Below are 144,179 nucleotides of genomic sequence, written 5' to 3'. Positions count from 1 at the left end.
GAGTCTATTTCTGTTTTGTAAATAAGTTCATTTGTGTCATATTTTAGATGCCACATATAAGTGATATCATATAGTACTTGTCTTTCTCTTTGTGACTTACTTCACCTAGTATGATAATCTCTAGGTCCGTCCATGTTGCTGCAAATGGCATTATTTCCTTCTTTTTTATGGCTGAGTAGTGTTCCATTGTATGTATATATACCACATCTTCTTTATCCATTCATTTGTTGATAGACATTTAGGTTGCGTCTGTGTCTTGGCTATTATAAATAGTGCTGCTGGGGACTTCCCTGGTGGTGCAGTGGTTAAGAATCTGCCTGCCCATGCAGGGGACATGGGTTCGAGCCCTGGTCCAGGAAGGTCCCACATGACGCGGAGCAAGTAAGCCTGTGTTCCACAACTACTGAGCCTGTGCTCTAGAGCCTGTGAGCCACAACTACTGAAGCCTGTGTGCCTAGAGCCTGTGCTCTGCAACAAGAGAAGTCACCGCAGTGAGAAGCACGTGTACTGCAAGGAAGAGTAGCCCCTGCTCTCTGCAACTAGAGAAAGCCCGCACGCAGCAACGAAGACCCAGTGCAGCCAAAAATAAACAAAATTTTAAAATAAATAAATAAATAAATCAGTAGTGCTGCTATGAACGTTGGGGTGCATGTATCTTTTCAGATTACAGTTTTCTCTTTTCCGGATATATGCCCAGGAGTGGGATTGCTGTATCATATGGCAACTCTGTTTTTAGTATTTGAGGAACCTCCATACTGTTTTCCATAGTGGCTGCAATGGTAATATATTTTTAATTTCAAATTCCATGTCTTCATTGTTGATATAGAGGAAAGGGAATGATTTTTACATATTAACCTTATATCCTACAACTTTGCTATGATTGTTTATTAGTTCCAAGAGTTTTTTTGTTGATTCTTTCAGATTTTCTGCATAGACAGTCATGTCATCTGCTAACAGATATGGTTTTATTTCTTCCTTCCCAATTTACTTACCTTTTCTTTTTTTTTTTTTTTTTTTTGATCTTATTGCATTAATTAGGACTTCCAGTACAATTTGAAAAGGAGTGGTGAGACGAGACATCCTTGCTTTTTTGCTGATCTTAGTGGGAAAGCTTCTAGTTTCTCACCATTGAAATATGATGTTTCCTGTAGGTTTTTGTAGATGTTCTTTATCAGGTTGAGGAAGTTCCCCTCTATTTCTAGTTTGCTGAGCGTTTTTATTATGAATGGATGTTGGATTTTGTAAAATACTTTTCCTGTATCTATTGGTATGATCATGTGATTTTTCTTCCTCAGTCTGTTGATGTGATGCCATTAATTAATTTTCAGATGTTGAGCCAGCCTTGCATACCTGGGATAAATCCCACTTGGTCATGGTGTATAATTCTTTACATATTGTTGGATTCTATTTGCTAATATTTTGTTGAGGACTTTTGCATCTGTGTTCATGAGTGATATTGGTCTGCAGTTTCCCTGTATACCTTTGTCTGGTTTTGGTATTATGGTAATGCTGGCCTCATGGAATGAGGAAGTATTTCCTCTGCTTCTATATCTTCAGGAAAAGATTTTAGCAAATTGGTATATTTTCTTCCCTAAATGTTTGGCAGACTACCAGTGAATCCATTTGGGCCAGCCTTGAATTTTTATTTATTTATTTTAAAATTTATTTATTTATTTAAATCAATTTTTATTGGTGTATAGTTGCTTTACAATGTTGTTAATTTCTACTTGAATTTTTTAAATGTTTATTGTTTTAATTAAATTTCGTTTTCTAAACAGGTAACATGGTTTAGAAATCAAAATGATAAAAATGTTTTTACTGAAAAACTTGGTCCTGCCTCTGTCCTCATCTACCCTGTTTCCCCCTCTGCCCTAATGTATAATAGCCTTCTAGGTTTCCTACATATCTTTCTATCTCTCTTTATACAAATATAAGCAAATACGTACTTTTTTTGGCTGCGTTGGGTCTTTGTTGCTGCGCATGGGCTTTCTCTAGTTGCGGCAAGCAGGGGCTACTCTTCTCTGCAGTGCGCGGGCTTCTCATTGCGGTGGCTTTTCTTGTTGCGGAGCATGGGCTCTAGGTGCGTGGGCTTCAGTAGTTGTGGCACATGGCTCTCAGTAGTTACAGCGCACGGGCTTAGTTGCTCCATGGCATGTGTGATCTTCCCAGATGAGGGCGCAAACGCGTGTCCCCTGCATTGGCAGGCGGATTCTTAACCACTGTGCCACCAGGGAAGTCCCGTACGTGTATTTTTATTCTACTTCCTGCTTGCACGGTTTTCTTACACAATAGATTGCCTACTATATATAGGATTCTGCACTTGTTTGTTTCATTTAACAATGTACCTTGGAGATCTTTTTATAGCAGTACATAGTATTATTATTCTTTCTTTATTCTTATCCATTGTGTGGATATATTGTAGTTCATTTAGCAAACTAAAAATTACTGTGAAACAGTTCACATTAAAAAAGTGCTTAGAATTATAAAATGAGCATCTAAGTGTTAATCATTCAACTTTTTAAAAATAAATATATTTATTTATTTTTGGCTGCATTGGGTCTTCGTTGCTGCACGCAGGTTTTCTCTACTTGCGGCTAGCGGGGGCTACTCTTCGTTGCGGTGTGCAGGCTTCTCATTGTGGTGGCTTCTCTTGTTGCGGAGCAGGGCTCTAGGCGTGCAGGCTTCAGTAGTTGTGGCGTGCAGGCTCAGTAGTTGTGGCTGGCGGGCTTTAGAACGCAGGCTCAGTGGTTGTGGCACATGGGCTTAGTTGCTCTGTGGCATGTGGGATCTTCCCAGACCAGGGCTGGAACCCGCGTCCCCTGCATTGGCAGACGGATTCTTTTTTTTGTTTTTATAAATTTATTTTGTTTCTTTATTTTTGGCTGTGTTGGGTCTTTGTTGCTGTGTGTGGGCTTTCTCTAGTTGTGGTGAGTGGGGGCTACTCTTCCTTGCATTGCGCAGGCTTCTCATTGAGGTGGCTTCTCTTGCTGCGGAGCATAGGCTCTAGACATGCGGGCTTCAGTAGTTGTGGCACGCGGGCTTCAGTAGTAGTGGCTCGCAGGCTGTAGAGCGCAGGCTCACGGGCTTAGTTGCTCCGCAGCATGTGGGATCTTCCCGGACCAGGGCTCGAACCCATGTCCCTGCATTGGCAGGCGGATTCTTAACCACTGCGCCACCAGGGAAGTCTAACTCATTAATCTGTGCTTTTATTTTCATTAAGTCCTTCCTTCTGCTTTTATTTGGTTTATCTATAACTCTTTAAGGGTGCTTATTAATTCTTCTATTTTCAGTCTTTTTTACAAAATTGGTATTAGCGGACTTCTCCTGGCAGTCCAGTGATTAAGATTCAGCACTTCCACTGCAGGGGGTGCAGGTTCGATCCATGGTGGGGGAACTAGGATCCCACATGCTGTGCAGAGTGGCCAAAAGAAAAGAAAAATTGGTATTAGTGTTTAAGTTATGAATTTTCCTCTGACTGCTGCTTTAGCTGTATCCTACAGGGGTTCTGACATTTAGTATTTTCACTGTTGATATTTTCTAGAAAATCTACTTTCTTTTTTTTTTTTTCGGTATGTGGGCCTCTCACTGTTGTGGCCTCTCCTGTTGTGGAGCACAGGCTCCGGACGTGCAGACTCAGCAGCCATGGCTCACGGGCCCAGCTGCTCTGTGGCATGTGGGATCTTCCCGGACTGGGGCACGAACCCGTGTCCCCTGCATTGGCAGGCGGACTCTCCACCACTGTGCCATCAGGGAAGCCCCATTTTTTTTTTTTTTCCTCTCTGATTCCCTATTTTTGTACAATTTCCTAAGAACAATATTCCTGAGTTCTTATATGTTAAAAAACATTTTTTTTGGAGCCTTTATACTTGCTCTTTTTGCCTGGGTGCCCCAAAGATTCTTTGTTTTCTAGTAATATTACTAGACTATATATTTTAGTATATTGTTTTTTTCAAATGTATATTGAAATCCTTTTTTATTTTAGAAACATTTTCCTGAATTCTATTTTTAAATAGCTATTGTATTTCATTGTTTTTGTTCCTTTCAGGTATGCCAGTTATGCACTACTTGGCTCTCCTTTGCCTGTCATCCATAGCTTTCTTTTTTCCCCCATAATCCCCTGAACATGGCAGATCCCAGGAAGCAGGAAAAGAAAAAGCATGCCCTGAAGATGAATCTTGTATTTCAGTGAGGTAGGAACTGCATCACAATGGCACCCCTGGACTCAGTTTAGCTTAACATAGGAGAGAGCCTGCAGGCTATGAAGTTCATGAGGTTCACCCATGTGATTCAGATCTCTGCCTTCTGGGTGGTTTGAGGTCTTCCACCCCTGTGGAGCTGGCCCATCCTTCAGTATTCCAATACCAGTTGCTTGAGTCCTCATCCTGCCTGAAGTGGGATACTCAGTACTGCCCCAGCACATCATATGTCTCCTGGCCATCACTTGTTCTCATCTTCTGATTTTGCGGCATTGTCCTTCTCACTTGGGTCTCAGTGCACGTGGCTCCTCCCTTCTCTCTGCCCTGATGTGTCTGCTAAGAATACATGCTCTTTTATATTGTGTCTCTTGTTTTCTACATTATACTTAACACTTGGCACATAGCAGGCCCCCAAAGAATCAGGTATCTGGGTATAGCAGACTTTTACTAAAGTTTAGGGGGATAGAGGAGAGTTACAGAATCACAGAGCAAAAAACTTAAGATTGATTGTTAGACACTTGTGTTCCCTCAGTCTCTTGACCATTCCCCCCAAGGGGGTCTTCTCACTCCTAGTTCCCCCTGGTCCTTGGCTTCCCATCAACTTCCAGGTTGCTCCCTTCTGCTTTATTATTATTATTTCTTTTTTACTAAAAACTGTTTTTCCTTCTTCTTCTTTTTTTTTTTTTTTTTTTTTGCAGTACGCGGACCTCTCACTGCTGTGGCCTCTCCCGTTGCGGAGCACAGGCTCCGGACATGCAGGCTCAGTAGTCATGGCTCACGGGCCCAGCCGCTCCACAGCATGCGGGATCTTCCCGGACCAGGGCATGAACCCGCGTCCCCTGCATCAGCAGGCGGACCCTCAACCACTGCGCCACCAGGGAAGCCCTCCTTCTTCTTTTTATTGTGAAATATACATAACATAAAATTGACCATTGTAACCATTTTTAAATGTATAATTTAGTGGCATTAAGTACACTTTTACATTATTGTATCTTTTTTTTTTTTTTTTTTTTTGACTGCACTGCGTGCCATGCAGGATCTTAGTTCCTTGACCAGGAACTGAACCTGCACCCCCTGCAGTGGAAGCGCGGGGTCTTAACGACTGGACTGTCAGGGAAGATCCTGTACTAATTTTTAATAGCTTTCTTCACCCCACCCCCATTATATGTGTTTATTTGTGTGTTTTATAGTTTAATGTTTCTTTTTCCCATCAGATTATAATCTCCAAGAGGGTTTATATTGTCTCTTGTTTTCTACATTATACTTAACACCTTGGCACATAGCAGGCCAGGTGAATGAATGAATTCATATTGAATGAATGAATGCATGAATGAATAGGTGGTTTATAGAAGCCCCTTGGGGCCAAGGATTCTGCAACATCACCAAGTAACAACTTTTTCTTTCTCCTGGGAAGCAGATAGAAGCAATAGACTGTGTTATCTCTCAAGGTAGGTACTGCCCAGGATCACAAGTCCCTTTCCCAGGTGATAAGCTGCTTGTTGCAGCAAAGGAAACATCATGTAGCATCTGCAAGTTTCCTGCTGCAAGGCCCTCTGTGTTCAGAAGTTATGAGTTACACTGGCTTGCTTTCACATTTCTATTAATGAATAAGAATGATCTTTCCCCTCAGTGTTCTGAAAGAGGTTAGAGTTATGATTGGCTGTTACTACAGGCCTATGATTTCTGCCCCTAGGAAATGTGAGTAAAAAAGTGGTCAGAACTCCTGCTCTTTCTGAAAGTCACCTGGAGACGGCTTTATCCATCCTAGTTATACAAGCCACACAAGCTTGAGGGCCCAGAAGTCTTGGGACCAGCAGAGATTCCACCTTCAGCTAGAGCTGGGAGCAGAGCATTTACTATCTGGGCATTGTTTGTAATTGATACTTAATCAGAAGCAAAAGGACATTAAAACCCTTTGATAGGTCTCTGGCTCATGTGGCCCTGTAATATTCATGAGATAAAAACAAAGTAAGGGGCTTCCCTGGTGGCACAGTTAAGAATCTGCCTGCCAGTGCAGGGGACATATGTTCAAGCCCTAGTCCGGGAAGATCCCACATACCTCAGAGCAACTAAGCCCATGTGCCACAACTATGGAGCCTGCGCTCTAGAGCCCACGAGCCACAGCTCCTGAAGCCTGCGCGTCTAGAGCCCACGTTCCGTAACAAGAGAAGCCACTGCAATGAGAAGCCCGTGCAGCACAACGAAGAGTAGCCCCCACTCGCCACAACTAGAGAAAGCCCGCGCTCAGCAACGAAGACCCAACGCAGCCAAAAATAAATGATAATTAAAAAAAAAAATCTTAAAAAACAAAAAACAGGGCTTCCCTGATGGCGCAGTGGTTGAGAGTCCGCCTGCTGATGCACGGGACACAGGTTCATGCCCCGGTCCGGGAAGATCCCACATGCCACGGAGCGGCTGGACCCGTGAACCATGGCCGCTGAGCCTGCGCGTCCAGAGCCTGTGAGAGGCCCGCGTACCGCAAAAAACAAAAAAACAAAAAGTAAGTCCTGGGCAAGAGGAGCCTTCTCTGATCCGGAGAGGTCCTAAGGTAGGTGGTCGATAACAAAATGATCAGTAAAAATAACTTTCCTATGTCCATGAATAATGAGTTAGTACATATAATGAAAGACAAGATCTCATTCAGGATAAAGACAAAAATACAAAATACCTAGGATCCGACATAATTAGAAATACATTGTGTCTATACAAAGAAGATCTATGAAATCTACTGAGATGCTAAAACCAGTCAGTGAAAGATTGATGAGGAACAGGACTTTTATGTAGCCTTTCAGTGAATTAGTTATTAGTTACAAATGAGGAAATAGTAAATCTATCGTGGAGAAACTGGAGGGCACCCAGTTTATCAAGTGATCGAAGTGAACATCCCCAGTAATGGGACAAATGGACATCCTGTGCCTCCTGATGTGCAGGAAGGACACAGTGAGAGGCCTGCGTACCGCTAAAAAAAAAGTTTAACTTGAATCTGATCAGGAGGATGAAACCAAACAAACCCAAATAGAGGAAAATTCTGACCTGCAGTCTTTAAAAATACCAAGGCAGTGAAAGGCCGAGGAACTGCTTCAGATTAAAGGAGATCAAAAAACATGACAACTCAAAGCAATGGGTGATCAAAGTTGGATACTGAATCAGGAAAAAATTGTTATTGTCTGGGCATTATTGGGACAATGATGGGACTTGGAAGCCACAGACTTTCAAGGGATTCGTGGATAGAATTCATGGGATTCTGCAATTCAGATGGGGAAAAAAATGCATCTTTTTCACTAATTACTATCTGAAATTAAGTTTTAATTGTTCTTTGTTCTACTTTATTATATAAAATGTATGAAATGCTGCTGAGACTTTGTAGTGTATTGTGAAGTACCTGCATGGTTTAAACTGATTGCATTTTCAATAATAGTGTTTTCTCTCCCCTCTGTGTTGGTGCATAAAGGTCTTTCTGTTGGTAGGATTCCGTATTTACCCAACATTACACATATTTAAAGTGTACAATTTGATGAGATTTGACGTATGTATATACTCATGAAACAGTCACCACAATCAAGATAATCAACACATCTATCACCTCTCCCCTAAAGTGTGCCTTTTGTAATTTCCTCCCTTTTAAAATGTTGGCTACAAGTGACAATGCTATTAGCAGGATCTGATACTTGGTCACCAAAAGAAATTTTGGGTGTTTTAGTATCATTATAGAATTGATGCAGATACCTCAGATTATCATCTTTGCATGACACTATTTACATATTTATTTACTGAAACATTTGTTTAATACTTTAATGTATTCCAGTATTGGGTTTTGTTTTGTTTTGTTTCTTTGTAACCCTATGTATCTTTAAATGCCTTTAAAAACATTGTTCTGGCCTACGGACTTTACCAGACAGCCCAAGGAGTCACTGGCCCAAACCAAGTTAAGTGCTCATGTTCGAAAGAAACAGAACAGCCCCATGTGTGAGACCCTCATGTTCTGGCCTGTAGAGCTCTTCCACAGGCCAGTCCCCATATGGCCCTTTCAGAAACAAGCCAACCAGTGGATGTGTGCAGAACTTCCTTCATGCTTTTTATTGCCTCACTCTTAATGTGAACAAAGTTCACCAGACATTTGGGGAAAGCCTACAACATAAAAGAGAAACTAAATAAACAGCAAGAAATGGTTTCAGAGGAAAACCATGCAGGGAACATAAAAGATTTTTTTTTTTTTAAGAAGGCTTTCTAATTGCTCTCTTTAGTAATTAGCTTCAGAAAGATATCACATCCATAAAGCAAAACCAGGAAGAACAGATAACAAGAATGAGTTCTCAATGTTATTCCTTACATTAAAAATTAATTAGAAGATTTAGAAAATAAAGTTAAGGAACCTAAGAAACAGGATAAAATAAAGGGACAGAAAAGGGAAGGTACAGGGAATCTTGTTGCTTTGCCCAAAAAAAGGATCCGAGTACTTGGGATTTGCTAGCTAGTTCCAGAAGTGGGAGGCATGGTGGGGGCTGTGGACTAGTGTGGTAGATTACCCTGACTTTTCAACCCACCGTTTAATCACACCCTTGCAGTGTGAATTTACCTCACCTTCTGGATGAGGTGGAGTCTATTTCCACTCCCCTTGAATCTGGACTAGCCTTGTGACTTGCTTTGGTCAATAGAATGTGGCAGAAATGATGTACCATTTGGAGCCTAGGCCTAAAGAGCATTTTGCTCTCTCATGGAAACCTGCCCAGCCATCATGAAAACAAGCCTAGGCTGGCCTGCTGGCGGATGAGAGACCACATGGGCAGAGATGATCCATCTCAGCTGAGCCCATCCTAGGCCAGTCAGTTCCCAACAGAATTGGCAACTGACTTCAAAGTCATGAGTGAGCTCAGATAAGATGAGAACTACCTAGCTAAGCCCAGCCCCAAATCACCAACCCACAGAATTGTGAGCTAAATAAGTGGTTGCTATTTTAGTCTGTTACATGTTGGGGTAGCTTTTTTTTTTTTTTAATTTATTTTAGGCTGTGTTGGGTCTTCATTGCTGCGCACAGGCTTTCTCTAGTTGTGGCTCACGGGCTGTAGAGCGCAGGCTCAGCAGTCGTGGCATACGGGCCCAGCTGCTCCGCGGCATGTGGGATCTTCCTGGACCAGGGCTTGAACCCGTGTCCCCTGCATTGGCAGGCGAATTCTTAACCACTGTGCCACCACGGAAGTCCCTGGGGTAGCTTTTTTACTCAGCAAAAGCCAACTGATGCAACTGGCTCCCTCTGCCTCCTTCTGGAGTGTTTTCCTATGTTGGACAGAGGCTAGAAAGTAAAAAACTGCATTTCCCAGATTTTTTTTTTTCGGCCACGCTGTGCAGCATGTGGGATCTTAGTTCCCCGACCAGGGATCGAACTCGTGCCCCCTGCATTGGGAGTGTGGAGTCTTAACCACTGAATCGCCAGGGAAGTCCCTCCTGGATTCTTTTGCAGCTAGAGTTATGAGTATTAAGGTCTGACAATTAGATGCCCCACCAGAGATTGGGGGTGGGGGGCAGAGGCCATCTTCCTGCTGTCACTTATGCTGACAGCAAGGACACAGAGATGCAAGGTCTAGAGCCAGTCTCAGCCGGACTTAGCATATTCCTGCATCAACCAGATGTTGAGACAGAGCCATGTGGAGCTGAGGGTGGCAGCAGTGGCCTCCTCAGTTCTGACCACGGTTATGGTAATGTGCTGTTGAACTCAGTTACTCCAGTGGCAGCCTTCTGACTCCTGCTTCTCCATTCCCCCTCACCATTTTGCACCAACTAATTCCCTGTATGAAATTCCTTCCTGTGAAAAAACTGACTCTGTCAAGTGTTGGTGAAGAAGAGGACTGTGCTGGAGAACCTGGATCCATCGATATACTTGCTGGTGGTAGTATAAAGTGGTGCAACCACTTTGGAGAATTGGTTGGAAGCTTCTAATAAAGCTAAACATACCCTACCCTCTTGTTCACCAATTTTTAAATGCGTGCATAACTCCACAAAAAGACTTATATGTGAATGTTCATAGCCGCTTTATTCCTAATAGCCTAAACCCCGAAAAGGCTGAATATTCCACTAAAAGTAGAATAAATAAACAAATTGTGATATATTCATATAATGGGATACTGCTCAGCAATGAAAGAGAAATTCCTGACACACGGAACAACATAGATGGATGTCAACAATGTTGTGTAAAAGATGCCAGAGACAAAACAGTATGTATTATATGATTCCATTTATATTAAATTCAAGATCAGGCAAAACTAAACAATGATGATGGAATCAGAATAGTGAGTGAGGATGGAGACTGAAAAAGGAGTACAAGGGAACTTTCTGGGGAGATGGAAATATCCTAGATCTTGATCTAGGAGCTGGTTACACAGGTATTTACTTGGATAAAAAGTAATCAATTTTCACAGTTAAAATGGATGTATTTCACGAAATGTAAATCATGCTTCAAGAAACAAAAACGTTTTGTGCACATAATACCTACAGTGATTTCTGTTTTCTGCACTGAGCTCCAGATCCTGGGGGAGGGGCCCTAGGAAAAGAGACAGCAAGAGGGCCTGAAAGCAAGTCAGGCACCAATAAGTGTGGCAGGAAGCTGGGGTCTTGGAGGGATGTGGCCAGGGAATGGCCTTCTGCGTTGGGGGAGGTGTGTGAATTTTAGGAACTCCAATATCTAACTTTGAAGGCATGTCCTACCCATGCACTCATTTCCCTGTTTTTCCCCAAACTGCAAGTAAATGTCTGTTGCCAAGCAACTTATGTCAGTAGTTCTCAGAAAGGAAGGGCAGGATGGCAGCCCCTGAGTGGCAGGTGTTGAGTAACACAATGTCCTGAGGTTGGTGAGGCCACACTGACCATAGGGGGCTGGATAGCCCCAGAGGCGCTGGCTGCAGCAGGGATCGGACCCATGAGCTGATACAGACCAAGTCCCTTCCTCCTCCTGAGACCCCTGAAAGGTAAGGTGGACTCATACCAGACCAGACCCTTTTATGTCCTTCCCATGTGGCTGGGCGAGGCAAGGGTGATTCCAGGAAGCCAGAGGACTCAGAGATCCGGCACTGTAGAAGAGAAAATACTAGAAGAAAAGACACCAAAGTGTTACCAGTAGTTTTTTCTGGGTGGTGGATTATAAGTATGAATTTTGGTTTTCTTTCTCAAACATTTCTGTTTTTCCCCATACTAACTTTATAAGCATGTATTAACTTTTCATAATAAAGTTGACAGTGTGAAAAAATAAAATAGTTTAAAGAATAACAATTTAAAAACTTATTACTTGAAATGAGGTTGTAAAGGCAGGGATTATATTTTGTTTTTCAGTTTGGAGAGTCCCCTGAAGGAACTTAGACATTTGAACATGTACATTTTTGGGGCCCTCTGGCACTATCTTTGGGCCTGACTTTGGTCTCTGGGGGGAAACATGAGCTGGTGGTTGCTGAGTCATAGCATGTGAGCCACAGCCTTCCTTGGAGCACTGGTCTGGAGACATGGGCCACCTGCCTGGGGATGAACTTTACTGGTGAGGGGGCCTCCTAGGACCTCAATGGAGCGGGGGGCGACCTGTGGTATAGATCACTCTCTGGACTTGCCTTCCCCCTAATAAATGCACAATGATCAATAAATTTTATTCATGAAATAGGGTGGGATGCAGTCAACAGTGAAAGATAATATAAATAGCTGGATAGAGTCAAAAGATGATTTTTAAATTTCACTTAAAAATTTTCATTTTCAAATAATTTCAGACTTACGAAACAGTTGCAAAAATAATACAAATGTTTACATCTTACGTAACCACAGTACAATGACCAAAACCAGAAAATTAACCGTAATAGAATATTAACTAATCCAAAGGCCTTAGTAAGAGTTCATCATTTGTCCCACTGATGTCCTTTTTCAGTTTCAGGATCCAACCCAGAATCCCACATTGCTTTTAGTTGTTATGTTTCTTTATTCTCCTTTAATCTGGAGCAGTTCCTCAGTCTTTCCTTGTCTTTCATGTCCTTCACATTTTTGGAGAGTTATTCTATAGATCAGTGCTGTCCAATACAACTTTAAAAAAACTGGCCAATAGAACTTTCTGTGATGATAGAAATACTCTATATCTATGCTGTCCAATATGATAGTCATTAGCCACATGAAAATAGCATTTGAAATGTGGCTAGTGGGGATGAGGAACTGAATTTTACTTTTTTTTTTTTTTACATCTTTATTGGAGTATAATTGCTTTATAATGGTGTGTTAGTTTCTGCTTTATAACAAATGAATTTTACATTTTATTTAATTTTAATTAAAATAACTATATGTGGCAAGTGGCTACGGTATTGTGTAGGACAGCTGTTGAATGTTCCTTATTTTGGGTTTCCTCAGATTATGAGTTTTAGCAAGAATACCATAGATGTGATGTTGTGCCCTCCTTTGGTTCCCTGAAAAAGGTGGCAGGAAACTACCTAGACCTGGATTTTTATTGTGGCAAAATATACATAATGTAAAATTTACCATTTCAACCAGTTTTAATTGTAAAGTTCTGTGGCATTAAGTACATTTACATTGTGCATTCATCACCATCATCCATTCCAGAACTTTTTCCTCTTCCCCAGCTGAAACTCTCTACCCATTAGACCCTAACTCTCCATTCTCCATTGCCTCAAGTCCCTGGCAATCACCATTCTACTTTCTACTCTGTGAGTTTGACTACTCTAGATCCCTTATGTAAGTGGAGTCATACAGTTGTCCTTTTGTGACTGGCTTATTTCACTTAGTATAATGCTGTCAAAGTTCATCCATGTTATAGCATATGTTAGAATTTTCATCCTTTTTAAGGCTAAATAATATTCCATTGTATGTATATACTATATTTTGTTCTATCCATTCATCCATCAATAGACATTTGGGTTGCTTCTCCCTTGTGGCTATTGTGAATAATGCTGCTATCCTGGGGGCCAGTAAGTGAAAGAGAGCTATGACTGCACCCTCAAACTTGGTACCTCTGCCAGTGTTAATGGTAGTAGGACTAACGGCCTTCCAGACAATGGTTTCACAGATGTTGGTGGCAATAAAGAGGGAAATCCGAGACCCCAAGCTGTAACCCTTCTGTAGCAGCTCATCTTACAGCAGCACAGTCAAACCAGCAACAAACAACTGAATGATGATAAGGAGACAGATTCCAGAACCCATGTCAGCGGAATCCCCGTACATGCCCGTCATGACATACACAATGGCTTGCCCAATGGTAATGATCATACCAAATAGTTTCTGGGCTCCATTGAATAGGGCTCTATCTTTGGGTGTATCTCCAACTCTGGGCTCTATCTTTGGGTGTATCTTCAACTTCAATGATTTTGGCTCCAGCTAACAACTGCATAATCAAACCAGATGTTACAACTGGGGAGATACCCAATTCCATTAACATTCCTCTGTGGGATGCAAGAATAACTCTCATCCAGTAGAAAGGATCTGCAGAATCTGATGACATGATTCCAAATAGTGGTATCTGACAACATACTAAGAAGATGAAGAGAGTTATAGCAGTCCGTAGTACCTTCTCTCCAAACTTGATTTTCCTTTCATGTTTCTGAATTTCTGGTAGAACTGCACAGAAAGGTTTGATAACTTCTAAAAATTTGATGCCCATGGTGGCGGCTAGGGCAGCCGGGCTGGGCCCTGATACCTCAGCGCGGCCTTTGCTCGGGTCCCGCGGCTCGGGCCTCGGGGCCCACTCCCAACACACTCCGGCCTGCCCCGCCTATTTTTACTTTTTTGAGGAACTGCCGTACTGTTTTGCATAGCAGCTGCACCATTTCACATTCCCACCCGAAATGTATAAAGGTTCCAATTTCTCCATATCCTTGCTGACACCTCATTTTGTTTGTTTCTTCTATAATAGCTGGTTGATATTTGCTGTAGACTGACTGTTTTTGTCTGCTCCACGCCCCCTTTCATATATTGAAAACTAATCCCCAATGTGACGGTATTTGGAGGTGGGGTCTTTGGAAGGTGATTAGATCATAAGGGTGAAGCCCTCATGAATAGAATTAGTGCTTTTTTTTTGTGGAATTTTATTTATTTTTTTATACAGCATGTTCTTATTAGTCATCCATTTTATACACATCAGTGTATAGATGTCAATCCCAATCTCCCAGTTCATCACACCACCCCTTCCCCACCCCCACACTGCTTTCCCCCCATGGTGTCCATACGTTTGTTCTCTACATCTGTGTCTCAATTTCTGCCCTGCAAACCAGTTCACCTGTACCATTTTCTAGGTTCCACATATATGCATTAATATATGATATTTGTTTTTCTTTCTGACTTACTTCACTCTGTATGACAGTCTCTAGATCCATCCACGTCTCTACAAATGACCCAATTTCCTTCCTTTTTATGGCTGAGTAATATTCCACTGTGTGTATGTACCACATCTTCTTTATCCAGTCATCTGTCAATGGGCATTTAGGTTGCTTCCATGACATGGCTATTGTAAATAGTGCTGCAGTGAACATTGGGGTGCATGTGTCTTTTTGCATTATGGTTTTCTATGGGTATATGCCCAGTAGTGGGATTGCTGGGTCATATGGTAATTCTATTTTTAGTTTTTTAAGGAACCTCCATACTGTTCTCCATAGTGGCTGTATCAATTTACATTCCCACCAACAGTGCAAAAGGGTTCCCTTTTCTCCACACCCTCTCCAGCATTTGCTGTTTGTAGATTTTCGGATGATGCCCATTCTAACCGGTGTGAGGTGATACCTCACTGCAGTTTTAATTTGCATCTCTCTAATAATTAGTGAGGTTGATCAGCTTTTCATGTGCTTCTTGCCCATCTGTATGTCTTCTTTGGAGAAATGTCTATTTAGATCTTCTGCCCATTTTTGGATTGGGTTGTTTATTTTTAAAATATTGAGCTGCATGAGCTGTTTATATATTTTGGAGGTTAATCCTTTGTCTGTTGATTCGTTTGCAAATATTTTCTCGCATTCTGAGGGTTGTCTTTTCATCTTGTTTATGGTTTCCTTTGCTGTGCAAAAGCTTTTAAGTTTCATTAGGTCCCATTTGTTTATTTTTGTATTTCTTTCCATTACTCTAGGAGGTGGATCAAAAAAGATCTTGCTGTGATTTATGTCAAAGAGTGTTCTGCGTATGTTTTCCTCTAAGAGTTTTATAGTGTCTGGTCTTACATTTAGGTCTCTAATACATTTTGGTTTTATTTTTGTGTATAGTGTTTGGGAGTGTTCTAATTTCATTCTTTTACATGTAGCTGTCCAGTTTTCCCAGCACCACTTATTGAAGAGACTGTCTTTTCTCCATTGTATATCCTTGCCTCCTTTGTCATGGATTAGTTGACCATAGGTGTGTGGCTTTATCTCTGGGCTTTCTATCTTGTTCCATTGATCTATATTTCTGTTTTTGTGCCAGTACCATATTGTCTTGATTACTGTAGCTTTGTAGCGTAGTCTGAAGTCAGGGAGTCTGATTCCTCCAGCTCTGCTTTTTTCCCTCAAGGCTGCTTTGGCTATTCGGGGTCTTTCGTGTCTCCATACAAAGTTTAAGATTTTTTTGTTCTAGTTCTGTAAAAAATGCCATTGGTAATTTGATAGGGATTGCATTGAATCTTTAGATTGCTTTGGGTAATGTAGTCATTTTCACAATATTGATTCTTCCAATCCAGGAACATGGTATATCTCTCCATCTGTTGGTATCATCTTTAATTTCTTTCATCAGTGTCTTATAGTTTTCTGCATACAGGTCTTTTGTCTCCCTAGGTAGGTTTATTCTAGGTATTTTATTCTTTTTATTGCAATGGTAAATGGGAGTGTTTCCTTAATTTCTCTTTCAGAATTTTCATCATTAGTATATAGGAATGCAAGAGATTTCTGTGCATTAATTTTGTGTCCTGCAACTTTACCAAATTCATTGATTAGCTCTAGTAGTTTTCTGGTGGCATCTTTAGGATTCTCTATGTATAGTATCATGTCATCTGCAAACAGTGACAGTTTTACTTCTTCTTTTCCAATTTGTATTCCTTTTATTTCTTTTTCTTCTCTGATTGCCATGGCTAGGACTTCCAAAACTATGTTGAATAATAGTGGTGAGAGTGGACATCCTTGCCTTGTTCTTGATGTTAGAGGAAATGCTTACAGTTTTTCACCATTGAGAATGATGTTTGCTGTGGGTTTGTCATATACAGCCTTCATTATGTTGAGGTAGTTTCCCTCTATGCCCACTTTCTGGAGAGTTTTTATCATAAATGGGTGTTGAATTTTGTCAAAAGTTTTTTCTGCATCTATTGAGATGATCATATGGTTTTTCTCCTTATTTTTGACTGCACTGGGTCTTCATTGCTGTGCGTGGACATTCTCTAGTTGCGGCGAGTGGGGGCTACTTTTCCTTGCAGTGCGTGGGCTTCTCACTGTGGTGGCTTCTCTTGTTGCGGAGCACGGGCTCTAGGCGCGTGGGCTTCAGTTGTGGTGGCACGTGGGCTCAGTAGTTGTGGCTTGCAGGCTTAGTTCCTCCACGGCATGTAGGATCTTCCCAGACCAGGGCTCAAACCCATGTCCCCTGCATTGGCAGGTGGATTCTTTTTTTCTAAACATCTTTATTGGAGTGTAGTTGCTTTACAATGGTGTGTTAGTTTCTGCTGTATAACAAAGTGAGTCAGCTATACATATACATATATCCCCATATCTCCTCCCTCTTGCATCTCCCTCCCACCCTCTCTGTCCCACCCCTCTAGGTGGACACAGAGCACCGAGCTGATCTTCCTGTGCTATGCGGCTGCTTCCCACTAGCTATTTTACATTTAGTAGTGTATATATGTCCATGCCACTCTCTCACTTCGTCCCAGCTTACCCTTCCCCCTCCCTGTGTCCTTACTGCTCTCTGTATGACAGTTTCTAGGTCCATCCACCTCACTATAAATAACTCAATTTCGTTTCTTTTTATGGCTGAGTAATATTCCATTGTATATATGTGCCACATCTTCTTTATCCATTCATCTGTTGATGGACACTTAGGTTGCTTCCATGTCCAGGCGATTGTAAATAGAGCTGCAATGATCATTGTGGTACATGACTCTTTTTGAATTATGGTTTTCTCAGGGTATATGCCCAGTACTGGGATTGTTGGGTTGTATGGTAGTTCTATTTTTAGTTTTTTGAGGAACCTCTATACTGTTCTCCATAGTGGCTGTATCAATTTACATTCCCACCAACAGTGCAAGAGGGTTCCCTTTTCTCCACACCCTCTCCAGCATTTATTGTTTGTAGATTTTTTTTTTTTTTTTGCGGTACGCGGGCCTCTCACTGTTGTGGCCTCTCCCATTGCGGAGTACAGGTTCCGGATGCACAGGCTCAGCGGCCATGGTTCACGGGCCCAGCCGCTCCACGGCATGTGGGATCTTCCCGGACCGGGGCACAAACCTGTGTCCCCTGCATCAGCAGGCGGACTCTCAACCACTGCGCCACCAGTGAAGCCCTGTTTGTAGATTTTTTGATCATGGCCATTCTAATTGGTGTGAGGTGATACCTCATTGTAATTTTGATTTGCATTTCTCTAACGATTAGTGATGTTGAGCATCGTTTCATGTGTTTGTTGTCAATCTGTGTACCTTCTTTGGAGAAATGTCTATTTAGGTCTTCTGCCCATTTTTGCTTTGGGTTCTTTAAAAATTTATTTATTTATTTATTTATTGGCTGCGTTGGGTCTTCGTTTCTGTGCATGGGCTTTCTCTAGTTGCGGCGAGCGGGGGCTACTCTTCCTTGCAGTGCGTGGACTTCTGATTGTCGTGGCTTATCTTGTTGCGGAGCACGGGCTCTAGGCGCGCGGGCTTCAGTAGTTGTGGCACGCGGGCTCAGTCGTTGTGGCTCGCGGGCTCTAGAGCTCAGGCTCAGTAGTTGTGGTGCATGGGCTTAATCTGCGGCATGTGGGATCTTCCCGGGCCAGGACTCAAACCAGTGTCCCCTACATTGGCAGGCGGATTCTTAACCACTGCGCCACCAGGGAAGCCCTGTTTGTTTTTTTGATATTGAGCTGCATGAGCTGCTTGTATATTTTGGAGATTAATCCTTTGTCAGTTGCTTCGTTTGCAAATATTTTCTCCCATTCTGAGGGTTGTCTTTTCATCTTGTTTATGGTTTCCTTTGCTGTGCAAAAGCTTTTAAGTTTCATTAGGTCTCATTTATTTATTTTTGTTTTTATTTCCATTTTCTAGGAGGTGGGTCTAAAAGGATCTTTCTGTGATTTATGTCATGGAGTGTTCTGCCTATGTTTTCCTCTAAGAGTTTTATAGTGTCTGGCCTTACATTTAGGTCTTTAATCCATTTTGAGTTTATTTTTGTGTATGGTGTTAGGGAGTGTTCTAATTTCATTCTTTTATATGTAGCTGTCCAGTTTTCCCAGCACCACTTATTGAAGAGGCTGCCTTTTCTCCATTGTATATTCTTGCCTCCTTTATCAAAGATAAGGTGACCATATGTGCGTGGTTTTATCTCTGGCAGGCGGATTCTTAACGACTGCACCACCAGGGAAGTCTGTAGAATTAGTGCTTTTTTAAGAGAGCTCCCTTGCTCCTTCTGCCTTCTGGGGACACAGTGAGAAGACTGAGTCTGTGAACAAGGAAGACAGCCCTTACCAGACACCTAATCTGTTGGCACCTTGATCTTGGACTTCCCAGCCTCCAGAACCAAGAAATAAATGTTTGTTGTATAAGCCACCCAGCCTATGGTATTTTTGTTAGATCAGCCCAAATGCAGTAAGTCAGTATCTCATTGTGTTTTTCAGGAAGCTGTATTTTTTAAAGCCTTGCAAAGTCCAGCAAAGACAGAGGATGACAACTGCATTTGAAAGCCAGTCACCATACTCCCAACGGTCTTCCTGCAAGAATTAGATATGAGGTCACTGAATTTGGGGTGGGTAGCAAGCAGGAGTAAATTCTCAAACTAATCAACATTCACCCTGTCTTGGCTGAGCTGGCTTTATCACAGTTGAGTTCAGGTGTGATGTTAACAACATTTTGTAAATGCTGAATGTTGTGAAATATCCACAGGGTTACTACATAAAGTAATAAAATCTCATCTGAATGGTGTTCAGGCATCTTTCTACGATTCAGTTTGGTACCACTGATTTTGGAGACAGGTGTGTGCTCACGCATTTGCAAGTGATCTCAGCCAAACCTCTTAGCCCTCAGTTGTCTGTCTTTATTTTTTAAGTTAAAAAATGTTTTTTTATTATTTTGAAAAATTTTATTATTTATTTATTTATTTTTGGCTGTGTTGGGTCTTCGTTGCTGCGCACTGGCTTTCTCTAGTTACGGCGAGCGGGGACTACTCTTTGTTGAGGTGCCCAGGTTTCTCATTGCGGTGGCTTCTCTTGTTCCGGAGCATGGGATCTAGGTGTGTGGGCTTCAATAGTTGTGGTACAGGGGTTCAGTAGTTGTGGCTCGTGGGTTCTAGAATGCAGGCTCAGTAGTTGTGATACAGGGGCTTAGTTGCTCCGTGGCATGTGGGATCTTTCAGGACCAGGGCTCAAACCCATCCCCTGCATTGGCAGGTGGATTCTTAACCACTGCACCACCAGGGAAGCCCTGTCTTTCTTTTCAAAGTTGCAGTATAAAGTGTAACAACACTTTTTCTAAAAGAATTTTTTTTGATGTGACTTTTTTTTTAAGTCTTTATTGAACTTGTCACAACATTGCTTCTGTTCTATGTTTTGGCCTTTTTTTGGTCACGAGGCATGTGGGATCTTAGCTCCCCGACCAGGGATCGAACCTGCACCCCCTGCATTGGAAGGCAAAGTCTTCACCACTGGACCGCCAGGGAAGTCCTATAAAGTGTAACAATCTTAAGTGTACAGATGATGTATTTTTACATATGTGCAAGCCCAGGTACCCACCACTCACATCAAGATATTGAACATTTCCATCACTCCAGAAGGCTCTTTTGTACCCGCTCCTCAACATTCCCCAGAGGTAACCAGTGATATGATTTCTGTTTATGTAGACGAGTTTTGCCTGTTTTTGAACCTTATCGTACCTTGTGGCTGGGAACAGACAGCATGTACTTTTTGTGCTGGGCTTGTTTAGCCATGTTGCCCATTCATCCTGGTAAGATTCATGCATGTTGTATCGATAGTGTTTCGCCTTTGTTGTTTTTCACTTCTGTGTACACCACTGTTTGTCTCTCCATTCTATTGATGGACACTTGGGTTGTTTCCAGAGTTTGCCTATTGTCAATACAGCCACTATGAACATTATCTATTGTGCATGTTTCCAGGTGGACTCGTAGGTCAACCAGGAGTGATTGCTGGGTGATAGGGTTGGCATATGTTTAACTTAAGAACTGCCAAACGTTTTTCCAAATCTTTTTTTTCCCAAATCTTTTAATCTTTCTTTAAAATAGGAAAAAATAAACCTCTACCTGGTTATTTTGCGGATATTTAATGGGCCCTAAGGTATAAAACTTTGTCTATACCTGGAACACAGTGGGCACTCAATAATTGCTGGCCTCTGGCCCAGCAGAGGAAGGGCGAGCACTGCCGTGAGGTACCGCCCTAAATCATCGATCGGAGGAGGCCTTTCCCACGCAGCACTCAAGGCCCACACCCTGCGAGCCGGGCGAGCCAACCTTGGCGCCCCTGCCCTGCATAGAGCTACATGCCCCGATCCTGCCTCCTCAGGTCCAGAATGAGTGTCGCCTGGCTGGGCACTCATACCCTTGTGAACTCTGCGTGACACCGGACGTTTATTGAGCACTGACTGTGTGCTTAGGCCCTGGGCGTCCAGGAGCGAACTACATAAAGACCCTCACCCCTCAAATTACTCGGCGGAAGGAGGGGGTAGCTTCGCGTGGGAAGCGTCGGGATCGAGCCCACCACGGTTTCTACTTGGTTTCTAGTCAGACCCTGGGCTTCCCCTGGAAGTTGCTCGAGACGAAGACGGAAAGAAGATCATCTGCACTTTCGTGGACTTAGTAGGAACCCAGATCTGTCCCGAGCGCGCGTCCAGAGCCTCAAGGCCCCGCAAACCGAGGCCAAGTGCCCGCCCCCGCTGTCTGCCCAATGGCCGCGCGGCCCTACCCCCCGCCCTTCCCTCCCTGCAGGGGAGGATTCCCGGCTGTCCGCGACTGGAGGCAGGTCGCTGGGTCGTGGCTACCCAAGGTAAGATCGTCACCTTGGGAGCTCGGTCCTCTGGACTCAGGGCGCACAGATGCCTTTCGGGGAGGTGGTACGCGGCGCAGGAGCCGAGTGGGACTAGGAGTCCGCCGGGGTGCACGGGGCTTGGGGCGCGCGGGGAGCTGGGAAGAGCAGGTACTAACGCACAGGGTGTTCGGGGCAGCGAGAGCTCCGTGCACCGCATCCAGCACCGGGGGCTCGGGAGGTGGGTGGCGCGGGCGCCTGCTCGGGCTGGAGGGGAGGTTGGGCCGGAAGGAGAAGGGCGCTGGCTACTGAGCTCCTCCAGTTGCCCACAGGCTCAGGGTGACTCCCAGGCGAGGCCTAGCCCGGGTGCGCCAATCTCTGGCGGCCGCGCTTTTGGGGGTCGCGGACTGCCGCCCTCCCTTGGGTCTTGGCTGTTTTCGGTGGTTCAGAACAGCCTCCCGGTCCTCCGCGGACCTGGGTCTGGCCCGGGAATTCAGGAATAGGAGCCGAGACTGTGAGGCCTCGCCCCTTCCGGGAGGGCGGAGCGCTCTGAACTCAGCTTCTGGTGCAGTCGGGTCAGAACTCTCCTAGACGCGACGGTCAGGAACTATCCGCTCCACATCTTATCTGAGACCGGAAGGAGGTGCCTGGAAAACACTGGAAAAAACAAAACCGACATTCTTCGTTTGGAGGCTCAAAAACATCTGGAAGGACATCTGGAAGAACCTGAGAACCCGGCTGTTGTGGAGGGCAGGGTTAGAACGTCCTCAGACGTGTCCGAAAGATTTCCATACCTCGCAAGAGAAGGAACTAAATAGTGCATCTTCCCAGGCACACAGTCACTTAGCGACCCCCCTCACCCAGGCAGTGGCCTTGCCCCTTCCAGGGCTTGAAGGCAGGGGGCTGTGTGAGTCTCACTTGCCGCAGGGGTCTCTAAGCCCTGCAAGGTGTATGGTGTGCTGCAATGAGGCAGCAAGTCCTGGGTTCAAATCCTGTTAGGCCACTGGTCAGCTGTGCAACTTGGCATCGCTTGTCCTCTTGGGATTGTGGCAAGAATTAAATGAAAGAAACTTAGGATGTGCCTGCCTATAGTGGACCCTCAATAAATGTGAACAAATATGGGCTTCCTTTCTTTTTGGTTGGACCATTACATACACCCGTACTCCCCAAACTCTTTGCCTCAAAGGCTGAGGCTGGGATGCAGAAGAATGTATCACCTGACTCTCTCCTGGTACTTCTCTGGGTCCCATGGGAGGGAAGGAGGGATCTGTTCGCCACCACAGAGTTGTTCCCCCACCCCACCCTCTGATCCTCTTGATTTCTGTCACTGGTACTCGCCCCACCAGGAGTGTAGCACCTGGTGGTTGGCAAAGCAGGTCATGCAGCATGTGGCTATGAGGCTGGTGGGCTGCAGGTAGGCAGGACTACTGCTCCATTTCCCATGTGGCAGGGGACTGGTGGCCTCAGCAACTTCTGGGCACTCTCTACTCTGCAGCACTGTCTCTTAGAGGTCCCACCCAAGCTTGACATCCAAGTTTCTACTCCAGCCTGCCCCTCTCCTCTGCCCACTTGCCTCCCTGAAAACCCCTTTGGACATCCAATAGCATCTCAAGCTTCACTTGTTCAAAATGGAACTCTGGAGTCCTCTCTGCACCACTGCTTCTCCCCCAGACTCTCTGGCTTGCTAAGTGGCACCCTCCATCCACCTAGTGCCTTGATTCTTCTCTCTCCTTCACCTCCCATATCCACAAAATACCAGGAATCCAGCCATCTCTTGCCACCTTCATGGTTACTATCCTGGCCATACCCATCATGTATTCCCTGCTGTGGCCTCCTGACTTGTCTCCCTGCTTCCGTCCTGCCTCCTCCCCAGTCCAGGATCCTCACAACCACCACAGAGGTCTTTAACATAAATCAAATAAGTCAAATCAAATAAAATCCTCTCCCTTTCCTGCTCAGAGCCCTCCAATAGCTCCTTGTTTCACTCCAAATAAAACCCAAAGTCCCTTCCTATAATGCCCTACATTAGTGGCCCTTCCCAACCTCCTTGACTTGAACTCTGCCCCTCCCCCTAGCTTTCTAAACCTGGACAACTCCAATCTACTTTCTATTCTTCAAACATGCCAAGCTTGTTTCACCTTAGGACTTCTCACTTGCTGTGCCCTCTGCCCAAAACACTGATCTTCTTACATTCGAGTTCAGCTCAAATGTCAGTTCAGAAAAGCTTCCCTCCCCATCCCAGTTCAAGCAGCATGCCCTTCTTCAGGGGCTCTGTCTCACCATTTGCTTTATTTTCTCTGTAACCTTTATTACTGTCTGGAATTCTTATTTATGTATATGTTTTCTGATTTGTTATCTGTCTCATTCCAGTAGAATGTAAATTGGATGGTGGCAGAGATCTTGTCTGTCTTATTCCCTGCAGCTCTCTCCCATGAGAAAGGCAAATAAGAAACAAGCAAACAAACAGATCTATAATTGAAAATTGTGTTAAGTGCTACATAAGCAACCTGCGGCAATTGATTGTATTGGGGGTACTTTTAAATTTCAGGTTTATAAGGCTGAACTACTGTATTGTCAAAACAACCTCTCTGAGCCATTTTAGGGGTGAGGACAAGCCTGGAAAAGGCTGATAACTTGCCTGGGGTCACACCCAGAGGTGGAACTCAGCCTCCTACCGAAAAAATATGTATGTAGGGCTTCTCTGGTGGTGCAGTGGTTAAGAATCTGCCTGCTAATGTAGGGGACACAGGTTCGAGCCCTAGTCCGGAAAGATCCCACATGCTGCGCAGAAACTAAGCCCATGCGCCACAGCTACTGAGCCTGAGCTCTAGAGCCTGCGAGCCACAACTACTGAACCCGTGTGCTACAACTACTGAAGCCCGTGCGCCTAGAGCCCGTGCTCTGCAACAAGAGAAGCCACCAAAATGAGAAGCCTGTGCAGCTCAACGAAGAGTAGCCCCCGCTCGTTGCAACTAGAGAGAGCCCGTGTGCAGCAATGAAGACCGAACACAGCCAAAAATTAAAAAAAAAATTTTTTTTTTAATTTAAAAAATGTGTGTAGCAAGCTTTAGTGTAATGGTGGGCCTGCAGTCATGTTCTGGGAAGAACCTGATCCCAGATCCTGAAGACCTCAGTTCTTTGCTCTTCTACTCACTAGCAAGTCCCCTTAATTCCTTGGTACTTCATTTTCTTCAAGGTAAGAATAGGATAGATCCTATTATTATGTTGGGTGCCTTCTCCTCTTCCCCATCCTCTCCCTCCTACCCCTCCTCCTCCCTCTCCTCCCCTTCCCCCTCAGTATACTCCAAAGGAGCAGCACTTCTAGGTGGTGCCCTTTTGCTATCAGAAGCTAGGGGCACATTCAGACCTGGGGATAATGGGGCAGGAGCCAGAGCTCTCCCCAACAATGACCAACCTGCAGGGCAGAAATGGGCCCTTAGGTCTTCTAGATCTGATTTTTTTTTTTTTTCACCAATTTGTTTTTAGGCAAATTCATCGAGGGCCTCTGAGACTTAGGCAGTAAAATAGGATGATTAAAGAAAAGAGCAAAAAATTCCAAAGAGTTGAAAAAGAAAGAGAGAATTGCCTTTTGTCCAACTCCACTCCCAACTCTGTTGCCATGTGTAGTCTGTTTTCTTCCAGTCTTTTTTCCTCTCTCTCAGTCCATCCACCCTTCATGGGCCAGAGCCCTCTGCCACTTCAGAACCCAGACAGCGATGACGTTTGCTGAGGACAAGACTTACCAGTATATCCGCAACCATCATGGCAATTTTTGCAATATTCATGTTCTGGAGATTCTGCCTTACCTATCCTGCCTCACAATAAGTGACCAGGTGAGCCGGGGCGTGACAACCAGGCGTGGACTGGGGGCAGGGCTGTGGAATTCAGAGCTTCTCCCAAGCCAGGACCAACTCCTTCCTTCTCTGTTGTATCTTGCTTCCCATCCTTGACAGTTTTCTAACTTTCAGAATGAAGTGTGGCTCAGGGTGTCCTTTCCAACCTCACTGAGCTCCCTCTTGTGTCATTTTGGTATAGTGCTCCAAAATATGGCACTGAGATTTCTGGGCTTGGGACCACTCACCCACCTTCATCGGAACCTTCTTTTTCTTTATCTCTTTTGTCCTTGTTCCTGTTTAGTTTCAATTGCATTCTCCTAGTCATGGGACCCATCCTGGCAGGGAGCCTGGGGCTCAACTTTGAGAGTCTTTGGGAGCCAGACTGTGCTAGCTCCCTCAGCACTTGCTGTGGCCCCCTAGTGAAGTGAGCCTGGCCCCTCCCAGTTTTAGCTGTCCCCACATTGAACCCTGAGGCCTCCCTCTGCTTCCTCCATGCAGATACCGGTGGTATGTGAGTTTGTGGCTGGTAGGGTTTGGCTCCTCCCTCTTGTATTTTGGTGTTTGTGGGAATACCTTGCCATTTAGTTCTGCAGTAAATGTTTTCTGTGAGTTTTTTTTTTCCTGTGGGTTTTTGTTTCTGCTATCTGGTTGCTTGTTTGTATGTGCTAAGCCTCAGTTTCCTCATCAGTAGAGTAGGGGTAATAATAGCATTAAATAAGATAATTCATGCAAAGCCCTGAGCAGAGAGCCTGGGACACAGTAAGGCCTATTTCCTGGGCCTTTAAACTTGGGCTGAAACTCTGGCCTTGTCCTGGGCTCTGACTCAGTTTTAGATGGTTGCTTCCATCTTGTAGCTTTCTAGGCACCTCCATCTGCAGCTGTCCCCTCCAGAGTGGGGAGGGGGTTAGGGCTACCAGGCTTGAGCTTGGTGGCAGGGCTATGTCTTTCAGGACCGACTGCGGGCCTCCTATGAGCGCTGGGGGAACCAGGGCACTCTCTGGGACCTCTTCAACAGCCTTCGGCGGAGGAACGGCTGGGTGCCTTCCTTCATTGGGGCACTGAGGGCCTGTGAACTGTCCAGTCTCGCTGATGAAGTGGACCGAGTCTACCAGAGCAACCTGTTACGTGAGCCTCCCACCTTGGCCCTTCTTCTGGAACTCCTGTCTGATTCCCTGGCCTCCACTCTCCCTCTCCTCTCACCCCATACCTGCTGTCTTCATCTCTCACCCTCCCTCCCATCACTCCTGGGCAGTGGACAAACCTGAGTGTAGATCCATGCTTTGCCACTTATTAATCTTTATTAACCCTTTGGCCAAGCCCCTTTATTCCCTAAGTCTCAGTCTTCTTCTCTGTAAAATGGGGCTAATGGCAACATTTACCTTGTAGGGCTGCAGTGGATACCATGGGATGATGGCATGTTGAGTGCTTAGCTGGGGCTGGGTACCTTCCATGTGCTCAGCAAATGGAGCCTCCTCTAATTTTTGTGGCTGTGACGTTTGCCTCCCACGCTTTTCTCATTTCCTCCCGTCTACTCTCCCTCAGTTTGCCTTCCCTCTCTCTGCTCATCTCTTCTCTACCCCTCCCTTCACTGTCTCTTCTTTCTTCCTCATGGGCTCCTTACTTCCTTTCCCCTCATCTCTTCCCCTCCCACTGGTTTCCCCTAGAGCCTCCTTAGCTGCCTCCCACCCCCGCAGCTGCCCAGTTATCCCTCAAAGCCCTCTCAATGCTCCCTGCCAGGCCAAGTACTCAGAGGGGGTCTGCTGAGGCCAGGGTCTCAGGGGCTGAGGCAGGAAGAAAATTCACACCAGCCCTATATATATTTCAGACTAGAGACAATTCCTGAGACACTGCTCAGATTTACAGGCTTAAAATATCCCCATGTTTGCCTTTCTTTTTTTTCCTCCCCCTCCCTTCCTCCCTCCCCTCCTTCCTTTCTAACTCATCTCTTCATTTGTGGAGATTACCAGTGATTCCCCCAGATAAAAACAGCTGTGGTAGGGCCAGGCGTGGTGGGGGCAAAGGGGAGGGGCTGAGGAGGAAGCTTTAGGTCAGGGGTCAGTTAGTGGTGAAAGCTACCCACGAGGAGGAGAAGAAAGCCGCTGTGTCCCAGAATGCCTGGGGAAAGAGAAGTGGTGACTGCTGACACAGTCTGGGTGGTGAAAGGCCTGCGAGGTGCCCCCAACACTCTCACTTCCCCCACTACTCCTCCTACCTCTCCTTGTCCTCTCCACCTCCACTCCCTCCGATACCTGCCTCCTGCTTCGTGAAGCTGGTCTCCTCTGAGGAGTACTGCCCACGTCAGGATAGAGTTTGATGCTGTGGGGGACTGATAGCCATGGACCTGGAGTTCTAGGAGCACCCAGGCCTCTCTTGTCACTGAGAGCACCCCAATTCCTCCTTGGCATCACAATATCTTTGTCCTTCAGGGAATCCGAACAACACCCCATCCCCACTGGAGCGGCCATCAGTTCCTGCTGGGGTTCCAGGGCCATCCACACCTGCTGTGGCCCCCAGCATCCCCTGCAATGGCTACAGAGAGGACGAGCCAAGTTACCCTATGCCTGTCCAGGACACCCAGTCACCAGAGTCCCTGGGAGAGGTGTGTCCTCACGATCTACCTTGAACCTCCTGCTTTTGTGTTCCCGTCTGCCCACTTCTGCTCACCCAGCCTTCCGGAAGTCCCCCACAAATCATGCCTAATCTCTGCTCAGAACCCCAGGGCTCCCCCAATATGGATCTGCCCCAGCTCCCGGACTGCCAACCAGGTCTTCACTATGTGGCAGCCCCCACCCCTCTGTCATCAGCCAGCAGTGAGGTCACAATTCTGAGGTCTTTGCAGTGGTCCATGTGAGATGTTGAGCTGGGTCAAGGGATCAGGGGATGACCAGATGAGGGAGAGTGAGGGAGCAGGAGGTGATGGGGGAAGCGGGGGATGTTTGGAGCTGTAATCATTGCCAGTAAAGTTTGGGGGTTAAGATGACTGATTCTATTGGGATAGGATGAGTGGGCAGTGAGGTGTCCAGGAGACACCACTTGGACTTGAAGCATAAGAAAGGGGTTTGTGCAGTGGCCCCAAAGATGGGGACCTTTCTTTAGGGCCAGACAGATGAATAGGGGCCCCCCATAGGATGATTTTCTATGAGGTGGCTTCAAAGTCACCTGCAGATAGAAGTCCTGGCAATGACCAAAGCCGAGGCAAGGGCTTCCTTGGTCCTGTGCTTCATGGCATGGGCTGTGGCCTGTAGGAGCCGTCCCAAGCATAAGCTGCCCTTTGCCAGCTCCTGGGAGAAGCAACTGCCTTATTCGTATATTCCTTCGTGCAGAGTTCAAAGAAAGCCCCACAGCCACCCAGCTCTGGGGCTGTCCTCAAGAGGCTTGGTGGCCCCCTGCAGCCCTCATCTGACATGGTGGCCCTCAGCCCTCTGACCTGCAGTGGACATCAGGAGCAAGACACAGAACTGGGCACCACCCACACAGCAGGTATGCATGGACCCTGGAGTTATAGGGCCTTTCTGACCTCCCAGTGAGGGTAAGGGTTAGAGTTGCCCCTCTTGTTTTCTTGGACAGGAGGCAAAGGTGGTATTCCCCAGGGAAATGAGTTCACCCCAGGGAACAACCCAGTTCCTCAGAGGGCTTATTGGTTAGTATTTGCTTTGTAACATACAACCCCAAAATTTAGTAGCTTAAAATACGACTATTTACTTAGCTCATGATTGTGTGGGTCAGCAATTTGGGCTGCCTCAGATGGGCTGAATTCCCTCTTATATACGCATCAGGGTACATATAAGCTGTTTACGGCTGTTGGCTGGGACACCTCAGTTCTCTTCTATGAGTCTCTTACCTTCCAGCAGTCAAGCCCATTTCATATACCTGAGCAGAGTTCTGAGAGAGGGAGAGTGGGCTTCTGGGGCATAGACTCAAAACTGGCACAGTTTTCCTCCTGCCTCTTTCTGTGGGACAAAGCAAGTTACAAGGCCAGCGCAGCATCAAGGAGTAGAAAGATAGACTCCATCCCTACATGAGAGGACTGACAAGGTCACATTGCAGAGCGCGTGGATGCAGGTAGAAGTGAATTAGGGCCATGCCTGCACTATACCAAAGGGACTATGTAGGGATCCGCCAGGATCTGGAGGACAGTGCAAGAAGAGTACAGGGCTGGGCCAGCTGTTGTCAGGGAGCACTGCCCTACCCTAAAGGGGTCTCTAGCTCCCAGTGAATCACTAAAACTTTTCAGCCCCCAGGAGAAGTATGTTCTTCATCAGCCAAGGGTCTGGACCCTCATATCAGACATCTCAGGAATATAGTGCTATCTACTCTGATGTCTCAGGCTGGCATCTCTGCACCACTATTTCCCAAACTGTGTTCCACATGACAGTGATGCCCAGCCAGCCCACAGTGCCCCCGGAACAGCCACAAGACACAGGAGCTCAGAGAAGCCACCTTAGTGTCCCATGCTCCTGTCACACCAAACTCTAACCCAAGTATCCTTTTGCACTTTGCATTGTCAGCTTGCTGTGGAACATCTTTTCAAGAAATGCTGCTGTGGACCAGGGAGGCAGAGGGCACTTTGATTTCAGTATGAGTATGGACACAGGTCCCATGAGATTCTGTGGTGTTAGCTTTGAGATGGGGGGTGGTGGACATCAGAATCACTCCCGACCTTTGTCAGCTGTAGGGCCAGGCATGTGTGTTCTCAAGAGTTCCATGGTGAATCCTTATGTAGCTGTCTTTATGGACCATCACCACCTGCTCCCTCCTGATTCCCCCAGTTCAGACTCTCCTCCCAGGGGTGGCTTTGTCCCTGTACCCCCAAGCCCTTGGGCCTCCTAGAAGATTTGCACACACTGGGGGCTGACTGGGCCTCTGGTGCCACATGACTGGTGTGGGCTCTTCTAAGAAGAGCCATCCTGCTCCTCTTGCCCTGGCCTAGGATTGTTCCTGCTGAGAGGAAAGATGGCAGTGGGAGAAACATCCAGGATTCCACTTGTCTAAGGAGAGGATGGAAGAGGCAGACACAAGAGGAAAGGGGGGTGTCCTAGGCAGGAGAAGAAAAAGCAGAGAGGAAAATTAATAATGATTTTCAAGCTCCTAGACCCTGTTAAAGGGAGGGATCATTTTGCTCTTGTGAGAGAACACATCAAGGACTGAGGAGGGACAGGACCAAGAATTTATCTGCAACCATTGGGCCTTCAGCCCTGGGAACCAAAGAGACTGTGGAGAGTCCTCCATGGGTAGGAGGTTGGGAGGCTTGGATGCAATAGGGATGGTGTGAGCTGGGGCAGAGAGACCCTTTTCCAGCCCTCTGATCCCAAGGCCACTGTGATTTTAGGATAACACTCCTGTGGGTTTGTGTTTCTCATTTTGTTTTGCCACCTACAGGCGTGGTCTCCAGTTTCACATCATCCTATGGGCCTGTGTCTCCGACTGTCTCCTTCCAGCCCTTGGTCCGTTCTACCACCAGGGCAAGCCGCTTGCCTGGACCCCCAGTGTCAGCTCCATCTATTGGCACCTCCTCCTCCTCCACTGGCTTGGCCTCTGCAGGAGGTGCTGGTGACCAGGCTGAAGGTACCATCTGCTCCAGCGGGGCAGGGGTGCCCACCAGCTCAGCATTTGGCAGCACAGTGCCTTCCAAGTTGTCCACCAGCTTGAAGCCCCCTGGTGCAATGCCCACTAATGTGCTCACCAGTCTAGCACCATCCAAATTGCCCATCAACTCAGTGCATTCTGGTGTGGTGCCACCCGAAGTGCCTACTGGCTTGGTGCCTGGCCACAGGAAACATATGTGCACGGTGCCCAGAAAGCTGCCTGCCAACACAGGGCCCACCATCAGGAACAGCAACAGACTTGTGGAGGTGAGTCCTCGCCCCTCCTAGCAGTGATCCAGGCCTCTTCCTTGTACCCTTTCCAGTCTCCATTCTGTCTCCAGCCTAGGCTGGTCCAGGGCTTCTTCTGAAGGCATAGGGACAGCTGAGACCTAGCCTCATCCAGACCTAACACCATGTCCTTTAGAGTAATAATAATCATTAGAACTCTTAAGTGTGAATGCTTCAGGAGGGTCAGGCTTGCTGGGCCACCTCCACTGGTCACATGCATTAACCCATTTAGAGCTCACAGCTTCCTTTTAAGCTCATCAATACTATTTTGCAGGTGAGGAAACATTGAGGGGTAGAGCAGGGTAGCCTGTTTGCCTCGATGCCTTGCTCTTCACCACTGGGATATATGGCCTGCCCCACCATGACCAGGGTTTTACAAACTGCAGTCCCAGCCCATCCATCTCTGACCCTAGCAGCCTCCACAGTTGCCTGCTCGGAGCCTGCACGTCTAACCCTACTACTGCTGTCTGTCTGGAAGAACCAAGTCCATGGGGCCCCTTGGGTGCATGGCCCAGCCTATGACCCTGTGGCTGCTTCATGGCCATCAAGCCCAGGCATAATGTCAAAGTAGATGGGGCCACACATGACCAAGTGCTCCCTGGGGTGGGAGTGAGCTCACAGGCAGGCCAGTGAGTAGAGCTTTCAGCCCTGGAGGAGTTCACCACTGATGCTCCTGCAGGGCCTTAGTCCCCTCCTCCCCCACTGTCCTCCTGCACCATCAGTGGGTTGAGTCCCCAAGAGAGGGTTGCCTCACAGCACTATGGGCTGGGAACTGAGGGGTTGGCCTGTTTTGGGAATGGGGCCACCTAACCTGGCTTGCCCCCCACCGTCAGTCCCTCCAGTCCCTCCTTTCTTTCTCAGGAGACTCCAGCATCTCCAGCACCCACAGGTACTGCCACTGGAGGCACCTCGCCATGGCCAGATAGCAGCTCTGACTGCTGGGGCTCAGAGCTGGAGCTGAGCAAGCCTGGCAGGCTGGTGTCCAGAATGGACAGCCAACCGTTCTCGGGCTGCTCCGCAGACCTCGCCATCAGCCACAGTAACTCCCTGGGCGTGGGGCCTGACAACGCTCCGGAGGAAAATGAGTACGAGTCGGAGGACACCATTAGGATCCACGGGGGCCCCAGTACCCCCGTCCTGGGGGACAGCCCTGGGACACACACCGCCCCAGAATTCTGGGAGGAGGAAGAGTTGGAGGAGTTGCTGGTGGTCAGGAACTTGCCCTGGGCTCCGTGGCTTGGGGTGGCCGTGGCTGGGGTGCTCCTAGCTGCGCTCCTGGCCACACTGTACCGGCGGCGCCCACTACAGTGAAACTCCTGGGCCCTCCCTATCACGCATCTGCTCCCTTTCCCATGGTACATCTGCCTGAGCCACTGAGTTGAGCTGTCCCACCATCCTTGACGCTATCTCTGGGCTGGCAGAGGCTGGGTCAGAGGCGAGGCAGCATTTCCATCCCAGCTCCTGCCCTTGGCAGCTCCCCCACCATCCTTGGCTTTCTGGGCCCTGGGCTGCCCTGAGTGCTCCAGACCTCGCCCACCTGGCCATCTGGTTGTTGCCCTTATCCTCTGGAGGAGGTGCCCCCGTCTAGGCCTTATCCCTCTTTACCCAAGTGCAAGGATCAGGAGGTGCTACTGGAGACCGCAGGGGGTCGGAAACATCCCCCATCCTGCCCTGGTCCCTGGCAGCCAATGGGGGGGGTAGGAGACCCCACAGAACATCACTCCAGCCCCCAGTGGCCCAGCCTCAGGCTATTGCCCCAGGAGCAGCGGAGTGGCCCATCTTCAAGGACTTAGTCCCCTGCCTCTCTAGTTCCCCTCCCCTGCCACACAAGGTTGGGGAGGAGGTCTGGAGATTCCCATGGACCCCTGGGAAGCCTGATCAGGTGCTAGGCCTGAGGACCACCTAAGTGCCCCTCTCCAGCCTTCTCCTCCTTGTCTCTGTTCTCTTCAGCTCCATATGGGGGTTGGAGAGGGAGCACATGCAGGGCAGAGCTCAGGCCAAGGTTTGGATTTCAGCTCCACCTCTTCTTGGGCTGTGTGGCCTTGGCAAATAATCAGCCTTCTCTGGTCTTGCTTACTCATGTGGACCCTGAGGATCATGGCTCATCCTTCACTGGGTTCTCCTGAGACTGAAGCATACACGTCTTTGTCAAGTGCCTGGTCCAGAGCAGGTGGCCACTAAATGCTTTTCTCACCTCTCCCTGCCCAGCCTGGTAGAGATGAGGGCATGAGAGGCAGAGTGCCCAGTGGGTAAGCGTGCACTGCTGCAGTGTAGGATGGCTGAAGCCTGCATCCCATCTTACTAACTCTGCTCTTGGGCAAGCTGTTAACCTCTCTGTGCCTGTTTTCTCATCTATAAAATGGGGATGAATAGTAAAATTTTATGTATAGATATACATGTCCTAGTGTTGTGAGGATTAAATGAGTTTATCTATATAAATCTTAGAATGGTTCCTGACATTTCATTTACTAGGGGTGGATACATTATCTCTATTCAAATGTGGAGGGACTGGAGCACTTGGCCGTGCCTTTAGAAGCAGACCCAAACCCTACTGCCTATGCCCCTTTTATATTTGTCCCTTACTTTATTCCATGCACTGGGGAATTGTTGGGGAGTGAGGAGGGAGGCATGTCCACTGGGGCAACTGTGCAGGGTGGGGGCTAGGGTGCCGCCCAGCAGACAGACGGATTGAGGGATATCCTTGTGGGTTCTTTCCCAGCAGCCATTGCTGGACAAGGGCCAGGCACAGGAGCCTCGGGAGCTACCTTCATTTCTGAGCTCTGCAAGGGATAGGAACTAGAACCCTGTGGAGACATAAGGGGTAGGGCTCACTGTGGCCCACCCCCAAACTGTCAGTCTGCAGGGTACTGCACCCTGCTCTGGCTGCTACAGCCTTTCTTTACGCTGCCCTCAGGGACTTCAGCAACCTAATGACCTCTACTTCTACCTCTGAGCTTCTCTTCAACCCTCTCTCCAAATGCAACCACCTGTACCCTGAAGCCAGGAGTGGTCCCTACCCAAGCTGTCTGCAACCACGCCCCATCACTCTTGCTCTTAACCCTCTGCTGCTTCCTCCCTCCCAGGTACCCAGGTCAGTGAACAGTTCATGAATAGGTACTGGTTTTAATGTGTTACCCTCCCAAAGTAGCTTTGGAAAAAAGTATCTCAAGAAAGCAGCTTGTAGACCCAAAATATGCTACTTAAATGGTAGAATTTCAAGCACAGTGACCAGCCATGTGGGAGATACCTTTGGGTAAGGTGTGTAGGAAACATTTAGGGACCATCCTGGCACTTTTCAAATTATGCTGCTCAGAAGCCCTGACTTGGCCTGCATTGAACACATTCCTATTTTGGCTGTTGTCAATAAAATGTCAACTTCAAGGAGGATTGGGAATTGGCCTGTGGCCAGGAGAGGGCTTGGGGTAGTTGATAAGAGAGATGGGGAAGCACCCTTCACCTCGCTGTAAAGGCCGGGGTGGGGCCAGAGGGCCCAGTGCCATCCTAAGTGCTTAAGGGCAGACTCAGCAGTAGCCAAGGTACCTACATATAAATCCCTCTCCATCTTTTCTCTCTCTCCTGTTGAAACATTTCCTTCAAAGCCCAAGAGCTACCACTGCTTCTCTTTCCCTGGTAAACACCTGCCGATTCTGCCTGATGACCCACCGAAGCCAGACTAATACCACACTCTCTCCTTGTTTCCCTGGTTGGATGTGCTCAGATTTAATTGATTTGGGAGAATTTCTAGTCAAAGATCAGCCAGAGGGCTTCCCTGGTGGTGCAGTGGTTGGGAGTCCACCTGCCGATGCAGGGGACACGGGTTCGTGCCCCGAACCGGGAAGATCCCACATGCCGTGGAGCGGCTGGGCCCGTGAGCCATGGCCACTGGGCCTGCGCGTCTGGAGCCTGTGCTCCGCAACAGGAGAGGCCACAACAGTGAGAGGCCCGCGTACAGCAAAAAAAAAAAAAAGATCAGCAAGATGCCCTTTACTCTTTCAGGCCATGGATTATTCATAGCTTCTTTTTTATGGAAAGCTTTTAAGCACACACAGAAGTACAGAAACTAGAATAATTACCTCTCCCCTCCACGTGCCCATTACACACCTTCAATAATTATGGACTCATGGATAGTCTTGTTCATCCCTGCCTGATTCCCCCTTTTCTGTACAGGTTCTTTTTGTAAGTCAGAAAGTGAAGAGTTCAGAAAGTCAAGGGAAAGACTTGGGACAGGAGGATTCTGTGGCAAAGGACCTCTTTTTTCTTCCAAGGCATTCCCCTCTTGGTTTCTTGGCCTCAGTGGGTGACATCCCTCTTGAACCAGTTCAAAGCGTGAGTAGCACTGGTTCCCTGTCTTAGGAGGAGAGAACCAGAGGAGGTTCCTTCACTGACAAGCTCCTTGGAAGTATCTGGCTACTGCTTCTGTCCCAGAGAGGTGATGATTGACGGGTGTGTCCAGTGGCAGTTTGCCCCATTGCACGAGGGGTCTCCTTTAGGCTCTGACAAAGCCCTTCCAGCAGGCAGAAATTCCCATTCTTGGCCAGATTCAAACTTCACAGCATGTGTCCTGCTCTTATAGGAGTCTCCTAGAAATGGAGTCATTCAAGCCTTGAGGTCCCTTGCTTTCTACCAATGCACTATCATGAAGCTGATGGCCAAGGAACACCTCCACCCCCACCTTCAGGGAGAGTAGTGCTCAGGGTCCCTGGGCTAGTGTGTGCTGCAAGTGATAACTCTTTATGGATAAAAATCACATGTTCCCCTTTCTGCTCTTTTCCATGTAGCCCAGGGCCATGAAGTTCACACTTGGTGCAGGGCATGGTCACTCAGCACTCCTCATCCCTGCTGCTGCTGCTGTTAATAACAGCAATAATAAAAAGTGCTACCACTTACCCCATACCTTTTTTGCATACCAGGTGCTAGGCTAGGTGCCTTACATGTATTAACTTGTTTAATCCTCACAATGACCCTATGAAATGGATACAAGTATGACCCAATTTACAGCTGATCTGCAAGACTGGGAGGGACGAAGGACCAGAGGGGACAATGCAAGGGAAGACTCTGGCCTGTGGTCCCCAGAGTTGGATGTTCTCCATGCCCATGACCCACAGCTGATCAGGTGTCTGGAGCCTGGGACCCCATTTAAAGTGAGATTTCACACCATCACATCTCTGCCCGGTGTGCCAAGATCTGGCACCTGCTATAATAGTGTAATGATGTGCAATATATAATTAATATAGTCTCAGGGATGCTGTGACAATATGAATATAATCATCTTGTATGTGCCCAGGCTCAGTGGCCTGAGGCTGAATGAGGTGAGGCACCTGGAGGTCAGTTTGGTTTAGCAGATATTGTTTGTTAAAGGATTCCCCTGTGCCAGGTCTAAGGCCTAAAATGAGTAAGACACCTGCATACACTCCAGTGGTCGGGAATGACTCACAAAGTATGGTGGAGACATATAGGCTTTCATGTCATTTATTTCACGTATTTATACAACAGATATTTATTTTGCTCCTACTGAGTGCAGAGTATGGGGACAGGCCTTGGAGAGACACAATAATAATGCAAAAAGCCCACCTTAAGTGCCCCCTTCTATCACCCACTGTCTCAATATAATTGTGAGTGGTCTAAAGGAGTGTCTAAAAGCAAGGGCAGGGGTGGGGGGGAGGAGAGAAAAGTGTTGTTTTGATCAGTCATGTACTATTAACAATTATAACAATGAAATCCAGGAAAACAGTAAAACTGAGAACCTCTAGGGAACAAGAAAAATATTAAGTATAAATTTACAAAGACACCTATCAGAACGGCTAAAATGAAAGTGTCTGACAAGATTAAATGTTGATGGAAATATAGAGCAACTGAAACTCTCAAACTTTAGGGGTAATGTAAGTTAGTAAAACCCTGTTGGAAAATAGGCAGTATCTACTAAAGCTGAACACATGCATAACCTATGACCCAGCAATCCCACTCCTGGGAGCTCATGTCTACCAAGATATGTGCAAGAATATTTCTAACTGCACTGTTCAAAATAGCCCCAAACTGGAATCAGCCCAAAGATATATATATCTCCATTCTATCCACAGTAGAATGGAGATATATATATATATAAATATAAGTTGGGGTAAAGTCATACAATAGAATACTAGTGCACAACAATGAATACGAATGAAAATATTGCTACACTCAATGTGGATATATTGCACAGACATGATGTTGAGAAAAAGAAGTCAGTACAGGGCCTCACTGGTGGCGCAGTGGTTTAGAGTCCGCCTGCTGATGCAGAGGACATGGGTTCGTGCCCCGGTCCAGGAAGATCCCACATGCCGCAGAGCGGCTGGGCCCGTGAGCCATGGCCGCTGAGCCTGCACGTCCGGAGCCTGTGCTCCGCAACGGGAGAGGCCACAACAGTGAGAGGCCCGCGTACGGCAAAAAAAAAAAAAAAAAAAAAGTCAGTACATACACAAAAGTGTTGACTGGGTGATTCTATTCATACAAAAAGTACAGAAATAAGCAAAATTGATCTATGGCATTGAAAGTCGGCATGGTTACCTTTGATTTGGGTGTTGGTTTCATGAGTACATTCAGTTTGTGTATAGAATCGCTTTAGAGATATGGAGATAAACCAAGGTCACCCAAATGAGAACAAACATAGGCTGTTCATTCTGAGCTTGTAAGAGCAGCCACTGTCACTTGCATTTGGCCAGGAGGATATCAAAGGCAGGCAGGGACTGGGAAAACACTGTGGTGAATAAAAGAAAGGGAAGGCTTCACATGTGCTGTGATTGGAGGTTGTTTGCCTGGGACACTGGAGGCTGGCTAGCTAGAAGAGGGGCACCTTATGTGATTGGTTGGGGAACATATTTGACTTTCTCTGGTTGGTCCCGAGATGGAAGAGAGGGAAGAGGTGGTTGGGGATTGGGAAGAAGCTGGCACACATTAACCAAGACCTGATCATTCTGGATGACTGCTGCAGAGGCTGTGGTTTGGCTTTCCAGGCTGGTTACTGCAGAGAGTTCTATTGTCATATATGGTCTGGCCACTGTCCTTTTGTATATTCAGTCTCTCAGAGGGAAGGATATGGGCTCTGCGAGGGGTCTCCACTGCCGGAATGGGATGGGAGTGGGCACATACATGCTTCATCCAGCTCCCTATCCCTCCCTGGGGTCAGTGGTGCTGCCTGTAAGGATAAGGCCAACAGCTAGAGGGCTCTGCTGCAAGTCATGGCTTAGCTACTGCACCCACTAAAGTTTTTTTAAGGCCTGGCTTAAAGCCCAGCTCCTTTTGGAAGCTTTTTTGAATAGATCCCTCTCACTTATTAGCCTTCCTAAATTCTCATGGCTTACCTCAAATTCTTCAGAGTAAATTCTCACCTTCCTGCCTGCATTTAAAAAACTTACACTGGGGGCTTCCCTGGTGGCGCAGTGGTTAAGAATCCACCTGCCAATGCAGGGGACATGGGTTCGAGCCCTAGTCCGGGAAGATCCCACATGCTGGGGAGCAACTAAGCCCATGTGCCACAACTACTGAGCCTGCGCTCTAGAGCCCACAAGCCACAACTATAGAAGCCCACACGCCACAGCTACTGAAGCCCGTGCGCCGAGCCCGTGCTCCGCAATAAGAGAAGCCACTGCAATGAGAAGCCCACGCACTGCAACAAAGAGTAGTCCCCACTCGCCGCCAACTAGAGAAAGGCTGAGTGCAGCAATGAAGACTCAACACAGCCAAAAATAATTAAAAAAACCCCACACAAACAACTTACACTGAATATCTTCCTTCTACTTACTCAATGGTGTTTCTATAAAAACAGCAATAAAAGAAAAATACCCCCTCAACCCCACGCTTTTTATTGAAGTAAAATATACATGCTGAAAAGGGTACTTCAAAGACAGAAGGGACCTGGGGGGACGGGGTAGGCAGCAGCCAGAAAGGTGGAGGTGGGGATAAAAAATGGGAACGGTGAGAAAGATGAAGAAGGGAAGTAGCCCTGGGTTCTAGTCCTGGGTCCACAGCCAGCTCCTGGCGTCCCTTTCCTTCCTGGACCCATAAACCATGAGGCTGGACCAGGTGATGTCAAATCCTTCCTCCTCCAGAGCTCAGTCCCATCAGCCCTTGAGTGTTCTTGGCATGGACTGGCTGTACCAGCTTCCTCCCCTCCTCTGTCCTTCCCCATCCCCAAGTGCCACTGCCATACTGTCTGAATCGCTGATTTCCTAGCAGTCAGATGCTGTCTCCTATTTGATCAGTTTGCTTGTATTTAACATAAGAAGAAAGAAAAATCCTTTCATTATCACATGCAGTTGGAAATCAGCTTCTTGCAGGAGGTCTGTCCAAAGGAATTGGGAAAGAGAGAAACCGTGGTAACTGCTGAAAGAATTGCTTTTTTCACTACTTGCTATCAGGACGATGTCCTTAGAATTGTGAGCCCATGGACTCACGTTTCCAGTAATTCTGCTATTATTACTTCTAGAACTTAAGATCCTTTAACATTTCTTTTATTCAGCCCACAGTTCTGAGGATCTACCCTGGCCAGATATCTGCTTGAAGTGAGGCTCCTGCAGTGAATGTAAATAGAACTTTCATCCTGGGCAGCTAGTTCAGGACCCCTCCCCGCTTTTCCTCCCACCTTCACTTTCAGGAGTCTCTACTCAGAGACAAGCTCCTCAGTTCTCCACATGTGGCTGGCTGTCACCTTCTGGCCTGGCTCAGTGGACTCCTTCCTTCCAGGAGTCCCAGTCCAGGGGGTCAGTCTCCCTTCAGAATTTTCACCTTCCTTATAATCTAGTCTCTTTAAATCATCTTTTAATTACACAGGTAATACACGAATATCTGCTTGCTGTAAAAAGTTAAAATTCCACCAGGAGTTCCCTGGTGGTCAAGTGGTTAGGATCCCAGGCTTTCACTGCCACGGCCTGGATTCAGTCCCTGGTTAGGGAACTGAGATCCCAAAAGCTGCACAGCGAGGCCAAAAAAATAAATTTTAAAAAAGAATAAATAAAATACCACAACTAGAGATTATCATACTAAGTGAAGTAAATCAGGAGAAGAACAAATACCATATGATATCACTTATATGTTGAATCTAAAATAGGGCACAAATGAACCTATATATGAAACAGACTCAAGAGAATAGACTTGTCCTCCACGGGGGAGGGCAGGTGGCAGAGGGGTGGACTGCGAGTTTGGGGTTAGTAGATGCAAACTATTACATATAGAATGGATAAACAACAACGTCCTACTGTATAGCACAGGGAACTATATTCAATATCCTGGGATAAACCATAATGGAAAAGAATATAAAAAAGAATGTATGTATAACTGAGTCACTTTGCTGTACAGCAGAAATTAACACAACATTGTAAATCAAGTATATTTCAATAAAAAAGTGAAATTAAAAAAAAAATTTCAAACTATACAGAGTTATATAGTCCAGAGTGTCTCCAACTTCAGTAGAGATACAAATCCTCTTGGGGATCTTGTTAAAAGCAGGTGCTGACTCATTGAGTCACTGCATTAAAAATTTTTTTTTTTTGCGGTACGCGGGCCTCTCACTGTTGTGGCCTCTCCCGTTGAGGAGCACAGGCTCCCGACGCGCAGGCTCAGTGGCCATGGCTCACGGGCCTAGCCGCTCCGCAGCATGTGGGATCTTCCCGGACCAGGGCATGAACCCGTGTCCCCTGCATCGGCAGGCGGACTCTCAACCACTGCGCCACCAGGGAAGCCCTAGTCACTGCATTTTTAAGGAGACTTTTTTGACTAAAGAGAAAGAGCAACAATTGATAATGTCCTTTAATCCCTTGCAATCCTGTTTCCTTTTTAGGGGGGTTGATAGACATCATTCCTTGCCTCTATGTACTTTTGTGCCATTTGATAGCCCTGACTTAATCCCATCCTTGGCCTGGGGCTGGGGATGCTCTCTGAGGTCCATTTCATAGCAGTGGGGTGCAGGGCCTTCTCTACAGCCCCCTGTATTGCTCCACAAACTATTGTTGCCAAGCTTAATGGGTCTTTGTTGAATTGAATTTAGTTCATGCAACAATCCAAACAACTTGGTCATTGTTTCAGTTGGTTGAGGACCCTCTGGCTCTGGATTTTTCCCCAACATGTGCAGGATGAGCCACCCAATCACTAATGAAATGGAGAACAGGGCAAAGCCAGAGCCCCACACAATTCTACTCAAGACCATCGGTCAACTGATCTCATCAGTTGACCTCATCATTAACTGATTAATCAGCATTCTACTTTCCCTGCAGTCATCCAACAGTTAAGAGTATATATAACACAGCCCCTATGGAGGTGATCCATTAACTAATGCTGCATGAGAAATTATTCCAAAACTTAATAGCTTAAAACAACATATTTTGGGCTTCCCTGGTGGCGCAGTGGTTGAGAGTCCGCCTGTCGATGCAGGGGACGCAGGTTCGTGCCCCGGTCCGGGAAGATCCCACATGCCGCGGAGCGGCTAGGCCCGTGAGCCATGGCCGCTGAGCCTGCGCGTCCGGAGCCTGTGCTCCGCAAAGAGAGAGGCCACAACAATGAGAGGCCCGCGTACCGCAAAAAGAAAAAAAAAAACAAAACAACACATTTATTATCTCAGTTTCTGTGGGTTAAGATTTCAGGTGCAGGTTTGCTGCATCCTCTGGCTCAGGGTCTCTCACAAGGCTGCAATCAAGGTGTTGGCCAGGGCTGCAGTTTGGGGAGGATTCACTTCCAAGCTCACTCACATGGTTCTTGCAGGATTTAGTTCCTCACTTTTTTTTTTCTTTTAATTTATTTGGCTTTGCCAGTTCTTAGTTGCAGCACGTGGGATCTTCATTGCCGCCTGCGGGATCTTTAGTGCAGCATGCGGGCTCTTCGTTGTGGCATGTGGGATCTAGTTCCCTGACCAGGGATTGAGCCTGGGCCCCCTGCATTGGGAGTGCAGAGTCTTAACCACTGCACAACCAGGGAAGTCTCAGTTCCTCATTGAATTGTTGCTCTGCGGGCTGCACTTCCTTGTTGGCTGTTGGCCAGAGGCTGCCTTCAGTCCCTTGCCACATGGGTTGCTTCATAGGGCAGCACACAACATGGTAGCTTCTTTCATTAGAAAAAGCAAGAAAAAATTTAAATCTCTAAAAATTGAATCAAAATGGAAAAAAATGGACTCAATTCTCTATTGAGTTGTTGGCTGAACTACACAGAAAGAAATTATTTCAAATGACTTTAAAGCACAATTTGATTTTTCATCCCTAGTGCAATGTATCCTAAGGACAAAAAGAACCACAGAAAAATTTTAAAGTGTTTAATAATCACATCATTGGTAATACTGATATTTTTATTCTGAAACTATTATCTATATATTTAACGATAAAGCAAATAAGTAGTGAATGTTGTGAAGTCCTTAGATTTTCAGGTTAAGATAAAAGAAGCTAAGTAAAAACTCTGTAACCTTAAAAATGAATGGAAATTAGTGTAAATCCATGATACATTTTTCTCTTAAAAACTTTATTTTCTGGGCTTCCCTGGTGGTGCAATTGTTAAGAATCCACCTGCCAATGCAGGGGACACGGGTTCGAGCCCCGCTCTGGGAAGATCCCATATGCCGTGGAGCAACTAAGCCCGTGCGCCACAACTACTGAGCCTGCGCTCTAGAGCCCGCGAGCCACAACTCCTGAAGCCCGCGCACCTAGAGCCTGTGCTCTGCAACAAGAGAAGCCACCGCACTGAGAAGCCCGTGCACTGTGACGAAGAGTAGACCCCGCTTGCCACAACTAGAGAAAGCCTGCGTGCAGCAACGAAGACCCAACGGAGTCAAAAATAAATAAATAAATTTAAAAAAGATAAAAGACACTATACACAGTAAAGAAAGAAAAGGTACACACACTTCAAGTGTTTTGTTTTTTTTTTTGCGGTACGCGGGCCTCTCACTGTTGTGGCCTCTCCCGTTGTGGGGCACAGGCTCCGGACGCGCAGGCTCAGTGGCCATGGCTCACGGGCCTAGCCGCTCCGCGGCATGTGGGGTCTTCCCGGACCGGGGCACGAACCTGTATCCCCTGCATCAGGCAGGCAGACTCTCAACCACTGCGTCACCAGGGAAGCCCTCAAGTGTTGTCTTGATGTTGGGATCCGTCTTGGCAGTCTCAGGTGATGATGATTCTTGATTCTTCAGGATGATCTATTGCAGCTCACAGACCTGGATGGAAGTTTCCTCAGGTCAAGGAGAACCGTTTTTTTTTGTTGTTGTTGCTGGGGGAGGCAGAAACGTAGGCAATGCTGGGCACTGAGATTTAGAAGAGTAGCTATACGTTTTCTTGGTTTTTGTAGGATCCCTCTGGGGTGGCTTCCTGCAGGAGACGGAATTTCCAGAGTTAGGAAATAGGGTTTCCAGAGTTAATCCTACAGTTCCTGCGCACGGGCTTTCTCTAGTTGTGCTGAGAGGGGGCTACTCTTCGTTGCAGTGTGCAGGCTTCTCAGTGCGGTGGCTTCTCTTGTTGTGGAGCATGGGCTCTAGGTGTGTGGGCTTCACTAGTTGTGGCTCGCGGGCTCTAGAGCGCAGGCTCAGTAGTTGTGGCGCACAGGCTGAGTTGCTCCACGACATGTGGCATCTTCCTGGACCAGGCATCGAACCTGTGTGCCCTGCATTGGCAGGTGGATTCCTAACCACTGTGCCACCAGGGAAGTCCCAGGCAGCTAGTCTTGAGTGAGCATGGCAATTCTATTCAATAAGCAAGAGAGCAGCTTATATTTCTTGTTCAGCCTGCTACTAGCAGTCATTACAGGAAAGATGAAGAACATAAAGGGCATTACAGTCTCTCAGGGGAGGCACTTATGAAATAATTTGCTAGCAAGATAAACCCACAATCCCGTTCAACTTGATAGAATGAGAGAGTGCCTTGCGGGTACAGAGCCATGGGTCATTCCAGGCATGGGCAGCCTATGGGAGAAGAGACGCTTGGATGGACCTTTGGTCAGTATCTCAGGGCTGGAGGTGACCATGTTCTCACCCCCAAAAAGAAGGTGATAAAATGATTTAAAAAACAAAAAACCAATCAGATCAAATCCCCAACAACCCAGGCCCTGAGGCGGCCACCAAATCCTTCTATGTCCTCCACTGCACCACAAAGAAAGGGGATCCAGACTCTCCTTCCAAGAGCCAACCCTACTTCCTGGCTCCCACACCCCCCTCCTTCACTACAGGAGGGTGGCAAAGGATTTATAACCCACCTCTTTCTTCCAGTTGCCATGGAGACCAACCCCAGTCCTTTCATTAGTTCTCGTACTGGGAACATCTCTCTCTAACGCAGGAGGAATGAAGGGGGCTTAGCCTAAACACGCCAGCGGCAGTGCTGGGGAAGGGGGTGGCGGTCAAACAGAGCGCGGACTGGTGGCCTTGACGGCCTTAGTGGAATCAGGTCGAGGGACAAAGGCTAAATTCAGCCGCGGTTCAAGCCCTTCTGTTTGCCAACGACTGGCGACCAGACCCTGCGGCACACCGCTGGGCTGGAGAAGGGCGCAAGCCGGGAGATGACGAGACGCAGCAGCACGGCGGGGCTCGGGGGCGCGAGGCGGCTCCCGGGAGAGTTCTGGGGCCTGGAGCGCCTACCTGTGCACCCCGGTGGAAGGGGGCGCAGACCCCTCCACCAACGCGTCTATTGGGCGGCGCCGCCATCACTCTGTGCTCAGCAACACCGCCTTCTCCTTTGCCCAGCCCGGATCCCCTCCCTTGCCGTCCTCCGCCCCGTCCCGAGTCTTTCATTGGGCGGAGGCGCGGTCGATCCGCCTCGAATTAGGCAGCCGATTGGACAAGAGGCCTTCGGGCCGCCCCCAGCTTGTTTGGATTGGCTTGCTGCGTGTTGGCGCAACGGAAGAGGCGGCCTGCCGAGGGTGTTCTTCTGCTCTGGCTGGATTGCCGCGGAGGAGGCGACGAGGGCACTGGCGTTGGGGGCTGGCTCGGTGGGCAGCAGTTCCTCCTGCGGATGGGAGCGGGCCGGCTCGGCGCGCCCATGGAGCGCCACTGGGGGGTCGCCGCCACCTCCGCCTCGTCGGTCCGGGAGCCGGCGCCCGGCGGCCCCGATGGGCGGCGGCGGGAGCCACTGCGGCGCCGGGCGAACAGCGCGTCGGTTCCCGCCGTCGGGGCCTCGGCTTCGGCGGAGGGCGTAAGGCGGGACCGGCCCGGCTCTTACAGCGGCGCTACGTCGGCCTCCCGTCAGCGCGTCGAAAGCCTCAGGAAGAAGCGGCCGCGTAAGTGCCCGGCGGGGCGCCCTCGCGTTTCGCCCTGCCCCCTTCCGGCCCGGTCGCCGTTTTTCCCGCGCGGAGACAGTGCCCCCGCTCGGTGGTTCCAGGTTGCTGCTGGGCTGACATCTGGCTGGAGGCCTCGGGTCCCCCAACGCCGGAGGCTGCGTGTTCGGCCCCGTCCGGCCTCGCGCGTCTGCTTCTCGGTTGTCCGAGTGTAGCGTCCGTACCCAGGACCTTTTCTCCCTCCCGGTTCTTAGTTCCTTGTGCATTCTTCGGCCGAGAATCGCATTATTTTTTTCCTCGGGAAGACTTCTTTTGACCCATTTTCACCACCTCCCCTCCCCCCTCAAGTCGTTTGAATCCCCAGTGTCTGTCTTCCGTGGATTTCCAGAGAGCAAGACGTTGCATCCTTTTTACCTGGAGATTTTGGGCTCAAGGAAAATGGTTGAGTTGCTGCAAGCCTAAAACTGGATTCCGTGTTGTGTATACTAAGCTTTGTCTGCTTTTCTTCCCATGCGAATTGGGGTCTAGTCTCACCCAGATTATCACCTCTATTTTCTTTCCATCTCTTTACTGATACTCACGATTCAGTACTGTAGCACTCTGGGCATTAAGCCTTTCTCTTTTGAGGGAAAACGACTTCTCGCCTTGGCGGTTGCACATGCTCTTCCCAGAGAATCGGTTTTATTACCAGGTTTTATTTTCTGCATTGTGATCTAGTCCAGATATTTTCTTCTCTTTACAGGTCTTCAGTTTGGGTCCTCCTTCAAACAGCCATTGCAACTCTTGAAAGTATCCACTGTCTTGATACTCTAATATGAGTTTTACGATATAATAACATTTTACATGTGGCTATATATATTTTTTCTTGTCGTTGCCAGATTCCTATTTCAGGAAATCAGCTTGTTTTAAATGTAGATTATGAGAGTGAGAAAGTGGCAGGATGAGTGTGAGGTCGTTTTTTAAAAAATGATTATTTTTTACTTTATTTTTTTATACAGCAGGTCCTTATTGGTCATCAGTTTTATACACATCAGTGTATACATGTCAATCCCAATCGCCCAATTCATCACAACCCCCACCCCTACCCCCCCGGGTGTGAGGTCTTTATTGGATAGTCTACCTCAGCCCAACAACCCAGTTGCTTTACTTTTATATGATTTGGATGATTAAATACACCCCTATTTTGCTGTGAAAAGTTTGAGAGTTTTAATTCTTTTGTCTTTTCCTATGTTCTTGAAAGAGAATTGGAAAAAAGATGATCTGCTCTCAACCTATACCGTTTTTAGAGCCTGGTTCCTGTTTTGAGAAGCACCTGATTTTTAAGCAATGCAAAACATTAGTTCCTTCGTGGTTTTGTACTGCCTCATTAGAGATGGATGCAAATTCCAGAGATTCAGCAAAAAGAATCACAGCCATGTAGCCAGCTCTTTGTGACCACTGGCCATGAAGATTCTAAGTATTGTAATTTTGGTGTTTGCCACCAGTCAGGCACTCTTAAAAATTTTTTTTCATGTACTCTTCTAAGAGCTTTAATAAACTCATTAGTCCTTATAAAAGTCATGAAAAGCTATCTCTTAGATAATGAGAACTAGAGAAATAAATAAGGTATTGTTTTCTTTCCATTTGTTCTTTCTGTACTGTCCAGGGGTATACCTGTTGGAGAGGCAGTGTATTGATTGTGTATTGACCAAAGAATATACTTTGGTCTTAACTTTGAGGGAATTCAATAAAGATTTAATCTTTGTATTTTTTATTAGGAGAGTTGGGTTGGTGCCACCTTTCTTTTGTTAGAAAACCTCATTCTGATATTACACTACTTATCTTAAGGTAGGAGACTAGTTGTCATCGGAAACTAGAAGGAGCTGTTCAGTTTATCTTAGGAATTGTGGGCCCTGATAATAGTCATGTTCTGCCACACATGTTCCCTAGAGCAGTGTGATTCCCAAACCTGTCCCCACCTCAGACTTAACACATCATAGTCATTAGGGATGAGGCTAGGCATGTGTGTCTAAGAAGTTCTTCGAAAGTTTTAGATTAGCTGGAGTACGTCTCATAGGTCTGAGAGAAATACCAAATAAAGATTGGTTTAAAATGATGGTAACGATGATGCTTGCGTGTTCATGTTAGACACTGTGCCAAATACTTTATAAACATTTAAGTCTTGCAGTTATCCTCTGAGGTGGGTGTTTGTTATACCCAGCTTCCAGATTAGGCAACAGGCTTAGGGAAATATTCTCTTTCTCCAAGGGCATGTAGTGAGTTAGTAATGGAACTGTGTTTTGATTCTAGGTGTCTGACTTCAGACCCGGTGTTTCTTGACTTTCCACATCTTGGAAGGTACATGTGATGTAGTTCAGAGTAGTGGTTCTCACGTGGAATCACTCTTCTGAGTGATTAAAAAAAAAAAACCCTCAGATCTGCAGAGGGGTCTAAAAACGTGTTTTAATTTTTAAAATTTTATTGAGGCATTATTACATACAGTAAAATGTACAGTTTTTACAAACGTAACAAGAGAACATTACATGCATGTAACATGTAACAAGAGAACATACATTTTAATCTAGGGCCCCAGATGTACAGGAGGTGTGGGAACTCTGGGATCACAGTGCTTCATGGCAGTGCCAGGGGATGAGCTGGATCTTTGAAGGTGACTCCCAAGCATATTTTAGTGCTCCAGGGAAAGCTTGGGGACATGCTGATTTTGGACTCATGCCAATCATGGAATTTCCTTAACCTCCATTAGTCTAGAAAATAAAGCTTTTGTTTGTAGCTTGATAATACTAATCTAGAAAATAGTTAGCTTTTCCTTGGTATTTGGGGCAGCATCAGTGTTGCCAGAATGGAACTGGTGCTGGGAGGTTGCCTTTTATCAGGTGCAGTGTTTCATCTTCAGTTAGGGAATTAGGAAGGGCCGCCCACTGGGAGCTCAAGAAAAAAGTTAGATTTCTATTGCTTTGTAGCCCATTTTTGAGGGACAGAATAGGAGAGGGTGCTTTTAACCTATTGTTTTATCAACTTTAAACCTAAATGAAATAAAAGTAAACACTGCTCCTCTTCTTTGATGAATAATGAATATAAAGCATTAAGCATAACCTAAAAATAATATTATGCAGCTTGTAAAATTAAGTATGTTATTTTAGGGGCTCATGTATGAATTGTGCATTTAGATAGTATGACTGTTGAGTGTTGGCATCACTGCCTTCTGTATATCTGAGGAGACCATTAGCAAGGGGGATGTATGGTATTAAAAATATTTTGCTTAAACACATGTTAAAAAGAGAGATAAGGACCAAGATAATAGCCTGTAGGTTGTTTGAGAATACCTTATCAGGCAGTCATATAGCAGAATAGCTATTTTGTCTGGTTAATTAAAAGAGCAGTGAGGTTCCTTGGGCTTAAATTTATAACCTTGGGAGCGCTTTTCAGGTTCATAATTTGTGGTATCTTTATCTTCAGGCACTGTTCTTTCTCAGTTAATATTCTTTTTCAATTTTTGTCAGCAAGGTGGACTAGGATATGAAAACCCTTTATAATGGCTTAAAGTTTGCTTTCTGAAAGTGAAAGCTATCTTGCAGTTTTTAGTAGCATATTAAGTTTTGTATGTTTATATTTCTTTTCTTAAAAAATAAATTTTATTTATTTATTTATGGCTGTGTTTGGTCTTTGTTGCTGTGCGCGGGCTTTCTCTAGTTGCGGTGAGTGGGGGCTACTCTTTCATTGCGGTGCGTGGGATTCTCACTGTGGTGGCTTCTCTTGTTGCGGAACATGGGCATTAGGCGTGCAGGCTTCAGTAGTTGCAGCACGTGGGCTCAGTAGCTGTAGCACATGGGCTTAGTTGCTCCGCGGCATGTGGGATCTTCCAGGACCAGGGCTCACACCTGTGTCCCCTGCATTGACAGGCGAATCCTTAACCACTGCGCCACCAGGGAAGCCCTCTTTATATTTCTTGGATGTAAAATTTATTATTAAGTCTGCTGGTTTTATAGTAGGTAGTATTTTATAAGTATCTGGTCCCTGAGTTAAACTATTTTGGGAATATTTATTGAGGTCCGTCTTTTAAAAAGTATTTATTTATTTATTTGGCTGCACTGGGTCTTTCTTAGTTGCAGCACGCGGGATCTTTGGTGTCACGTGTGAGCAGGATCTTTTTAGTTGGGGCATGCGGACTTTTTAGTTGTGGCACATGGGTTCTAGTTCCCTGACCAGGGATTGAGCCCGGACCCTCTGCACTGGGAGCTCAGAGTCTTAACCACTGGACCACCAGGGAAGTCCCGAGGTCTGTCTTTTAATATGAGGCCAAAGATTGCTGCCTAGACCAGTCTAGGGATTTGAGTTTGCAGTATTTTAACCACATGTGGTCTGGTGTAAAGATATAATTCATAATGTTGGAAAATTGAGTACACTTTTATAAACCATATATTTCTCATTGGAAAGCATTTCAGTTGTTGAGACCTATTATGAGACAGTGTGCTATTGATGATTTTACATAAATCTGTGAGGGAAAGTTTAAATTCTTTCTAGAAATGTGTCCTAAGTCAAGTGTACATTGTCTAGGCGGAGTACCTTAGAGGAAATATATCAGGAAATATGCTGAAGGCTGAAAACAGACTAAAATATCTGTGAAAATTAATGGAAAGACTCACTAATCACAAGTGATAAAATAGGCCTTCTATTAGTGAGATAGGAATGTGAGGGCATAGCAAAAGTTCCTTGACTTTCCATGACTTTTCCTGCCAGAAACACATAGTGGTTTTTTTTTTTTTTTTTAAATTTATTTATTTTTGGCTGCATTGGGTCTTTGTTGCTGTGCGCAGGCTTTCTCTAGTTGCGGCAAGTGGGGGCTACTCTTCGTTGTGGTGCACGGGCTTCTCATTGGGTGGTTTCTTTTGTTGCTAAGCACAGGCTTCAGTAGTTGTGGCACGGGGGGTAAGAGCGCAGGCTCAGTAGTTTTGGTGCACAGGCTTAGTTGCTCCGCGGCATGTGGGATCTTCCCGGACCAGGGTTCGAACCTGTGTCCCCTCTATTGGCGGGCGGATTCTTAACACTGCGCCACCAGGGAAGTGCCACACATAGTATTTTGAATAAGAATTGGAAGGCTTATTCTAGTAGTCATCATGTCATAGTATACGGGGCAGTCTGTCAGTTATTGATAGGAATCTAAACCCCCTTTGATAGGCTGAATGTTTAGAAATAACAGAATTGTATGGCCTGAGATATTATCAGAGAGCATGCATCTAATGGACCGCCCATGTCTTTCATTGTCTCTCAGATCTTGGATATGTAAATGTTTGATTAACGAAAAGATCCAGAAGCTACTAAAGGATATAATAAGGCTTATTTACTCTTTCAGCCTTAGGCTCCTTATTTTTCCTTATATATTGTTGGTCCTCTTTATTTAAGGTTAAATTTTATTAAACTACTTTTACTTAAAAAAAATTTAACCCAAGAGTATGTGTTTTGTGCTGTTAAGTTTGTATAGATACTGGTTAAAAGATACTTTTATTTATTTTATTTTATTTTTTTTTGCGGTACGCGGGCCTCTCACTGTTGTGGCCTCTCCTGTTGCAGAGCACAGGCTCTGGACGCGCAGGCTCAGCAGCCATGGCTCACGGGCCCAGCCGCTCCACGGCATGTTGGATCTTCCTGGACCGGGGCACGAACCCGTGTCCCCTGCATCAGCAGGCGGACTCTCAACCACTGCGCCACCAGGGAAGCCCAGAAGATACTTTTAAAAGGACTTAGGAAATCTGAGTTTGAGTCCCACTTCTGCCTTTTCTTGACTGTGACCTTGGGCTCTTTTGCACTTGTTTCTTTTTCTTTAATTCTTTTTTTTTTTCTTTTTGCGGTATGCGGGCCTCTCACTGTTGTGGCCTCTCCCGTTGCGGAGCACAGGCTCCAGACGTGCAGGCTCAGCGGCCATGGCTCACGGGTCCAGCCGCTCCGCGGCATGTGGGATCTTCCCGGACCAGGGCATGAACCCGTGTCCCCTGCGTTGGCAGGCGGACTCTCAACCACTGCGCCACCAGGGAAGCCCTCTTTCATTCTTTTTTTTTAAAAAAATTTATTTTTTTATTTGGCTGTGCCAGGTCTTAGTTGCGGCATGAGGGATCTTTTTTTTTTTAGTTGTGGCTTGTGGGATCTTTAGTTGTGGCATGCAAACTCTTAGTTGCGGTATGTGGGATCTAATTCCCTGACCAGGGATCGAACCTGGGCCCCCCGGCATTGGGAATGCGGAGCCTTAGTCCCTGGACCACCAGGGAAGTCCCTGCACTTAAGTTTCTTAATCTGTAAAGTGGGGTGATTACCATGCATGGTTATTGTAAACATTAAATAAACTCATGCAGTAAAGTGCTTGGCTGTTAATAGATGCACATTTAAAACATAATAGCCATAAACTAATGTTTCAACTTTTTAATCTATGGAAAGGGGAGTAAGGCTTAATTTGTTTTAAGCATTACAGTCTTCCATTGGTCTTAGATATGTCCAAAACTTCAGATTCCAATCCTGTTGATTAGATATATTTGTTGGTAGAGTGCTATGTCTCTTCTTTGCTCTCCACAAGGTTGGCATCATCTTAAAGTTGATGGTTAAAAGAATGGCGCTGTTAGTAGGTAAATAGGAATTGAATCTCCTTACTTCAGTCATATCCAGCACTGTTGATTTCATTAGTGAAGAAACTTTTTATTCTTCCAGTCAGGGCCAGACTTCATGACTCACACCAGGTTGAGTTAGTCCCTCATCACTGGAAATGGAGTTTCTGTTGGTGTTTAAAAAAAAAAAAAAAAAAAAAATCAGGGCTCTCTTTCTGACTGAGGTGGAATAGCTGTTGGGGAGTCAGCCACAGTGTTCTTTTTAGAATTGCATTGACATTGTTAGTTAGATTAATTTGGGGGAGAATTGACACTTCAATAGTATTTAGTTTTCCTTGCTGGAACATGATATATCTTCCCACTATTATGTCTTTCAGTACACCACTTTAATAGCAATCATGGATATTTAGTATTAGATTTATTTATAAATATTTTACGGTTTTTGTTATGCATGACATTTTTTTCACGTCATTTTCTTGCTGGATTTTGCTTGTAACATAGGAAAAGCTATTGGTATTTGTATTCTTTTTTGGTGTGTCCAGTTATTAAAAATTTTTTTTTATTTTGTTGGCTTAATTCTCTTAATTTTTATTTTTTGGAGTGTATTGAGATAATCATGGTTTTTCTCCTTCAGTGAACTAATGTAAGCAAACCTCCTTAATTGGAGTTTTAATTGTGAAAACCATCCTTGCGTTCCAAAGAATCCCTGTTGGCCATGGTGTATTATTTTTCTTGCACAACTGGATTCTGTTGTTTAATAATTTAATATTTTTGCATTTGTTTTGTGAGACACTTCTTTTCTACTTTTGATATGAAGTTAGAATGACTTGGGAATCTTTCTAGATTTTTTTGTGCCCTAGAAGCTCTTAATGGTTTGCCTGGAAACCATTAGGGCCTGGTGCTTTTTTGTTGTTGTTTGGGTGGTAGGTCTTTGACCTCTTTTTAAAAATTTTCAGTGCTTTTGATTTGTGTTTTTTACCTCATTTTGAGCCACTTTTTTATTTTCTAGCTAATCCTCTGTTTAGTGTACATTTTAAATTCACTGTTACAAAGTTGTAAATTGGCTTATTTGTAGTTTCTGGTTGTGTACGTTCATCTTCTTTGATCTTTTTTTTTTTTGAGAAAAGTTACATCTTTCTTTTTCTTAGATACACTTACCAGAAATTTGTCTGTTTTAATGGCTTTTTCAAAGCTTGATTTTACTGATCAGCTTGTGGCTTTGTTCATGATGATGTTTTTCTAATTTCATTTACATCTTGCTTTCATCTTTAATAACTTCCTTCTGCTTATTTTGTGTCTGCTTTATTTTTCTAGCATTTCAGATTGTATGTGACATTCCCTTTTATTCAGGCTTCCTTCTCTTTGAATACATTTGATAAACATTGAAGGCTAGAAGTTTCCCTTTGAGTCCCACCTTGGATAGACATCCTATTCCTTTTGCTATATAGTGTTCTTATTGTCATTCATTAAAAAATAAATTGTTTTGATCTCATCTTCAGTTTCGGAGTTAATAGAAATGAGTTTGAAGATTTCCAGGTGGATAGACTTATTTCCTTGTGTCTGTTGGATTAATTTCTTATTTTGAGGTATTGTGGAAAGTGAATGTGGTTTGGTTTTGTTCTTTGGAATTTGAGGTTCTGCTGATTTGTAGATTTGTCCGTTTCTCCTTGTTTTTAATATTTTTTGAAGCATATGTCAGGATCATATCAATTATAGTTTTATATGCACATGACATAATTTCTTTTTGTCCTCTTATAATGCTTTTTGTTTGAATTCTTTTCAGTCTGCTAGTATTGTATTTGCTTTCTGTTAACATTTGCTTAATAAAGTGGAGTAACATTGTCCAGGCATTTGTTTTGCTTACCCAAATTCAACTATATAAATGTGGTAAAGCATGGTGACAGTGACTACTTACCGATTTAGTCAGTGAATATATATTGGGTTGGCCAAAAAGTTCGTTCGGGTTTTTGTAAGCTGTTACAGAAACCTGAACGAACTTTTTGGCCAACCCAGTAATTGTGAGCGAGCTTTGGGATGGTAGATCACTGTTTGGAGGGGCACCTCTTATAATGTGAGCCCTTGATAAATGCAGTATTGCTCTTGAAACATAAGGCTTGACTTTTACTATATCATGTTTCCTAAATGTAAGTCAACCGTTTTGTCAGTCTCCAGTGAGGTGCTTAAGATTTTGATTTATTCATTTTTGACTGAATGCTGTCTTCATCTTAAAGAATCCAACTCCTCTTTATAATGGGACTCTATTGTGGGTGTTTTACCGTTTATTTACCTTCAGTCTACTTGTATTATCTTGTTTTAGATGTATCTTTTTTTTTTTTTTTTTTTTTTTTTTTTGTGGTACGCCGGCCTCTCACTGTTGTGGCCTCTCCCGTTGCAGAGCACAGGATCTGGATGCGCAGGCTCAGTGGCCATGGCTCACTGGCCCAGCCGCTCCGCGGCATGTGGGATCTTCCCGGACCGGGGCACGAACCCGTGTCCCCTGCATCGGCAGGCGGACTCTCAACCACTGCGCCACCAGGGAAGCCCTCCTCTTTGTTTTTGAACTGATTTTTTCCCCCTAGTTGTTTGAAGGTCACATGTTCATTTTCTCTTTTTTTGGAGTTGCCTGTAAAATTTTTAAAAAATTTATTTATTTAAATTTATTTTTGGCTGTGCTGAGTCTTCGTAGCTGCACGGGCTTTCTCTAGTGGCAGCGAGCGGGGGCTACTCTTCATTGTGGTGTGCGGCCTTCTCATTGTGGTGACTTCTTTTGTTGCACAGCATGTGCTCTAGGCACGTGGGCTTCAGTAGTTGTGGCTCGCGGGCTCTAGACCACAGGCTCAGTAGTTGTGGCGCACGGGCTTAGTTGCTCCACAGCATGTGGGATCTTCCTGGACCAGGGCTCGAACCTGTGTCCCCTGCATTGGCAGGTGGATTCTTAACTACTGCGCCACCAGGGAACCCCAACCTGTAAATTTTTAACGCATTTAAACCATCACTTCTTTATTCTTGTTTAGAAATAATCAGAATCTTTATCTTCCGTTCCCCAACAAGACAGAGCTGCTGCTTGCTTTGACTTCCCTCTCCTTTCTCTTCCCTCTTCGACTTCCTATGTTGAAATCATGTAAGTATTTTAGTTGCAGATTGCTTATTTTCCTAAAAGTCAGCGTGTATTGCTTCCTGTGCTTATCATTGTTTATATAGCTCATATCTTCTTGGGTGCTTTAAAAAATTATATTGGAGTGCATCTACTAATTATTTCAGAGAAGGTCTTTGAATAGTAAATGTTGAGCTCTTTCATGTGTAGAAATGTCTTTCTCTTGCACTCCCATTTGAAAGCTGATTTGGCTGGATATGAGTTTCAAATTGTTTTCCTTATAACTTTGCCAGTGCGCTGTTGTCTTCTAGCATCTGTGTTACTGATGAAAAGTCTAATTTTACCTTTATGTGATTTATGTATCTTTGTAGGAATTCACTTTTTTCCTTTGGGAGTTTTTAGGGATTTCCTGAAATTTCAATAGGATGTGACTATACATCTCCCCTTTCTACACTTATTAATTTTATTTCAAGCCAATTATTCCTGTCTTCCCCTATCTCCCCCAGAAAATTTCTAGAACTCATATAACACAGATGTTGGACTTTCTGGTTCTGTGTTCTATATATCTACCTTTCTTTCATACTCAAGAGGCGTTTTGGGAGAGTTTCTTAGTTTTGTTTTCCATTTGTTTTTTCTGTGCCCATTTTGTTATTAAATGTATCTGTGGAGCTTTATTTTGGAAATAAATATTTCTCCTTTTTTTCTATTATAAAAGTGTCTTTATTGGATACAATTTACATACAATAAAATATATCCATTTAAAGTGTATAGTTCCATACATTTTGACAGATATATACACCCATGAAGCTCCCCTCTTGCCCCCAACAATTAAGATTTGGGTTATTACAGAAAGTTTTCTCCTGCCCCTGTATAGTCCTTCCCTCTCTCACTCCCCCAGCCAGTGATCTGCTATCAGATACAGAAATGATTAGCTTGCATTTTCTAGAGTTTCATACAATGGACTCATATAGTATGTAGCCTTTTGTGCCAAGCTTTTTTCACTCAGCCTGTTTTTGAGAGTCACCTATGTTAAGTATATTGGTGTCCCCCACCCTGCGCCCCACCCCCTGCCCCGCTCTTTTTGGTTTTGAAAGCTTGTCCCACAACCCCGAACTAGGAAATTAACATTGATACAGTTCACAGACCTTGTTTAGGTTTAACCAGTTTTATATAAACTCTTGTATGTGTGTATTTAGTTCTATATAATTTTGTCACATGTGTAGATTCTTAACAGCCACAACCATAGCTGGCAATCATTTCTTAATTTCTGATTTTTTTTATGGTACCTTATTCATTTTAAAATTAATTTTTTATTGAAGTATAGTTGATTTACAATAGCTTATTCATTTTACATGGATGAAATCTCATTTTACCTTGGAGGATATTTATGATTCTTTTAAAGCCTCCTCTTTGTTCCTGCAACTCTTTCTTTAGATGTTAACTTCTTGGTTTTGTGGTGTTGATTTTTCCCTTTTGGTGATTCTGGTTTATAAAGTGATCATCTCTGGTTTAAGGATTGCTATTCTCCTGTCAGTGGGTGCAGTGTCTGTTTACTAGTCTGTCAGGATGGATTGTAGGGGAGAGATGGGAAATACGGCCAGATGTGGGGGCTCCCCACTTCTTCTGGGTAACAGCAGCTACGTGGATGTGTACTGATGCTTGGGCTCAAGTGCCTGTGCCCAGTGAAGACTTTGCCTCTTTGGAGGAGGGAGAGGGGAGTGTCTGGCCTGTCCAGTTGTGCCAAGTATATTTCCCCACCATATCACTATGACTGCACCAGAGCCTGCTTCTGTTTCCCCATGGCAGCTACCCCATCGACAGCTTGGATGGAGCACCCATCTGCTCCCCGCACCTTCATAGCTGCTCCCAATTTTTATAGCATTTCTCTTTTCAGGGTTCTGGACAGTTATTGCCTCTATCAACCTCATTCTGCTGATGGTATCACTTCTTGTTTCTCAGAATTATTTTAGAAAATCAGTAAGTTTATATCTTTAGTCATTTCTAGGATTTAAGGTGGGAGGAGAAGGCATGTACAGCTAATGCAGTTTATCTTGATCCAGTCTCCTTAAGCTATTTTTTTGGATGGATTTTTTTTTTTTTTTTAGCTCCTCCGCATAGTATGCGGGATCCTAGTTCCCCTACCAGGGATCAAATCTGCATCCCCTGCATTGGAAGCGCAGGAGTCTTAACCACTGGACCGCCAGGGAAGTCCTGGGATGGATTTTTTGGGATGGATTTTTGGGGAACGGGTATTAACTTTGAAACACCTGTTCCACTGATGGCCATTGAAACCTGATGGATTGGTTGATATCAGGGTTTGAGAGAAATTGACCACTGGAGCTTATATGTTACATAGGGTTGGGAATTTCCTCTAGCCCTAGTTTGAGTACTAAACCAAAGCTCTGAAAAGTCTCAACATTTCTGTAAGGCAAGGGCAAGGATGAAGATTTTCATTCTCAATCTTTTTTTTCAGAGTTGAGGTTAATGGGTAGTCATTTTGCTGTTTTTAAATATTTCTCAGTGCAGTTTGGGCTTGTCTAAGAGGATTGTGTTGGCTTAACATTGTGATATTTTTCTTCTTGATCTTCGTAATTCTTTTTTTAAGATTTGTTTCCAGATTAGACAGAATCATATTTCTTCTCCCAAAACCCTTTTTGTGTATATAGTTCTTGGAAACCTCAAGGTATGAAATAAATTGTTAATCTAATAAGTGTAAATTTAGTTTTCAGAAAAAAAGCTGTTCTGACTTTTTTTTCCTTCCCCATTTAGTTTTTCCTTGGTTTGGCTTGGATATTGGTGGGACCCTGGTCAAGCTGGTTTATTTTGAACCCAAAGACATCACTGCTGAAGAAGAAGAGGAAGAAGTGGAAAGTCTTAAAAGCATTCGAAAGTACCTGACCTCCAATGTGGCTTATGGGTCCACGGGTATTCGGGACGTGCACCTGGAGCTGAAGGATCTGACTCTGTGTGGACGCAAAGGCAATCTGCACTTTATACGCTTTCCCACTCATGACATGCCTGCTTTTATTCAAATGGGCAGAGATAAAAACTTCTCAAGTCTCCACACTGTCTTTTGTGCCACTGGAGGTGGAGCGTACAAATTTGAGCAGGATTTTCTCACAGTATGCATTTTTTAGCTTATATACAATTTATGGTAATCTGATTGTTAAAAATAATACCAATAGCAAGTGGTGGAATCATTTCCATCTCTAATGGAACTTGAATTTTCTTGAGTCAAGTTAAGATTAAATATCAATTAGTGATAGGAGTTGCCATCTAGAGATTGTTGTATAGTTTACTTTTTGCCCAATTCAGATGAGTTGATGAGAATCAGAAGCACTAACAGCATAGCATTTTGTTGTTCTTTTAGTATGAAAAAATAGTAAAGCTGTAATAAGCACAGGAAGGAACTACCAGCGAGGAACAATATCATTGTCTTGAACAATGTGATTTAAAAATAATTAAAAAAATTAATGTCATTTCATGTTATAAAATTGTTTCCAACGTTATCTACCACATAATTTTTCTTATCCCCCTCATTTGTTTCTTGGCAATTTTACTATTTAGAAATATGAGGAACTCTGATCCAAAGCAGTGTTTTTCAGGCCTCAGGGTTAGTCAGAGATGGTTGACAGCAGAGTCTGCTCTCCCCAAATGCCTTCTGATGTGTCCTGAGCTGCACACTTGTTAACAGGAGTCTGGATAGTAGGCGGAGTGCCAGTGGGCCCTTGATTATGTTTTCATTCAGTGAACACTGTGTGTAAGGCCTTGAGGCTAGGTCATTTGAGGGTGGATGTGGGGGTAGATAGGAGAATTGATAGGCGAATTGGTCAAGGCTCTGACCTTCAGAGTGCAGTGTAGATTTAAAATATCTTCAGTGACCATGTTTTTAATGCCACCAATGAGAATGTTATTAGAGAGATTCTGCCTTTGCCTATGTTGTTTTTCATTTTCTCCCTGCCCCCAGCCTTGCGTGTCATTGTATGATTTGTGACTTTGTCTTTCTTTGTCCTCTATCTTCTTTCTCCCATAACTGACCATAACCATAATATAGAATTGACATGAATTTTAAAACTGGTTTTGCATTCTTTGCTTGAATTTTCCTTGGTTGTTGGTTTTGAGTGGTTTCTTTTCTACCTGTGAGTAAACGGGAAGGTAGGAGGAGAGGAGGTCCCCCTCCTTTGCGGTCACAGTGGACTCTGGATTATAACTGATAGGTAGAGGAGAAAACCTCTCGATTTCTGGGACCCTGTAGAGATGCCTTTGGAACATGTTTGAATACCATTTGGGCTGTTACCGGAGGTTGTGTGCTGTGTGCTAATCCAAGGAGAGGTGCAGAGTAGATTTTAGACTTTAGGGATTGGCTCTTAGGCTGTTGGGATTTCTCATCTGTATGCACCAGCGCTGTCCTTGAAAACTGTGGGAAAATGAAATGCCTAACAAATCCTGTTTGTGCATCTGGAGTAACTATTATCTAATAAACCACAGTGAAGTATTTTTAAAAATACGGAGTTTACCCTGTTTCTTTTTTAATGTGAATCAGATTTCCTCACATTGTATTGAGTTTGCTTGTGGGTGCAACACATACATTATGAGTAACTTGAGTTAGTGAAATAACTTACGTATTTGGTCATCTGACTGTCAATTAGGCTGGGATTCATTAGGATTAATAGCACAGCAGGGTACTTCAGGTAACATGAATTATGGGAAAGATAAAAGGAGGTATTGGTTTGACATACAATGGCAGAAGACTACTTTTGTTCCAGTAGGCTACCAGTGTAAAATGATTTTGCTTTGACATGAAGATGCTGGCACTTGAGATTCAAGTGTCAGGAAATCAGAATTGAATTCATTGTGGCAGGGAGGGCATGGGCAGATAAAATAAGGACAGTGATGAACGTTTTCAAGGGCTTGGGTTTCCTCAGAGGAGTAATTTAATATTCGTAATTAGGGATTACTTAAGGATTAAGATGAAGTTACCTATTAACTTCCATCTCCTTTGGATCAAAGTAAATTGAGTATAATGTAATCAAATGAGAGTTGAATTAAAGGGGGAGGACTTGCAGGGCTAAACTTGGTTTTAAACAGAAATAGGTGCTTTAGGGGGTTGAGGCATCTTTGTATTTGTCACATATATTGAGTAGGTAGATAATACTGGTAGCATTCAAATGGGTTAGAAGTTCATAGAGTAAAAAGTGAAAGTTGTTTTATATCATCTCTGCAAAGTTACCACAGTTAAAAGTTTATGTATCTTTTTAGTTTTTCTGTGCATGACTGTGTGTGACACATACACGTGCATATAAATACGGTTTTAAAATAAGGCAAATTGGATCATGTTGTATAAAATATTTCTCAGCTTGTTTTGTATTTTTTTTGACTAAAAACATGTCTTGGAGTTCTTCCCACTTCAATTCTTAATTGAATAAAGATCCTCTTCATTCTCGGGACTTCTCTGGCAGTCCAGTGGTGAAGACTGCACTTCCACTGTAGGGGGCACGGGTTCGATCCCTGGTCGGGGAAGTAACATCCTGCATGCTTTGCGGCGCAGCCAAAAAAAAAAAAAAAAAGTATATATATTGATATATATGTATGTTTGTATAAAGATCCTCTTCATTCTTAATTGCTATACAGTGTTCTATAATATGAATAATAATTTAATTATCCCTTTATTAATTATTTAAATGAAATTAAGTTGATAACAGTGTTTTAAATTTTGATTCTGCTAAACTCCCCCCATCCCTTGAGGCTGTAATCAGTTTAAATAGTGAAGTATTTTACTTTCTAATTGGATACTTTCAGTCCTTTGGCTGCAGATTATTAATAATAAAGTGTGGCCTACTTTGATACTGCTCTATAGCCTTGAAGATGGTCTTTGGAAGGTAGATGTTGGATTTCTTGTGGCTCCTGCCGTGTGTTTCCAGCTCCTTGCATCATTTAGACTTCTTAGAGTCTGCTTTCTGATGGGGCTGTGCCTTCAGCTGTGCTCCTGCCTCATGGTCCCCGTAAGCAGACATCTTGTTTTCTGCTTGGGTTTTGGCACATTTCTCCAGCTGCTGCGGTGGTTTGAATGTATTGGGTCTGTGGGAGCAGAAATCTGTCTTGTCAGTCCATCCCTGTATTTGTTGTCTCCAGATCTGTTTTGTAAAGCAAGCTCAAATAGTACACATCCATGAGCACTTTTATGGTTTGTCTTATGTAGAGGGGAATGCCTTATTAAACAGAGTTTTTATTTCTGCTTGGCTTGTTAAAAAAATCTGAATACATTTTTATTTCATTACAGATAGGTGATCTTCAGCTTTGCAAACTTGATGAACTAGATTGCTTAATAAAAGGAATTTTATACATTGACTCAGTTGGATTCAATGGACGGTCACAGTGCTATTACTTTGAAAACCCTGCTGATTCCGAAAAATGTCAGAAGTTACCATTTGATTTGAGAAATCCATACCCTCTGCTCCTGGTGAACATTGGCTCTGGGGTTAGCATCTTAGCAGTATATTCCAAAGATAATTATAAGCGGGTCACAGGTACCAGGTATGTATTTTATATAAAGGTCATTGTTTATTCTTGATATCATAATGGGTTAAAACTGAGTTTTCAGGTACTGCATGTAAGAACATCTTCAAGAACCTGTTAAAATTATGTGAAAGGTATGTTTCTCTGGGATTGTGCAAGCAAATATTGTTTCTCTTTGGAAATTCTGATTTCATGATCTACTTTTCTTTAATCTCTATTGCTGAAGATTTCACTACCATAGTTTCATAAAACATCTCATCAGTAGACTCATTGAGCCCAAGGTCCCTGCCCTCAGATAGTGTTATGATGTGCATATACCATAAAGTAACCAAAGCTACTAGGTAGCATTTATAAGGAGAAGGCAAGGCAAGATCCCAGCTTTGAACTAGTTTAGATTTTACATGTATCCACACATACACATGGCCAGGGGATGTTGTGAGATCTATAAGTTGAGGTACTGAGCAGTAGAAAAATGTTTGGGGGAGGGTAGTCTGAAAAGGGAGGATTAGGTGGCAGATGAGAATGAATACCTTTTGGTTTAGGGATCAGCGATCACTTGAGGAAAAACAGGAGCTGGGGATTGGGATAAACAAGTTTTTGAATAGGTGTCAGTTAAAGAATGAGAGGAGTAATTTTGGGAGAGAAAACACATTCATGGAGGAGTTCTAGTCGGGTAAGGGGGGCTGATGACCCAGGGTGACAAGATGCTTGGATGAGGATGACTCGGGGCTTGCACTTGGAGAAAGGGAAGAGGTACCACCATGGCCCTGGTGGGCTGATCTGCACCTGAGGCTCCTAGTATTCAGCAGGTGCCCAGACTGCATTGGGGACATGGGTAAAGAAGCGGGCCCTGTGTTTTGCTGCTTTGTTTGCTTGGCTTATGTGAATATGGTATCTTCAAGGTGTCCATTAGACACTTTTTTTATCTTTTCACAAACTTGTTTCCTACTTAGTGGCATCTGTATGATTGGGATGGGGCAAGAGTGGGTTGATACATGAATATGGTTTTGGATTCATAAATATTACCTTCCTATTCTTATTTTGAAAAATGTTATAATACTATGTTTGTTTTTAATCACAGTCTTGGAGGAGGAACTTTTTTTGGTCTTTGCTGTCTTCTTACTGGCTGTACCACATTTGAAGAAGCTCTTGAAATGGCATCACATGGAGATAGCACCAAAGTGGATAAACTAGTACGAGACATTTATGGAGGGGACTATGAGAGGTTTGGACTGCCAGGCTGGGCTGTGGCTTCAAGGTAAGGGAAAGGGACGTGTGTGCTCTAAGAAATACAAGGTAATACAGTGGAATATTATCAGCCATAAAGAAGAACAAAATAATGCCATTTGCAGCAACATGGGTGGATGGACCTAGAGATTCTTATACTGAGTGAAGTAAGTCAGACAGAGGAGGACAAAGACCATGTGATATCACTTTATATATGGAATCTTAAAAAAGGCTACAAATGAACTTATCTACAAAACCAAAATAGAGTTACAGATGTAGAAAATAAACTTATGGTTACGGGGGGGGGTAAGGGATGGGGGAGGAAGAATTGGAAGATTGGGATTGACACATACACACTACTATATATAAAACAGATGACTAATAAGGACCTACTGTATAGCACAGGGAACTCTATTCAATACTCTGTAATGGCCTATATGGGAAAAGAATCTAAAAAAGAGTGGCCATACTTATTTGTATAACAGATTCACTTTGCTGTACACCTGAAACTAACACAGCATTTAAAATCATTTATACCCCAATTAAAAAAAATACAGGAATTAAAGTATTGGGTATATCTTTTACCCTTTAAATAGCTTTACATACTATGAAGTCACCTGTTTAAAGTGTGCAATTTAGTAGTTTCTAGTATATTTATAGAATTCTGCAGCCATCTTCATAATACAATTTTGAAACATTTTAATCATTCCAGAAAGAAACTTTGTATCTGTTAGCTGTCACTCTCCATTCCCCCACCCACAGTCCCTAGTAAACACTAGTCTATTTTCTGTCTCTCTGTGGCATCATACAATATGTGATTTTTGTGACTGGGTTCTTTCACTCAGCATAGTATTTTCAAGGTTCATCCATGTAGTAGCATGAATCAGTACTTTGTTCCTTTTTACTACAGAATAATATTCTTTGTATGGATATACAATGTTGTATTTATCCATTTATCAGTTGATTATCTTTTGGGTTGCTTCAACTCTTTGGTTTATTATGAATAACGGGGCTATAAACATTCATGTACAAGTCTTTGTGTGGACATATGTTTTTAATTCTCTTGGGTATATACCTAGGAGTGGAATTGCTGGGTCATATGGTAACTCAGTGTTTAATCTTTTGAGGAACTGTCAAACTGTTGTCCAAAGTGGCTGTACCATTTTACAGTTTCACCAGCAGTATGTAAGAGTTTAAATTTCTCTACATCCTTGCCAATACTTATTGTCTGTCTTTTGGGTTTTAATTGCCTTAATTAAGGGGATCTCTCATTTTGATTTGCACTTCCCTGATGACTGATGGTGTTGAACATCTTTTAATATACTTATTGGCTCTTTATTTTCTTTGGAGAAATGTCTGTTCAAGTCTTTGCTCATTTTTTAGTTGGATTCTTTGTCTTTTTATTATTGAATTGTAAGAATTCTTATATATTTTGGATACAGGTCCTTTATCAAGCATATAATTTGCAAATATTTTCTCCTAGTCTGTTGGTTGTCTTTTCACTTCTTGATGGTGGCCTTTGCAGCATAGAAGTTTTAAATTTTGATGAACTCATTCTTATCTATCTTCTCTCTCATCACTTGTGCTTTTGATGTCATGTATGAGAAATCATTGCCTAACCTAAGATCATGAAGACTGACTTCTGTATTTTTTTCTAAGCATTTAAATAGTTTTAGCTCTTACATTTAGGTCTATGTCCATTTTGAGTTCATTTTTGTGTGTGGTGTGAGGTAGAGGTTCAGATTCATTCTTTTGCATGTGGCTATATAGTTGTCCCAGCACCATTTGTTGGATAGACTATTATTTCCCCATTGAATTCTCTCAGCCCCTTTGTTGAAAATCACTTGACCATAAATGTATGGGTTTATTTTTGGACTCTCATTTCTATTGCATTGATCTGTATTTCTATCCTTATGCCAGTACCACACTGCTTTGATTACTGTAGCTTTGTAGTACTAAGTTTTGAGACTGAGAAGAGTGAGTCCTTCAACTTAATCTTCTTTTTCAAGATTATTTTGGCTAACCTGGGTCCCTTGACATTCCATGTGAATTTTAGGATCAGCTTGTTGATAATCTGCACTAAAAGGCAACTGGGATTTTGACAGGGATTGTGTTGAGTCTGTTAGGTCACTTTGGAAAGTATTGCCATCCTAACACTATCAGGTCTTCTGACCCAAGAAGATAGAATGTCTTTCCATTTAGATCATTGCTGTCATTTACCAATGTTTTGTAGTTTTCAGTGTACAAGTGTTATTCTCTTGTTAAATATATTCCTAAGCATTTTAGTTTCTTTGATGCTATTATAAATGGAATTGTTTTCTTAATTTCATTTTTGGATTGTTTAGAAATACAGTTGCTTTTTTGCGTATTGGGGCACATGGTTTTTAATAATAGAAAAGGCACTCATATACATGTTTGTTTACTAATTTTAGGTACTTTGTAAATGCTGTAGATTTAATTTTCTATGTTTGTAGCATCTGCTCAATGATGATCAGTTCCTTTTCTGATTGGTTGGGTTTGTGATCAGGTCATAGTTATTTATATATCAATTCTGCTGGTCAGGTACTTTGAAATACCTGATCTTCTAGGGAAATCTGAAACTCTTAAATAGTTTACTCAAGGACTCAGCTGTCAGATAAAAGCAGTTTACGAGATGTGAATGTGACCATTTAGCTGAGTGGAACAGCTGTGCAGTTGGGGGCGAATTGCTAATTGAGGCATCTTCCTGAAATTTAGCCTGGTTGCAGAAGGAGCATGGTGCCTTCTGTGGATCTGAATATGCAGATACGTGCCGTCAAAGCTAGATTTCAGTGGAAACCACAGGGAAAGCCATTTGCTCATTCAGAATGCTTGGGGTGTGGGAATTCCCTGGCAGTCCAGTGGTTAGGAGTCCGAGCTTCCACTGCAGGGGCCATGGGTTTGATCCTTGGCCAGGGAACTAAGATCCCACAAGCCATGCAGCGTGACCAAAAATAAAATAAAATAAAAGTTCAAAAAAATAAAAATAAAAGTTCATTAAAAAAAATATTTGAGGAAAAAACTAAAAACAAAACCAAACTAAAATTCTTTGTCCTATTATTTTAAAAAAAAGAATGCTTGAGTTCTTGAAGTTGCATTTCTATTTGAGAAGATGCTCTGTTATTTTGTAATAAAATGTTTGAATATTTGAACAGTCGTGCCCTGAAAGTTACTTTTGTCTTAGTAAAGTAACATTAAGTTCTATTGAGCTGTGTTGCCTTTGGTTTAGCAATGAGATATTTTTTTTCCATCATAGCTTTGGAAACATGATGAGCAAGGAGAAGCGAGAAGCTGTGAGTAAAGAGGACCTTGCCAGAGCGACTTTGATCACCATCACCAACAACATTGGCTCAATAGCAAGAATGTGTGCCCTTAATGAAGTAAGGGGACATGGATTTTTTTAGTTGCTCTGAGGAAAATACGGAACTTACTATGTGGGCCCCGCTTTGTATACGTCTGTTTTCTCTGAACAGTGCCTAAATGTAGTCGTAAGTGGTGGAGTTTGTTTCATTGGCAAAGTTAAAACGTTTCACCTGTAGATTAGTCTTAATACATTTTTTTGTCCTTACTCAAGATAAACACTGCTACTATCTAGAAGTAGAGGAAAAGTAGAGGAAGGTAGGGAAGGTAGCCAGTATCGCAGATGATGGGGACTGTTGGGTGGTGGTGATGGATGGCCATGCTGAATCTAGACGCCACGCCCACTGTTGAGCTCTAGAGTCCCTGGGAATGAATCCAGAGGAAGGCACTGAAGCTGGGAGAAGACTGAGTGGGCCGAGGAATGCCCATCCTGCTCCCCCTCCACTGCAGCAGAGCTGTCTTTGTGCTTTCAGCTTCTTTACAGTGCTGCCTTGTAGCATTCAGGTCAAGCAGCATTGTACAGGGCTATGAAAGAACTAAGAATGACCTTCCCTTGGGGATCCAGTTGGTGCAGCTTTATAGCTTATCCCTATTTATACACTTTTGTTTAAAATTATTCTTTTAAATAGATAATATAAGCATGTGATTTAAAAAGGAAACCTCAAGAGGTACAAAACGATTGTCTCATTTTTAGTTAAAAATACTGTATCAGTATGAAGAAATTAAAAATTCTTTATTTGAATATTTTAACACTTCTGTTTTCTTTGTTGCATGTTCCTTTAAGTCCTGTGCTTATGTATTTTAAGATATTTTAGTTGGTGTACATACCATTCTATGTTTTTTACTTAAACATTATAAATTGCATGGTTGTATATTTGATTTCTTTTTATGTTATAAGTCATTCACATAGAACTGGGCATTTGGTTGCTTGCCGATGATAGTTCTGCAGTAAAGCTTTTTTTTTTTTTTTTTTGCGGTACGTGGGCCCCTCACTGTTGTGGCCTCTCCCGTTGCGGAGCACAGGCTCCAGACGCGCTAGGCTCAGCGGCCATGGCTCACGGGCCCAGCCGCTCCGTGGCATGTGGGATCTTCCCGCACCGGGGCACGAACCTGTGTCCCCAACCCGTGTCCCCTGCATTGGCCGGCGAACTCTCAACCGCTGCGCCACCAGGGAAGCCCGCAGTAAAGCATTTTTAAGCATGAAGCTGTTCCTTGGATGGACTTATTCTTGATAAGAGACTTATTCAGGAGTGAGATTTCTCATCTAAAGAATATCATACTTATGAATTGTGATAGGTATTGCCAAGATGCTTTGCACAAGGGCTGCACCAATTTAGATCGTTTTTAGCAATGAATGAATGGATTGGTTTTACCACAACTTGACTAATATTGGGGGTAGAATTTCAGTTAGTTGTTTGTTTTGCTAACATTTTTTTTATGGTGCCAATTTAAAATACAGTTTTATTTAAGACATTGCATTTTCCACTTACAATACAGTGCTTATAAAGTGCAATGTTATTTCCTTTCCCCGTGTACACATTCACTGCTCAAGTATCAAGAATGCCCAGTTGTTTACTATAGCAGCTCAGCTTTAAAACTGCCTTGGAATTTGTTACACATTTGGGTCCTTCAGTGTTTTTTGTGAAACAATGATAAATCTGTACTGGGTTGGCTTAATCAACCTCTTCAGTGGTGGGTGCAGAGGAGGCACCACCAGATGGAGGAGCTCGGCCCCCAGGCATTCCTCCTGGTATGTGTGCCTCCTGCACTCTCTGGTACAGCTTGGTAATGATGGAGTTGCAGATTTTTTTCCAGCTCCTTCTGCTGATGTTCGAATTCTTCCTTCTCCGCAGGATGTAAGATCTTGGGTCACTCAGACTTCCAAGGAAGGAAGCTGCCAACATGTGGAGTTCTTTGCTAACTTTTAATGGATCTAAAATTTTACTTTTTTTGCTCACTTAGTGAGGTTGAATTTTTTTGTCTGTGATATTTCTTGTATAATTTGCCTATTTGTGTTACTTTTCTTCTTTGAATTGGGTCTTAATATTTTTTACTTATCTGTATAAAACTTTTTATTTAATTGTAGTTATTGTTTGTCATATTTAATTCAAATGCTTTTCCTAATCTGTATTCTCCTGTGACATTTTCTGGCATACTTTGAAGTAGGTTTAGAGTTGTCTGGGGATCAAATTTAAGTAGCCCTGGATCAACTGGATTAAATGTAAATACTTTTTTTTGATCAGCAGTTAGCTTGCTGCTAAAAACTATGTACATGGTACTCTCTTTGGGGTAGCTTTTATGAGAGAACAGAAATTAAGATGAAAACTAATTGCCTTTTTTTTTTGATGTGCTCAGAACATTAACCAGGTGGTATTTGTTGGAAATTTCTTGAGAATTAATACGATCGCCATGCGGCTTTTGGCATATGCTTTGGATTATTGGTCCAAGGGACAGTTGAAAGCACTTTTTTCGGAACATGAGGTAAGCAGACTTACTTCCTGTGACATGTTACCTTCATAAAGGGCATGCAGTTCATGCTGCGCTGGAATTTGAAGTAGTACTTATTTGTTTCTGTACTTGTATAATATGGGTTAACTTTGGTCATGTTCAAAAGCTGTTTCTTACCTGATTTAATGTAAGGTAGATATTTGGTTAATTTAATTTTGAGCTTCAGTTTTAAAGAAGAAAGTCTTGATAAACAGCCAGCTATATTACGGATGCCATATTCTTTTCTGAACCGTCCTTTATATTTTCCCCATTGCAATTTGCACTTACTTTGTAAATGCACTTACTCTGAGTTCTTTTTTCATTTTTTGATGTCAGTATTTATGTATTGATGTAGTTTATGTGCCAGTTTACCAGTTATTTAAGATGTATGTTCTAAAAACAACTAGATCAGTAAAAAGCATTCCAGGATTAGAGCCACACTATCATAAGAACATAACACATAGACAGGCTATGTGGAAAAGAATAACTGAATTGCTCAACCTGATAATCCTATTTTGGAAAGTGCCTTTCTGTTTTTCAGTTTGAGGAACAGAACCAGAGCTATGGAAGGGACTTTCTCTTTCCTCCCCTTGGTTGTGGGGCAGTTGGACTCTTTAAAGTGTTAAAGTGGATTGTAGATAGTGTTATTATGAACATTTTTCAGAATTGTATTTGCATATTTAACAGTGTTTCTATGAATTGACAGAAATCAAAGTAGGATTTGAAATAATATGAAGAGGCTGTTTTTTCTTTAAAGGTTGCTTTATGTTTTTCCTTTTAAGTTGCTTAAGTTCATAGTTAAAACCCAAAGTGCATAATTCCCCATATCAAAAAGCTTAACGTTTAAGTCATCTAACTTTCTTTTTACCTCTAATCTTATTATATTAGTAAATCAGTACTGAATTATCAGTTTCTTATAACTTTTATATGCATCTTGCTTTTTGTGATCTTTGACCTGTTTTATTTTGCTTAATATTAGAATAAAAATAAATCCTGTTTAATGTTGTATCTTAGTATAACTTGCCTCCTGCTGAGTTTCTACCTCATTTGAACCTTTTTCAAGGCAGAATGTGGAGGTTTCTTAGGTTAACTTTTTTTTTTTAACTTACGTCTTCATATCCTAATAATTACGACATGAACCCTTTATGAAGTTTTGTTTTTCCCATTTTGCCTTCCTCTCTGGTTAGCCTGTTGGCTCTGTCTCTGTGTTTTCCATTTACATTCGTGCCTCTGGCTCTAATGTCGATCACTGTACTTTTGGAACTCTGATTATTTTAGGTTCTCTGAGTCATGAAATACTCTCCTGTCTGCACACTGAAGTCAGTGTGTCTGCTGTTGTGAAAGCTTTGTATAGATTCTTCTCAAGCCTTTCTCTTTAATTGTTTACTGTTCTCATCTTACACTTCTTGGCTTGTAACAACCTCTGTCTTTTACTAGATAGTAGGTTTTGGGTCTTCAGTGGAACTCACTATAATGGTTAACTTTATCCCTTCTTCTTTTGTTGTAAAATAAAACACAGATACAGAAAACCACTTTATATGTAAAGCTAACTGTTACAAAGTGAACACCCTTGGGACTTCCTTGGCGGGCCATCGGTTAAAGCTCTGTGCTTCCACTGCAGGGGGCGTAGGTTCCATCCCTGGTCAGGGAACTAAGTTCCTGCGTGCTGTGGCCAAAAAAATTAAAAAAATAAAATAAATAAAGTGAACACCCTTGAATTCTATCCTCTGGCTGTAATTGTGGGTTTCTGAGTGTGGCTGAGTCTTGCTCAGTTGTGTCCCTTCTACAGTTTCTGACTTTCTCTCATAATACATTCATGTGGCTGCTTATTTATTTATTTTTTATTATTTTTAATATTTATTTATTTACTTGGCTGCATCAGGTCTTAGTTGCGGCAAACAGGATCTTCGTTGTGGCATGCGGTATCTTTCTTTTTGGCATGCGGGCTGTTTGTTGCAGTGCGCAGGCTTTTCTAGTTGAGGTGTGCGGGCGAGTGCATGGGCTCTGTAGTTGTGGCGCACGGGCTTAGTTGCCCTGCGGCATGTGGGATCTTAGTTCCCTGACCAGGGATTGAACTTGTGTTCCCTGTATCGGAGGGCAAGTGCTTAACCACTGGACCACTGGGGAAGTCCCCGTGGCTGCTTATTTTTAAAGCCAAAAAAGAGTGAAAGGGCAGGCCTCTCTGTTGTGGGGCCACATGTTCTCTGGAGAAGCTTTTCTTGGAAAATAGACTAAACCTTAGTTATTTATATTTCAGAGACTTCTCATATGTTCTTTTTTTTTAAAAAAATTATTTATTTATGGCTGCGTTGGGTCTTCGTTACAGTGCGTGGGCTTCTTATTTTGGTGGCTTCTCTTGTTGCGGAGCACGGGCTCTAGAGTGCAGGCTCAGTAGTTGTGGCGCACGGGCTTAGTTGCTCCGCGGCATATGGGATCTTCCGGACCAGGGCTCGAACCCGTGTCCCCTGCATTGGCAGGCAGATTCTTAACCACTGTACCACCAGGGAAGTCCCTCATATGTTCTTCTAATCCATAGCAGGTCTTCCAGGATCTTCCCATATTCCTTTTTCAGTCACTTCTTTCTTTCTTACAGTACTTTACTGTCTGATTGCATCCTTTGGAGACCTTGATGGATTCTGTATCATTGTACGATTATTCTCTGATTCCTGCTGATTTCTGCCAGTATGGGTTTTGCCTCATTTTCTTTTATATTTAATCCTTGTTTTGGTTTCTTGTTTGGGTTGTCATGTCTTGGTTGTATTTGGCCTTGAATACTTACTTCAGGAGATGGTCCTGTAATGTCTTCCTTCAGCTGCTGCTTCTCTGTCTCATGCCTCTGCCTTCCCCTCAGTTGCTTCTGTTCTTCAGATGTTGCTCCTCTGTCCTCACCCTTCTCTACACGTTGCCTGAAGGTTCTGTTGTCCACTTCTCTGCTGCTCACCTCTGCCAGTACTGCCCTGACTGCTGCCCCGCTCCAAATCCAGACATCCGGTGACTTTCTGGGTGTGGCTGCTTGGCTGCCTGGGGCACCTCAGCTTTGCACATCCTGTATGGAACCCCCTTCCTTGCTCTCCACATCTCTTGCTCCTGTGTCCTTGTTCTCTCAGGGGTGGTGTGACCGGATGTGTGGGAGGGACATCAACATGTCTGCCACCCTCATCCACTTCTTCAGGCGAGTCTTGAACCCATCCCACCCCCATCTTTCCACCCTCAGCCCAGCTAGCCCTCGCCCTCTATGACCTGTCCCCGCTTCTCCTTCATTGCACTTCATGTCTCATCTTCCCTTCATTCCAGAGTTGTCTGGAAATGCTCCAGGCCCCTGTTGCTTCTCACCGCCTCATTCTGCAGGAGATGGCCCAGGTACCGTCCTTTACCAGGGGTAACTGGGCTGCTCTGGGCCTCATAACTTGTGGAGCCCCAATTGTGGGCTCTGGTCTGATGTGCCAGAGTGTCCTTCCCCCGCTGCCTGGGAGCTCTGCAGAGCTTCTCTGCTCCCAGGCTGGCCTTGGGCTCAGCAAAATGGGAGTCAGGAAATAGGTGTCAGGAATTAAGGGCTGTGTTGGCTTTAATGCTAGTAATCATATTTATGGTAATTTAAATAAGTCAAAGGAGAATTGCTCTTATTTTTTTCTTTTTCTTTTTTTTTTTTCAGGGTTATTTTGGAGCTGTTGGAGCACTCCTTGAGCTATTGAAGATCCCCTGATTGTTACCTGGGGAGGGGTTCCTGGAACATTCCACAATGGGATTTGTGGACTTGTTTTTTTAAGAGACTTACTCAGTTTTATGATTGTATACTACCTGAATCAAAGCGAGAAAGGACAAATGTATTTTTCTAAGTCATCAAGATAAATCTTAATAACCAGTAAGGAAAGATATATATTAAAAAAAAAAAAGTGGACCATGTCCATGTCGGTGAGAATTCTCTGTATTTAAGTTGCTCTTCAGTATAGCTTTGTTCAACTTGCTGTGTATTTTTGAAATTCAGCATCACTTTGTGGAGCCTCTTCAGGGGAGGAGAGCTGTTCTGTGTTCAACGGGCTGTGGTTTTGTGTCCTGTCGAACTAGCTAAATGTAAGGCAAGCTATTGATACTATGTATTATAATCTAATCACAATTTTATCAGTGTGGCCTTGGAGATCATCTTAATGTGCATTAACTCTGGTGTGCATTTAGCTTGTGTGAATGTATTGAAAAACATGTTTCAAGGTTCTACAGACTTATTGGGCAGGTTAATTCTGTGCCTTTAACAGTTAAGCAACTTTTGGAAGGGCAGTTCCAGCTTGTTTACACTGTAGATCCTGGGAAGGTCTGTTTGGAGGGAAAGGACTTCTCCCCTGGGCAGAATTTCCTTGGGTCGTGGAGGGATAATTGATGTGATGGAAGTGAGTAAGCTAGTAGAAAAAGCACATCTGGAAGACTAAAAGCAGACAAAGCGGGCTGCCAGTATCGACAGCTTTTCAAGGAGTGGGGGGAATCTGGTTATTTCAGGCTGGTAGAGAGGGAGGAATTGAGGTGTCCATTGATTAGCTCATGGAGAGCAGGGCGGGGCTCTCCCACCTTATGCTCCCTGCCTTGTGCTTGCTGGAAACTGCCTGGGAGGCTGGCTCAGTTAGATCTAGTGGAGGGGCTGCGTGTGGGAGGCTCGAAAGGCTGCTTGAGGAGAGACAGGTTTCTAGATGGAGTCTTGGTAGAGGTTGGCTTCTTCCTCTGGACCGAGGAATGGAGGCAGCGTGAACCTGTTCGCTGCCCATGGAGATCCAGGTTGACCTCTGAGGCCTTGTGGGGTTCCGTCTGCTCTCCCCGCGGTTACTGTGCTCACGAGGCTGTGCCATTGCTTTTTGTGGGTCGTGTCATGCAGCCCTTGTCATCTCCATAACTTAACAGAGGAGGAAACTGCCCAAAGTCACACAGCTAGAATCCGGCAGAGCCCCCTTTCCTCTTGTGCCTTGAAGTCGCCCTCCACCTCCATGGATTCACCACTTCCTGCTCTTGAGAAACTGCCTCTGTGACTTTTTTGTGCTTTGTGCTCAGCCCATCCTTCTTACTCCAGTGAATCTCATTGCTAAATCTAATGGACATTTCATGTTCTCATCTTCCTCAGTTTTAACACTGCAGACCCCTCTTGCTTTTCCTTCTATCTCCTAGGCCACTTTGTCTCTGCCAATTTATTCTCCACTGAAGATAATTAGATATTGCTAGCCCTCAGGCTCAATCCTTGATCTCCTTAAGCAGTCATCAGCACTCACCTTGACTCTGATTTCTAAGGTAGCATATCTGGCCCAGCCCTTGCCTCTGAGCTCCAGTCCCAAGGCATTGACTGCCTTCTCTTCCCTCTTCCCCCTTCCCCTTTCCCGCTTCCCTTCTCTTCTGTATCTCCAAGGCCATCTTTACACAGAAATGTCTCCATCCTCCCCTGAAGCTCCGCCAGCATCCTCTCCCGGTTTCCTGCCACTTCACTACCTCCAGTTTGTGAGATGCATGCAAACTCAGTCTTGTCACCACAGCTACCACCCTGGTCTAAGCCACTGCCCTGTTTCATCTCAGCAGTTATCCCTTCCAGTCAGCCCTCCAAATACTAGCCTGAGGGTCCCATCCCACACTCCCCTATTAGAGGCAGTGGGGGTGGTAGTGGCTGTGGTCATGGTCCAGGTGTGAAAGGAAGGTGGCCAAACCAAGATGGGAGCAGTGGATGGTCAGGTAGAGAGAGATGCTTTAGAGGGTTGAGTTTAGAGATGTGGAGATTGGAAGTGGGGGAAGGAGGTTCTGTGAGGGCACCTAGGCTTGCTGGGGAGACTTGGTTTTGGGCTGCCTGATTTTTGATGCCAAATAGGTATCTGGATATTTAGGTCAGAGACCTGAGAATGATGTGCATGTAGGTGGGTAAAATGTAGGTGGGAATTTAGTGAATCCCAAGGTAGAGTGAGAATAATAAGAGATGTGCAGAGAAGGAAGAGGCTGCGAAGAACACCGAAGAGTGGTCAGAGGGGACTAGTGCAGGGGGCCTGTTGCTCTGGAGACTTGAGGGGAGAGGAGCTCTCCAGGCACCTGCATTAAGAGGAGGTTTCAGAGGTGGCACAGATTTGGTTTCAGGGCCATGGATGGCCTTGAGGGGGAGCAGTTTCCCTGAAGCTATGGGGCCAAAGCTGAGCTGCAGAGTCCTAGTGAGGGTTGGTGAGTAGAAACAGTAGCTGCCACAGGATGGCTTTGGACCAGGAGATGTTTTTTTCTCCTCCCAACAGAATAGTTGGTATTTCCAGACCTGGGATATAGCTAGAGGGGTGAGGCCATGGGCCAGTTCCACCACTGCAACCTCCTGAGCACTGGTGTCCACATTTGGGAGACCGCTTGACTGTGTCCAGCCACACCTGTGGTGCTGAGGCCAGGGTGGCAGGGGGGCCTTGGCCTCTCTGCCTTCTCCTTTGCTGTGGCCTGGTGCTCCACTCATCACCCCTGACTGGCACCCCACACCATGGGGAGAGATAAGCCAGGCTCCTCTGTCACAATCACCTGTTGCTGTTGACCAATTCTGTTTGTTCAGAACCACTCTTCAGCTCTTGCTACATGGGCTTAAGTGGGATGTGGGTGACCAAGGGTGTGTACATGCTCAGCACAAAGTATTTTTTAAATCTGCTTTTTATTTACATTTAAGTCAGTTACATGCATGTCTTATTTTTTAAACAAGAGTAATTAGCAAAATGCATTAAAATTTTAAAATAGCAATTAAATATACAAAAATATATAGCTTACAAAAAACTGCGAATGTTTAAAAATATTCTGCTGCATAATTCTTAGTGTACAAACATGTCTATGAAACCTGAGGTTCAGCATTTCATAAACCTTTTTTTGAGGGAGTTATACGATATCTAGCGAATAAACCCCAATGGGCTTAAAACTATAGGACTAATATCCACTCTTTCTGGCAAAGATCTGTCAAGAGACCCAGAGATGACAGTTCAGGAACACTCTCTTGGAAGACTGAGCTGTTACCAGGAAGGACTTCCTAACACTAGCCCCATCTGCCTCTCCTGCTCTAGCGGGGGTGCCTGGGAGGGAAGGGGTGGATGGAGGGATGGTGTGCACCTGGCCCGAGACACAGGTCCGCCAGGCTTGTACTGGCCTAGGGAGCTGAGAGGGGCTTCATGGAAGAATAGACAAGTCCTTTGACACTGGTGGGGCCCACAATGTGGGTACATGTCCCTGGAGCAGGGAGGCCCTGACACTACAGCCACAGAAGTGAGCACTGGGTCGGTAAGCCAAGTGTGCTGATGCTTGGTCTAAAAGTGGAATAAAACTGCATCTTGCAACAACAGTTTAGGCTCTGAAGCTGAACTGGAATAATATTTACTGAACAAGCCCCTCTGTTTTCCTCATGTTCCCAGTCAAATGGAAGCACATTCCATGGCACGTGGAAGCCTTCGTTAATCTACTAAAGGAACATGACCCAGCATTTTCCAGTTAACAACTGCACCTTTCACCAGAATTTAGACACTTTCATCTCCTTTACTCAAATTCCTAAATGCTAACGATGAAAAAGACAAGAGGTTCATCAAATGACAGAAGAGTGGAGTTTCACATACAATTCCTTTGCAAGTTTCAGGTCAGGGGCCCAAGTTGCACTTTTAATCTAGGGAATCCCTGGGCTGCTGTTCTGTGTGGCAGGATACCAAGGAGGTGGGTGAGGAATGAGAGGCACAAGTCCATGCCCCTCCCCCCAAGGCTGCCTGGAGGAAGCAGCTTTAACCTGGATCTCCTGCAGGGGCAAGAATGAACTTAATTTTAAAGAAAATGTTGGTGGGATAATTGCTGTTGAAAAAATGTTGGGTGAGGAGAAATTCTATGGGAACATTTTCTTTTTAGTGTGTTCATAAAGAGTGGGAAGGGAAAGGGAGTAGGTTCATGAACTTGAACGTTCGGCCATATCGCTGTTAATGCTGAGGCAGCTGACCACCTATTGGCTTAGCAACATCTGAGACATCTGCCCCACAAAACAGAAGTATGTCTCAGCCTTCAGTTACTGCTGCTTCTCAAACTCCTGCCTCAAAAACATGGGCTTGCCTAAGAAACCATGACAGTTGTAACCAGACGTCACTGCTGGGCTCTTGGTCCTCACTTGAAACTGGATTGGGGGGCTGAGGTGCGGCTGCAGCCTGTCCAGGCTCCTGCAAAAGCTGCTGGACTGTGCTGTTGCTTTTGGCTGTGGAGCCAGCTCTTGAGTGCCCTGCAACAGACTCAGAAAGATAGGCTGGAAACTGGTTGTGCTGTCTTCTTGTTTGGGCATCAGTGGTTAGTTAGGGTCAGGGAGGGATTGTAGTTTGATTGGGATAGCAAACTAGAATTTCATCATGCTGCAATCAGTGGAAAATATGCCTTCTTCAAAAGGAATGTGATTATAGAAATATCCCCCAATTCTGGGCTCACTTTTTACAGATATTCTGATTTCTGGGATGGTTCTTCCCACATGACTAGGAATGTTCCTTGAATATACTTGTCTGGTATTACACAAGTAAAAAAGAAAAAAACTTATACACATACACACAGTTGATTCTTGAACAATATAGGTTTGAACTGAGCAGGTCTACTTACACGTGGATTTTTTTCAATGAATACATTCTACATGATCCAAAGTTGGTTGAATCCTTGGATGCTGAACCGCGGATATAGAGGGCTGACTGTAAAGTGATGCGCAGGCTGTACAGGGGGTCAGCACCCCTAACCTGTGTTGTTCAAGTGTCAACTGTGTGTGTGTGTCTGTGTATATATATATACACACACCCACGCCCCATGCATATATACATCCATGTGTATGTACTTGTATATGCATAAATAATCTCTGGAAGAATCCACAAGGAACTAATAGTGGGTGCTCAAGGGGTGAGGAACTTGGCTTGCTTGGAGGTCAGGGATGCAAGGAAGACTTAACTGTTTATGATTTGTGAACCACTTGAAGGGATTACCTATTCAAAAAATTAGGGAATATTCAGCACTGAGCAACCATGTTGGGGAGCACCGTGGGCAAAGGTAAACGAAAGTGACTAAGGAAGATCAAGAGGGGAAAGGGAAGGGAGCCAGGTGAACTGGGACCCAGGGGAGAGCCCCTACATCTCAGGAGGCTCTCTGCTGAGGTTGTTTCTACCGGGACAACAGAGGAGCCCCATGTGGCCAGCATGACGGTGTCACCTAGTAGCACCAGCCCCCATGACTCTAGGCCTGCCTGCTGGGCTCCAGACATGGTGGCCAATTCCCCACAAGAGCTGGTGGGGACACCCTTCCTATAATCCCTGGGTGGGTGGATAAGGGAACAGGTTTTGGGAGGCTAACTTGCAAGAAGGGATGTGGCTAGTGAGTGGCAAGGGGATGATTCAAATCAAGCTGAGCACCTTTTCTCTACAGAGCTCTGGGGATGCCTCCCTGTGTGCATTTCATAATTCCCAGAAAACCTCTCAGAAAAACAGTTGTCGTTCAGGGCAGCTTAGCAGCATGGGACCAGGCCATGAAGATGATAGGCTTTGGAGTGGGTAATGTGGAAAGGAACAGGGTGTGAAGTCATTCGTTTGATGGATTTGAGGGGCTAGGCACTGGGGAAAGGATCTTTGTCAAGACTTGTCGAGAACAGTGTGTTTGGCAATGGTGTGAGGTCCCTTGTATCCCTCAGCCCAGACTTCCCCATGGGCCACCTGCTCCCATCTGGCCATTAGTGTCTTGTCCTGTTCCTTCGCTAGGGCCTTAACTACTAGGAATAGGCCTAACCAAATCACTGTGGCAAAGAAAAGCAGCAGATGACAACTAGCATGTTAGGCCTACTCAACCAGGAATCAAGTCAGGCTGGTTTTGTTCCCTGTTCCTAAAGCCAGCTGAATTCAGCTGTACCCCTAGTAACAACTAGATAATGATTCACCCACCCATGGAGTCCAGTTGAGTCTGAGTTTTGCTCCACTAACCCACAGCACGTAACACCCAATCTCTGAGTTGCTTAAGACACATTAAGATGAAGTTAAAAAATCACGTTACCTGCCAGTGACCAAAAAGCAGACCAGAGTCCTCACGTGTCTACAGATTAACAAAAGGTCAACAACTCATGGAGATAGATTTGGACAGGGCAGCCTCACTGTGAGGTGTGAGCTTGATCAAAGAGTATTAAGGGATCCTTGTTCTTTAAAAATAATTTTTTTTGAATGGAGATTTGACCTTGTCCTTCACATAAAACTGTGATTTTAATTAGAATTAAAGGAAGACATAAATTAAACCCTGGCCGTTCTCAGTTACAGCAGTGCAGCACTGGGACGTTCTGGAGGAGGACCCAGATGTGGGGAGCAAACACATTCACGTTGTGTTGCTAAGAGTAATAACTACTGCAGGTGACACTGGCCATGCTGCAATAGAAGGACACCAAGCCAAGAAAGGGAAGATGATTATAAGCAGAGCGAACACTCTTAACCACTCCAGTGTCAAGACGCACCTTAGAAGAGCTGGGTTTTTAAAAGCCCTGCACATTCACAAGTGTTGAGGTCATGGTGTAAAGCAGACTCATGATGGTGCCTAGTGGGGAGCGCACAGCACTCTCAAGCTTTCCTCTAACGGATGGGCTTTGAATGTCTGGTCCAACTGGCCTTTAGCTGTGACACGGTGAGATGAATTAATTTGCCTCCCTACAAATAGAGGGACTTCGTGAGGCTGTCTCCTTGGTACTGACGCACTGAAAGGCTATAATCCTACAAAAGCTGTGCTATGAAATAATTTGCAGTATAGAACACAAGAATTCCTCCTTTGAAGGGAAAAGTTCTATTTCCTATTGGAACCCCATAACTAAGAGGTGACATTTGTCCCAAAGACATTATGTGAAAATGGTGAGTGTTGGCTATTAATGAGGCTAGTCCAAAGTAAGCCTACTTCTGACATTGGTCACTGAAAACATTTCACTATAAACTGGGTGCTTTGCAGCATTCAACTCTATTGTGCTACACAATAGAGAATGCAGAAACAGAGGGTGAAAGTAGGAGTGTACAAATAGTTCTTTTCATGGGTGCCAGACAGACTAAGGCTTTCATATAAAAATATTCCACACTTCCCTTGCCCTGTTTAAAGAAGCAGTCCAGTTAGCATACCATGAATAGGTCACACATAGGGTACAGCCAATTCCAACCAACTGGATTTGTAATTTCCCAAACTGGATTCTGCCCAGCACTTTTCTAGGCTAATGGGAATTTTCCTCCTCATCTGATCCCAGCCACCTGAGCCAAGGACAGGTTCCCTCGCCCATTCTAAGACGGTAGAGGCTGGATTCCAAGAAAATTCCTGGAGATACGCCATGAACAGAGTAGCAAAGTTTCCTCCACTCTCCGTATCATGCAGGCTGCATTTCCAATGAGAAACTGCCCCCACTCATACTTGGGGGATGGAGCAGAGAGGCAAAGCTGTTGATGAGTAGTCCCACCCCTGTGATGGAAGGAGGTGGAGAGCAGGGCTGTGGAAGAGAGCTTTCTATCTGACCCAATGCTGTTTCACATAGCTAACTTACAAAATAGTCATGAATCCTGCTAGACTCTGAGTCATTTCTAGAAAAGTTGGACAGAAAGAGCAAAAGAGCAGCATGCATTTCTCCCCTATAAAGACACTTTCAGTTAGTTATCCAAGTCCAAATACTGAAGCACACACCAATGGTGAATAGCCTTGCAGGAGCTTCCTGAAACTATTCACAATTTCTAGCATTTCCCTGGCTTCAGAATTACATAGGGATCTTATTTGGGATACTTTAAATTGTTAAGTCAACGATGAGCATTTTCTTTTGAGTAGAAAGAGAGGGCAAGAGAGGGAAGAGAACAGAAAGAAGGATGGGGAGAAGCAAGGGGGTTAGCATCCTCCTCTCAGCTCAGCAGGGCCAAGGGGACTGGCCGTTATCAGTAAGATGCTCCTCTTTGGAGCCATGTGAGGGGCTTACAGCAGCTTCCTACTGAGGCAGTGGGCCAAGACCAGCAGGTATGCTGGAACCACACTGCATATGTGGGAATGTGGGCAGCACCCTGAGGCCCCCAGGTCATACAGGGACAGCATGGGCTCAGAGGCCCAACCCCTGCTGGGGCTCCTGATGGCAGCTTGGCTGTGCCTCACTGGTGAGTAGGAGGGGAAATAAGAGGAAATGGCTTTTGACCAGACCTTTCCAAGCACATCTAATGTTTCTAGCTTAGATGATTTGATAAGCAAGTGTTGTGAACTTGAGGCAGGACCTGTGGTGATGGGTACTGCTGCTTTTTTGTAACCAAAGCCCTTGGGTTCTAAGATGGCCTTATCAAAGGGACATAACGTGAAAAGCCTTGTTGGCACTGTCTCCGGCACTGCAGCCGGTTGTGCTTGGGCTGAGGTAACCACTGTTTTTACTTGGCTGGGGCTGCTAGGAGGGTTTGCTGCTGCAAAGGCATGCACGGTCTGCATAGAAGCTCATGTGTCCACAGGGTCAGGGTGGGGGTGGCTTTAAAGACCTGCCCTCAGTTCCCTTCTCGAACACTTGTGTTTATCGTCCCTTATGCTTGGTAAAGATTCACCTTGACATGGAGATAAGTGTCTGGGAGACAGAGTGCAATGGAGTTAGCAAGAGACCCTCATGAGGTTTCTTGAACCAAACCCGCAGGCTCATCTACTCCTCTTCTCTTGGCATGGGGTGGTGTCAGAGTACTTTGGTTGTCACAAGACCCAGAAGTCTCGGTTCCCAGCCTAGTTGGCCCAAGAGTTCTTCATTAGACAAAGGAAGCAGCAGCTGGTGCCCCAGGTAGAGCAGCCAACACAGAGACTGCTTGTGTTCCTCCTGGCTCCACGCAGACATTGGCTTCTGCAACAGTTTGATCCTTGTGATGAGCTATACAATGTTCTCTGCCCCAGGGAGGGGCCCCTGTGGGGGTCCACGGTCCTGCTTACTATGCAACTGGGCCAGCTGCAGAACCGGCATGTTGCACAGTGGACATACTTTGCGAACCTCCAGCCACTTAATAAGGCACCTGCAGAACGAGACAGCACAAGAAGGAAGAGGTCAGTCCCATGCTCGTGGCACCCCCTGCCCACATGCCTCACATGTTGAACATATCTGTTGCTCAGAGGTGGGGACTGGAGTGAACAGCCAGGTCCCGAAGTGTTCTACCACTGGGTGGAGAATGCATTTCACCCTCTGGAGGAACCAGAGACTCCAGCTTTCCAAGAAGCTACAGTCAGTATGCTATACCCTCAGTCATCCATGACTTCTTAAAAAATGAAGTACATTGAGGAGGGTGGTGGGAAGGAGGAGAAATGAAGTTTTCTAATAGAAATACAAAACACATAAAGTTGCAAGAGAAGGGGGAGTATTAAATATGTCTGTAGGAGGGGGGAGGAGATGGTCCCACACTACTATTTACGTTCAGACTTATTTATTTTGATTTAAAATAACTGTTTTTTTTTTTTTTTTTTTTTTTTGCAGTATGCGGGCCTCTCACTGTTGTGGCCTCTCCCATTGCGGAGCACAGGCTCCGGACGCGCAGGCTCAGCAGACATGGCTCACGGACCCAGCCGCTCCGCGGCATGTGGGATCTTCCCGGACCGGGGCACGAACCCATGTCCCCCGCACCGGCAGGCGGACTCTCAACGGCTGCGCCAACAGGGAAGCCCATAACTATGGTTTTGATTAAAATAAGTTTTTAGGAAAGGAAACTCTCATTGGAAAGTTCCAGTAAAACAGCTCTTTATAGCCTGGGCTCCAAGGAGGTGTGGGCTTGTCTGGCGCTGTGCCTGAAGCCCTGCCTTGGTATTCACGTTCCACCACCCTGATCCCTCCTAATGTCACACACACACACACACACACAAAACAGCCTGTAGGACGCTTTCAGCTTTCTGCATTATAAACCAGTCATGAAGCCATCAAGCTTGTCTGGCACTGCTCCAAGCCTACAAGTGAGTTGGTCAATGTGCCTCAAACTCAGGTCCTCTTAAATAATTCCACATCAATACTTACTTTCTGTGGAAGGCATGCTTACATGGACAAATCCCCAACTCATCTCGAGGCTTGAAGTCTTCTAGGCACACTGCACAGAGCTGAAAGACAGATTCACAGATGAGGCAAAGTATCTGCTAAGGACTCTCCCAGGCCAATGTAAAGTGCAGGCCCCCAAGGCCCAGCCATTTGAAGGGACTTCCAATGTCCCACAACTCTTTAAGTGAAAGAAACAGGCTCGAATCGGCAAGGTCTTCTGAAGAAGAATCTCCTGCTCTTCCTGTCACGTGTCTTCAAGATGGAGGGCAGATGGGAGAAGACAGAAAGCAAGAGGCAGGTTTCTTTACTTCAGTCCATCAGAAGAGTCTGACTTAGGTTTATTCTCACCAGATAGACTGAGCATAATGTTATTTTCTGTGCTGTGCCAAGAGGCTGACTTTCTGCAGGGAATGCTCTGCCTGCTCAGCAGCAGGGCCCCTGAAGGGACTGCTCGCACCCTGGGGCAGACCCTGGGGCTCTCCTTTCTCCAGTTTTCATAACTTGGAAACTATAAACCATGGCACAGCCTGCAGCAGCATGCTTCTTGTAGTTCCTGGGGCCCCTTACTTTGGCACTGTCCTTCTGTCAGTGTCTGTCTTTGTTTTATAAAAAGTTATTCAAGAGTCACTGAATTTAACCTTATGAAAATGTGCAGATGGGGCAGGATTGCTCTGACAGGTGGCTAGGCTCCACTGCTTGGAAGGAAGCCTTCTTCAAAGCCAGATGCTGGGTTCCAGCCACTACTTCTTGGGCACTTACCAGTGCCCAGGGACACCAGGTATCATCCCATTTACTCACTTTACAAATGGGGAAACAGAAACTCAGAGCAGTAACCATGTTGTCTGAGGTGAGTAGCCAGGTCTGGCTGGGGACCCAGGTCTGTTACACTTTCGTCTGCCCAAAGCTTGAACTCCTCCCTGCTTGCTTCCCTGTTCATCTCCAGGGATCCTGGTTCAACCATCACCATTTCTTGTCCAGACTGCTGACCTGCCTCCCTGTCACCTGTTTCTTAACCTATAACAAGTAACCCAGTATTCTTAGGTTATGTGACAGGACACATGGCTCTTGGTGTCCTGTGGCCAGTGCTGTGGCTGTTGGTCTTCCAACACCCTTCTCCAGGGAGCTCTCAGGGCCTTGTGTATATAGCAGACAAGATCTTCACAGGAGGAGGAGCATGGATAACTTGTCTTATCAGATTTGGCATTACTGCTGAGACAGCAGGAGAGCAGGGAGGAAGGCAGGACAGATGGCTGGCCTTGGCTCGGACACCCAAGCTGTGTGACTTCTGCCATCATGATGCCTCTCAAGCTCTGTTGCTTCATCTGTAGAGTGAAGATATTACATACCCCCAACCCCCTGCCTGGGACTGTCATCAGCTCAGGTTGGGGGCAGGCCTGAGGAGGCAGTAAGGCAGTCTACCAATACCAGTTATTTTTATTCACGTTTAAATTTAGTGATGGGAGTACTATTTTCAAGCCCAGTTTTGTTTTCTGGAGGAAGGTTAAGAACAAGCTGTGGGTAAAGATGAGAAACTAGCGGTTCCAGCTTTGGGATGATCTTTTTTGGGCTTCTGCTTCCCATCTGTAAAGGGGGAATGATGTTCCCACCTCCTACACTGTGTGAAAAGGTCCTCTGGCCTTAACCCAGCTTCCCTCCCAGCATAGCCTTCTGAAAGAGGGTGAGGACTGCTGGCTCTGCCCTGTAGATATTCAGTGCTGATCCTACCAAAGGACAAGACGTTGCTTTGGTTATTTTTCCAGAATCCAAAATTAGATTTGTAGCCTTTTCAAATGGAGTTACTATTAATGGCTATTACGTTCTTCTTAAAAAATTCTAAAACCATAGTCACCTGAAAAAAAAACCAAAATAAATTCTGATGTGTTAAGCACTAAAGTTGACCAAAAGCCAAGGTCAATCATGAAGAGAAAAGCCTTAGATCTGACTTCTTAGAAGTTCCCTCAAGGGTCAAACTAATTTTACAAATTTACAGATCATATTTTGCAAATAAGCTTTACTTTCCAGTGTTTCAACAAGGTTGTTTCTCTCATTCCTTTTTAAAAATGGAGATATATAATTCACCCCTGTAATATATAATATTCACCCCTGTAAAGTGTACAATTCAGCAGTTTTTCATATATTCACAGAGTTGTGCAACCATCGTACTAATTCCAGAACATTTTTATCATCTGCTTCCAAAAGCCCATGTCCATAAGCAGTCACCTCCCATTCCACCTTCTCCCCTGGCAACCACTAAACAACTTCCTTTCTTGATGGATTTGTTTATTCTGGTCATTTCAAAATGGAATGCAATCATGTAATGGTATCATACAACATGTGGTCTTCTGTGCCTGTCTCCTTTCACTTAGAAAGATACCTTCAAAGTTCATTCATACTGTAGCATGAATCAATACTTCATTCATTTTTGTGGCAAAATAGTATTCCGTTATATGACTATACCACATTTATCCATTCATCTGTTGATGGCCACTTGGGTTGTTTATACCTTTTGGCTATTCTGAATAATCTTGCTCTAAACATTGGTGCACAAGTATCTGTTAAGAGTTTTCATTTCTCTTGGGTATATATCTAGGAGTAGAATTGCTGGGTCATATGATATAGCTCTATGTTTAACTTTTTGAGGAACTACTAAACTGTTTTCCAAAGTGGCCAAACCATTTCACATTCTCACCAGCAGTGTATGAGGGCTCCAATTTCTCCATATCTTCAGGTTATTATTATTGTCTGTCTCTTTGATTATATCCATCCTAGATGGTATGAAGTGACATCTCATTGGGGGTTTGATTTGCATTTCCCTAATGACTAACAATGTCCTTACTGGCCATTTGTATACCTTCTTTGAAGAAAAGTCTTTTCAAATTCTTTGCCCATTTTTTAGTTGGGTAATTTTTCTTTTTATTATTGAGTTGTGAGACTTCTTTATATATACTAGACACAAATCCCTTATGAGATAGCCAACTGATTTTGACAAAGGTGCAAAAGCATTTCAATGGCAGAAGGACAGCCTTTGCAACAAATGGTGTTGGAGCAATGGGACATCCATAGGCACCAAGCAACCAAAAAAAATTGATAAACTGGATTTCATCAAATTTAAAAACTTATGCTCTGCAAAAGATCCTGTTAGGATAAAAAGACTGGGACAAAGTATTTGCAGATCTTTTTATTTTGTAGGCTTTTTATTATTGAGTTGTAAGAGTTCTTTATGTATTCTGGATACCAAACTCTTATCAGATATAAGATTTGCAAATATTTTCTCCCTGTGGTTTGTCTCTTTACTTTCTTCTTTTTTTTAATGTCTTTTTTTTTTTTTTCTTCTTTTTGCTGTACGCGGGCCTCTCACTGTTGTGGCCTCTCCCATTGCGGAGCACAGGCTCCGGACGCGCAAGCTCAGTGGCCATGGCTCATGGGCCCAGCCGCTCCGCGGCATGTGGGATCTTCCTGGACCAGGGCACGAACCCGCGTCCCCTGCATCGGCAGGTGGACTCTCAACCACTGCGCCACCAGGGAAGCCCTTTGATTCATTTTTGAGTTCCTTTGTGTATGGTGTGAAGCAGGGCTCCAATTTCATTCTTTAAGTGGTTATCTAGTTATCCCAGAACCATTTGTTGAATAGACTACTCTTTTCCTATTGGATGACTTGGCACCCTTGTTGAAAATCAATTGACCATAAATGTATGGGTTTATTTCTGAACTCTCATTTCTATTCCATTGATCTGTATGTCTGTCCATCTGCCAGTATCACAGTGTCTTAAATACTGTAGCTTGGCAGTAAGTTCTGATATTGGGAGGTGTGAATCCTCCAATCTTCTCCTTTTTTTAAGACTGTGTTTGGCCATTCAGGGCCTCCTGCATTTCCATGTGAATTTTAAATTCTGCTTGTTAATTTCTACAAAAAAAAGAAAGGGCAGCTGTGATTTTGACAGGAGTTGTGTTGATTTTGTAAATATTTGGGGGGAATACTGCTATATTAACAATAGTAAGTCTTCCAAACCATGAACAAAGGATGTCTTTCCATTCATTTAGGTCTTCTATAATATCTTTCAATGATGTTTTATAATTTTTCAGTGTACAAGTCTGAGCTTCTTTTGTTAAATTTATGCCTAGGAATATTGTTCTTTTTGATGCTATTGTAATTGGAATTGCTTTCTTAATTTCATTTTCAGATTGTTCATTGCCACTGCATAGAAATACAGCTGATTTTATTTATTTAATTTATTTTATTTTTGGCTGCATTGGGTCTCAGTTGCGGCACATGGGATGTTCGTTGAGGTATGTGGGATCTTTCTTTGCAGCGTGTAGGCTTCTCTCTAGCTGTGGCCTGTGGGTTTTCTCTTCTCTAGTTGTGACATGCAGGCTCCAGGGCTCGTGGGCTCTGTAGTTTGCCGCGTGCAGGCTCTCTAGTTGAGGCGTGTGAGCTCAGTTGTTGTGGTGCATGGGCTTAGTTACCCCGTGGCATGTGGGTTCCCTGACCAGGGATTGAACCCGCGTCCCCTGCATTGGAAGGCAGATTCTTTACCACTGGACCACCAGGGAAGTCCCTACAGCTGATTTTTGTATATTGATCTTTATCCTGGAAATTTATTGAACTCATTTATCTTGTGATTTTCGGTGGATTCTTTAGGGGTTTCTGTGTTTACAAAATCATATCTGCAAATATAGCTTTACTTCTTTCTTTCCAATCTGGATGCCTTTGATTACTTTCTCTTGCCTAACTGCTCTGCCTAGACTCCTCCAGTACAATGTTGAATAAAAGTGATAAGAGTAGGCATCCTTGTCTTGTTTCCCCTTAAGAGGAAAAGCTTTCAGTCTTTCATTAAGTATGATGTTAGTTGTGGGGTCTTTTTGTTTGTTTTTTAAAATTTTTATTTATTTATTTATTGGCTGCTTTGGGTCTTCGTTGCTGCGCGTGGGCTTTCTCTAGTTGCAGTGAGCGGGGGCTACTCTTCATTGCGGTGTGCAGGCTTCTCACTGTGGTGGCTTTTCTTGTTGCGGAGCACAGGCTCTAGACATGCAGACCTCAGTAGTTGTGGCATGTGGGCTCAGTAGTCGTGGCTTGGGGGCTTTAGAGTGCAGGCTCAGTAGTTGTGGCACACGGGCTTAGTTGCTCCACGACATGTGGGATCTTCCTGGACCAGGGCTTGAACCCGTGTCCCCTGCATTGGCAGGCGGATTCTTAACCACTACACCACCAGGGAAGCCCAGTTGTGGGTTTTTTATAGAAATCTTTATCAAGTTGCAGAAGTTCCCTTCCACTTCTAGTTTATTGAGTATTATCATAAAATAATGTTGAATTTTGTCAAATGCTTTTTCTGCATCTATTGAGGTGGTCATGTGTTCTCCCTACCCCTTTATTCTGTCAATAGGGGGTATTACATTGACTCATTTTCCTTTGTTGAACCAACCTTGTATTCCTGGGATAAATTCCATTTAGTTATGATATACAATCCTTTTTATATGCTGCTGAATTTGGTTTGCTAGTATTTTGTTGAGGATTTTTACAACTATATTCATAAGGAATATTGGTTTGGAGTTTTCTTTTTTTATGATGTCATTGACTGGTCTTGATATTAGGGCAATACTGGCCTCACAGAATGAGGATAGGAAACACTCCCATCACTCTTCATTTTTTGAAGTCAAAGAATAGATCCTTTGCAGCCAGTTAAGCCAACTGTGCTCTTTTCCCCATGGGGGCCTGGTGCGCAATGGCTGCAAACAGCAGCCTCCTCGGTAGTGTATGCAGCCTGTTGCCTGTATGGGTTGCCCTAAGGGACCTTGGAGACAGCCCTTTCCAGTGGACATTAATGACTGGCATGCTGTCCCCAATCTAGGCTCCAGACAGGTATGCATGGTGCCTTTGGAAAGCCCCAGGGCACAGTGGCCAGGGTTCACATTGCCAGGTCATAATGTCCATCCGCACCAAGCTGCAGAACAAGGAGCATTTGATTGAGGCCCTCCGCAGGGGCAAGTTCAAGTTCCCTGACCACCAGAAGGTCCACAACTCCAAGAAGTGGGGATTTACTAAGTTTAATGCAGATGAATTTGAAAACATGGTGGCAGAAAAGCGGCTCATCCCAGATGGCTGTGGGGTCAAGTACATCCCTAATCGTGGCCCCCTGGACAAATGGTGGGCCCTGCACTCGTAAGAGCCTTGGCGCTGCCCCCTCCCTACCCATGCCCACCAATAAACCCTACTTTCTTGTCAAAAAAAAAAAAAAAAGAATAGATCCTATCAGCCCTGTCAGAAACAGGGCTAGGACATACATTGACTGATTGGTCAGTCTATAGATACTTGAGTTTATTTGTTTTACATGCTATTGATGGCATCTGCAGAGAACAAAAGGAAGCCAGGTCACGGCATTTCAAAGTAATTTTTTGCAGCTTGAGGAACAGCAGAAGCTTCAAGTTTGTGGGTGCAGTAGGGGCATCATAATGTGAAGGCTCCAGACTCAGAAAGATAGGGTCACCTTCTTTCTCCACACTCAGAAGCTAGAGGACATGCCCATTTTCCTCAACTTTCTTAAACCTCAATTTTTGCAAAAGCAAAATAAGGAATAATACTTACGTCACCTAAATTTTTTAAAGTGTCAGTTCCCTTGCTCTTAAGATAAATTATATGAAGAAACAGACATCTTGGTAATTTTGCCACCTTGTATACATGATTCCATTTTCTTTACACTGAGATTATACCCATAAATAAAACAAATTTCAAGGGAAAAATGGCTTTTAGTGACCACAGCATATATACTGGAAAGAAGCCTAATTTTCTAGTATTCACAGAGTGCATGATCCCTAAAATGACCAAGAAGGAAGGATTGACAATTTTCAAGAGGTTGACACAGTCTATAAATTTACCTCAAAATGCAAGCTAGGGAGTGGAGAGTCATGTGGGGAAGACAACGTCACACAATGAAAATGACCCACAGCCCAGGGAATTTAGCCAAAATGATTTTCTTTTAAATATACAATCATTCTTTGATGGTGGCAGTGAACACTAATATACCTTTCCTTGAATAGTTACGAGGATAATCATATCTTTTGCAAAGGCAGCATTCCCAGTTAAGATGTGTCATTTAAGGTTGGAATCTTTAAAAGCTATGAAAGCACTCTAAACATGGCTGTGCTGCTCAGGAAAGATCTGACTTTCTTGTTCCAAACTGAAGTGCAATGGGACGTCCGTTCCATGGCCCTCATGTGTTAGTGTGCTCAGCCCTTTACTGTCCTTGCCTCACTGGCTTATGACTTTCTTTCTTGTGGAACCAGTGTTCCTTGAGGGCAGGGAGGGACTATACTTTGCCCACTCAATCTCTAGGGTCCTGTATACTGTCAGCTCCCTATACATGCTTTGGGTTTTTTTTTAAACTATTTTTGTAAAACAATTTTTACAATTTAAACTGAGGGACGAAACTCAGTTGGGCTCTAAGTATTCATATTATAATTTTAAAATTAATTTGAGTAATGTGATTTATAAGAAGATCAGTAATCCTAAAAAGACTGAGAGGGTTTATATCTCCTCCTACATAAGAAAGGGATGTGGCAAAACTTGTACCACCAGACCCCCTCCTCACTGGACCAAAGGGAAGGGAATGAGCTTGTGGGGAGGTGAGGAGAAGGAAAAGATGTTCCTAACTTCATTTTACACAGGGGGGCAACTCCAATGGGGTTACCTTCCTACAGTCTCTTCTTGTGGAAAGTAGGGTAGAGCAGGGCCGTAGCATGTCTGCCACATGACTCCTCACCCACTCTCTGCTTGATCCAGGAAAACTGACCTAAAGATGACTTTTCCTGGTCCTTGTGCAGCTAGGATCCCACCTGCTGCTGAGATGCAGGAGGGAGCAGGTTCTCCTTCCCTTTCTGTATGTATAGGCAATATCACCCTGACAGAAGTGGGGATGGACCCAAACATGTTCTAATTTAGAAGCTATATGGATGGCTGTATCACTGTACTGTACTGTAGATGTGGGCTCAGGGTTCTGATTGGCCCACATGGCCACAGCAGGTGGATGAGGCCTTCTCTGGGAGAGTGGCAGGATAGAAAGAATACAGTACAGAAAAAATATTTGAAGAAATAATGGCTGAAAACTTCCCAAGCTTGGTGAAAGACAAACCTACATATTTATGAAGCTGAGTAAACCCCAAACAGGAAAAAATCCAAAGAAATCCATGCTGAGACGTATCATAATCAAATTGCTGAAAACTAAAGACATAGAAAACAATCTTGAAAGCAGCCAGAGAAAAATGACACGTTATGGATAGGAGATTGATGATTCGAATGACTATGAATTTCTCATCAGAAACCATGGAGGTCAGAAGGAAGTGGCACAACATTTTAAAAACGCTGAAGGAAAAGAAATAACCTAGGAATAAAGGTGAAATAGGTGCTTCCCTGGTGGTGCAGTGGTTGAGAGTCCGCCTGCCGATGCAGGGGACACGGGTTCGTGCCCCGGTCTGGGAGGATCCCACATGCCGCGGAGCGGCTGGGCCAGTGAGCCATGGCCGCCGAGCCTGCGTGTCCGGAGCCTGTGCTCCGCAACGGGAGAGGCCACGACAGTGAGAGGTCCGCGTATCGCAAAAAAAAAAAAAAAAGGTGAAATAAAGACATTCTCAGATGAAGGCAAACTAATAGAATTCATAGCCAGCAGATCTGCTCTCAAAGAATTGCTAAAGGAGGTTCATCACATAGAAGGAAAGTGACATAAGAAGGAAACTTGGAAAATTGGGTATTAAGAGCAACAGAAATGGTAAATATTTGGATAAATATAACAAACTATTCGTCCCCTCCTGAATTCTTTAAAATATATCTGATGGTTAAAAGTAAAAAATGTAACACTGTCTGATGCCATTTTCAATGTATATAGGTGTAATATGACACTTACTGTATAAAGGAGTAAAAGTAAAGGGATCTATATGGTGATAAGGTTTCTATATTACAAATGAAGTGCTAAAAAATTGATTCTAGGTATTTATTTTGTAATCCCTAAGTAACCACTAGAAAATTATACAAAAAGACAAAATCACAATAGATAAAATACTAAAAATGTTCAAATAACCCAAAAGAAGGTAGGAGGAGACAAAGGAATAAGAAAGAGGGGCAAAAGCGGAAGATAAATAGTAGAAGAGTAGACCTAATTTCAAACAGATCAATAATTGCATTGAAAATAAATGGTCTAAACACATCAATTAAAAGACAGGTTGGCAGGGTGGATTAAAAAACATGACCTAACTATATGCTGTCTATAAAAACACTTCAAATATAAAGACATAATGTGTTTACAGATTAGAAAACTCAACATGGTAAAGATACCAAATTTCCCCCTGATTTATATATTTAATGCAATACTAATCAAGATCCCAGCAGGATTTTTGTTGTTGTTTGTGTGTGTACAGATAGACAAGCTGCTGTTACAATTTACATGGAAGAGCAAAGGAACCAGACTAGCTAAAACAGTTTTGGAAAAGAAGAATAAAGTTGGAGGAATCATATTACCTGATTTTAAGACTTGGTATAAAAATACAGTAATCAAGACTGTGGTATTGGTGAAGGGACATAGGCACAGAAATCAATGGAACAGAATAGAGAATCCAGAAATAGACTCACAAAAATATGGCCATTTGATTTTTGATAAAGGTGCAAAAGAAATTAAGTGGAGAAAGCAACCATTCACCATAACCAGAGCTGGGGACACTGGTGAACAAATCAAAGACTAAATGCAAATGACAAGCAGATCACAGACTAATGTCAAGGCTCTCAGGCTTTTCTTAAAAAAAAACCCAGATCTGGCAATAGTTGGCAATAGCCTATATTCCCCTATGGTAACAATTAGCTAGAGCTGAATGCTGACAACTTCTTTAACACAGGACCTTGCATGCCCCAGTGTGTCACAGCTTCCATGGCACTTTTCTGTTTCTCTTGATACCAAGACTCCATTAGATGCAATTTATTTATTTATGTTTGTTTTGTTTTTTTAATAACTTTTGGCCACACCGCACAGCATGTGGGATCATCCACAGATTCAAACAACCACAGACCGTGTAATACTGTAGTATTCACTACTGAAAAAAATCTGCGTATAAGTGGACCCGTGCAGTTCAAACCCATGTTGTTCAAGGGTCAACTGTACTTTTTTTGTTTTTCTGTACGTGGGCCTCTCACTGTTGTGGCCTCTCCCGTTGCGGAGCACAGGCTCCGGATGCGCAGGCTCAGCGGCCATGGCTCATGGGCCCAGCCGCTCCGTGGCATGTGGGATCTTCCCGGACCGGGGCTCGAACCCGTGTCCCCTGCATCGGCAGGCGGACTCTCAACCACTGCGCCACCAGGGAAGCCCTCAACTGTACTTTTTAGATTTTTTTTGCGACGTGGCTTGTGGGATCTTAGTTCCCTGATCAGGGATTGAACCTGGGCCCTTGGCAGTGACAGCACGGAGTCATAACCACTGGACCTCCAGGGAATTCCTCAACTGTATTTTTAAAATAATATATTAACTTACTTTCCTTCTTTAAAATTAAGAACATTATATATGAAATTAATATCCCTTTTGACCAACTTCCCCTAATCTTTTCCCTCTTCTCTCCTCCTCTGTGTGATCATTATGCATCCTTTTCAAACACTATGCAGTATGCATATAAATCCATGAAAAATGTGTTTATCTTAGTTTACATACATGATATAAACATTTATATCATTTTGCAACTTGCTTTTTCAAGATTCCGTTAGAGATCTATCTAGGTTGACGTGTTTATAGAGGGAGCTTGTTCCTTAATTTTGCCTGCCGTATAGTACCTCACTGTATGAATCACTGTATCAGGTTTCCTTCTTTTCCTCCCTCCCTTCCTCTCTTGATGGATAATCTTCCAGTGTATCATGTTTTATTTATTTGTTACACTACTGATGGACATTTAGCTTGTCTCTGATTTTCCACTATTATAATTATTCACTAATAACGTTATTCATATTGAAATTACGTGTGCTTACACAGGAACAAGCTATGTATCATTGTATAATTAGGCTACAGGAATGCACACACACAAAGAAGTTTGACAAAATAGTTTCAACACAAAGAAGTGCATCAAAAAAGGACCGAACTGCGAAAAGTACATGACTGGCCTCTGGAAACAAGTTGTAGAGCAAGGTTAGGTTTTCTTAGGCACAGTGAAACTGGAATTAGTGGGTGCGGTTGGGATACTAACTCTGATAAGTAATGATGTAACACAATTCACTTATTCAGGATAAAGATTCTAAACTAATGGGTCAAATCAATAAGGAAGACTTCTATTCCTGACAAACATGGTTATTCAGTATTGTTAATGTATGTCAGAATTAGATCTTTTCATTTATGGTCATCAAAAAGACTCCAAACAGAAGAGGATCACTTTCTGTTACTGTTTTAGGAAAAATTTAAAAACCAAACAGTATTTGATGCTTGAGTTTAATCCAAGGTTAGTTCTGAAATGCTGTACCATATCAACTCTTTGATAAAAAATATGCAGAAAGAGCAAAGGAGGGACTTCCTTTGGTGGCACAGTGGTTAAGACTCTGAGCTCCCAATGCAGGGGGCCTGGTTTGATCCCTGGTCAGGGAACTAGATCTCACATGCATGCCACAACTAAGGAGCCCGCCTGCCGCTACTAAGACCCAGTGCAACCAAATAAATAAATAAATATTTTAAAAAAAGAGCAGTAGATAATTTCAAAGTGTTCAACAATAATATAAATCATTATTTTTTTTTACAATTATTCAAATAATTTCACAAATTAACTCTCTTTGAAGAGACTGGTAATGTAGCTTCACCACAGTTATGCTATATAAAACATAGATATGACAGTGTGTAGCTTTTCAAGTCCTTGCTTTAAACACCAATTAAAAAACTCAGAAAGGGTGGAAGAGAAAGGGCCCTAAAATTAAAAATAAAAACTCTGAGCATTTGAAATCAGTGGCAAGACAAGGAATAAAATAAACAAGAATTACTATAGACTACGTGTCTTAAGGTGCATAGCAGGATACACATACACATCTGTATATAGCTTAGAAAGCACAACAATACAGTGAACACCCCAACCACGCAACCTCATTACTAGACAAGTCCAAGAGTTCATATCTCTCCCTATATGTTCTTTCCTATCCCATCTCTCTGTCTCACCTCCCCAAGCCCCCACCTTCATGAAGTAATCACTGCCTTGTTTGTGCCATTGGTAAGAAAGGACTTCTGGGAACATTTTCAAGAGTGAAATTAGTGCAAATTCATCTTGAGTAGAAAAACTTGTTTATATCTATCTCCTACTCGTATAGCATGGACAGCAAGCAGCATCCCTGCTGCTATGAAATCTTACGCTGGCACCATTCCTATTAAAAATGAGTTATTTTACACTCTTATAAGTCTTCACAAAATTGATTTTTATTTGACCTCACCCTCAAATATTCTATTAAGCTGATCAAAATAAGCCCAATTTTTTTCAGTGTCTGAAAATATAGATGTTTAAGCATACCACAGCATACCACTTCTGTTAGCATATACTCAAGAGCAGATTAAAATACTTATAGGCAACTTACCTCATGTAAATTCAGTTCTTTTACTTTTTCTTTTAATATAACCTGTAAGACAAAAATAGGTATGCTTTTATGCCCATTTAAACCTGTAATTTAAAAGATTTCTCATTGTTCTTACAAATATTTTTCTTTTCTGTATATAGCTCATTTCACCTCATATTCAGTATTAGAGAGAATCTCTTACAGTTTGAGATAGAACATTTTAGCAACATTCTTTTAACTTGAGCAATGGTGTAGTATTCTCCTGAAAAGCAATTTTAAAATCTCTTTGAGAATAGATTAAATTTTGGGAGAAGAAATTAACACATGCCTATCTGGAGTATGTGCTAATATGGGGGGAAAGTAAATGAGATTGCTTGCCTCATGATTTGGTAAAACACAGTATTGACTCATGGGACAGACTGGTAATTTATAAAAGACTGAAAAGTAAGGTCAATCTTAATTTTGGAAGCTTTGCTTATTATTATACATCAGTATCCTCAGAAAACTTTAGCTCTATCCAGAATTATGTAAATAGGTTTAAAACTCATCCAGGTGCTGTCCCTAACCTGACTTTGTGGTGACTGGATATCAGTTAAAAATAATGCAAAATGACAAGAGGGCAGATGACTATTTAAAAAGAACATCTCTAAACAAATAGGACCTAATCAAGCTTAAAAGCTTCTGCACAGCAAAGGAAACCATAAACAAAATGAAAAGACAACTTAAGGACTGGGAGAAAATATTTGCAAATGATGCCACTGACAAGGGCTTAATTTCCAAAATATACCAACAGCTCATACATCTCATTAACAAAAAACAAACAACCCAATTGAAAAATGGGCAGCAGACCTAAATAGACAGTTCTCCAAAGAAGACATATAGATGGACAACAGGCACATGAAAAGATGCTCAACGTCACTAATTATCAGAGAAATGAAAATCAAAACTACAATGAGGTATCACCTCCCACCAGTCAGAATGGTCATCATTAAAAAGTCTACAGATAACAAATGCTGGCGAGGGTGTGGAGAAAAGGGAACCCTCCTACGCTGTTGGTGGGAATGTAAGTTGGTGCAGCCACTATGGAAAACAGTGTGGAGGTTCCTCAAAAAACCATTTGAGACAAAAATTGAGACAAAAAGATTCATTCCTTTAGAAAACTAAGACATTCGTCTCTGTATATTAAATCCCACACGAGACACGTGTGGTTACCTGTGGACATCAGTGTGGACATCTAAGGAACTCACCAATGAGCTCAGATTTCAAAGAGACATGGACAAAAAGATATGTATCCTAAATTGACGACATGGTCTGTAACATCAGTGTCAGCAAGATTAAAGACCCAAATAAACTGAAGCTTGGCCCCCACCCCCACCTCTCCCCCGCTCCTAAATTGCTACGGACGACAAAATAATTTCATGCTCAGGGTCAAAAGAAAATTAAGGAACACCTAGGCCCACTGTTTGGTATCAGTGGTAAAATATTAATGGATGACACATGGAAGAAAAAACAAATTTTACTGGCCTTCAAGAAAAGCTAAATTTATTACCTTAAAGAACATATCAGCAAAGGGATAGTACAAAGGGCTAGGAGTTAATAGCAATGACTGAAGTATCTGGACTTCCAGTAGTGTGACGTGAACTAACATTTAAAGTACAAAGGGGAGGAGATGAGATCAGTATAATACAGCTGGTTACCTCTGAGGAACTAGTATGTCTTCTAATGAAGAAGGTAAAAATTTCATTTAATGGAATCTCTGAACTCCATTAGGATGATAGTAAGTTTAAGGATTTTAAGCTATAGCATTTCTCTTTACCAAAATATTGGCCAAAGTTCCCTGTTACGTTATATTATTTTATCATCTGAACTTTCTATAACTTCAAGTAATACTTAAGAGAAGCCACTGCAATAAGCCCAGGCACTGCAACGAAGAGTAGCCCCCACTTGCTGCAACTAGAGAAAGCCCGTGTACAGTAACGAAGACTCAACACAGTCAAAAAAAAAAAAAAAAAAAGGAACACTTGAAGTATTTTGTATGGCAAATTGGCAAGCAAAATGCTAAAATGAACACAAGTAAATCTAGTCCCAGTTTAAAAATATGAGTGGAAACCTGAAGTCTCATTTTTTTTGGTGAAGAACATGATCAAAGCTAATCTTAAGTAAATCTCTCTCACCTGTTTGTAGGCATAAAATTCTTTGTGTGCTTGATGTCTTAGCCTAAAAGACAGAAATGAGAAATGCAATACTGAGATTTCCATATAAGAATTTGACAAAAATTTTAAAACTGCTTATTTTTGGTATTAATTTATATCATTTATGGTTTAAAATCCAGAATCTTTATTCTAGAATACACTCAAATGACATATCTGTTACCATGTTATGAGAAAGTGACCAGTGAACCATAGAATGTTATCCAAATATATAAGGTCAAGTGAAATCTCATTAAAACAAAATCTCAAATATTTTAAAGAAGACTCAATTTTTTATATTGACAATAGTCCACTTATTTCAATAATATTTAATATATCACATTTTTCCTAATTAAAAAATCAAAGTATCAATATAATATACATCTAATAATGTGCAAAAGCCTCAAGAATACAGATAAGTATTAAAAAAAATTATACACACCACTGTAACTATCACCCAGATCAATACATAGAACATTTCCAGCATCCCTGAAATGACTCTTCCCAATCAATATTCACCCCTAACACTATCCTAATTTTTATCATTGTAGATTAACTATGCTTGTTTTTGAACTTCACATAAATGGATCATTTGGTATATACTCTCCTGTGCTGGCTTCTTTCAGTCAACAATTACTTGTGAAATCCATCCATGTTGTTGCAGTAATTATATTTTTGACTGACATATAGTGTTCCATTTTACGAATGAATGTAAAACTATCTATTCCACTGTTGACAAATATTTAGGTTACTTCCAGTTTGGGGCAATTATGAATCAAGCCTCTATACAAATTCTTCTACATGTCTTTTAGTGGACATATAGACTCATTTCTGTTGAGTGTGTATCTAGGAGTAGAATTACTGGTCCAAAGTGCTTGTACCAGTTTTACTCCTATGGGTAGTGCATGAAAGTTCTAGTTGTTCACATCTTTGCCACAGCTTGGTAGGGTCAGTCTAAAATTTTTTAGCCAGTCTGGTGGGTGTTCAGTGGTATCTCATTTTGGTTTTAATTTTGCATTTCCCAAATGATGTTTAAGACCCTTTCATATGCTTATTGCCCGTTTGGAAATTTTCTTTTACGAAATGCCTGTTCAGGTCTTTTGTCCATTTAAGAAAATGAGTTGACTATATTTTTCTTATTGATTTGTAGGAGCTGTTTAAATATTTTAGATGCAAGTCCTCTGTTGGGTACTACAATACTCTATGGCTTGCCTTTTAATTCTCTTAATGTTATGTTTTGATGAACAAAAGCTTTTAATTTAAGGCTTTTTAATTTAATTTGTGTCCAGTTAAAGAAATATTTACCAACCCCCAGATAATGAAGATAATTCCTTGTGTGTAACGTGAAAATAATTTGTTATTTTACCTATCACATTGAGGTCTATGATCCATCTGAAATTAGTCTTTATGTATGATGTGAGGTAGAGGTCAAAGTTCTTTTTATCCACATGCAGATTTTCATTTGACTGCTTTATTGAAGAGACACTTCTTTCCCCACTGTGTTGCAATGGCACATCTGCTGTAAGTGAGACCAATGTGTGGTTCTGTTTCTAGAGTTTCTGTTTTATCCCACTGGTTTATCTGCCCATCCTTGTGTACTGGGTTGAATCGTGTCCCCTCAAAATTAATGTCAAACTGCTACCTCAGAATGTAACCTTGTTTGGAAATAGCCTCTTTGCAGACTATTTAGTAGTTAAAATGAGGTCACATTAGGATTAGGGTAGACCATAAATCCAATATGACTGTTGTCCTTAGAAGAAGAGGAGAGGATATACAGAGACACAGGGAAGAAGGCCAGGTGAAGACAGAGGCAGAGACTGAAGTGATGCAGCTACAAGCCAAAAAATATCAAGGATTGCTGACAACCACCAGGGACTAAGAAGAGGCAAGGAAGGATCCTCCCCTAGATAGCCTTCAGAGGCAGCATGGCCCTGCCAACACCTTAATTTCGAACTTCTAGTTTCCAGAACTGTGAGAGTTTGATAAATTTCTGTTGTTTTAAGCCATCCAGCTTGTGGTACTTTGTTACAGCAACCCTGAGAAACCAATGCATCTTGTGTCAATACCATGCCAGTTTAAAAAAAACAAAAACCTTTTATTTTGAAATGATCTTATAGGAAAGTTGCAAAAAATATCAGAGTTCATATATACTTCTCTCCCCAGTTTTCCAACATTCACATCTTACATAACCATAGAACAATGATCAAAAGCAGGAAATTAACACTAATGTTTTGATATTAATACTTGTATAGTACTCACCAAACAGACTTTATTTGAATTTCACCAGTTTTTTCACTAATGTTCTTTTCCTATCTTGTGATCCAATCCAGGACCCCAGCCTGCATCTAGTTGTGTCTCCTTAGTTTCTTCAAATCTGTGACAGTTCCTTAGTTTTTCCTTGTTTTTCAGGATTTTGACATATCGACCATGATCACTTGGTTATGGCAATGTCTACTGGGTCTCTCCACTGTAAAGTTACTATTTTCCCCTTTGCAACTGATCAATATCTTGGGGGAGACACATTGAAACTATGAAAATATCCTATATTTTTCTCAAGCTTTTGCCCACTGATTTTAGCATCCATCTTGCTTGCAACAATTCTGCAGTGTTTGCCTGGTGGTGGTTTTGTAGTTCCCTAATTCCTTGTACATTAACTGGGATTCTTCTGTAAGGAAGAGATGCCCCTTCTCCTTCATTTATTTATATCAGCATGGACTCATTTGTGTTAGTCTATGGGTTATAATTTAATATGATCACTGTTTATTTTGTTGCTCAAATTGATTTAGGCTTTTAGGCCCTCCTTCAGGTTGATACTTATGTCCTTTCAACATGCTCTCATCCTTTCCCATGCATTTCCTAGCTCACTGGCACCAAAAGATGTTACAAGCTCATCTTGTATTTTCCATGCTCCAGTTGTGGAATTAACCACTTCTTTCAAAGAGCCTCGGTTCCTTTTATTGGAGAATAATATTTAGAAACCAAGATCTGGGTGCTAGGTGAATAGCACTCTGTTTTAAGTACTGGAGTTTTGGAAAAAGTCTTGGGTCCTCAAGCTTTGTTCTTAACTACTTTGGCTATTCGTGGTCCTTTGCATTTCCATATAGATTTCATGAGCTTATCAATTTCCACAAAAAAATCTGTTGGGATTTTGACTGACACTGTGTTTAATTTATAGATCAGTTGGGGGAAGAACTGACATCTTTGCAAGATTGAGTTTCCAACCTGTGAATATAGCATACTCTATTTATTAGATCTTCTTTCTCTGTACACATTTCTACGTAGAACACTTACATATCCTTCATTAAATTTATTCCTAGGTATTTGGTAATTTTTGATCTACTATAAATGGTATTTAAAATTTTTTTATGTTCTAATTCTTTGTTGCTACTACATAGAAAAAAATTCAATTTTTGAATATTGGTCCTGTATCCAGTGACTTCCTAAGTTCACTTACTAATTCTAAACATCTTATCTGCAGAATCTTTTGGATTTTTAAAATACACAATTATTTTGTCTGCAAATAATAACAGTTTAAACTCTACCTATTTAATCTTCACATATTTCACTCTTTATTCTTTTTTTTTTTAATTTTAATTTTTTTGTGGTATGCGGGCCTCTCACTGCTGTGGCCTCTCCTGTTGCGGAGCACAGGCTCAGGACGCGCAGGCTCAGCGGCCATGGCTCACGGGCCCAGCTGCTTTGTGGCATGTGGGATCTTTCCGGACCGGGGCACGAACCCGCGTCCCCTGCATCGGCAGGCGGACTCTCAACCACTGCGCCACCAGGAAAGCCCTCACTCTTTATTCCACTTCTTTTTTTTTCCTGCACTGGCCAGGACCTCCAGTACCAATATTAAATGCAAGCGATGGCAGTGAATGTCCTTATTAATATGTTACTACTAAATACGATGTTTTCTCTAGATTTTTTGTACATAACCCTTGATTCAAATAAAGTTCCCTTGTATCCTAGTTTTAGACTTAAAAAAATCATGAATAGGTATTAATTTTTGTCAAGTGCTTTTTTTCCCTTTTTACTGTTAATGTGGTATACTGTATTGATTGATTTTCAAATGTTAAAACAATCTTCATTTCTGGAACAAAACTCCACTTGGTTGTGGTGTACCACCTTTTTGTACATCCTTGAATTTTATTTACTAATATTTTGTTCATGAGAAAGATTAGTCTATAATTTCCATTCTTGTAATGTCCTTGTCAGGCTTTGGAATCAAAATTATCTGGCCTCATCGAAGTATCTCTTCTATTCTCTGGAAAAGTCATATAAGAGTGGTATTTTTTCCTTAAATGTTTGGAGAAATTCACTGGTGAAGTTATCTGACTTGCAGTTTCTTTGTGGAAATGCTTTTATTATTACATATATAATTATTAATATTTTATATTTCTTCTTGACTCAGTTAAAAATGTTATTATTCTTTTACTTGTATTCACATAACATACAATTAACCATCTTAAACTGTATAATTCAGTGGTACTTAGTGCAGCCACAATGTTGTGCAACCACTAGTTCACTCTAGTTTCAAAACTTTTTCATCAAAAAAAATCTGGTACTCATTAAGTAGTTGGTCCCCACTCCCCCGTTCCCTGGTAATCTCTAATCTGCTTTCTGTCTCTATGGATTTGCCTATTATGGATACATTACATAAAATAAATCATACAATATGTGACCATTTTGTGTCTGGCTTTTCATTTAGCGTAATGTTTTCGAGGCTCTGCCTATTTGTAGCATGTATCAGTACTTCACTCCTTTTTATGGCTGAATAATATTTCACTATATGTATATGCCACAATTTGATTATCCATTTGTCTATTAATGAGCATTTGGGTTGTTTATACCTTCTGGCTATTATGAATAATCATATAAACATCCTGTACAAATTTCCTTGTGGACGTATCTCTTCATTTGTCTTGGGTATATACCTAGGAGTGAAATTTCTGGGTCATATGGTAATTCTATGTTTAACTTTCAAGGAACTGATGAACTCTTTTCCACAGTTCCTGCACCATTTTACATTCCCACCAGCAATGTATGAGGGTTTCTATTTCTCCACATCCTTGTCAACACATAATTTTCCATATTTTTGACTACAGCATCCTACTAGTTGTGACATTTATTGTGGTTTTAATGTGCATTTCCTTAATGACCAATGCTGTTGAACATCTTTTCACATGCTTTTTGGCCATCTGTATATCTTCCTTGGAGAAATGGCTACTTAAGCCCTTTACCTATTTTTAAATTCAGTTGTATTTTCTTTTATTTTAATATTTATTTAATTATTTATGGCTGCATTGGGTCTTCGTTGCTGTGCGTGGGCTTTCTCTAGTTGCAGCGAGTGGGGGCTACTCTTCATTGTGGTGCATGGGCTTCTCATTGCGGTGGCTTCTTTTGTTGCAAAGCATAGGCTCTAGGCATGTGGGCTTCAGTAGTTGTGGTATGAGGGCTCAGTAGTTGTGACTCGCGGGCTCTACAGTGCAGGCTCAGTAGTTGTTGTGCACAGGCTTAGTGGCTCCGCAGCATGTGGGATCTTCCTGGACCAGGGCTCAAACCCGTGTCCCCTGCATCGGCAGGCAGATTCTTAACCACTGCACCACCAGGGAAGTCCCAATATTTGTTTATTTAATTTATTTTTGGCTGCGTTGGGTCTTAGTTGCAGCATGCAGGATCCTCTGCTGCGGCGTGCAGGCTTCTCTCTAGTTGTGGTGCGTGGGCTCAGCTGTTGTGGAGCTTGGGTTCCAGAGTGTGTGGGCTCTGTAGTTGTGGTGTGCAGGGTCCAGAGCATGTGGGTTCTGTAGTTGTGGCACGTGGGCTCTCTATTTGTAGCCCACATGCTCAGTAGTAGCAGTGCGTGGGCTTAGTTGCCCTATGGCATGTGGGATCTTAGTTCCCTGACCAGGGATCTAACCCACGTCCCTTGCATTGGAAGGTGGAATCTTAACCACTGGACCACTAGGGAAGTCCCAAATTCAGTTGTCTTTTTGCTGTTGAGTTGTAAGAGTTTTTAAAAATATATATCCTGGATATTAAACCCTTATCAGATATATGATTTGTAAATATTTCTCTCCCATTCTGTAGGCTGTTTTTTTCACTTTCTTGATAATGCTCTTTGATGCACAAATGTTATTAATTTTTATAAGTCCAATTTATCTATTTTTTCTTTTGTTGTTTGTGCTTTTGCTGTCAAATCTAAGACTCTATTGTCAATCTGAGGTCATGAAGATTTACCTGTTTTCTCCCAAGAGTTTTATAGTTTTAGCTCATGTTTAGGTTGCTGATCTATTTTTTAAAAAATTAAAAAAAAAATTTATTTTTGGCTGCGTTGGGTCTTCATTGCTGTATGTGGGCTTTTCTCTATTTGTGGCGAGTGGGGGCTGCTCTTCATTGCAGTGCACGGGTTTCTCATTGTGGTGGCTTCTCTTGTTGTGGGGCACAGACTCTAGGCATGAGGGCTTCAGTAGCTGTGGCACCCAGGCTCAGTAGTTGTGGCGCGTGGGCTCTAGAGTGCAGGGTCAGTAGTTGTGGCACGTGGACTTAGTTGCTCTGCGGCATGTGGGGTCTTCCTGGACCAGGGCTCAAACCTGTGTCCCCTGCATTGGCAGGCAGATTCTTAACCACTGTGCCACCAGGGAAGTCCTGCTGATCTATTTTTTGAGTTAATTTTTATATAGGAAATGAGGCAGGGGTTCAATTTTATTCTTTCACATGTATTATTCAGTTGGTCCACCATTTGTTGAAGAGACTATTCTTTTGCCACTGAATGGGCCTGGCACCCTTGTGAAAAACAACTGGCCATACCATACTACCCAAAGTAATCTACAGATTTAATGTGATCCCTATCAAATTACCCATGACATTTTTTTTTACAGAAATGGAACAGATAATCCTAAAATTTATATGGAACCATAAAAGCAGAATTGCAAAGCAACCCTGAGTAAAAAGAATAAAACTGGAGGCATAACCCTCCCAGACTTCAGATAATACTACAAAGCTACAGTGATCAAAACAGCCTGTTACTCTCATGACAACAGACATACAAATCAATGGAACAGAATAGAAAGCCCAGAAATAAACCCATACACCTATGGACAATTAATGTTCCTCAAAGGAGGCAAGACTATACAATGGGGAAAAGTATCTTCAGCAAGTGGTGTTGGGAAAGTTGGACAGCCGCATGTAAATCAATGAGGTTTAGAACACACCCTCACACCATACTCAAAAATAAACTCAAAATGGCTTAAAGACTAAATATAAGACAAGATACCATAAAACTCCTAGAAGAGGATACAGGCAAAACATACTCTGACATAAATCATATCAATGTTTTCTTAGGTGAGTCTCCCAAGGCAATAGAAATAAAAGCAAAAATAAACAAATGGGACCTAATCAAGCTTATAAGCTTTTGCACAGCAAAGGAAACCATGAACAAAATGAAAAGACAACCTACGGACTGGGAGAAAATATTTGCAAATGATGCGACCGAAAAGGGCTTAATTTCCAAAATTTACAAACATCTCATACAACTCAATAACAAAAAACCAAACAACCCAACTGAAAAATGGGCAGAAGACCTAAACAGACATTTCTCCAAAGAAGACATACAGATGGCCAATAGGCACATGAAAAGACGCTCATCATCGCTAATTATTAGAGAAATGCAAATCAAAACTATGATGAGGTACCACCTTACACTGGTCAGAATGGCCATCTTCATAAAGCCTGCAAACAATAAATGATGGAGAGGGTGTGGAGAAAAGGGAACCCTCCTATACTGTTGGTGGCAATGTAAATTGGTGCAGCCACTATGGAGAACAGTATGGAGATTCCTCAAAAAACTAAAAATAGAGCTACCATATGATCCAGCAATCCTACTTTTGGGCATACACCCAGACTAAACGATAATTCGAAAAGATACATGCATCCCTATGTTCATAGCAGAACTATTTACAATAGCCAAGACATGGAAACAACCTGAATGTCCATCGAAAGATGAATGGATGAAGAAGATGTGGTATATATACACAATGGAATAAATAAACAACAAGGTCCTACTGTATAGCACAGGGAACTACATTCAATATCCTGTGATAAACCATAATGGAAAAAAATATATACATGTTTAACCGAGTCACTTTGCTGTACAGCAGAAATTAACACAACACTGTAAATCAACTATACTTCAATAAAATTTAAAAAAAAACTATATGGAGAGCACAAAAGCCAAAAAAAAATCAATTCACCATAGATGTTCGGGTTTATTTCTGGACTCTCAATTCTATTTTATTGATTTATATGTCCATTCTTATCAGTACCACGTATTTTTATAACTGTAGCTTAAAGGAAGTTTTGAAATTGGGAAGTGCAAGTCTTCCTGCCTTTTTTTCTTTTTCAGTGTTGTTTTGGCTATTTGGGGCTCCCTGCAGTTCTAAATGAATTGAGGATCAGTTTTTCCATTTCTGTATCAAAGGTTATTAGAATTTTGATAGGCTTTGCATTGAATCTGTAGATTGTTTTGAGGAATACTGCCATCTTAACATATTAAGGCTTCCAATCCATGAAATCTTTCCGTTTATTTAGGTCTTCTTTAATTTATTTCAGCAATATTTTGTAGTTTTCAGTGTACAAGTCTTTCACCTCCTTGGTTAAATTTACTCCTAGGAATTTCATTCTTTTGGATACTATTGTAAATGTTTCATTTATTTCCTTTTCAGATTGTTCCTTGTTGGTGTACAGAAATACATCTGATTTTTTGGTGCTGATTCTGTATTCTCAAAGTTTGCTTAACTTGTTTAGTAGTTCTAGATTTTTTTTTGTGTGTGTATTCTATGGGATTGTCTATATATTGAATCATGTCATCTTCAAAAAGAGATAGTTTTACTTCTTTCTTTCCAATTGGATGCCCTCTATTTCTTTTTCCTGTGTAAATGCTCTGGCTAAAACTTCTAGTACAATGTTGCATGGTAATGGTAAAAGTGGGCATCTTTTTAAAATCAATATCAATGCTTTTATTTTTTTCACCGTTTCTGTTGAGAAATCAGATTTTTTTTTTTTTTAGTATACAATGACGTGTATCCACCATTATAGTAACATACAGAATAGTTTCATCGCCCTACACATTCTTTGTCTTCTACCTGTTCATCCCTCCCTCTCCCGTAGATCCTGGCAACCGCTGACCTTTTAACTTTCTCCATAGTTTTGCCTTTCCCAGAATGTCATATAGTGAGAGTCACATAGTATGTAGCCTTTTCAAAGTGGCTTCTTTCACTTAGAAATATGCATTTAAGATTCCTCCATGTCCTTTCATGGCTTGATAGCGTATTTACTTTCAGTGCTGAATAATATTCTGTTATCTGGATGGACCACAATTCATTTATTCATTTACTCACTGAAGGATATCTCGGTTAATACCAAGTTTTGGCATTTATGAGTAAAGCTTCTTTCTAAAACATCTGTGTGTTGGTTTTTGTGTGGACATAAGTTTTCAAATACTTTAGATATTTAAAGAAATTCACTTCTGTGTGTGTGTGTGTGTGTGTGTGTGTGTGTGTGTAATATTTTATCTTAGTCATGGGTTGTCAGCCATTTTACAAAAAATGACCCCCCCGCCCAAACAAACCCCATTTTTTGTGATTTGCTGTACTTCTTGAATCCTTAACTTGTGAGGGAAATTTTCATCTACTGCTTCTTCCCTATTTTCTCTCAACATTTCTTTTTTGGACTCATTTAAATGTGGTTTAGGCCTTTTTACCATGTCCCAAATTTTTGTTACATTTTCTACCCCTTCCTCTTTCCAACTGTTATCCTGCTTATTTTCTACTGACTATTTGCCACATTACTAACATTTTTGTTATTAAAGAGTATTGAGCAGAGTTCCCTGTGCTATACAGTAGGTCCTTGTTGGCTACTATTTTAAACATACCAGTGTATACGTGTCAATCCCATACTCCCATTCTATCCCTCCCCGCCATCCTTCCTCCCTGCTAACCGTAAATTTGTTCTCTAAGTCAGGAGTCCCCAACGCCCCCCGGCCTGTTAGGAACCGGGCTGCACAGCAGGTGAGTGGCAGGCGAGTGAGTAAAGCTTCATCTGCCACTCCCCCCATTACTCGCCCGGGGAAAAATTGTCTTCCTCAAAACTGGTCCCTGGTGCCAAACGACTGGGGACTGCTGCGCTAAGTCTGTGAATATGTTTCTCTTTTGTTCATTTGCATCTTTTTATTAGATTCTTCATACAAGTGATGTCTTTCTCTGTCTGACTTACTTCACTTAATATGATAATCTCCAGGTTCATCTATGTTGCTGCAAATGGCATTATTTTATTCTTTCTAATGGCTGAGTAATATTCCATTGTATATAGGTACCACATCTTATTCATTCATTTCTTGATGGACATTTAGGTTGCTTCCATGTCTTGACTATTGTAAACTGTGCTGCAATGAACATTGGGGTGCACATATCCTTTTGAACCATGTTTTTCTTTGGATATATGCCCAGGAGTGGGATTGCTGGATATTATGGTGGCTCTATTTTTAGTTTCTTAAGGAACCTCCATACTATTCTGCACAATGGCCGTACGAATTTACATTCCCACCAACAGTATAGGAGGGTTGCCTTTTCTCCACACCCTCTCCAGCATTTATTGTTTATAGACTTTTTGATGATGGCCATTCTGACTGCTGTGAGGTGATATCTCATTGTAGCTTTGATTTGCATTTCTCTAATAATTAGTGATGTTGAGCATCTTTTCATGTGCCTCTTGGCCGTCTGTATGTTTTCTTTGGAGAAATGTCTATTTAGGTCTTCTGCCCAGAAAATGGGCATCTTTGTCTTGTTCCTGATCTTAGGGGGAAAGCTTTCAGTTTTTCACCATTGAGTATGATGTTAGTTGTGGGTTATTCATAAATGCTATTTCTTATGTCAGTTTTTAAAAATTTTATTATTTTATTTATTTATATTTTGGCTGCATTGGGTCTTCATTGCTGTGCATGGGCTTTCTCTAGTTGCTGTGAGCAGGGGTTACTCTTCGTTGTGGTGCATGGGCTTCTCATTGTGGTGGCTTCTCTTGTTGTGGAGCATGGGCTCTAGGTGTGCAGGCTTCAGTAGTTGTGGCACGCAGGCTCAGTAGTTGGGGCTCACAGGCTCTACAGCGCAGGCTCAGTAGTTGTGGCGCACGGGCTTAGTTGATCCGTGGCATGTGGGATCTTCCCAGACCAGGGCTCAAACCCATGTCTCCCGCATTGGCAGGAGGATTCTTAACTACTGCGCCACCAGGGAAGTCCCCTTATGTCAGTTTTAGTGCACTGTGTTTTTTCTAGGAAAGTGTCTAATTCGACTAAAATTTCAAATTTACTGGCATAAAGTTGTTTATAATATCCTTTGCTATCTTTTTAATGCTTTTAGGATTTGTACTAATGTCCCCTTTTTAATTCCTGATATTAGTAAATTTATGTTTTCTCTTCTTCTGGATCTCTTTCTAGAGATTCATCAATTTTGTTAATCTTTTCAAAGAGTCAGCTTTTTTGATTTTAATAATTTTATTACACATTTGTTTTCTAGTTCATTGATTTCTGTGCTTAGTTTTTTTAGGAAGATTTTCTTCTACTTTCTTTTCGGTTTAATTGGTTTTTTTTTTTTTTTAAGTTCCATGAAAGGAAAATTTTTTTTTTTTTTAACATCTTTATTGGGGTATAATTGCTTTACAATGGTGTGTTAGTTTCTGCTTTATAACAAAGTGAATCAGCTATACATATACATATGCTCCCATGTGTCTTCCCTCTTGCGTCTCCCTCCCTCCCACTCTCCCCATCCCACGCCTCCAGGCTGTCCCAAAGCCCCGAGCTAAAATCCCTGTGCCTTGCGGCTGCTTCCCCCTAGCTATCTACCTTACTATGTTTGTTAGTGTGTATATGTCCATGACTCTCTCTCGCCCTGTCAAAACTCACCCTTCCCCCTCCCCATATCCTCAAGTCCGTTCTCCAGTAGGTCTGCGCCTCTATTCCTGTCTTATCCCTAGGTTCTTCATGACATTTTTTCCCCTTAAATTCCATATATATGTGTTAGCATATGGTATTTGTCTTTTTCTTTCTGACTTACTTCACTCTGGAAAGGAAAATTTATATCACTGGTTTTCAGTCTTTCTTGTCTAATATATGATTTTTAAAACTATAAATTTCTCTTAATTAGGTCAAATTTATTAAACATGTAATTCAAATCATCCTTACTGTTTTTTTTCTTTTTTTGGTCTTCCTGTTTTGCTGAGAGAAGTGTACACTACATTTTCATGTAAAGGAATAAAATGAACTCCATTACAGTTCATTAAAATGAGGCTGGATTTGTAAATTTACTTTGCTTATTTGACTTTTACTTGGATCTGCATATTTTCCCAAAGCATCATTACTTCCAGCCACAGCAGGGGTCAATTTGTGTTTACCATTTTTTCAATCCATGGCTCAAAAATTCATCCCTTCTAGAAAGTCCTACTTAAATTAATTTCATCCCTCTGATTACTCTGTTACTCTAAGTTCAACTAATTACCTAATATTTTAGATTGCACTATTTTATTTTGCATTTGCCATGCATTTAAGAGAAATATCTTTTTGCTATTCCTTCCAGGAAACATACTAGTAATATAGATTGTGACTTATTTGATGAAAGGAGGTAAGAATGGGGAATATTTCCTTTTCCTTAAGTAGCTTGTTATCCATTATTGAAAGAAAAGTAAAGTAGGTACTGTCTTTGTTTAAAATTTTCAGGCTCAAAAAAAGTTTTAATATTGTAAGTCAACTACACTTCAATAGAAAAGTTTTAGAATATCCTCAATATGCAAATCTGTCCTTTGAGTGTGATTATGAAATTCTGAAATGGTTATTTTGAAATGAAGCCTGATAAATATAATTTATTATTTTTTAAGTGGTTAAGAGCAAGTGCTTGGGTCAGACACAACTAGGTTTGAGTCTCAGTTCTAACCAACTTTTATCTGTGTGACTATAGGAAAATTATTTAACTTCTGTAAAATAAAGATAATAGTTACCTAGTTTAACTGCAGTACACAGCACAGGGTCTGGCACATAGTAAGTACTTAATAACATGCTCAGTTAGACCTCCCACATCGCTCTTTGATTCTACTTATTCATGCTGACTATCCCACGCTTCCATTGCAGTAGTCATTTCAAACCCTTGCCACCCTCTTCAAGCTTTATCCTACCACCTCCTTCCCCATCATTTTCAACTACTTTTCAGAGAAAGAGGTTTTCAGATATGCAGCTCTCTTGCTCCCAGTCCCACATACCTACATATGTACTGTTCTTCCCAGTTACCTTCATCTCTGTCTTAAGAAGGTATTCTCCTGTTTAAAACCAATATTGCTGTAACTTTTAGGTATGTCTCTCCTCACTTCCACGATTCATTCTTTCTCACAAATCCTCTACAACTAGCTCATTCTCCTTAATATTATATTTATAAATATCCCTAAATCTCTATCTTAAAAAAACCCCAAACAACAAAATACTTCCTTAGGGATTTCCTGGGTGGTGCAGCGGTTAAGAATCCGCCTGCCAATGCAGGGGGACACGGGTCGATCCCTGGTCTGGGAAGATCCCACATCCTACGGAGCAACTGAGCCCGTGTGCCACAACTGCTGAGCCTGTGCTCTAGAGCCCGCGTGCCACAACTACTGAGCCCATGTGCCACAACTACTGAAGCCCGCATGCACTAGGGCCTGCATGCCACAACTACTGAGCCCGTGTGCTGTAACTACTGAAGCCCATGTGCCTAGAGGCCATGCTGTGCAACAAGAGAAGCCACTGCAATGAGCAGCCTGCACAGCACAGTGAAGAGTAGCCCCCACTTGCTGCAACTAGAGAAAGCCCACGTGCAGCAATGAAGACCCAGTGCAGCCAAAAACAAAACAAAACAAAACTTCTTTAATTTACAGGAAACTGCACTCCCCACCCCTAATCTTTTCTTAGCCAATATTCTTCAAAGAGGAGGTTATATTCCTTGTATCCATTTTCACCTGCTCCTCAGGCTTTGTCCCATTATAACCCACCTTTCATCACCTGTGCACCTATTCTACTGAACCTTTTCTAACTAAGATTATGAATGCAAAGCTAATTGTCAAGTATAATGGGAACTCTTCAATTCTTCTTACGGGAGGGACCTCCCTGAAAACGGCTGACACAACTGACTCAATCCACTGAAGCCCTACTTGTGGGGCACCTCTCTCATGATTTTCCTCCTGTCTCCTGCTATCCCTTTCTAATCTCTCTTAGGGGCTCCTCTTAAATGTCAATGTTTATCTAGGATTCTGTTCTGGACCCATTTTATTTCACTATATACATTATCTTTATGGGACACTCCTGGCTTCAACTTCCACGTATTATTATATCATCTCCTGTTTCCAGACCAGACTTCTCATAAGCTTTAGACCTATATATCAAATTGTGTACTAAACAGCTTGACTGTTACACAGGGAACTCAGTCCTCCCATGTCTGAAACAGAATCTATCATCTTTCCACCCCAAACTTGCCCATCCATTTTCTTTCTCTGTTAAGGGATTGCTATCCACCCAGCTGCCTAAATCAGAAGTCCAGGTAAGATTCTAAGCTTATCCTTTCCTTGTCTTTTATGTCCAGTCACCAAATTCTATTCATTTTCACCTCTCAAATATTTCTCACAACCATCCATAGCACCCTATCTTTTCTGTCATTATCTTGACTTTATAATTTCTAGTAGGTAACTCAAAAATTTCCCTCTGTTTTTAATTACATATGTTTCAAAGTTATATATAGTTTTACAGGTTAGTAACAACAACAACAATAAAAATCAGCAATCCTGCTCTCTTCCCCAGAGATAACCATTTTTTCCCCTTTAGTTCACTATTTTGATATTTACTTCCAAGTTTTTAAATATGTTTCTTGTGTTGCTACTTCTTGATTTTTCAGTTTTATGCATATCTATTAACTTCCTATTAGGGACACCATTCTTTCATTTACCTAACCACATTTATTGAGTGCCAGTATTGTGCCGGGCACTGTTCTGGGTGTTTGGGATACAGCAAACAGAACAGACAGATACCTGGAGACAGAGATGAATAACAAACATAAATTGGAATATTATATGGTTCGTTATAAAATAGCAAAGACATCCTTCTTTTGTGCTCCAGTAGTGATCTATCCATAGCCCTATCAGGCAGAAAATTCTATACTACAATGTTGTGTAAGATTGTGGTTGGTGCTGGTTGTCTCATTTAGACTTAAGTTGTGTTCCTCCTATGGTTCTGATGAGTTTGGTTGTGACTGGAGGGATCTTTCTACTTGAGGACATAATAGCTCCCTGGGAAGGTGTTGGAGAACTTAAGTTATATCTAAAAATGGGCTTGGGTAATATTAGAGGAGTTGAATCCATGAATCTCCAGATTAACTGTAAATGACTTGTGAAATCCAAACTTAACATCTGAGGGTTAAAAGCAACAAATTGAGATCATCAGAAAGGGAAAACGTCTTACATTGTGATTAAAATTTCAAAATGGTACCAATTACTTGTAAATGAAATTTAGAAATGTTTGAATGTAACTCGTTTCTCTGATTAAGCAAGGTAATTTTATTTTAGTATAGAAGATTCCCACTTATTTGCTTTGTTAGCTTAATAAAAAAGATACAAAAATGATAAAATGTACTACAATGATAATGCGTGAAAACAACTGCTATAGTTTTTTTCTTTATTTCTTATTTGCTTGATTATTAAAAGGAAAACAATGAGATAAAATGGTGTTTCACAATTCACTTCTCAAAAAATTTACCCAGAATCACAATTGGTATACCAGTATTTTTCTTAAAACAAAGTTAAAGGCTTAATTAATTCTTTGACAAAGTAATAAAGAATATACTATAAGCTACACATTTTAGATTATTTTATATGCTAACCCTTCCTTTTTTAAAATATTTTTTATATTTTTGTCTTCTTTTTAAAAATAATTTGGTTTCAGATATTAAATTCACAAATTTCTGAGTTAAACCACTATTTGGAGAGGAATTACCAAAAAATTTAGTAGGTCTGAAAAAAAGAAATAGATTTTAATGCTCTGAGGTCCTGTTTGTACCATGGCAATTCCCTAATTTAAAAAAAATGCTGAATATTTACATAACATTTATCAAACTATTATTATTTAAAATCAAACTATTATTAAAAAATGTTAGAAAAAGGAAATTTCTGGAAATAAACAGATTTTTAAAAAGTTTTTCCTGAATGCTATAATTATATTAGCTAGGTATTTATCTCTCTGAACAAGACCTAAAAATCATAAGCAGACAGCATATAAGAGGCAATTACAGTTTTGAGAACTTCAGAAAAGATTCATCTATAAAAAAAAATCACTTTCTATGAAGAATGTAAATTAACTTGTCAGAAAATCAGAAATTACACACTAAATTCATTTGAATTTGACCATCAGTGAGTACCCCCAAAACACTAGTGGCAACAATAAATTATTGCTGAAAGATATTTGATGATGGTATTTATCTTAACATAATCATATACTGTGCAAACACTAAAAACTGTTAGATATATAGCTGTTTAATAAAATTCAATTCTCTTTCATTCCATAAAGCTCTTTGAATACGGTGTAAAAATTTTTACAGTCTCAGCTTTGGCTTTGACAATTAGGCCCTATTTGGAAATAAAAACAAAAAAACCCAAATGGGACCTAATCAAACTCAAAAGCTTTTGCATGCCAAAGGAAGCCATAAACAAAATGAAAAGACAACCCATAGAATGGGAGAAAATATTTGCAAATGATGCAACTGACAAAGGATTAATCTCCAAAATTTACAAACAGCTTATGCAGCTCAATATCAAAAAAACAAACAACCCAATCAAAAAATGGGCAGAAGACCTAAACAGATGTTTCTCCAAAGAAGACATACAGGTGGCCAAGAGGCACATGAAAAAATGCTCAACATCGCAAATTATTAGAGAAATTCAAATCAAAACTACAATGAGATATCACCTCACACCAGTCAGAATGGCCATCATCAAAAAGGTTACAAACAATAAGTGCTGGAGAGGGTGTAGAGAAAACGCAACCCTCCTACTCTGTTGGTGGGAATGTAAATTGATGCAGCCATTATGGAGAACAGTATGGAGGTTCCTTAAGAAACTAAAAATAGAGCTACCATATGATCCAGCAATCCCACTCGTGGGCATATATCCAGAGAAAAATATGGTTTGAGAGAATGCATGCACCCCAATGTTCACTGCAGCACAGTTTACAATAGTCAAGACATGGAAGCAACCTAAATGTCCATCAACAGATGAATGAGTAAATAAGATGTGGTATGTCCATCAAGAGATGAATGAATAAGATGTGTTACATATATACAATGGAATATTACTCAGCCATTAAAAAGAATAAAATAATGCCATTTGCAGCAACATGGATGGACCTGGAGATTATCATCTAAATAAGTCAGACAGAGAAAGACAAATATGATATCGCTTATATGCAGAATCTAAAAAAAAATGATACAAACTTATTTACAAAACAGAAACAGACTCACAGACTTAGAGAACAAACTTATGGTTACTGGGGGGAAGGATGGGGGAGAGGGACAGACTGGGAGTTTGGGATTGACATGTACACACTGCTATATTTAACACAGATAACCAAGAAGGACCTACTGTATAGCAGCAGTCCCCAACCTATTTGGCACCAGGGACTGGTTTTGTGGAAGACAGTTTTTCCACGGACTGGGCTGGGGTGGGGGATGGTTTTGGGATGACTCAAGCACATTGATTTATTGTGGTTTCTGTGCAGTCAAACCTCTCTGCTAATGATAATCTGTACTTGCAGCCGCTCCCCAGCACTTGCATCACCGCCTCAGCTCCACCTCAGATCATCAGGCATTAGATTCTCATAAGGAGCACACAACCTAGATCCCTCGCATGCGCAGTTCACAATAGGGTTTGTGCTCCTATGAGAAACTGCTCATCTGACAGGAGGTGGAGCTCAGGCGGTAATGCCAGTGATGGAGAGTGGCTGTAAATACAGATGAAGCTTCACTGGCTCACCCGCTGCTCACCTCCTGCGGTGCGGCCCAGTTCCTAACAGGCCACAGACCAATACTGGGGGTTGGGGACCCCTGCTGTATAGTACAGGGAACTCTGCTCAATAAACCTAAATGGGAAAATAATTTGAAAAAGGATACATGTATATGTATAATTGAATCACTTTGCCGTACACCTGAAACTAACATAACATTATTAATCAACTCTACTCCAATATAAAATAAAAAAAAATTTTTAAGTATTGAAATGAAAAAAAAGAAAAAAAGACGAAAATTAGGCCCTATTTAAAAACTTAGAGAGTGGAGGGGAAGATGGCGGAAGAGTAAGACGCGGAGATCACCTTCCTCCCCACAGATAGACCAGGAATACATCTACACGTGGAACAACTCCTACAGAACACCTACTGAACGCTGGCAGAAGACCTCAGACATCCCAAAAGGCAAGAAAGTCCCCACGTACCAGGGTAGGGCAAAAGAAAAAAGAATAAACAGAGACAAAAGGATAGGGACGGGACCTGCACCAGTGGCAGGGAGCTGTGAAGGAGGAAAGGTTTCCACACACTAGGAAGACCATTAGCGGGTGGAGACTGCGGGTGGCAGACGGGGAAAGGTTCGGAGCCGCGGAGGAGAGCACAGCAACAGGGGTGCGGAGGGCAAAGCGGAGAGATTCCTGCACAGAGGATCGGTGCTGACCGGCACTCACCAGCCCGAGAGGCTTGTCTGCTCCCCCGCCGGTGCGGGCGGGGCTGGGAGCCGAGGCTCGGGCTTCGGTCAGAGCGCAGGGAGAGGACTGGGGTTGGCGGCGTGAACACAGCCTGCAGGGGGTTAGTGCACCACGGCTAGCCGGGAGGGAGTCCAGGAGAAAGTCTGGACTTGGCGAAGAGGCAAGAGACTTTTTCTTCCCTCTTTGTTTCTTGGTGCGCGAGGAGAGGGGATTAAGAGTGCTGCTTAAATTGCCTCCAAAGACGGGCGCGAGCCGCGGCTAAAAGCGTGGACCCCAGAGACGGGTATGAAACGCTAAGGCTGCTGCTGCTGCCACCAAGAAGCCTGTGTGTGAGCACAGGTCACTATCCACACCCCGCTTCCGGGGAGCCTGTGCAGCCTGCCAATGCCAGGGTCCCGGGATCCAGGGACAACTTCCCCGGGAGAACGCACGGTGCACCTCAGGATGGTGCAACGTCATGTTGGCCTCTGCCGCCGCAGGCTCGCCCTGCACTCTGTGCCCCTCACTCCCCCTGGCCTGAGTGAGCCAGAGTCCCCGAAGCAGCTGCTCCTTTAACCCCGTCCTGTCTGAGCAAAGAACAGACGCCCTCCTGCGAACTATACGCAGAGGCGGGGCCAAATCCAAAGCTGAGCCCCTGGGAGCTGTGAGAACAAAGAGAAAGGGAAATCTCTCCCAGCAGCCTCAGAAGCAGCGGATTAAAGCTCCACAATCAACTTGATGTACACTGCATCTCTGGAATACATGAATAGACAACGAATCATCCCAAATTGAGGAGGTGGACTTTGAGAGCAAGATTTATGATTTTTTCCCCTTTTCCTCTTTTTGTGAGTGTGTATGTGTATGCTTCTGTGGGAGATTTTGACTGTATAGCTTTGCTTCCACCATTTGTCCTAGGGTTCTATCCTTCCTTTTTTTAAAAAATTTTTTTCTTAATAATTATTTTTTATTTTAATAACTTTATTTTATTTTACTTTGCCATCTTTTTTTCTTCCTTTCTTCTTTCCTTTTCTTTCTTTCTTTCTCTCCTTCCTTCCCTCCTTTAGATGACAAATCATGCCAAATTGAGGAGGTAGACTTTGAGAGCAAGATTTTTTCCCCTTTTTCTCTTTTTGTGAGTGTGTATGTGTATGCTTCTGTGTGAGATTTTGTCTGTATAGCTTTGCTTCCACCATTTGTCCTAGGGTTCTATCTGTCCGTTTTTTAAAAAATTTTTTTTCTTAATAATTATTTTTTATTTTAATAACTTTATTATATGTTATCTTTTATTTTACCTTATCTTACTTCTTTCTTTCTTTTTTTCCTTCCTTCCCTCCTTCCTTCCTTCCTTCCTTCTTCCCTCCTTCCCTCCCTCCCTCCCTTCTTCCTTCCTTTCTTTCTTCTACTAATTCTTCCTTTCTATTTTTACTCCCTTTTATTCTGAGCCATGTGGATGAAAGGCTCTTGGTGCTGCAGCCAGGAGTCAGTGCTGTGCCTCTGAGGTGGGAGAGCCAACTTCAGGACACTGGTCCACAAGAGACCTCCCAGCTCCACATAATATCAAACGGCTAAAATCCCCCAGAGATCTCCATCTCAACACCAGCACCCAGCTTCACTCAACGACCAGCAAGCTACAGTGATGGACACCCTATGCCAAACAACTAGCAAGACAGGAACACAACCCCACCCATTAGCAGAGAGGCTGCCTAAAATCATAATAAGGCCACAGACACCCCAAAACACACCACCAGACGTGGACCTGCCCACCATAAAGACAAGATCCAGCCTCATCCACCAGAACACAGGCACTAGTCCCCTATACCAGGAAGCCTACACAACCCACTGAACCAAATTTAGCCACTGGGGACAGACACCAAAATCAACGGGAACTGTGAACCTGTAGCCTGCAAAAAGGAAACCGCAAACACAGTAAGTTAAGCAAAATAAGAAGACAGAAAAACACAGCAGATGAAGTAGCAAGATAAAAACCCATCAGACCTAACAAATGAAGAGGAAATAGGCAGTCTACCTGAAAAAGAATTCAGAATAATGATAGTAAAGATGATCCAAAATCTTGGAAATATAATAGACAAAATGCAACAAACATTTAACAAGGACCTAGAAGAACTAAAGATGAAACAAACAACGATGTACAACACAATAAATGAAATTAAAAATACTCTAGATGGGATCAATAGCAGAATAACTGAGGCAGAAGAACGGATAAGTGACCTGGAAGATAAAATAGTGGAAATAACTACTGCAGAGCAGAATAAAGAGAAAAGAATGAAAAGAACTAAGGACAGTCTTAGAGACCTCTGGGACAACATTAAAGGCACCAACATTCGAATTATAGGGGTCCCAGAAGAAGAAGAGAAAAAGAAAGGGACTGTGAAAATATTTGAAGAGATTATAGTTGAAACCTTCCCTAATATGGGAAAGGAAATAGTTAATCAAGTCCAGGAAGCACAGAGTCCCATACAGGATAAATCCAAGGAGAAATATGCCAAGACACATATTAAACAAAATGTCAAAAATTAAATACAAAGAAAACATATTAAAAGCAGCAAGGGAAAAACAACAAATAACACACAAGGGAATCCCCATAAAGTTAACAGCTGATCTTTCAGCAGAAGCTCTGCAAGCCAGAAGGGACTGGCAGGACATATTTAAAGTGATGAAGGAGAAAAAGCTGCACCCAAGATTACTCTACCCAGCAAGGATCTCATTCAGATTTGATGGAGAAATTAAAACCTTTACAGACAAGCAAAAGCTGAGAGAGTTCAGCACCACCAAACCAGCTTTACAACAAATGCTAAAGGAACTTCTCTAGGCAAGAAACACAAGAGAAGGAAAAGACCTACAATAATGAACCCAAAACAATTAAGAAAATGGGAATAGGAACATACATATCGATAATTACCTTAAATGTAAATGGACTAAATGCTCCCACCAAAAGACACAGATTGGCTGAATGGATACAAAAAAAAGACCCATATATATGCTATCTACAAGAGACCCACTTCAGACCTAGAGACACATACAGACTGAAAGTAAGGGGATGGAAAAAGATATTCCATGCAAATGGAAACCAAAAGAAAGGTGGAGTAGCAATTCTCATATCAGACAAAATAGACTTTAAAATAAAGACTATTAGAAGAGACAAAGAAGGACACTACATAATGATCGAGGGATCGATCCAAGAAGAAGATATAACAATTGTAAATATTTATGCACCCAACATAGGAGCACCTCAATACACAAGGCAAATACTAACAGCCATAAAAGGGGAAATCGACAGTAACACATTCATAGCAGGGGACTTTAACACCCCACTTTCACCAATGGGCAGATCATCCAAAATGAAAATAAATAAGGAAACAAAAGCTTTAAATGATACATTAAAGAAGATGCACTTAATTGATATTTATAGAACATTCCATCCCAAAACAACAGAATACACATTTTTCTCAAGTGCTCATGGAACATTCTCCAGGATAGATCATATCTTGGGTCACAAATCAAGCCTTGGTAAATTTAAGAAAATTGAAATTGTATCAAGTATCTTTTCCGACCACAATGCTATGAGACTAGATATCAATTACAGGAAAAGATCTGTAAAAAATACAAACACATGGAGGCTAAACAATACACTACCTAATAACGAAGTGATCACTGAAGAAATCAAAGAGGAAATAAAAAAATACCTAGAAACAAATGACAACGGAGACACAACGACCCAAAACCTATGGGATGCAGCAAAAGCAGTTCTAAGAGGGAAGTTTATAGCAATACAATCCTACCTAAAGAAACAGGAAACATCTTGAATAAATAATTTAACCTTGCACCTAAATCAATTAGAGAAAGAAGAACAAAAACCCCCCAAAGTTAGCAGAAGGAAAGAATCATAAAAATCAGATCAGAAATAAATGAAAAAGAAATGAAGGAAACAATAGCAAAGATCAATAAAACTAAAAGCTGGTTCTTTGAGAAGATAAACAAAAGTGATAAACCATTAGCCAGACTCAGAAAGAAAAAAAGGTAGAAGACTCAAATCAATAGAATTAGAAATGAAAAAGGAGAAGTAACAACTGACACTGCAGAAATACAAAAGATCATGAGAGATTACTACAAGCAACTCTATGCCAATAAAATGGACAACATGGAAGAAATGGACAAATTCTTAGAAATGTACAACCTGCCAAGACTGAATCAGGAAGAAATAGAAAATATGAGCAGACCAATCACAAGCACTGAAATTGAAACTGTGATTAAAAATCTTCCAACAAACAAAAGCCCAGGGCCAGATGGCTTCACAGGTGAATTCTATCAAACATTTAGAGAATAGCAAACACCTATCCTTCTCAAACTCTTCCAAAATATAGCAGAGGGAGGAACATTCCCAAACTCATTCTACGAGTCCACCATCACCCTGATACCAAAACCAGACAAGGATGTCACAAAGAAAGAAAACTACAGGCCAATATCACTGATGAACATAGATGCAAAAATCCTCAACAAAATACTTGCAAACAGAATCCAACAGCACATTAAAAGGATTGTACACCATGATCAAGTGGGGTTTATTCCAGGAATGCAAGGATTCTTCAGTATATGCAAATCAATCAACGTGATACACCATATTAACAAATTGAAGGAGAAAAACCATATGATCATCTCAATAGACGCAGAAAAAGCTTTTGACAAAATTCAAACCCATTTATGATAAAAGCCCTGCAGAAAGTAGGCATAGAGGGAACTTTCCTCAACATAATAAAGGCCATATATGACAAACCCACAGCCAACATCGTCCTCAATGGTGAAAAACTGAAAGCATTTCCACTAAGATCAGGAACAAGACAAGGTTGCCCATTCTCACCACTATTATTCCACATAGTTTCGGAAGTTTTAGCCACAGCAATCAGAGAAGAAAAAGAAATAAAAGGAATCCAAATCAGAAAAGAAGTAAAGCTGTCACTGTTTGCAGATGACATGATACTATACATAGAGAATCCTAAAGATGCCACCAGAAAACTACTAGAGCTAATCAATGAATTTGGTAAAGTAGCAGGATACAAAATTAATGCACAGAAATCTCTGGCATTCCTATACACTAATGATGAAAAATCTGAAAGTGAAATCAAGAAAACACTCCCATTTACCATTGCAACCAAAAGAATAAAATATCTAGGAATAAACCTACCTAAGGAGACAAAAGACCTGTAAGCAGAAAATTATAAGACACTGATGAAAGAAATTAAAGATGATACAAATAGATGGAGAGATATACCATCTTCTTGGATTGGAAGAATTAACACTGTGAAACTGACTCTACTACCCAAAGCAATCTACAGATTCAATGCAATCCATATCAAACTACCACTGGCATTTTTCACAGAACTAGAACAAAAAATTTCACAATTTGTATGGAAACACAAAAGACCCCGAATAGCCAAAGCAATCTTGAGAATGAAAAACGGAGCTGGAGGAATCAGGCTCCCTGAGTTCAGACTATACTACAAAGCTACAGTAATCAAGACAGTATGGTACTAGCACAAAAACAGAAATATAGATCAATGGAACAGGATAGAAAGCCCAGAGATAAACCCACACATATATGGTCACCTTATCTTTGATAAAGGAGGCAGGAGTGTACAGTGGAGAAAGGACAGCCTCTTCAATAAGTGGTGCTGGGAAAACTGGACAGGTACATGTAAAAGTATGAGATTAGATCACTCCCTAAAACCATACACAAAAATAAGCTCAAAATGGATTAAAAAACTAAATGTAAGGCTAGAAACTATCAAACTCTTAGAGGAAAACATAGGCAGAACACTCTATGACATAAATCACAGCAAGATCCTTTTTGACCCACCTCCTAGAGAAATGGAAATAAAAACAAAAATAAACAAATGGGACCTAATGAACCTTCAGAGCTTTTGCACAGCAAAGGAAACCATAAACAAGACCAAAAGACAACCCTCAGAATGGGAGAAAATATTTTCAAATGAAGCAACTGACAAAGGATTAATTTCCAAAATTTACCAGCAGCTCATGCAGCTCAATAACAAAAAAACAAACAACCCAATCCAAAAATGGGCAGAAGACCTAAATAGACATTTCTCCAAAGAAGATATACAGACTCCCAACAAACACATGAAAGAATGCTCAACATCATTAATCATTAGAGAAATGCAAGTCAAAACTACAATGAGATATCATCTCACACCAGTCAGAATGGCCATCATCAAAAAATCTAGAAACAATAAATGCTGGAGAGGGTGTGGAGAAAAGGGAACACTCCTGCACTGCTGGTGGGAATGTGAATTGGTACAGCCACTATGGAGAACAGTATGGAGGTTCCTTAAAAAACTACAAATAGAACTACCATATGACCCAGCAATCCCACTACTGGGCACATAACCTCAGAAAACCATAATTCAAAAAGAGTCATGTACCAAAATGTTCAAGGCAGCTCTATTTACAATAGCCTGGAGATGGAAACAACCTAAGTGTCCATCATCAGAAGAATGGATAAAGATGATGTGGCACATATATAAAATGGAATATTACTCTGCCATAAAAAGAAACGAAATTGAGCTATTTGTAATGAGGTGGATAGACCCAGAGTCTGTCGTACAGAGTGAAGTAAGTCAGAAAGAGAACGACAAATACCGTATGCTAACACATATATATGGAATTTAAGAAAAAAAAATGTCATGAAGAACCTAGGAGTAAGACAGGAATAAAGACACAGACCTACTAGAGAATGGACTTGAGGATATGGGGAGGGGGAAGGGTAACCTGTGACAGAGCGAGAGAGAGGCATGGACATATATACACTACCAAACCTAAGGTAGATAGCTAGTGGGAAGCAGCCACATAGCACAGGGAGATCAGCTCGGTGCTTTGTGACCACCTGGAGGGGTAGGATATGGAGGGTGGGAGGGAGGGAGATGCAAGAGGGAAGAGATATGGTGATATATGTATATATATAACTAAGGAAAAGAAAAACCTTAGAAAGAGAAAAATGCTTGCTTAAGCAATTATGAGTCAGTCAACCATGAAAGTTTACTGGCCAAATCCATTACTCGTTCTAGTGGGTATTTCATCCTTTATCACTTGTCTGTACATGTGCTACAGAGCTTGTCAAATAGTGTTTTATGCAGATAATCAATCACCTGTACACCTGACCAATTCACCAGCAAATGGAAGCTTCAGATATTCTTGAGAAACCACAAATATCTGTTTAAGGTCTTGTATCTTGTTTGGACATTGTTTTCTGATCCCTAATGACTGTAGCTAACACCCTCCTGAAAAGCAATCTTGAAATTTCTGTTAAAGTAGATTAAATCTTGGGGACAATAACGTAAGTGTTATTAGGTTAGGTTCTAATACGTTAGGAAAACAAATGTGGACAATTTTCTCCTCTAGTGCAAAATATCTCCTCAGCAGATAAAACTGAAGACTGAATAAAGGTGTTTTACTGATTAGTAACTCACAGAAGGTTAAAATGTTAAGCCACCTTAATTTTAGAAAATTTGCTAATTATCATATGTATAAAACATTTTATCCTGAGGGCAGAAAGTTGATTTATTATTGATTGCTTAACATATATTGAAGCAACACAGAATGAAAATTGATTACCTAATCAAGTAGCAACAGAAGAGTAAACTAAGGATGAAGACAAATATAGCAGTGCCAAAAACCACAATATATATGTTGAGTGGCAGATTCTGGAATCCAATATTAGGCATCCTGAAGTTGTAATGTGGGAAATCCGAGCTCATGGATGAACTGTGGGGAAAGAAAAGAATGGGAAAAAATTAGGTTATAAAGACTAAAAACCAAGATAGCATTATCTTTGTGCATGTACAAAGGCAAATTTTTCCTTAAGGCTTGAAACAAATATGATAGACAGGGTTAATATCCATGCCATTAATTCATTAATCATGCCACAAATATTTATTCAGTACTTATTATGTACCTGGCACTGCTCCAGAAGCTTGAGATCCTACCTAAAAAGCTTTACAAAAAGGTATTCACAGAGAGGTACTGGCATTATTTCACTGAAATAATGCCAATAATCAATAAACATCAATAAATGAAAATGTTCAACATCAAAGAAGTAAAAAGGAAAAAAAGGTTAAGATTTTAAAAACTCTTTAATCTTTAAAGTAATAATATGGTAAAATATTGGCAATAACTTAGATATCTCACAAGGAGATAATGATTAAATAATTATATAGAGTCATATGTTACAATATTGTTTGGTCATGAAAACCTGTTTTCAATAAATTTTAAATTTTAATAAAGATATATGGGAAAATTAAGCAGGATATAAATTGTATATAAAATATGATCCCGATTTTGCAAAGGGTTAAAAAAAAGGTGGATTATATATGGAAATATATGTGTACATATAGGTGTGTGTGTGTGTGTGTTTGTGTGTATGTGTGTGTGTAGCAGAAAAAAGCCTGAAAGCCAACATATCAAAATGTTAATAATGACTTGTGGTTTACTAGCCATTTTGATTTTCTTCTTTTTTTTTTTTTTTAAAAACACTTTATTAAATCAGACTCAGGAGAATTCCCTGGCGGTCCAGTGGTTAATACTCTGTGCTTCCATTGCCGGGGGCAGGGGTTCAATACCTAGTCAGGGAACTGAGATCTTGCAAGCTGCGTGGCATGGCCAAAAAAAAAAAAAAAAAAAAAAAATCAGGCCTTGTTCTAAGCATTTTACTGGCTTTATTTTATTTAATTCTTACATAAAATTTCTATAGGTACCATAACATCTCCCCCATTTTATAGATAAGGAAACCAAAACTTAGAGTTTTGGTCACATAGCCATGACTAACCAAGTATGTATGGGAGTCAAGGCCTCTCCAACTCCAAAGCCAGTGCCCTTGGCTCATATGCTCTAGTCTTTATAATAAAAAAAACAGCAAATATTGTTTAAGCACTAAAAAGGGGACTATTTTTGTCAATTAGATTGCTACTACCTACTGATCACTACACAGTTAAAATTCCATGAATGGAGGTTGCCCCGTTCTTTAGGTGATGAGCTATAGTAATAAAGTGGCTCATCATACCTTCATGCTTGAACTTTCCTTGTCATTTTGATTCATTACAAAATAAAGAGCAACTACCAGTCTTGATTATCAAGACCACATAATGGTAACTGGATTACAACTATGACTACTGCCAAAATCAAAACAAAACTAAACTCCTCCAAACAAAATGCTTCTACTTTTATTTATACAAGGTACATTACAAATGTGTTTGCAGATCTTTCGTGTCCTTGTTGGTTCCTGGAAGAGTATATTTATATTATAGACAACATTGAGATACTGACTGGTTGTATCTGAAGCCTCAGTGTTATTATTACTTTAATTTCCAACTTTTAATAACTTATACCAGGAACTGTAAAGACCTACTGCATCCCATGGAAACGCCTAAGGAATTCCAAGCATAAATAATGGATAATATTTAGTTTTGAACATTCAACCATTTTCTGCAAGTGCTTTTATTCAAATATGTAATTTCCTTTTTCTTACACTCAGACATTCTTGGAAGAGAAGGAAGGAGTTAAGCAGTACTTTACTAAATATATCTAGCACATATATTGTACAGCTATAAGAAAATTACAGCTGCCAAAACACAATTCTTCCATACTGCTGACAGGGCTTCACTTAATGACTCTTCCTACAGTCAAGACTTAGATGACTATCCTTCAGTCCTTTAGAAATACCCCTCACCAGACAAATTTGGCTTGGTAAAGTAACTCTCACCTTAGGAAATAAGAGATTAAATGTACATCCTGGGAGGGCTAATAGAGAAGAAATAGGCAAACAGATGGAAACTTTTATGGTGGAAAAAGGGACTGGTTTGCAGTCGGCAACTTTCTGTGTTGTTCCCAGGATGTCACTAGCTAGATGTCAGTACTTGGTCCATCTGTCCCATTATCAATGGGACAATGCTTATCCTATCTTCAAGGGATTCCTGGAAGGATAAAATGAGATGATAGATACTGAAGTGTCTGAAAACTCTAAGAGGGCAAAATACTAAGGCTATAATGTGTGTGTGTGTGTGTGTGTGTATTTGGCGAGGGGTCGGGGAGAGGGATGACATTAAGAAGATTAGTAGATAACATAAAAGATGCCCTAGCAAAGATCAAGTCTCTGTAGAGGATTCTACCAAACTAAATGCTCCTTCCTCAGGAGCTCCTCTGCACACACTGCTAAGCTTTGTGTCAAGTGACCTGCCAACCTGGCCACCAGAGGCAGGAAACCTATCCTGGCCAAAAGCAACTATCAATATAGGCCAGCTGGGAGTGAGCCAGTGGTGTGAGAATGCTACACTGTAGGGGTCCTTGTACTGGGTGGCACCACCAACAAACTCTGGGGGTATTCTGAACAGAGACACAGACATGGAGTATTAGAGGTAGTACTGTCATCAGAAGGAAGAGACATCTGCCTCAGTGCTCCTGGGGTCTGACTGCTGACAACTTTCCTGTGAGTCCACTCTTCTTGTTAGGGCCTTACAACCCATTACCAGAAGAATGGGAGTTGGCAGGGGATATGCTGATGCAGAACACATTTTAGGAATTTCCCCCCTTTCTTTTGGTAAATGGAATTGCTTAGCTACAACTGATATGTTGTCCCAACAGTCTAAGTAGATGATGTATTATTCCAAGATATTAATCCTGGTCTAGTGATATATTAATTTTATAATATTTTCATTATAATATCTTTTCAGCATGAGTATGAATAATCTTTTAAAGTAAGACAACCTTTAAAAAGAAAGCTACTATTCAACACCATCATAATGAGCATTCTTTGCTATTTAGGTATTACAAATGTAAAAGTTGGGGCTTCCCTTGTGGCGCAGTGGTTGAGAGTCCGCCTGCCGGTTCGTGCCCCGGTCCGGGAAGATCCCACATGTCACGGAGCGGCTGGGCCCGTGAGCCATGGCCGCTGAGCTTGCGTGTCTGAAGCCTGTGCTCCGCAACGGGAGAGGCCACAACAGTGAGAGGCCCGCGTACCGCAAAAAGAAAAAAAAAAAAAAAAAAAGAAATAGACAAATATCTGAGTTTTGTTTTTTTTTTTTAAATCAGCAATGGGATTTTTCACCAAGATACAAAAGGGACAGAGATTTGGCCCCACAGAGGACCAGAGCTTCACACAGTACACCACAGTTAGATGGGCTGCAGCAGTGTTTCTTTTTTTTGTTTTAAATAAATTTATTTATTTTAATTTATTTGTTCATTTTTTTGGCTGAATTGGGTCTTCGTTGCTGCGTGCAGGCTTTCTCTAGTTCTGGCAAGCAAGGGCTGCTCTTTGTTGTGGTGTGTGGGCTTCTCCTTGCAGTGGCTTCTCTTGTTGCAGAGCATAGGCTTTAGGCACGCGGGCTTCAGTAGTTGTGGCACGCAGGCTCAGTAGCTGTGGCTCCCAGGCTCTAGAATACAGGCTCAGTAGTTGTGGCACACAGGCTTAGTTGCTCTGCGGCATGTGGGATCTTCCCGGACCAGGGATCGAACCTGTGTCCCCTGCATTGGCAGGCGGATCCTTAACCATGCAGTAGTGTTTCTTGAAGTGTGTTTGGTGGCCTCATTCTTCTTAGACCAGTTCCTGCTCCCTGGACAATACATCAGCATCTTCCCAGTAGTTTGTATTCTACTTTTGCTTCAAAAATGCTCAGAAAAAGAGACACCAGTAATTAGACTGCTGTGTTTTATAATTTGTGGTTCACAAACCATTAAAAACCATATATTTCTTATTAATACAAGACATCCAAGAAAAACTTTCTAAGAAAAAATTATCTTAGACTTTGTTAATCTTTTTTAAAAAACGGAGACATAAATTTACATTAAAAATGCACCCATGTGTATAGGTCAAAGAGTTTGGACAAATGAATATACACTTGTTACCACCATCCTAATCAAGATACAGAACATTTCTTTATCCCCAGAGAATTCCCTGTACCCCTTTGCAGTTAATCACCACTCCTAACCACTGATCTGATTTCCATCATTACAGATAAATCTTCCTTAATCTAGAATTTCATATTCAAATGGAATCACACAGTATGTACTCTTTTGTGTTTAGCTTTTAGTCTCTCAGTAGGTGAGAGACTCTTAAACAGCTATATAAATTCACATTATATTCCTAGCTTGTCCTAGTTATTCTATTATCTACAGCTGGTGCCTCCTAAAGATCATTAACTTCATCTTTGAATATATCAATTTTATGGTTAATTTTTGGATACTTCTTTCTACACAAAATTCCTGGTTATCCTATTCAGGTGTTGTTATTGTTTTCATGGAAGAACATTTCACCATGTCCTGGGTGTTCCTTTCCATTTTTAAGTCTTTCTTCAGTGGAACACTTTCTACCTATTATTTTTTTAAAGCCTTCAGCAGAGGAAACGTGTAGCTTGATTCACTCACCATATTTTGCCCCAGTCAAAATCTAAGGGAAAGCAGGAACTCCAAGGTGCTCAAGACTGGAGTGGTGGGACTTCCCTGGTGGCTCAGTGGTTAAGAATCCGCCTGCCAATGCAGGGCACACAGGTTCGAGCCCTGGTCCAGGAAGATCCCACATGCCGCAGAGCAACTAAGCTCATGCACCACAACTACTGAGCCCATGCTCTAGAGCCTGCAAGCCACAACTACTGAGCCCATGCGCCACAACTACTGAAGCCTGTGCACCTACAGCCCGTGCTCTGCCACAAGAGAAGCCACCACAATGAGAAGCCTGTGCACCGCAAAGAAGAGCAGCCCCCCCTCGCCGCAAAACTAGAGAAAGCCTGGGCGCAGCAACGAAGACTCAACAAAGCCAAAAATAAATAAATTTATATATATATAAAACACAGACTGGGGTTTCCCAGGTGGCGCAGTGGTTGAGAGTCCGCCTGCCGATGCAGGGGACACGGGTTCGTGCCCCGGTCCGGGAAGATCCCACATGCCGCAGAGCGGCTGGGCCCGTGAGCTATGGCCGCTGAGCCTGTGCATCCAGAGCCTGTGCTCCGCAACGGAAGAGGCCACAACAGTGAGAGGCCCGCGTATCGAAAAAAAAAAAAAAAAAAAACATAGACTGGAGTGGTGAAGCCCCTTTTATGGTGAGGCATCTGCTGATATGTGCCAGTCCTCTTGGGCCAAGGAAACACAAGTCCAAGCTCGCAGCTTAGCCCAGGTGGGTTCCTACATTAAGCCAGGAGGGAAGATAAAGCAAGTGGATACACACAGCCTCTTTCATTCACACCATTGTTCTTTCTTTATTTTCACCTTTTACTTTCATATAATCATGGAAAAAACCCTCTGTGTCTATTGTCCTATACATCTGTTCATAGGAAACATGTATAACTAACATACACATAACATGATCAATACCTGGAACCTGTTTAAACATTCTCATTCATTTATCTGGCTTCTTTTATTTCATTCCTTATTAAAAATTTTTTCTTCTCTTCAAGTATATTCTGTGAATTCTCAACTTATCCTCCATTTTTGTATCTTTAACATTATTTCCCTCTTTCTTAGAGCTTTATGCTTTATTTTGTTACTTCATCCAACTTCTCTGGAATACTTTTCAGATCTCTTAAAACATGACTTCTGCTCTTACATTATCTATGTGATGCTGCCCACAAATGCTCACAGCATGTATATTACTGTCTGTTTTTTCATCTGCAATCTTCTATGTTCCTCTTTTAAGTTGATGTATTTACTCTAGGAGGGAGGCAGTCCATACAGAACACACCAAGAAGAGGCCTGACAGGGCAAATTCATCTCCCTTCCTGGTTAGCATCATCTACTGGAAGAGGTTGTTGGCCACATTACATCAAGCACACCACTGTGCACTTCAGTCTAATTCAACAAGGCACTGGGTGCCAGGTCTGTAGTAAAGAAAGAAACAAGAAAAATGTGTTCAGAGAAGGGGAGAAGTCTCACGTGACATGCTCACTTCAGAATTCTGCCTAGGTTTGGAATTTTCCCAGAAAAATGGAGAAAATTCTTTTTTTTCCTTTTCCACTTCTATCTTCTGTATAAGCATATATATATATATATATATATGTATACACATATATACTTTTTCATATTCTTTTCCATTATGGTTTATTATAGAATATTAAATATAGTTCCCTGTGTTATACAGTAGGACCTTATTGTTTATCTATTTTATATATAGTAGTTTTTATCTGCTAGTTCCAAACTCCTAATTTATCCCTCCCTCACCCCCTTTCTCCTTGGGTAACCATAAGTTTGTTTTCTACGTCTGTGAGTCTGTTGTTTTGTAAATAAATTCATTTGTATCATATTTTAGATTCCACATATAAGTAACGTCATATGGTATTTGTCTTCCTCTTTCTGGCTTACTTCACTTAGTATGATAATCTCTAGGTCCATGCACATTGCTGAAAATGGCATTACTTCACTCCTTTTTTATGGCTGAGTAGTATTCCACTGTATATATGTACCACATCTTCTTTATCCATTCCTCTGTTGATGGACATTTAGGTTGGTTCCATGTCTTGGCTATTGTAAATAGTGCTGCAATGAACATTGGGGTGCACGTATCTTTTTGAATTAGCGTTTTCTACAGATATATGCTCAGGAGTGGGATTGCTGGATCATACAGTAGTTCTATTTTTAGTTTTTTGAGGACCCTCTCATAGTTCCTGCACCAATTTACATTCTGGCCATCAGTGTAGGAGGGTTCTCTTTTCTCCACAAGCTCTCCAGCTTTTGTTATTTGTAGACGTTTGATTTTTTAAAAAAAATATTTATTTATTTTTGGCTGCATCAGGTCTTAGTTGCAGCACATGGGCTCTTTTGTTGTGGCACGTGGGCTCTTCATTGCGGCACACAAGCTTCTCTCTAGTTGGGCTGCGTGGGCTCTAGAGCGCATGGGCTCTGTAGTTTTGGCATGTGGGCTCAGTTGCCCTGTGGCATGTGGGATCTTAGCTCCCCAACCAGGGATCAAACCCAAGTCCCTTGCATTGGAAGGTGGATTCTTAACCACTGGACCACCAGGGAAGTCCCCGTAGACTTTTTAATGATGGCTATTCTGAACGCTGAGAGGAGATACCTCACTGTACTTTTGATTTGTATTTCTCTAATAATTAGTGATGCTGAACATCTTTTCACGTACTTGTGGCCATCTGTACGTCTTCTTTGGAGAAATGTCTGTTTAGGTCTTCTGCCCATTTTTTGATTGGGTTGTTTGTGTTTCTGATATTGAGTTGCATGAACTGTGTATATTTTGGAACTTAAGCCCTTGTCAGTGTATAGTTTGTAAGTATTTTCTCCCATACCGTTAGGTTGTCTTTTCATTTTGTTTATGGTTTCCTTTGCTGTGCAAAAGCTTATAAGTTTGATTAGGTGCCATTTGTTTATTTTTGCTTTTATTTCTATTGCCTTGGGAGTCTGACCTAAGAAAACATGCAAGGCCTTTCTTCAAGGTTCACCTATAATAAAAATAGGCTGCTGTGGCTTGCCCTATGTTAGATCCAGGAACTTAACAACCGTTTCAAAATTATATGTATATAGAGGGATGCACTCTGGGTTTCTAAAAACAAACTTGGGAAACATACAGTTAGAACTGGGCACATTAATGGGAATTCCCTGGTGGTTTAGTGGTTAGGACTCAGCTCTTTCACTGCCATGGGCCCAGGTTCAATCCCTAGTTGGGGAACTAAGATCCCACAAGCCACACAGTGAGGCCAAAAAAAAAAGAACTGCGCACATTAACAAATTTGGGAACTTTCTAATGTCCAGCTTATTTTAAAAAGTTTTACCCTTAGTTCTATTAAAAAAGAAAAAAAGATTTATCAAATCAAAACCTCTGCTTATGAGAGACCTTCAAGATGGCGGAGGAGTAAGACGTGGAGGTCACCTTCCTTTCCACAAATACATCAGAAATACATCTACATGTGGAACAACTCCTACAGAACACCTACTGAATGCTGGCAGAAGACCTGACTTCCCCAAGGCAAGAAACTCCCCACATACCTGGGTAGGGCAAAGGAAAAAAGAAAAAACAGAGAAAAGAATAGGGACAGGACCTGCACCCCTGGGAGGGAGCTGTGAAGGAGGAAAAGTTTCCACACACTAGGAAGCTCCTTCACTGGCGGAGACAGGGGATGGCAGGGGAAGGCTTCAGAGCCACGGAGGAGAGCACAGCAATAGCGGTGCAGAGGGCAAAGTGGAGAGATTTCCACACAGGATTGGTGCTGACCAGCACTCACCAGCCTGAGAGGCTTGTATGCTCACTTGCCAGGATGGGTGGGGGCTGGGAGCTGAGGCTCGGGCTTCAGAGGTCGGATCCCAGGGAGAGGACTGGAGTTGGCTGCGTGAACACAGCCTGAAGGGGGCTAGTGCACCACAGCTAGCCGGGAGGGAGTCCAGGAAAAAGTCTGGAACTGCCTAAGAGGCAAGAGACCATTCCTTCGGGGTGCAGACGGAGAGGGGATTCAGAGCACCACCTAAACGAGCTCCAGAGACGGGTGCAAGCTGCGGCTATCAGAGCGGACACCAGAGACGGGCATGAAACGCTAAGGCTGCTGCTGCAGCCACCAAGAAGCCTGTGTGCAAGCACAGGTCACTATCCACACCTCCCCTCCTGGGAGCCTGTGCAGCCCGCCACTGCCAGGGTTCCATGATCCAGGGACAACTTCCCCAGGAGAACACACAGCGCGCCTCAGGCTGTTGCAACGTCATGCCAGGCTCTGCCACCGCAGGCTCACCCCACATTCCATACCCCTCCCACCCTCTGGCCTGAGTAAGCCAGAGCCCCCTAATCAGCTGCTACTTTAACCCCATCCTGTAACAGGTGACCTACACGCAGAGGCAGGGCCAGATCCAAAGCTGAACCCCAGGAGCTGTGTGAACAAAGAAGAGAAAGGGAAATCTCTCCCAGCAGCCTCAGGAGTAGTGGATTAAATCTCCACAATCAACTTGATGTACCCTGCATCTCTGGAATACTTGAATAGACAACGAATCTTCCCAAAATTGAGGCAGTGGATTTTGGGAGCAATTGTAGACTTGGGGTTTGCTTTCTGTATCTAATCTGTTCCTGGATTTATGTTTATCTTAGTTTAGTATTTAGACTTTATTATCACTGGTAGATTTGTTTATTGATTTGGTTGCTCTCTTCCATTTTTTTAATATATACATATATATATATATATATATATATAATGTTTCCTTTTTCTCTTTTTGTGAGTGTGTATGTGTATGCTTCTTTGTGTGATTCTGTCTGTATAGCTTTGCTTTTACCATTTGTCCTAGGGTTCTGTCTGTCTGTTTTTTTTGTAGAGTTTTTAGCACTTGTTATCATTGGTAGATTTGTTTTTTTGGTTGGGTTGCTCTTTTCTTTCTTTTTTATTACTTTTTAATTTTTTAAAATTATTTTTAATAATGTTATTTTATTTTATTATTCCTTTCCTTTCTTTCTTTCTTTCTTTTTTTCTTTCTTTCTTTCTTTCTCTTTCTTTCTTTCCTTCATTCTCTCTCTCCCTCCCTCCCTCCTTCCTCTCCCCCCCCTTTCTTTCTTTCCTTTTCTCCATTATTTCTGAGCTGTGTAGCTGACAGGATCTTGGTGCTCCAGCCAGATGTCATGCTTGTGACTCTGAGTTGGGAGAACCAGGTTCAGGACATTGGTCTAACAGAGACCTCCCAGCTCCATGTAATATCAAATGGCAAAAGCTCCCCCAAAGATCTCCATCTCAATGCTAAGACCCAGCTCCACTCAACGACCAGCAAGCTACAGTGATGGACACCCTATGCCAAACAACTAGCAAGACAGGAACACAACCCCACCTATTAGCAGAGAGGCTGCCTAAAATCATAATAAAGTCACAGACACCCCAAAACACACCACCAGACGCGGTCCTGCCCACCAGAAAGACAAGATCCAGCCTCATCCACCAGAACACTGGCACCAGTCTCCTCCATTAGAAAGCCTACACAACCCACTGAAACAACCTTAGCCACTAGGGGCAGACACCAAAAACAACGGGAACTAAGAACATGCATGCTGCAAAAAGGAGACCCCAAACACAGTAAGGTAAGCAAAATGAGAAGACAGAGAAACACACAGCAGTGGAAGGAGCAAGGTAAAAACCCACCAGACCAAACAAATGAAAAGGAAGTAGGCAGTCTACCTGAAAAAAAATTCAGAGTAATGATAGTAAAGATGATACAAAATCTTGGAAATAGAATGGAGAAAATACAAGAAATGATTAATAAGGACCTAGAGGAACTAAAGAGCAAACAAACAATGATGAACAACCTAATAAATGAAATTAAAAATTTTGTAGAAGGAATCAATAGCAGAATACCTGAGGCAGAAGAACGGATAAATGACCTGGAAGATAAAATAGTGGAAATAACTACTGCAGAGCAGAATAAAGAAAAAAGAATGAAAAGAATTGAGGATAGTCTCAGAGACCTCTGGGACAACATTAAACACACCAACATTCTAATTATAGGGGTCCCAGAAGAAGAAGAGAAAAAGAAAGGGAATGAGAAAATATTTGAAGAGATTATAGTTGAAAACTTGCCTAAAATGGGAAAGGAAATAGTCAATCAAGTCCAGGAAGTGCAGAGAGTCCCATACAGGATAAATCCAAGGAGAAACACGGCACGACACATATTAATCGAACTATCAAAAATTAAATACAAAGAAAAAATACTAAAAGCAGCAAGAGAAAAGCAACAAATAACATACAAGGGAATCCCCAAAAGGTTAACAGCTGATCTTGCAGCACAAACTCTGCAAGCCAGAAGGGAGTGTAGGACATATTTAAAGTGATGAAAGGGAAAAACCTACAACCAAGATTACTCTACCCAGCAAGGATCTCATTCAGATTCGACAGAGAAATTAAAACCTCTATAGACAAGCAAAAGCTAAGAGAATTCAGCATCACCAAGCCAGCTTTAAAACAAATGCTAAAGGAACTTCTTTAGGCAGGAAACTCAAGAAAAGGAAAAGACCTACAATAACAAACCCAAAACAATTAAAATGGTAATAGGAACATACATATCGATAACTACCTTAAATGTAAATGGATTAAATGCTCCAACCAAAAGACACAGACTGGCTGAATGGATACAAAAACAAGACCCATATATATGCTGTCTACAAGAGACCCACTTCAGACCTAGGGACACATACACACTGAAAGTGAGGGGATGGAAAAAGTTATTCCATTCAAATGGAAATCAAAAGAAAGGTGGAGTAGCAATTCTCATATTAGACAAAATAGACTTTAAAATAAAGACTATTACAAGAGACAAAGAAGGACACTACATAATCATCAAGGGATCAGTCCAAGAAGAAGATATAAGAATTGTAAATATTTATGGACCCAACATAGGAGCACCTCAATACATAAGGCAAATACTAACAGCCATAAAAGGGGAAATCGACAGTAACACAATCATAGTAGGGGACTTTAACAGCCCACTTTCACCAATGGGCAGATCATCCAAAATGAAAATAAATAAGGAAACACAAGCTTTAAATGATACATTAAACAAGATGGACTAAATTGATATTTATAGGACATTCCATCCAAAAACAACAGAATACACATTTTTCTCAAGTGCTCATGGAACATTCTCCAGGATAGATCATATCTTGGGTCACAAATCAAGCCTTGGTAAATTTAAGAAAATTGAAATCATATCAAGTATCTTTTCTGACCACAATGCTATGAGACTAGATATCAATTACAGGAAAAAATCCGTAAAAAATACAAACACATGGAGGCTAAACAACACTACTAAATAACCAAGAGCTCACTGAAGAAATCAAAGAGGAAATCAAAAAATACCTAGAAACAAATGACAATGAAAATACGACGACTCAAAACCTATGGGATGCAGCAAAAGCAGTTCTAAGAGCGAAGTTTATAGCAATACAATCCTACCTCAAGAAACAAGAAACATCTCAAATAAACAACCTAACTTACACTTAAAGCCATTAGAGAAAGAAGAACAAGAAAACTCCTAAGTTAGCAGAAGGAAATAAATCATAAAGATCAGATCAAAAATAAATGAAAAAGAAATGAAGGAAACAACATCAAAGATCAATAAAAGTAAAAGCTGGTTCTTTGAGAAGATAAACGAAATTGGTAAACCATTAGCCACACTCACCAAGAAAAAAAAGGAGAAGACTCAAACTAATAGAATTAGAAATGAAAAAGGAGAAGTAACAACTGACACTGCAGAAATACAAATGATAAGGAGAGATTACTGCAAGCAACTATATGCCAATAAAATGGACAACCTGGAAGAAATGGACAAATTCTTAGAAAAGCACAACCTTCCGAGACTAAACCAGGAAGAAATAGAAAATATAAACAGACCAATCACAAGCACTGAAATTGAGACTGTGATTAAAAATCTTCCAACAAACAAAAGCCCAGGACCAGATGGCTTCACAGATGAATTCTAACAGTTAGAAAAGAGCTAACATCTATCCTTCTCAAACTCTTCCAAAATATAGCAGAGGGAGGAACACTCCCAAACTCATTCTACAAGGTCACCATCACCCAGATACCAAAACTAGACAAAGATGTTACACAGAAAGAAAACTACAGGCCAATATAACTGATGAACATAGATGCAAAAATCCTCAACAAAATACTAGGAAACAGAATCCAACAGCACATTAAAAGGATCATACACCATGATCAAGTGGGATTTACACCAGGATGCAAGGATTCTTTAATATATGCAAATCAGTCAATGTGATAAACCATATTAACAAATTGAATAAAAACCATATGATCATCTCAATAGATGCAGAAAAAGCTTTTGACAAAATTCAACACCCATTTGTGATAAAAACCCTCCAGAAAGTAGGCATAGAGGGAACTTACCTGAACATAATAAAGGCCATATGACAAGCCAACATCATTCTCAATGGTGATAAATGGAAAACATTTCCTCTAAGATCAGGAAAAAGACAAGGTTGTCCACTCTCACCACTATTATTCCACATAGTTTTGGAAGTTTTAGCCATGGCAATCAGAGAAGAAAAAGAAATAAAAGGAATACAAATCGGAAGAGAAGTAAAGCTGTTACTGTTTGCAGATGACATGATAGTAGACATAGAGAATACTAAAGATGCTACCAGAAAACTACAAGAGCTAATCAATGAATATGGTAAAGTAGCAGGATACAAAATTATGCACAGAAATCTCTTGCATTCCTATACACTAATGATGAAAAATCTGAAAGAGAAATTAAGGAAACAATCCCATTTACCACCGCAACAAAAAGAATAAAATACCTAGGAATAAACCTACCTAAGGAGAAAAAAGACCTGTATGCAGAAAACTATAAGACACTGATGAAAGAAATTAAAGATGATACAGATTGAGAGATATACCATGTTCTTGGACTGGAAGAATCAACATTGTGAAAATGACTATACTACCCAAAGCAATCTACAGATTCAAGGCAATCCCTATCCAACTAACCACCAATGGCATTTTTCACAGAACTAGAACAAAAAATTTCAATTTGTATGAAAACACAAAAGACCCTGAATAGCCAAAGCAATCTTGAGAAAGAAAAATGGAGCTGGAGGAATAAGGCTCCCAGACTTCAGACTGTACTACAAAGCTACAGTAATCAAGACAGTATGGTGCTGGCACAAAAACAGAAATATAAATCAATGGAACAGGATAGAAAGCCCAGAGATAAACCCATGCACATATGGTCTCCTTATCTTTGATAAAGGAGGCAAGAATATACAATGGAGAAAAGACAGCTTCCTCAATAATTGGTGCTGTGAAAATTGGACAACTATATGTAAAAGAATGAAATTAGATCACTCCCTAACACCATACACAAAAATAAACTCAAAATGGATTAAAGACCTAAATGTAAGGCCAGACACTATCAAACTCTTCGAGGAGAACACAGGCAGAACACTCTATGACATAAATCACAGCAAGATCCTTTCTGGCCCACCTCCTAGAGAAATGAAAATAAAAACAAAAATAAACAAATGGGACCTAATTAAACTTAAAAGCTTTTGCATAGCAAAGGAAAACATAAACAAGATGAAAAGACAACCCTCAGAATGGGAGAAAATATTTGCAAATGAAGCAACCAGCAAAGGATTAATCTCCAAAATTTCCAAGCAGCTCATGTAGCTCAATATTAAAAAAACAAACAACCCAATCCAAAAATGGGCAGAAGACCTACATTGACATTTCTCCAGAGAAGATATACAGATTGCCAACAAATACATGAAAGGATGCTCAGCATCACTAATCATTAGAGAAATGCAAATCAAAACTACAATGAGGTATCACCGCACACCAGTGAGAATGGCCATCATCAAAAAATCTACAAACAATAAATGCTGGAGAGGGTGTGGAGAAAAGGGAACCCTCTTGCACTGTTGGTGGGAATGTAAATTGATACAGCCACTATGGAGAACAGTATGGAGGTTCCTTAGAAAACTAAAAATAGAACTACCATACGACCCGCAATCCCACTACTGGCATATACCCTGAAAACCATAATTGAAAAGGAGTCAGGTACCACGATGTTCATTGCAACTCTTTACAATAGGCAGTACATGGAAGCAACCTAAGTGCCCACTGACAGATGAATGGATAAAGAAAATGTGGCACATATATACAATGGAATATTACTCAGCCATAAAAAAACGAAATTGAGTTATTTATAGTGAAGTGGATGGACCTAGAGTCTGTCATACAGAGTGAAGTAAGTCAGAAAGAGAGAAACAAATACTGTATGCTAACAAATATATATGCAATCTAAAAAAAAAAGGTTCTGAGGAACCTAGGGGCAGGATAGGAATAAAGACGCAGATGTAGAGAGTGGACTTGAGGACACGGGGAGGGGGATGGGTAAGCTGGGGGAAGTGAGAGAGTGGCATGGACATATATACACTACCAAATGTAAAACAGATAGGTAGTGGGAAGCAATCGCATAGCACAGGGAGATCAACTCGGTGTTTGTGACCACCTAGAGGGGTGGGATAGGGAGGGTGGGAGGGAGACGCAAGAAGGAGGAGATATGGGCAGGTATGTATATGTATAGCTGATTTACTTTGTTATAAAGCAGAAACGAACACAGCATTGTGAAGCAATTATACTCCAACAAAGATAAAAGAAAACAACCAGTAAAAAAAAAAAATAACAGAGTCCATCAGCGTCGCGCGGAGAGGAGGTCTCCGCTGCTGCCACCGCCACCGCCGGACCCCAGGCCTCCACGACCCTGCCCGCCGCGTCGCCATGGCCTGACGGCTGCGAAGTCCCCCGGGTGCGGAAGCCGCTGCGACGGCGACGACAGCCAGCCGCCCGCCGCGAGATGGAGCCTGGGACGCAAGCACACGACCAAGGAGAGGCACTGGAAGTCCGAGGACGCCTAGGGCCCTGCGAGGCCGCAGGGCGACCGCAGACCCGATAGCTTTACCACTCCCAAAGGCCCTAAGCCCCATTCTAGATGTTCAGACTGGGCAAGTGCAGTCGAAGAAGATGAAATGAGGACTAGAGTTAACAACGAAATTGCAAGATATAAAAGCAAACTCCTCATAAATGACTTTGGAAGGGAGAGAAAATCATCATTAGGAAGTTCGGATTCAAAGGAATCTATATGTCAGCATTGCCAGCTGACTTGGAGACCGATGAAAGTGTCCTGATGAGAAGACAGAAGCAGATCGACTATGGGAAGAACACCATCGCCTACGATTGCTATATTAAAGTCCCAAGGCACCTTCAACAGCCTGGCATTCATCCCAAAACCCCCAACAAATTCAATAAGTATAGTCCAGGATCGTGGGACCAGCAGATCAAACTCTGGAAGGTGGCTCTGCATTTTTGGAATCCTCCAGCGGAAGAAGGATGTGATTTGCAAGAAATACGTCCTGTTGACCTCGGGGAGATGGAGATGGAATCCGCGGAGAGCAGCTCTGAGTCCCAGACGAGCTCTCAGGATAACTTCGACATGTACTGTGGCACACCCACGAAAGTTAGAAACGTGGACTGCCAGGCAGAGGACGAGTTTGACTTTAAAGCCTGTTTAACTGAACCCTTGAAAGACTTCTCAGCCATGAGCTAACTGTCGCCACCTGGAGGCCACTGGGAGCAGCGCTGCCTCCCCAGGCGGGAAGTGGCCCGCCAAGCATGCATCCTGCGTTTGTAACTGGAGGTTTCTGTTAATAGTGTACAGTCTCATGGTGAATTGTTGTTCTTGCCTTATTTTCTTAAGAAACGTTAATTTTATGTAGAGGGAGTGTATTCTGCATATTTTAAACTGTAAATGGAACTAAATCCGAGGAATATTGAACTCGAAGCAATCTTGCAACAATCTTAATTGCTTAATCTCCCGCATCCTTGAAGTCAACCTGACAAGTGTGTCAGTGTCCTCATAATCAGATACCTTTAATATCTTTATGGAAAGGGTTAGGGTTTGGGTTGTTTGTTAATATGTCAAGATTGGCTTTTTTCTTCATACAGAGAACTGAATAGTGAGATATTAAATTGAGCTGGTAAATTAATGGGGTTTATGTAAGTTATACAGTCTTAATTTGGTATTTGTAAATAGCACTAAGTGGGCCTTCTACCTATACTGTTTCCAAGTTTAGAAAGCAGAAAGATTTAGAGAGAACATTTTTTTTACAGTCAGTTAATTTACCATGTAAAATTGTTGTGCATGATAATGTGTACAGATTTTCTGTTCAAATATTCAATTGTAAACTTCTTATTAAGACTGTTGTGTTTCTATTGCTTTTGTATGGAATGACATTGCAAAAATAAAAAGGACCTTCTTTAACTACGTTGCCAAAAAAAAATTTTAAAAAAGAAAAAAAAAAGAAAAATCCTTTAATGCAGGTTAGCCAATCCAAAAAACAAACACCCCTCATTATCAAAGGTTGTAATTAAAATTTTAATTACGATTTTATTGTGTTTTTCATCTCAACTATATAACAGAAACTCCGAGATGACAGAATCTGTGATGTTTTGATCATTATGGCATTCCCAGCATCTAGGATGTGCTGAGAATACATTTACTAAATGAAAGATTAAGTAACAATATAAACTTACCTACCAAGTATATACACGATCAAATGAAAACTTCTCTCAAAAAACACATTTCAAACAAATATCATATATTAACGCATAAATGTGGAATCTAGAAAAATGGTACGGATGAACCGGTTTGCAGGGCAGAAATAGAGACACAGATGTAGAGAAGAAACATATGGACACCAAGGGGGGACAGCGGGGGTGGTGGTGGTGGTGTGATGAATTGGGAGATTGGGATTGACATATGTACACTAATATGTATAAAATAGATAACTAATAAGAACCTGCTGTATAAAAAATAAATAAAATTCAACACCCCCCCCAAAACCACATTTCGGTGCGTTATATTGTCCCAAATGCCATGTTCTTGAGGCTCTGCAGAAGCCTTCTTGCAATAATCTAGAAGTTTCAGTTTCCGGTATCTTCCTATTCCCTTTTTTGTTCCTATTAGCTTTTGTGAGATATAATTTATGTACCTAAAATTCATTTTCGTGTACCTTATTTTAAGTGTAATTCAATGATTTTTAGTAAATTTTGAGTTGTGCAATCATCCCCATAATCCACTTCCAGATCATTTTTATCATCCCCAAAAGGAAACTGTACTCATTAGCTGTCATTCCCTATTCCAACCCCTAGCCCGAGGCAACTACTAATCCACTTCGTCTCTAAAGATTTGCCTTTTCTGGACATTTTATACACGTGGAATCACAATATATGGTATTTTGTGTCTGGCTTCTTTCATTTAGCATAATGTCTTCAGTGTTCATCCACATTATAGCCTATATTAGTACTTTGTTTCCTTTTATTGACAAATAGTATTCCATTTTATGGATAAACTGTATTTTCTTTATTCACTTACCAGTTGACTGGACACTTGGATTGTTTCCATTTTTTGGCTATTATAAATAATACAGTTATAATAATGCTCAGCTGCTATGAACATTCATGTGAAACTTTTTGTGTGGACATATTTTTTCACTTTTCTTGGGTATTTAACTAGGAGTGAAGTTGCTGGGTCATATGGCAACTTAATGTTTAACCTTTTGAGGAACTGCCAGACTGTTTTCTAAAGTGGCTGCACAATTTTACAATCTCAGAGGCAGTGTATGAGGGTTTGAATTTCTCCACATCCTCTCCAAACTTATCTTTTTGATTTCAGCCATTCTAGTCAATGTGAAGTGGTACCTCACTGTGGTTTTTAATTTGCATTTCATTAATGATTAGTGATACTGAGCATCTTTTCATGAGCATACTGGCCATTTGCATATTATCTTTGTTGAAATATCCGAATCCTTTGCCCAATTTTATTTCATTTTAAAAAATATTTTATTTAGTCATTGTTGGCTGCGTTGAGTCTTAGTTGTGGCATGCAGGATCTTTTATTGCAGCATGCGGGCCCTTCGTTGTGGTGTGCGGGCTCAAGAGCGCATGGGCTCTGTAGTTTGCAGCACCGCAGGCTTTCTAGTTGAAGTGCGCAGGCTTAGTTGCCCCGTGGCATGTGGGATCTTAGTTCCCCGACCAGGGAATCGAACCCGTATCCCCTGCATTGGAAGGTGGATTCTTTACCACTGGACCACCAGCGAACTCCCTGCCCAATTTTATTTTTTTAATTTTTTTTGAATTTTATTTTATTTATATTTTTATACAGCAGGTTCTTATTAGTTATCTATTTTATACATATTAGTGTATATATGTCAATCCCAATCTCCCAATTTATCCCACCACCACCAACCCCCCCAGCCACTTTCCCCACTTAGTGTCCCTATGTTTGTTCTCTACATCTGTGTCTCTATCTCTGCCCTGCAAACCGGTTCCTCTGTACCATTTTTCTAGGTTCCACATATACATGTTAATACATGATATTTGTTTTTCTCTTTCTGACTTACTTCACTCTGTATGACAGTCTTTAGATCCATCCATGTCTCTACAAATGACCCAATTTCGTTCCTTTTTATGGCTGAGTAATATTCCATTGTATATATGTAACACAACTTCTTTATCCATTTGTCTGTTGATGGGCATTTAGGTTGCTTCCATGACCTGGCTATTGTAAACAGTGCTGCAATAAACATTGGGTGCATGTGTCTTTTTGAATTACGGTTTTCTCCAGGTATATGCCCAGTAGTGGCATTGCTGGATCATATGGTAATTCTATTTTTAGTTCTTTAAGGAACCTCCATACTGTTCTCCATAGTGGCTGTATCAATTTACATTCCCACCAACAGTGCAAAAGGGTTCCCTTTTCTCCACACCCTCTCCAGCATTTGTTGTTTGTAGATTTTGATGATGCCCATTCTAACTGGTGTGAGGTGATACCTCATTGTAGTTTTGATTTGCATTTCTCTAATAATTAGTGATGTTGAGCAGCTTTTCAGGTGCTTCTTGGCCATCTGTATGTCTTCTTTGGAGACATGTCTATTTAGGTCTTCTGCCCATTTTTGGATTGGGTTGTTTGTTTTTTTTTAATATTGAGCTGCATGAGCTGTTCACATATTTTGGAGGTTAATCCTTTGTCCGTTGATTCGTTTGCAAATATTTTATCCCATTCTGAGGGTTGTCTTTTTGTCTTGTTTGTAGTTTCCTTTGCTTGGCAAAGTTTAAGTTTCATTAGGTCCCATTTGTTTTCTGTTTTTATTTCCATTACTCTAGGAGGTGGATCAAAAAAGATCTTGCTGTGATTTATGTCAAAGAGTGTTCTGCCTATGTTTTCCTCTAAGAGTATTATAGTGTCTGGCCTTACATTTAGGTCTTTAAATGCAAAAAATGTAAAAAATAAACTCCATTTTGAGTTTATTTTTGTGTATCGTGTTAGGGAGTGTTCTAATTTCATTCTTTTACATGTAGCTGTCCACTTTTCCCAGCACCACTTATTGAAGAGACTGTTTTTTCTCTATTTTATGTCCTTGCCACCTTTGTCATAGATTAGTTGACCGTAGGTGCTTTCTATTCTGTTCCATTGATCTATATTTCTGTTTCTGTGCCAGTACCATATTGTCTTGATTACTGTAGCTTTGTAGTATAGTCTGAAGTCAGGGAGTCTGATTCCTCCAGCTCTGTTTTTTTCCCTCAAGACTGCATTG

General features: G+C 42.2%; 3 protein-coding genes, 1 non-coding gene and 2 pseudogenes across 6 annotated transcripts; 4 read left to right on the top strand and 2 right to left on the bottom strand.

Moving 5' to 3' along the window:
* Positions 1-10,960: 10,960 nt before the first annotated feature.
* On the bottom strand, positions 10,961-13,827 carry LOC136135383 (protein transport protein Sec61 subunit alpha pseudogene; annotated as a pseudogene).
* Positions 13,828-25,039: 11,212 nt separating this feature from the next.
* On the top strand, positions 25,040-32,343 carry MAVS (mitochondrial antiviral signaling protein). 3 transcript variants are annotated; one of them, XM_065892630.1, is made up of 6 exons: positions 25,040-25,156; positions 26,110-26,284; positions 27,586-27,758; positions 28,483-28,639; positions 30,539-31,011; positions 31,897-32,343. In XM_065892630.1, the coding sequence occupies exons 1-6, from the start codon at positions 25,040-25,042 to the stop codon at positions 32,341-32,343; spliced, it is 1,542 nt and encodes a 513-aa protein (XP_065748702.1). The 3 variants fall into 3 exon arrangements, with proteins under 3 accessions (XP_065748702.1, XP_065748701.1, XP_065748700.1); XM_065892629.1 differs by having other exon boundaries at positions 31,894-32,343; XM_065892628.1 differs by having other exon boundaries at positions 26,095-26,284; positions 31,894-32,343.
* Positions 32,344-44,978: 12,635 nt separating this feature from the next.
* On the top strand, positions 44,979-72,435 carry PANK2 (pantothenate kinase 2). Its single transcript, XM_065892258.1, has 7 exons — positions 44,979-45,243; positions 57,694-58,046; positions 61,205-61,458; positions 62,522-62,698; positions 65,942-66,065; positions 68,401-68,526; positions 72,185-72,435. The coding sequence occupies exons 1-7, from the start codon at positions 44,979-44,981 to the stop codon at positions 72,233-72,235; spliced, it is 1,350 nt and encodes a 449-aa protein (XP_065748330.1). The 3' UTR covers positions 72,236-72,435.
* An 8,944-nt stretch (positions 72,436-81,379) lies between these two features.
* On the bottom strand, positions 81,380-123,813 carry RNF24 (ring finger protein 24). Its single transcript, XM_065893107.1, has 5 exons — positions 123,671-123,813; positions 97,238-97,280; positions 95,085-95,126; positions 82,505-82,584; positions 81,380-81,518 (listed from the first exon to the last, which is right to left on the bottom strand). The coding sequence occupies exons 1-5, from the start codon at positions 123,811-123,813 to the stop codon at positions 81,380-81,382; spliced, it is 447 nt and encodes a 148-aa protein (XP_065749179.1).
* On the top strand, positions 88,190-88,324 carry LOC136135819 (small nucleolar RNA SNORA70). Its single transcript, XR_010656653.1, has one exon. It is a non-coding gene; the product is annotated as a small nucleolar RNA SNORA70 (small nucleolar RNA).
* An 8,073-nt stretch (positions 123,814-131,886) lies between the features above and the next one.
* Positions 131,887-140,131, top strand: LOC136135382 (histone RNA hairpin-binding protein pseudogene; annotated as a pseudogene).
* Positions 140,132-144,179: the final 4,048 nt, after the last annotated feature.

The sequence above is a fragment of the Phocoena phocoena genome, chromosome 15 (genome assembly GCF_963924675.1).
Source record: "Phocoena phocoena chromosome 15, mPhoPho1.1, whole genome shotgun sequence".
Classification (NCBI taxonomy): domain Eukaryota; kingdom Metazoa; phylum Chordata; class Mammalia; order Artiodactyla; family Phocoenidae; genus Phocoena; species Phocoena phocoena.
Note: the sequence above shows the minus strand (reverse complement) of the source record. Positions and strands in the feature narration are given on the sequence as shown.

What these genes read in the sequence shown, in the direction of transcription:
- MAVS (XM_065892628.1), top strand. Translation starts at nt 25,040, where the DNA reads ATGACGTTTGCTGAGGACAAGACTTACCAGTATATCCGCAACCATCAT. An exon ending in CTACCAGAGCAACCTGTTAC is followed by an intron (nt 26,285 to 27,585) that starts GTGAGCCTCCCA and finishes TTTGTCCTTCAG; the next exon opens with GGAATCCGAACAACACCCCA. An exon ending in GGGCACCACCCACACAGCAG is followed by an intron (nt 28,640 to 30,538) that starts GTATGCATGGAC and finishes TGCCACCTACAG; the next exon opens with GCGTGGTCTCCAGTTTCACA.
- PANK2 (XM_065892258.1), top strand. Translation starts at nt 44,979, where the DNA reads ATGGGAGCGGGCCGGCTCGGCGCGCCCATGGAGCGCCACTGGGGGGTC. An exon ending in AAGCGGGTCACAGGTACCAG is followed by an intron (nt 61,459 to 62,521) that starts GTATGTATTTTA and finishes TTTTAATCACAG; the next exon opens with TCTTGGAGGAGGAACTTTTT. An exon ending in GGCTGGGCTGTGGCTTCAAG is followed by an intron (nt 62,699 to 65,941) that starts GTAAGGGAAAGG and finishes TTTCCATCATAG; the next exon opens with CTTTGGAAACATGATGAGCA.
- RNF24 (XM_065893107.1), bottom strand. Translation starts at nt 123,813, where the DNA reads ATGAGCTCGGATTTCCCACATTACAACTTCAGGATGCCTAATATTGGA. An exon ending in TTCTGTTGCTACTTGATTAG is followed by an intron (nt 97,281 to 123,670) that starts GTAATCAATTTT and finishes TCTGTCTTTTAG; the next exon opens with GCTAAGACATCAAGCACACA. An exon ending in AAGCATGCCTTCCACAGAAA is followed by an intron (nt 81,519 to 82,504) that starts GTAAGTATTGAT and finishes CTCGTTCTGCAG; the next exon opens with GTGCCTTATTAAGTGGCTGG.